This window comes from Chiloscyllium punctatum, chromosome 36, assembly GCF_047496795.1.
Source record: "Chiloscyllium punctatum isolate Juve2018m chromosome 36, sChiPun1.3, whole genome shotgun sequence".
Lineage (NCBI taxonomy): Eukaryota > Metazoa > Chordata > Chondrichthyes > Orectolobiformes > Hemiscylliidae > Chiloscyllium > Chiloscyllium punctatum.
The window spans coordinates 36,139,804-36,256,525 of record NC_092774.1 but is presented as its reverse complement, the minus strand read 5'-3'; the positions used below and the strand labels follow the sequence as shown (position 1 = coordinate 36,256,525).

General features: G+C 45.8%; 2 protein-coding genes, 1 long non-coding RNA gene and 2 other non-coding genes across 11 annotated transcripts; 2 read left to right on the top strand and 3 right to left on the bottom strand.

Moving 5' to 3' along the window:
• Window positions 1-16,633: 16,633 nt before the first annotated feature.
• LOC140461133 (uncharacterized) lies at window positions 16,634-26,733 on the bottom strand. The gene is made up of 3 exons (XR_011954468.1): window positions 26,575-26,733; window positions 24,765-24,873; window positions 16,634-17,842 (listed from the first exon to the last, which is right to left on the bottom strand). It is a non-coding gene; the product is annotated as an uncharacterized lncRNA (long non-coding RNA).
• Window positions 26,734-39,603: 12,870 nt separating this feature from the next.
• Window positions 39,604-99,918, top strand: LOC140460386 (uncharacterized). 4 transcript variants are annotated; one of them, XR_011954048.1, is made up of 4 exons: window positions 65,796-65,942; window positions 69,716-69,901; window positions 78,363-78,740; window positions 96,151-99,918. XR_011954048.1 is itself a non-coding variant. In XM_072554904.1 (3 exons), the coding sequence occupies exons 1-2, from the start codon at window positions 39,619-39,621 to the stop codon at window positions 89,863-89,865; spliced, it is 1,857 nt and encodes a 618-aa protein (XP_072411005.1). In that variant the 5' UTR covers window positions 39,604-39,618; the 3' UTR covers window positions 89,866-92,284; window positions 96,151-99,918. The 4 variants fall into 4 exon arrangements, 1 of the variants encoding a protein (XP_072411005.1); XM_072554904.1 differs by lacking the exons at window positions 65,796-65,942; window positions 69,716-69,901; window positions 78,363-78,740 and adding exons at window positions 39,604-40,314; window positions 88,705-92,284; XR_011954049.1 differs by lacking the exon at window positions 78,363-78,740.
• trnae-uuc (transfer RNA glutamic acid (anticodon UUC)) lies at window positions 55,251-55,322 on the top strand. Its single transcript has one exon. It is a non-coding gene; the product is annotated as a tRNA-Glu (tRNA).
• Window positions 59,804-59,875, bottom strand: trnaw-cca (transfer RNA tryptophan (anticodon CCA)). Its single transcript has one exon. It is a non-coding gene; the product is annotated as a tRNA-Trp (tRNA).
• A 1,916-nt stretch (window positions 99,919-101,834) lies between the features above and the next one.
• On the bottom strand, window positions 101,835-114,398 carry LOC140460383 (uncharacterized). 4 transcript variants are annotated; one of them, XM_072554898.1, is made up of 2 exons: window positions 114,211-114,398; window positions 101,835-103,311 (listed from the first exon to the last, which is right to left on the bottom strand). In XM_072554898.1, exon 2 carries the CDS (start codon window positions 102,924-102,926, stop codon window positions 101,919-101,921), a length of 1,008 nt encoding a protein of 335 aa, XP_072410999.1. In that variant the 5' UTR covers window positions 102,927-103,311; window positions 114,211-114,398; the 3' UTR covers window positions 101,835-101,918. The 4 variants fall into 4 exon arrangements, with proteins under 4 accessions (XP_072410999.1, XP_072410997.1, XP_072411000.1 ...); XM_072554896.1 differs by lacking the exon at window positions 114,211-114,398 and adding an exon at window positions 103,929-104,868; XM_072554899.1 differs by lacking the exon at window positions 114,211-114,398 and adding an exon at window positions 104,563-104,868.
• Between the last annotated feature and the right edge of the window lie 2,324 nt (window positions 114,399-116,722).

Sequence of the window (116,722 nt, the reverse complement as noted above, 5' to 3'; positions counted from 1 at the left end):
AGTGGAGTTGCCAGTGTAACTGACAAATTATCGGTGTCCAAATGCCAGTCAGAAAAAAGAAACGCTAGACCTACAATTTGTTTTGTTTCCCTGGAGCTCAACACTTTATTCCTTTTTCATTTTGTCTGGCTGCTCAACATTTGTATGTCTTTTCCCCAGAGTAGAGGAAGTCCAAAACTAGAGGGGCATAGGTATAAGGTGAGAGGGGAAAGGTTCAAAAGGACCGAAGAGCGTGGTATAGGTATGGAATGAGCTACCAGAGGCAGTGGTCAAGGCTGGTACAATTCCAACATTTAAAAGGCATCTGGATGGGTATATGATTAGGAAGAGTTGAGAGGTATATGGGCCAATGGTGGCAAATGGATCACTAGATTAATTTAGGATATATGGTCGGCGTGGACCGAAAGGTTTGTTCCCGTGCTGTGCAACTCTATGGCTCTATTTCTACACAATTTGAACCAATTTCATAAGACTAGGATTCCGCCCATGCACCCTTCCAGCCTGTCCTCAACTGTGGCCTAACTACACAGATTTTTATGGAAATTTCAGAAAGATGGCTGCAGCTTTTTTTTTCAACAATTGAATATGCTTTCAGACTTTACCGATGTTTCTGAGTACATCGTTTTCGCTATTCTCAATGTTAAAGATCAGTTATTTCTCAAATCAACCCCTCCTGTCTCCCAGGTAGAGTAATTACCATCCATTCTCTCTCTATGCTCAGAGGTCTCGAGGCAGGAGAAAGGACGGGGTTGGGGGTGCGGGGTCAGAGATTGGACAGGAGGAAGAGGCTTGGAGGGAAAGACAAAAAGAAAATGGACACGGGGACAGACCATCGGGGATAGAGAAAGCCTGGATGTGCACAGGTTGGGGGGTAGAGGGTTTGGCAGAGAGAGAGAATGGGGGGTGCAGAATGTGAAGCGAGAGGAATTGGGGGTTGCAGAGTGTGGGGGGAGAGAGTGGACGAGGGCAGAATGTGGGGGAAGAAAGAGCAAAAATGAATGGCAGGAGAGGGTGGGGAGAGAGCATGATTGGGGCAGAGAGTGGGGGGAGAGAGAGAATGAGTGTGGGGAGAGGGACTGGATACAGGAAGGCAGAGGGTGGGGAGAAAGAGAAGGGGAATGGATGGGGGACAGAGGGTAGATGAGAGACTGGACGGGGGCAGATGGTATGGAGCTAGAATGGAGGGGGTTGCAGAGAGTGGGGTAAGAAACGAGGGTGCAGAGGGTGGGATGTGTGTGTGAGAGAGAGAAGAGACGGGAAGCTCGGGATAGTGAGAGAGAATGGACGGGGGGGCTATCGGTGGCGATGGGTAAATGGACAGGGGACGCTGAGGGGATGAGTGGGTCTTGATTCAATGGGGAGGTGGTGAATGCATACCACCCACTCCCACCATACCCCCCCCCCCCCCCCCGACTCCCAGGATCCCCTTCTCCGTACACGTGCAGTGCAGATTTTTGTAAATGACACTACACAGAGTCTGGAACACTGTGTGAGCGCAGTCACCCTCACGTCCTGGCATCAGCAAACCACTGCCTTTCTCTTTTAAAAACTAAATAAAGACATGGGCGACATACTGGGGATGGCAGAAGTGGCTGAGAAACTGAACTGAGAGTCAGCGCTTTCAAGAGAGGGGAGCTGGGCAAAAACAGGAGGACGGAAGGGTGAATTCGGTTTGGAATCCATCGAAAGGTGGAGGAATTGGGAGACAGATTTTGGGTAGAACATAGAGAAGGATGTTCCGTACAAACCAGAATTCTCTCATCTTATTTTCTGCCCTGCACTGACAGCAGTGATCTGATCTCTCAAGGTATTAGCAGAGAAAGAGCTTTGCTGTTCAGGCATGCACAAGGAATTTACTCAGGGCCTGAATATCAGCAGCATTTGAATCCAGGAGGGGAAATATTTGTCTGCAGGAAATTATTCCAAACTTGACATGCATCGAGAAGCCCCGCGATTACACGCAGCCTGCATGGGAGTGCCCCAGGGTTCTGACTGTGAGAGAACTTTAACTCTTTGGCGAAATGTGGACTGGGTATTCTCACTGGAGATGAGCCCTTCATTTGATCGTTGAGGCTGCCAAGACACACTTCCCCCTACACCGTGGAAACTCTGTGGACGCAAATTCAATTTCTCAAATGGACTGAAGTGTCACCAAGGGCCTGTTTCCACAGGCTATATGTCGGGGCTCTATGATTCCCCCAACATGTCTGCAGCCTGGCTTCCAGTTCCATCTCTCTGAGCCGAAGGTCCTCCAGCATGTGTTTTCCCTAGTTTCCAGCACCCAGAACCTCCCACCTCCTGCAAATCGAAAGATAAGTCCCACTCTGCCCTCTCCAGTGTGTGTTGTGCAACTGCTTAATCAATTTTAGTGGACCAGCAGAGGCTGATAGCCAAGTTCGGAACCCATAAGGATGCCATTAACCAGGACCTTGGGTTCATGTCACATGACAGGTAACCCCACTTCACTGTCACTCTCTCTCACACCACAAAGCACATACACACATATACCCCCCACACTCACATCCTCTCACAGGCTGATACTCTATCACACACACACACTTTATCAAGCATGCACACACACAAACACACTCTCTCACGCACATGCCCACACTCTCACACTCTCATGCACGCACACTTACATATCAGTCTTTGGGGTGACTTTGAATTTGCAGAATTATATTTGCAGATATATTATATTTTGCTCAAAAAGCTCACAATCTTCAGGCAGTCAATCCATGTGAGATTTTATAAATTTCCACTTTGGAAATAGAACCAGTCTGATTCAAGTTTGATATACAGACCTTAAGTTGTCTCGAGAATGTGTTTTCAAAGTTCTGGGATTTACATATTAATGAACCAAAACCTGCAACCCATTCTAAAAGAGAAAAGACTTAACAACAATCTAGGTTTGTTCAATATATCATTTCTGTTGCATGAAACTGCAACCTTTTGCTATAAATTCTCTTATGGTCCAGCTCCACAAACACCTGATGAAGGAGCAGTGTTCCAAAAGTTAGTGCTTCCAAATAAACAACTTGGTGTTGTATGATTTTTAACTTTGTTTCTTGTGAATATATCCCACACCTCCCAGTGCTGCCAGTAAACCTAACAATGCCGATGAAACGATGCGGTACCTGCACTCCGGAAAAATTTACACTATCTAACAATATTAGCTACTCATCCACTGCTCATTCTGATACATGACATTGGAAACTTAGTGCAGGAGTTTGAAAGAAATGAGCAGCTTTAAAACAAAAACCTGTTGGATCTCACAGCTTTCAATGAGAGTCTGAGACCGGGGTTAAGTTCTGTTTAACCCAACTTTGCCACCCAATTTTGTTACAGTTTCAGATCTCCTCAGCAAAAAAGTGTATGAAAAGTAACTTATTTTTGAAAAAAAAAGCAGCTCAAAGTGCACACACTCCTCCCAACTCCACTTCCTTTACTGTTGGTCAGCTGAGTTGTCCCTTTATAATTGGATCCTTGATCGAGCCTTAAGCCGAAGGACATATTGCCTCACTCAGCAATTTCAATCCAACTAACTTACTGCCACTCAATTGCCGTGTGTGTGTGTGTGTGTGGCGGGGGAGGGGGGGGGGGTGGGGAAGGGCTGTTAAGAGTCAACCACATGGCTGTGGGTCTGGAGTCACATGTAGATCAGACCGGGTAAAGGGTGCAGCTGGGATGACTGAGTGAATCCTTTCCCACAAGGGCAGTTTCCTTCCCTAAAAAGGGCATGAGTGAATCAGATGAGAGTTTTTCCCTCTGAAAATTGTTTCATCATGAGATTCTAAACTCCAGATTTCTGACCGAATTCCAATCCTGCAACCTGGCACAGCAGGATTTGAATCTGGGAGTCCCCAGAATTGGGTTGATAGTCCAGTCGATAATGACACTCAGCCGTCATTCCTTCAATCCCCCTGCGATGGCACGTGAACTCGCAGGTGGGAGGAGCGGGTGAAGCCCTTTCCACACTGAGAGCAGATGGATGGCCTCTCCCCAGTGTGGACCCTTTGATGGATCAGCAGTGTAGATGACTGAGTGAACCCCTTCCCACACACGGAGCATGTGAATGGCCTCTCCCCGGTGTGGATCCGCTGGTGCCTCTGCACGTTGCTCACATGACTGAAGCTCTTCCCACACTTGGGGCAGGTGAACCCAGTGTGGACCCGCTGGTGGGTCAGCAGAGAGTAAGAATCGACAAATCCCTTCCCACACTCAGAGCAGGTGAACAGCCTCTCCCCCACGTGAACTCGCTGGTGTTTCAGGAGATGGATGCATTGATGAATCACTGCCCACACTGAGAGCAGGAGAACGGCCTCTCCCCCGTGTGGACCTGCTGGTGTGTCTGCAGCCGGGACGACTGAGTGAATCCTTTCCCACAATGGTGACAGATGAATGGCCTCTCCCTGGTGTGAACTGCACAGCCAACTGAAACTCTTCCCGCACACTGAGCAGGAGAACGGCGTCTCCCCCGTGTGAACATGTCTGTGGGCGTCAAGCGCTGATGGGAAAGGGAATTATTTCCCACAGTCCCCACATTTCCACGGTTTCCCCTTTGGAGGGAGCTTTCCTTGTGTCACTCTGGGTTTGAAATTTAAAACAGAGTGGGACACAGTCTCTCCCCAACGTGAGGGGTGAGATTTCGATTCCGCAAACTGAGTAAATGGTTTGAAGCACTTTTCACAGTCAGCACACTGAATCTTCCTCACTCGGCTGTCTCAGTATTCTTCCTGCCACAGGACTGTCCAAACTCTCTCAAGCAGACAAAAGCAAACATTTCTTCTCGACTGGAATGGCTGCTGATATTCAAGTCCCAATGAATCAAGTGGCTCTGTCAGAAGTTGATGTATCATTTCCTTTCAGATTTCTTTCAGCACGTCTTCCTGCAAAAAAAATCACAAATTAATTGATCACTGTCAGTACTAATAAATGAACATAACATCGGTGGCAATTCCTGTAGATTGCTAGATGCCTGCTGATCATATATTACGCAGGACACAGAAAGCCCTCATGCAGCCAGATAGCCTTAGGTGTGAATGGAGATAAACGTCATTTAGATGACAATGACCTGGACAAAGCTGCTGACAAAGGTGCTGGAAATGGAGCTGAATCAAGGATGTGATAATGAAATGTCAAAGCTGTTTGAGAAAAGAAAGCCGGTAAAGTTGCTGAATGACTTCCTGCTGGCCTAGTATATAAAAAAGATGACAATAATACATGGCATAAATCCATTACTGCATTAGAATGTTAAAAATCATAGCCACGAAGATTTTACAACAGCCAACAATATCAGATACACACTATATGAAGCAACATGCGTCTACATTTTATATCAATGTGCCAATCCCTTAAAACCTGCTCAGTTCCATGAGAAACTACCCTTTTAATTGTGAACATGAGGAAATAAGCAATCCTTTTCCAGGGTGCAAACTCTATGTGTGCCAAACTGAGGGAATACACAATGAAAATACCTTTGAGACAGAGAGCATCTGAGCACCTTTGGAGAGTCTGCTCCCTTCCTGGATTCACTCCAGTTACCACAAGTGAATAGTGTCCCCCTGTCACTCTCTCTAGCCCCCCTCCACCTTCCCCCAGATAAAGAATGGAAAGGGGGAGACATTGCTTTGCTCCCAGATGTTGCCCAGAGGGCTGGGGCTTCACTGTGAAACTGACAGGGCTACTTACATGTTGTGACATCCACAATGGCAATGGGGGGGGTGGGGCGACAGTGGGCCCACACTGCACCTGTGCTGCCCTGCAGCTGAGGTATGTGGGGAGGGGAGGACACTTACAAACTCCCTTCGCTCTCCTCCAAGTCAATGCGGTTTGAGTTCAACCAAAGCACGGGATTTAATTTTAGCTTCACACTCACAGAAAACCACCTTCTCTGTGAATCCAGCACTTTATTTTCCCTCCACTCCATGGAAATACTGATTTGTGAGACTCCAGGGTCGAAGTTGTTACCATATCTGCCACAGGGGGTTGGGTAGAAACTGTTTATTTTATGAACCATTTCAATTCAACCCCATCCTTGCCATTCAACTACTAATGTGTGGAATGAACTTCCTGAGGAAGTGGAGGATCCAGGTACAATTAAAAGACATTTGTTTAAGTACATGAATAGGAAAGGTTTGGAGGGATATAGACTAGGAGCAGGCAGGAGAGACAAGTTTAGATTGGGATTATAGTTGGCATGGACTGGTTGGACCAAAGGTCCATGATCATGCTGTATGATTCTATGGTAAGTTCATAGTTCCTTGAAAGTGGAGTCGCAGGTAGACAGCACAGTGCAGAAGGTGTTTGGTATGCTTGCCTTTTTTTGGTCAGTGCACTGGATGTAGGATTGGGAGGTCATGTTGTGACTGTAGAAAACATTGGTTTGGCTACGTTTGGAGTGTTGCATGCAATTCTGGTACCAGTGATCCCACCCTGACACACCATAGTGACTGAAATTGACTCTAATACAGAATCAAATAATTAAATCCCTGCAGTGCAGAAAAAGGCCATTTGGCCCATTGAATGCATTGGGTATAGGAGCTGGGAGATCACGTTGCAGCTGTACAGGACATTGGTTCGGCCACTTTAGGAATGTTGCATTCGATTCTGGTCTCCCTGCACTAGGATAGGAAAACTGTTGTGAAATCTGAAAGGGCACAGAAAAGATTGATAAGGATGTCACCAGGGTTTGTGGTATAAGGAGAGGCTGAATAGGATGGGGCTATTTCTCTGGAGTGTCAGAGGCTGAGGGTGACCTTAAAGTGGTTCATAAAGTCATGAGGGGCATGGAGAGAGTGAATGGTCCAAAGGAATTGGTGGAGGCTGGTACAATTAAAACATTTAAAAGACATCTGGATGAGTGTGTGAATAAGAAAGGTTTGGAAGGATATGGGTCAACTGCTGGCAAATAGGTCACTAGATTCATACAGGAAAGCATAGATGTGTTAGATTAAAAAGTCTGTTTGTATATCACTATGTATATTTGATTTCTGTTGATGTAAATATCGTTATTTCTGTTGATGTAAATATCGTTATAAATCATAGCTGGGTACTAATACTAGATACAAGGGAGAGAAAATTTCTCGAGTAGGGCACAAGAAGAATCCTGGGACACCCCTAATTCTGGTTTACTATCTAATGAACAAACTTTAAGCATGAGCACCAAATGTTCGTTTATGTCTAATTTTGTTTCATTGTCCTTGTTTTATTCCCTGCTACGATGACTCACTCAGCCTGGATGGTTGACAGGCTAAGAGATGTGGGTTGGACCTTGACTGACTGAATGTTTTATTGTCCTGGAAGCTGTAAAAAGGGGGTCAAAGCTTCAGCAGAAATCCAGCAGAGCTGAGAACAGATGACATCTCACTCTGTGGGAACAGGGAGATCAACAGGAGGACAGTGAAATCAGGACCTGAAATCTGAGCTGACACCAGACTGCTCTGTGATCTGTGCTTCGATTAGCAGTGCCAACCCTCTACTTTTACAGACCTTCCCATTCAACTTGAATACCATGCACCCTTGTCATCCTGATGCCATGTCACTGTAAGGAGTCTTAGATCATATTCTCTTCAATGTGTACAGTCAATTCATTCACTTTTGTTACAATACAGCACACATTCAGACATACAGTCTTCAGTTTTGATTGTTGTGATCTTTTCAATCCAGTTTTGATTGCTGGGACATTTCTGCTCCTTGTCCCTTTCTATCATTCTCTAATGTTCATTTTCCATATCACTACATTGCTCACCTGCCTTGATTTGAATTGGCCAAGAGAAATGTAGGTCTATCCGTTCACAGGAATAGAAACAGGAGTAGGCCATTTGGCCCATTAAGCCTACTCCACTATTCATAAAGATCATGGATGACCAATCCATCGTCTCAGCTCCGTTTATCTGCATTATCCCAACTACCCTAAATTCCTCTCCCTTGCAAAATCCCATCGAACTGTATCTTGAATATGGCTGCTTCTATTATTTCTTTGGGCAAAGAATTCCATGGCTTCACCGCTCTCTGGGAAAAGCAATTTCTCCCTCTCTATCTCCTCTACTCCCCCTAATCTTGTGACCTAGTCTCACCCACCAGCAGAAATGACTAGATAAACTGGGGCTGGGTGGCATGCTCTTTGGATGGGTCAGTGTGGATTTGATGGGATGAATGGCCAGTTTCCACACAGTAGGGCTTCTACGATTAACCGCAGTTGTGTTTGCCTCAGATCACAAACCCAGAACCCAGAACCTCCCACCTTCTACAAATGGAAAGACAAGTCCCCCCCTGCCCTCTCTCGTATGTGTGTTCTGTAACTGCTTAATCATTTCTAGTGAATACAGCCCATACCTCCCGCTGCTGCCAGTAACCTTTACAATGCTGATGAAACAATGGTATACCTGCAGTACTGAAAATCGTAAGGCTTCCAACGATACCAGTTACTGATTCACCGTTCCTTCTGATGTACAGTATTGGAAATATAATGGTGGAGGCTGAATGCAATGAGCACTTTAAAACAAAAACCCACCTAACCCTTCACTAGGCTCAGGATGCTTTACTTAAAATACATCCTCACATTTCAACAAATTCCCATCTTCCACCAAAATCCTAGATGCACTCACTCACTCAACTGCTGTCTCACAAATGAAAGATTTCATTGTAGCTTCTGCTCCCAGTAAGGGCAAAACATCTTTGAAAGTTGCTCTGAAAGTCCAGTCTTCACAACGACATTTGTGCTTTCCTTCAGTCGAAATTGTCTGTGCGGACCAGATATTCCAAATTAACATAGTCCCATTTGTCGGCACTTAGCTAGTATCTCTCTCAATTCACTATATTTACAGATGCCTTTTAAAATATTGTAATTATACCAGCCTCCACCACTTCGTCCAGCAGCTCATTCCATGCTCGATTCACTCTCTGTGTGAGACAGTTGTCCATAAGGTTCCTTTTAAATATTTCCCCTCTCACCTCAAACCTATACCCTCTAGTTTGGACTCCCCTACTCTGGGGAAAAGTTCTTGGCTATTCACCCTATCCATGCTCCTTATGAACTTCAATAAAGTCACCCCTCAGCCTCCAATGCTCCAGGGAAAACAGCCCCGGCCTATTCAGCCTCTCTCGAGAGCTCAAACCCTCCAACTCTGGCAATAGTCTTGTAAATCTTTATCAAACCCTTTCAAACGTTCACAACACTTTTCCTGTAGCAGGGTAACCAGAACTGAACACAGTATTCCAAAAGTAGCCTCATCAACGTCCTGTACAGCTGCAACATGACCTCCCATCATCTGTACGGAAATACACTGACTTATAAAAACAAGCATACCGTACTAATTCTTCGCTATCCTGTCTACCTGCGACTCCACCTTCAAGAAACTATGAACCAGCACTCCAAGGTATCTTTGGTCAACAACACTCCCCATTAACTCTGCAGATCCAGCCCTGATCTGCCTTTCCAAAATCCAAATTTCAAAATGGGGCTGAAAAACTTATCAGCCGTGATTGAATGGTGGAGTAGATCTGATGGGCTGAATGGCCTAATTTCTGCACCTATGTCATATGTTCTCTTGCTGTCCTGGACACAGAGTGAGAGAATTTGGAGCAGGAATAGGTCATTTGGTCTTTCCAGTCAGCACCAGCATTGAACAGTTCATAACTGGATATAAATATACCGGCATCTAGGTGGACAGGGTGGGATTTTTTTCACTGCAGCATCGGAGGTTGAGAGGTGACCTTCGAGAGGATTATAAAATCTTGAGGGGTATAGATGAGGTAAACAGCAGGTATTCTTTCCCTGGGGTGGGGGTTTCAAGGTTAGGGAGTAATCTTTGTTAAATATTTCTCATCTCATCTTCAAAGACATGAGGTGCACCTTTTTATTTTAAGACAGAGAATGATTCCACACAAGAACCAATGTCCAGAGGAGATGGGTGTAGGTACAATTACAGTGTTTAAAAGACATTTGGATAAGTATATGAATAGGAAAGGTTCAGAGGGATATATGGGCCAATCACTGGCAGGTGGGACTAGTTTAGTTTCAGAACACGATCCGCATGGACTAGTTGGACTGAATGGTCTGTTTCTGTGCTGGATGACTGTGTAACTGTTCTTAAAACCATTTTCTTACCTTCCCCCAAAGCCATCCACTTCTTTGTTATTCAACACCAAATGATCTCAGCCTTGAATACATTCAATGACCGACCTAACTACAGGAAGACATCCCAATTCTGAACTCAACTCCTCTGGCTAATATACCACTTGCTTTGCTCTTTGCTTGCTACACCTGTCTGACAACTGGCATTGACTGGTTTCAAAGGACTCTGAGGCCCCTTTGTCTATCCACACATCATTCCAGGTGAAGAGCTCGGGCCCAAAACGCCGACCCTCCTCCTCAGTTGCTGACTGACCTGCTGTGGTTTTCCAGCGCCACTCTTTTCAATTTTGATCTCCAGCATCTCACTTTCACCACATCTCAACATATCACCAACTAAACAATGCACCTCCTCTCTGCGTTTTTTAAAATACAAAGACTATAGATTGTGTCACTGCATTTGCCATGTGTTTGCAAATTGAGACACAGACCTGGATCAACTTTTCCAGAGTCTGTCCCCTCCCTCGATTCACTCTTTCCTTTCAGTTGCTGCAAGTCAACAATCGAACCCCAGAATGAAACAAAAAATGGGAAAAAAGTTGAGAAAAAGACAGTTGTACTCACAATGTTAGAAAGACAGAAGAAGGAAGTTACAGTCGAGGGTGAAGTTTAATCTTTATTCAGAGAGAAAAGAGCAGTAGCAGCTTTAGAGCTTACAGTCCAACCTCGACATTTCGACAATGCCCAGCTCTGATTGGCAGGAGGGCCAATCTCCTTCCGGTCCTCCAAGGTTCTTCATTGGTCCATGGAAAGGAGTTGGCATGCAGTTTCTGCGGGCACCCAGGAGTATGCGCAGTGCTTTGCTGACATCAGCGGTCATGTGCATTGCTTGCTGACACCTCGGAGCATGCTCAGTATGCAGAAATTTGTTACTAACAAATTTTAAATTTAAAAATCACAAAACACCTGGTTATAGTCCAACGGACTTATTTAGAAGCACTAGCTGTCAGAGCACTGCCCCTTCACCAGGTGATTGTGGAGTAAAAGATCGCAAGACACAGAATTTATGATCTTATAAATGATAAGATCTTATATCTGTGGAATATTCTTTTCTTTTGTTATTCCACAAAATTGAAAGCACCATCCCACTCTCCCTTCCCTTCTGTTCTCACTCCACTCTAATTTTCCTGAAGGTGCTGATTCAGGATCTTACAGGGGCAGAAAAGCAAAAACGTCAAAACTGACATCTCTCTGAATTTTGGATACCTCCACCTGAAAGTTAATATCTTTCACAACATTGGGATACTACTTAGAGTGAGCAGGTCTGATTTGGGAAGAGTGTCAATTCAGGGTGAACCTGCAATGCAGCTTCTTGAAGAAGAACTAGACACAAAGTGGTTAACGTCCCCGGGAAGTGGGGGAGCAAAGTGAGACATCAAGGTATTAACATAGACACCAGAGAGAAACTGAACGTAAAGATGTGGCAAATGTTTGTGGAAAGCCAGAGTCACAGATATACAGCACAGAAACAGACACTTGGATCAAACTCTTCGGTGCTGACCAGATATCCGAAATTAATCTAGTCCCATTTGCCAGCACTTGGCACATATCCCTCTGAGCCCTTCCTATTCATATCCCCAACCAGATGACTTTTAAAATACTGCAATTGTACCAGCCTGAGCCACTTCCTCTGGCAGCTCATTCCATACATGCACCACCCTCTGCGTGAAAACAATACCCCTTTAGGTCGCTTAAATCACCACCGCCCCCACCCCCACCCCCACCCCCGTCCTCACCCTTAACTTATGAACCTCCAGTTCTGGACTCCCTCATCCCAAGGAAAAGACCTAGTCTAATTACCCTCTTCCCCCCGACTTCTTCATTTTATAAAAGTCTTTCAGGTCACCCCCCCATCTATCCGTCTCTCCCCACCTTGAGTTTGCAGAGTCTGCTCCCTCCCTGAATTCACTCCAGTTACTACAAGTGAACAGATTCCCCCTCCCTCCCTGGATGAAGAGTTCCACTTAGGGATAGAGTTGCACTCTGAAACTGACATGGCCACTTCCGCATTGTGACGTCACCAATGGAGCGAGGTCGGCAGCGGGGGGGGCACACTGCGCCTGCTCCGGACGGCGGCCGTCTGGTCCGCAGTGCGCCTGCGCAGTTTGCAAAACATCTTCCCTTCGGAGAAACTCCATAGTGTGGAAGCAGGCCACTCGGCCCAGGGAGTCCACACCGACCCTCCGAAGGGTAACCCACCCACACCCATTCCCGAACCCCTATTGCTCTGCATTTAACCTTTACTAATGCACCTAACCTGCACATCCTATGGCTAATCCACCCTAACCTAGACAGATATCCTAAATTAATGTAGTTCCATTTGTCAGCATTTGGCCCATATCCCTCTGAACCCTTGCTATTCATATACGCAGATGCCTTTTATATTGTGTCATTATTCAAGCTTCCACGACTTCCTCTGGTAGCAGATTCCATACATCCACCACCCTCTGCGTGAAAAAGTTTCTACTCACTTCCCTTTCCCCATTCACCTTAAACCTATGTTCTTCTAGTTCTGGACTCCCCTACCCAGGGTAAAAGACCTTGCCCTGATCCATGCCCTTTATATACTTTTATAAGGTCACCCCTCAGCCTCTGATGCTCCAGGGAAAATATCCCTGGCCTTCAGCCTCTCCCTGTACCTTAAACATTCCAACTCTGCCAACAAACCTTATAAATGTTTTCCCACCCCTTTCAAAGTTTCACAACATCTTTCCTATTGCAGGGAGACCAGAACTGAATGCAGTATTCCAAAAGTGGCCTAACCACATGTCCTGCACAGCTGCAACAGGACTTCCCGAATCCTGTACTCAATGCTCTGACCAATAAAGGAAAGCATACCAAGGTCTCTTTGTTCTGCAACACTCCCCTTAACTGTTTAAGTCCTGCCTGGATCGCTTGACCAAAATGCAAACATCACATTTCTCTAAATTAAACTCCACCTGCCACTCTTTGGCCGATCAGCTCATCTAATCAATTCTGATGTATATCTCTTTCCTCCCTTATTCCAGAGAAGCTGAAAATCTCCACCCCACACACTCTCCCTCCATTCTCACTTTGCTGAACCTAATCCCTGCTGTACCTCATCCTGAAGGGTCTGGTTCATGCTGATTAACAGGCCCACACTCACCGGGTGGGGGGAATCGAATTGAAACATACATAATACTGAACGTCCTGGACATTGGGAAGATGTTTCAATGGGTAAGAGAGACGAGGACCAGAAGACCTTTTAGAATGGAGTAAAGGAAAAACTTCAGCCAGAGAGTGGTGAATCTATGGAATTCCTTGACAAAGAAGGCTGTGGAGGCCAGGTCACTGAGGATATTTAAAACTGAGATAGATAGGTTCTTGAGTATCAAGGGGATCGAGGGGTATTGGGAGAAAGCAGGTGAATGGTCAGCCACAATTGAATGGTATGAGCAGACCTGATGTGGTGAATGGCCAAATGTCTGCTCCTGTCTTATGGTTTCTTACTGTCCTGGACATAGTGAGAGAGTTGGGAGCAGGAGTAGGTCAGTTGGTCTTTTGAGCCTGCACCAGCTTTGAACAGATCATAACTGTTTACTAATCTACCTACATCGAGGTGGGTAGGCTGGGATGTTTTCAATGGAACACAGGAGGTTGAGATGCAACATTATAGAGAATTATAAAATCATGAGGGGCATACATGAGGTGAATGGCAGGTGTCATTTCAAGATTAGGAGCAAATTTTTAAGGTGTGAGGAGAAAGATTTTAAAAAAAGATATGAGGAGCACCTTTTTCCTTTGAGAGAGTGGTTTGTGTGTGGAATGAATGTCCAGAGGAAATGGTGGATGCAAGTACAGTAACAACGTTTAAAAGATGTTTGGATAAGGCCATGAATACAAAAGGTTTGGAGGGATATGGGCCAAACTCAGGCAGGTGGAATGAGTTTAGTTTGTGAACATAGTCAGCACGGACTAGTTGGGCTGAAGGGTCTGTTTCTGTGCTGTATGACTCTAACTGTTCTATACTGGTCTTGAAACCATTTTCTTGCCTTCCCCCAGAAACATCCACCTCTTTGTTGTTCAAAAATCAGATGAGTTCAGCCTTGAATATATTCAATGATCCCCCGAACTGCAGGAAGATATCCCCATTTCTGAACTCAATTCCTCTTGCTAATATAACACTTGCCTTGCTGATTGCTTGCTGCACCTGTCTGACAACAGGCAGTGACTGGTGTAGGAGGACGCTGAGACCCCATTGTACATCGACACAGCATTCCTGAAGGAGGGCTCGGGCCCGAAACGTCGACTCTCCTGCTCCTTGGAAGCTGCCTGACTTGCTGTGCTTTTCCAGTGCCACACTTTTTGACTCTGATCTTCAACACCTGCAGTTTTCACTTTCTCCACACCCTAATATATCACCATTTAAACAATGCACTTCCTTTCTGCTGTTTTTTTCCCCCCACAGCAAAGGCTATAACTTCACACTGTGGGACTGTTTTTGCCAATTGAGACACAGACCTGGATCAACATTTCCTGAGTCTGCTCCTCCCTGGATTCACTGTCTTCACATTCAGTTGCTGCGAGTCAACAATTGAAGCCCACAATGAAATAAAGAAATGGAAAAGAGAGTGCCGTACTCACAGATGTTAAACAGAGGAAGGAAGTTGCAGTCTGGAGTGAAGCTCGATCTTCATTCAGAGAGAGAGGTGCAGTAACATCAGCTTCAGAAGCTCATGGACAACTTGCGCATTCAGACAATAGTGGATGTTCTCATTGGCAGGAGGACTACCCTACTTCCGGTCCTCCAAGGCTTCCCATTAGCTTCTAAAGAAGATCGCGCCCCTTGCAGCGGACAGCTAGGAGCATGCGCCGTTCTTCCTGACACCGAGGAGCATGCGCTGTACACTCTGGCAATGCTGCGATTACTGACAAATTTAAAAGTGTCCAAATGCCAATAGGAGATAAAGAAACGGTACAGCCAATATTTATTTTTCCCCGTGACGCGAAATAACCAAACATGCTCCTCACTATTTTTGCTAGTCACCTTGCCTACACCCCTCATGATTTTAAAAATCTCTATAAGGTCACCCCTCAACCTCCTCCACTCCAGTGAATAAAATCTCAGCCTCTCCTTATAACTCAAACCCTTCAGTCCTGACAACATCCTGGTAAATCTTTACTGAACCTTCTCTAATAGTATTCTTCCTATAACAGGGCGACCAGAACTGTACTCAGTGTTCTAAAAGTGGCCTCACCAACATGCTGTACAATTTCAAAATGATGTCCCAACTCCAACATTCAACGGTGTGAACAATGAAGGCAAGTGGGCTAAACAACTCTTAACCAATTTGACTACCCGTGATGCAAATTTCAAAGACCCATGTACCTGAACCACACCCCCATGTCTCTGTTCTACAACCTAACCCAGGGCCCTGCCAGTAACAGCTACAAGTGCTCCCTTTTTTTTAAGCAAAATGCAATTCCTCACTTTTATCTATACCTCTCTCGTACACACGCTCTCTCTCGGACACAGACACACACCATCCAACACTCTCACAGGCTTATACTCCATCACACTCATACATTACCAAGCATGCACACAGGCAAACATATACCCTTAGGCAAACTCTCACACACAAAGTCACATGCGCACACACACACACACACACACACACATGCATGCACATATGCACACAAGTCTATGGGGTAAATTTGCATTTGCAGATACATTCAATTTTGATCAAAAAAGCACACAATCTGCAGGCAGTCAATCCATGTAATATTTTATAAATTCCTACTTTGGAAATGGAACCAGTCTGATTCAAGATTGGGATACAGACAGAGTCAAACCTCACATCCTTCATGTACTGAGCTAAGATGTCACTGATTTCTATAAAACCTTAAGTCATCTCAAGAATGCGACTCAAAAGTACTTCTGAGCTTTACATATTAATGAACCAAAACCCGCAACCCATTCTAGAAGATGAAAGACTAAACCACAATCTTGATTTGTTCAATATATCCTAGCAGTAGTATGACACTGTGATCGGTTGCTATATATTCCTGCTCCATAGCTACCCGATGAAGAAGCAGCACTCCGAAAGCTAGTGCTTCCAAGTAAATCTGTTGGATGATAACCTGGTGCTGTGTGATTTTTTCACTTTATCCACTCCAGTCCAACACCGGCACTTCCACATCGTTTCCAGTGAACTCAGCCCACAGCTCCTGGTGCTGCCAGGAAACCTTACAATGCCGATGACATGGCGCACTCTGCACTCCTGAAAAAATTCTAACGATACTGGCTGCTCATTCACTGATCCATCTGATACATGACATTGGAAACTTAGTGCAGGAGGCTGAAAAGAAATGAGCAGCTTTCAAACAAAAACCTCTTGGAGCTCAAAGCTTTCAATGAGAGTCTGAGCCAGGGGGTAAGTTTGGGTAACCTTTATTATGACCCAACTTTGTCACTGCTTCAGATTCTCCCCAGCAAACAAGCAGAGAAAACATAGCAGATTTTTAAAAAAAAACCTCAAGATCAAAGTGCACACAGACACCACCCCCCTCCCACCGCTTCTTTAATATTGGTCAGCACGGAGTCGCTCTTTGTAATTGGATCCTTGGTACAACTGTAACCCGGAGGGAGTATTGCCTCACTCAGCAATTTCAACCCGTACTCTGTATCCAAGTAAGTTCCTCCTCACCCATTTGTCAGGGGCCTTTTAAGGGGGGGGTGGAAATCAGCCACACTGCTGTGGGCCTGGAGTCACGTACAGGCCAGACCGGGTAAAGGATGCAGCTGGGACGACTGAGTGAATCAAATGGGGGTTTCTTCCACCCCCACACTCCTAAAATGGTTTCACCGTTAGATTCTGAACTCCAGATTTCTGACCAAATTCCAATTCCACCATCTGTTGCAGTGGGAATTGAACCCGGGAGTCCCTGCAACTGGGTTGATAGTCCAGTTGATAATGGTACTCGGCCGTCACTCCTTCAATCCCCCTGCGACGGCACGTGAACTCGCTGGTGGCTCCGGAGGTGGGAGGAGCAGGTGAAGCCCTTCCCGCATTCAGGGCAGCTGAAGGGCCTCTCCCCCGTGTGGACCCGCCGGTGCTTCAGAAGGATGGAGGAATTGCTAAAGATCTTCCCGTACTCAGTGCAGGGGAACGGCCTCTCCCCGGTGTGGACCTGCTGGTGGGCCTGCAGGACGGAGGAATTGCTGAAGGCCTTCCTGCACTCACGGCAGGGGAACGGCTTCTCTCCGGTGTGACTGCGCCGATGAATCTCCAGGGCAGACGGAGCACGGAAGCCTTTCCCACAGTCACCACACGTCCATGGTTTCTCCACGGGGCGGAATTCCTCAGGTTTCTCCATGGCCGAAGCTTCAGCCACGCACAAACACGTCGTGAATTCCTCTTTCCAGGCTGTATAGCCGCTCCACATTCAGTGCGCTGCAACAGTAGGGTCTCTCATCCAGTCCCACCGATGCTGAAAACGTACTCAAACAGGAACCAAAAAGCTTTCCTCCTTCTCACAGACTCATAGTTGAAAACTGTTGCGTTCCCAATGGATTGAGTGACTGTCAGACATTGACATCAAAGTGAAGACTGTAGACGCTGGAGAGTCAGAGTCGAAAAGTGCAGCGCTGGAAAAGCACAGCATCCGGGGAGCAGGAAAGTCAACTTTTCGAGCATAAGCCCTTCATCTGTTGATCTTGAAACTTCTGTCTTCGAATCTTCAAATACTCTAACAAAAGAAAGAGATTACAAAGGTCATCACTGTCAGTGCAGGGTAGAAATTCTGAACAAGCAATTCTACTTTTACGGAATACATTTTTTTTAATTCCAGAAAACTGAAAGCACCATCTCACTCCGCTCTAACTAATTCTCCTGAAGGATCGTCCAGGGGCTGAAAAGCACAAACGTCAAGACTGACATCTCTCTGCATTTTGGATAACTCCACCTGGAAGTTAATATCTTTCACAATATTGGGATACTGCTGAGAGTGAGCAGGTCTGATTTTGGGAAGCAAAACAAAAAAATGCCAATTCAGGGTGAACCTGCAATGCAGCTTCTTGAGGAAGAACCAGACATGAAATGGTTAACGACCCAGGAAGTGAGGAGCAAAATGAGACAGAGGCATTAACACCGACACCAGAGAAAAACTGAACATACAGACGTGGCAAACATCGTTGGAAAGCCAGGGTCATAGAGACATACAGCACAGAAACACCCTTTGGTCCAATACGCCTATATCAAACAGTACAGAGAGATCTGGGTGTTCTTGTACACCAGTCAATGAAGGTAAGCATGCAGGTACAGCAGGTAGTGAAGAAGGCTAATAGTATGCTGGCCTTCATAACAAGAGGGATTGAGTATAGAAGCAAAGAGGTTCTTCTGCAGCTGTACAGGGCCCTCGTGAGACCACACCTGGAGTACTGTGTGCAGTTCTGGTCTCCAAATTTGAGGAAAGACATTCTGGCTATTGAGGGAGTGCAGTGTAGGTTCACGAGGTCAATTCCTGGAATGGCAGTACTACGTTACGCTGAAAGACTGGAGCGACTGGGCTTGTATACCCTTGAGTTTAGAAGACTGAGAGGGGATCTGATTGAGACATAAGATTATTAAAGGATTAGACACTTGGAGGCAGGAAACATGTTTCTGCTGAAGGGTGAGTGCCGAACCAGAGGACACAGCTTAAAAATACAAGGTAGACCATTTAGGACAGAGATGAGGAGAAACTTCTTCACCTAGAGAGTGGTGGCTGTGTGGAATGCTCTGCTCCAGAGGGCAGTGGAGGCCCAGTCTCTGGATTCATTTAAGAAAGAGTTGGATAGAGCTCTCAAGGACAGTGGAATCAAGGGTTATGGAGATAAGGCAGGAAGAGGATACTGATTAGGAATGATCAGCCATGATCATATTGAATGGCGGTGCAAGCTCGAAGGGCTGAATGGCCTATTCCTGCACCTATTGTCTATATTCCAAATCAATCAAATCCCATTTGCCAGCATTAGCCCATATTCCTTTAAAACCTTCCTATTCATATACCCATTCAGATGCCTTTTTAAATGTTGTAATTGTACCAGCCTCCACCACTTCCTCTGGAAGCTAATTCCTTACATGTACCATCCTCTGGGTGAATACATTGCCCTTTTGGTCAGTTTTACACCTCCCCCTCTCCCCCACCCTGAACCAATTACCCTCCCATTCTGGACTCCCCCACCCCAGGGAAAAGACCTTGCCTATTTACCCTATCCATGCTCTTCATGATTTTATAAACCTCTAGAAGGTCACATTTCAGCCTCCGATGCTCCGGGAAAAACAGCCCCAGCCTGTTCAGCCTCTTTCGATAGCACAAATCCTCCAACCCTGGCAACATCCTAGCAAATCTTTTCTGAACCCTTTCATGTTTACAACATCCTTCCAATAGGAGGGAGACAATATTGTAGAAGTGACGGTGGTTCTGTTGGACAATGGCAATTTAATTCCAAAGTGTTTTATTCCTTCATGAGAAGGGAGTAATCGGCAATGTAGCTGTGAAAGGCCCCTTGCAGAAGAGTGAAGAACTGAGTGAGAGAACATTCCATTAAGATGAAGAGGAACAGAGTTGATTCAGAGACTGGGGACTTAAATCTAAAGCAATGGCAGAAACAAGAACAGGCTGCAACAAATGAGGGAACATTATTGAAAGAAATGACAAACATTTAAATAGCACCAGGAGGAACAGTTGTTCCATCCTGTCTGACAAAACAAAACACAAAAGGTGGCCTAGCCACAGCTAACAAGGGACATTAAGGATCACACTGGATCCAAAGAAGTGGCGTACAAATTGGCTAAAACTAAAGTAGCAGATCTGAAGACTGGGAGCAGATCAAGTTTCAACAAAAGGATTGATTAAAAGGGGAAATGGGATATGTGAAGAGGGAAAAAAAAGCATTAGTGAAAACAATTACACTTAGAAACAGGCAAAGGTCTCATGTGGAAAAAAGAGATGGCAGACCAATTCACTACATCCGTCGCTTTGATCCTCACAAAGGAGGACACAAGTAACATCCCCAAAATGTTGGGGAACACATGGTCCATTGAGATCAGAACTAAAGGAAATGAGCAGTTGTGTAGAAATGGTGTTGGGGAAATTGATGGGATTAAAAGTTTACAAATCCCCAGCACCTGATGATCCAAACCCCAGACTATGGCCCAAGTCATCCAATTGTCAAATCTTGAGCTGACCTTAGCAGGACTTATACACTTAATGGTAAGGTCCCAGGGAGTGTTGCTGAACAAAGTGACCTCGGAGTGCAGGTGCATAGCTCCTTGAAAGTGGAGTTGCAGGTGGTTGAATAGTGAAGGTATTTGGTATGCTTTCCTTTTATTAGTCGGAGCATTAATTAATGGAGTTAGGATGTCATTTTGTGGCTGTACAGGACATTGGTTAGGCCTCTCCCTATAGCTCAAACCCTCCAACTCTGGCAATATTCTTGTTCATCTTTTCTGAACCCTTTCAAGTTTCACAACATCCTTCCAAATGGAAGGAGACCAGAATTGCATGCAATATTCCACAAGTGACCTAACCGAGGTGTGATACAGCTGAAACGTGACCTCCCAACTCCTGTACTCAACGCTCTGACCAATAAAGGAAAGCATACCTTCTTCATTATCCTATCTACCTGCAACTCCACTTTTAAGGAGCTATGAACCTGCACTCCAAGGTCTCTTTGTTCAGCAACACTCCCCTGGACCTTACCATTGAATGTACAAATCCTGCTCTGATTTGCTCTTCCAAAATGCAGTCCCTCACATTTATCTAAATTGAACTCCATCTGCCACTCCTCAGCCATTGGCCCATCTGATCAAGATCCTGTTGTAAATCTGAGGTAACCTTGCTCGCTGTCCACTACACCTCCAATTTTGCAAACTCACTAACTATACCTCCTACGTTCACATCAAAATAATTTACATAAATTATGAAAAGTAGTGAACCCAGCACCGATCCTTGTGGCACTCCACTGGTCACAGTCCTCAAGTCTGAAAATCTACCCTCCACCACCACCCTCTGTCTTCTACCTTTGAGCAAGTCCTCCTTGTGTTCCATGAGATCAAACCTCGAACACCTTACTGAAGTCCACATAGATCACATCCACCGTTCTATCCTCATCAATCCTCTTTGTTACTTCTTCAAAAAACTCAATCAAGTTTGTGAGACATGATTTCCCATGCGCAAAGCCATGTTGACTATCCCTAATCAGTCCTTGCCTTTCCAAATGTGTAAATACTGTCCCTCAGGATTCCTTCCAATAACTTGCCCACCACTGACATCAGGCTTATTGGTCTATAGTTCCCTGGCTTATCCTTAATGCCCTTCTTAAACAAACAGTGGCATCACGTTAGCCAACCTCAGTCTTCTGGCACCTCACCTGTGACTATCAATGATACAGATATCTCAGCAACTTCCCGCACTTCCCACAGAGTTCTAGGGTGCACATGATCAGGTCCTGGGGATTTATGCATTTCAAGACATCCAGCACCACATCCTCTGTCATATGAACATTTTTCAAGATGTCACCATCTACTTGACTACATTCTATATCTTCCATGTCCTTCTCCACAATAAACCCTAATGCAAAATACTTGTTTAGTATCTCCCCCATCTCCTGCGACTCCACAGAAAGGCCACCTTGCTGATCTTGGAGGGGCCCTATTCTCTCCCTAGTTACCCTTTTGTCCTTACTGTATTTGTAAAAACCCTTTGGATTCTCCTTCACCATATTTGCCAAAGCCATGTCTTCTTGCCCTCCAGGAGTACAGGAGTTGGGAGGTCGTGTTTCTGCTCCTCTGTCTGATGGTCTCTTGCTGTCCTGGACACAGAGTGAGAATTGGGAGCAGGTGTAGGCTGTTTGGTCTTTCAAGCCTGCACCAGCATTTAACAGATCATAAAAGGATATGGATCTCCCTACATAGCGGTGCAGAGGCTGGGACTACTTTCACTTGAGCCCTTATCTCTCCACGCTTCAGGCTCACTGCCTTTATTCCTGATGAAGGGCTTTTGCCCGAAACGTCGATTTCGCTGCTCGTTGGATGCTGCCTGAACTACTGTGCTCTTCCAGCACCACTAATCCAGTATTTGGTTTTCAGCATCTGCAGTCATTATTTTTACCTTGTTGATTTTAACCCTACTGCGAATCCTCTTGCAAGGATGCCTGCCTTGAAGAAGTTTTCCTCCTCTCTCTACAAGAATCTCAGGGAGTCCCTCTCCCACTGCAACTCCCAGGTCATTTCCTCTGCTCTGACTCTATGCTACTCTCTCCCCACCCCCACCCTCCTCTAGCTTATCTCTCCACGCTTCAGGCTCACTGCCTTTATTCCTGATGAAGGGCTTTTGCCCGAAACGTCGATTTCGCTGCTCATTGGATGCTGCCTGAACTGCTGTGCTCTTCCAGCACCACTAATCCAATATTTGGTTTTCAGCATCTGCAGTCATTATTTTTACCGGTGACCTTACACAGGTTTATAAAATCATGAGGGGTATAGGTGAGGTGAAGATTTAAAATACATTTGGAGAAGTACATGAATATGAAAGGTTCGGAGGGATACGGGCCAAACACAGGCAGGTGGGACTCGTTTAGTTTGCGAATATAGTCAGCATGGACTAGTTGGGCTGAAGGGTCTGTTTCTGTGCTCGGCGAAAGTGAGAACTGCAGATGCTGGAGATCAGAACCACGATTAGTGTGGTGCTGGAAAAGCACAACAGGTCAGGCAGCATCCGAGGAGCAGGAAAATCAACATTAGCATCGATTTTCCTGCTCCTCGGATGCTGCTTGATCTGCTGTGCTTTTCCAGCATCACTCTAATCGTGTTTCTGTGCTGTCTGACTTGAACAGTTGTATACTCGTCTTAAAACCATTTTCTTGCCTTCCCCCATAACCATCCACTTCATTGCTGTTCAGAAATCAGATGAACTCAGCTTTGAATACATTCAATGACCCCCTAACTGCTGCCTCACAGCGCCAGAGACCTGAGTTCAATTCCTGCCTCAGGTGACTCTGTGGGTTTCTGTGCTGGTTCGGTGAATTGGCCATGCTAAATTGCCCATAGTGTTAGGTGAAGGGGTAAATGTAGGGGAATGGGTCTGGGTGGGTTGCGCTTCAGCGGGTCAGTGTGAACTTCTTGGGCTGAAGGGCCTGTTTCCACACTGTAAGTAATCGAATCAAACTGCAGAAAGGCATCCCCACTTCTGAATTCAATTCCACTTCCACAGATTGAGAGAGAGGGGTGCTGGCAGAGAGAGAGAGGGGGCACAGGCAGAGTCGGGGGGTACATGTTGGCAGAGAGCGAGAGAGGGGCACAGGTAGGCAGAGAGAGAGAAAGAGCGAGAGAGAGGGCGCAGGCAGAGAGAGAGAGAGAGAGAGAGAGAGAGAAATGCAAGCAGAGAGTGAGAGAGGCGCCGGCAGGCAGAGAGAGAGACAGGGGTGCAGGCAGGCAGAGAGATCGAGGCACAGGCAGGCAGAGGGAGACAAAGGGACAGGGGTGTAGGCAGGCAGAGAGAGAGAGGGGCGCAGGCAGAGAGAGAGAGAGAGAGAAGGCGGTGCGCAGGCAGGCAGAGAGAGAGAGAGAAAGACACACATGCAGGGAGGCAGAGAGACAGACTGACAGGGAGAGACTGCCTCAGTGCCAAAACCCTGCAACTTGCAGAAAGGTTAACACTTTGTCATCTGGTTTGAATGCACATTCGCCTGGGTCTGACACTGAAATCACAGGGGAAGCCCCTGCTGAAGAGCACAAACTATGGTCTCAAATAGGGTAGTCCCTCCACACCCAAACCAAAATCTGGGTGACCCCTGCTGGACTGGTTTGTGTTCCTTCTTTGCTGCTGCTTACTTTAGTTGATTATGTGCATTATTGTACACACTTGGGCAAGGAGGGAATGGTTAATACTCTGTTACAAACTTGGTGGCACCTGGATTTTCAGAAAGCAGCAAGGAAAAGAGCTGAAGTGTGTTTAACTTTTAAATTTTAATTTGATCTTTCTGCCTTTCACTACACTCTTTCTTACCTTTCTTTCACTAACTCTGTTTGATTGGGCCTGATAACCTCTAGTAAACGGGAATTACACTTTAATGCTTTTCTGTATACACAGTAGGTCAACCACTCTAGCTGCTGAGTATGTGCCCATTATCCCCATCCATCCCGAACTCGTACTAAGCGAGACCTTATGGAGTTTGAGCAACTTGCAGCTTTCGTTCCCCCTGCCTTTGGAACTGCTTAACTGGAAATCAAAGTCACCCCACAGACAATCCTGCGCTCGGCTAAGTTCACTGTTGTGGCCCCCCTCTCCAGCGATCTCTCAGATGCCGAGATTTCCCATTCCTGATGAAACCCCTGATGATGATTCCCAATTGCTGGAGTCTTCTGCCCCTGTCCTTACTGAACCCGAGGACTCTTTGTCTGATCTCCAACCACCACCCACTGGCTCTGGGTATAATTCTTCTTTTGCTGATGCCCATAATCTCTGATTTTTAATAAAAAAGGAGGCATTGTGGGAGAATTTGATCAAAATTCACAAAACTGCATGGAAGCCATTTTGTCACAGAGTAATGTTTGCAGAAAAATGTAGCCTGTTAACATAATGCTGTCTGAGCCCTGGCTAAGGAATTCTGTTTTGATAGCCTGACCTTGTAGCTGCGGGCTGTCTCTGCTCCTCAGGCCATTAGACTGTGCTGCTTCATAGAATGATGGATTGGTTCTCTCCGTCCCTTATTAGTAATTCGAGCCTAGCTGAACCTGCAGTATAAGATAACATTCAGATTTGTAGACATTAAGAAACGTAGGTCTGGACAATGTACGTGAAACATTCGACTGCCCCTCAGTTGCATAATTAATGGAAAGTGGGGCTTGTGACTTACTATAAGACTTGTAACATTCTGTATTACATTAGAATACATTAGACTTTGTTTTGAACTAAGAGGTACTCACCATGGCAACGAATAAAGCTAGTTAATTGCTCAAGGTCTTCTCTCCTGACTACTTTGCTTTAAACGATTTGACACACAAGTTACTTTTCCCCAACAATACTAATAATTACATCGAAGGGAGAGAGAATTCCTCAAGTAGGGCACTCTCAGAATCCTGGGAGACCCCTATTTCTGGTTTATTTCCTAATGAACAAACATTAAGCATTTATTTATTTCTGATTTTGTTTCATTTTTCTTGTTTGACTCCCTGCTGTGACTACACTCTGTGTCTGGATGGGTGACAGGCTGAGATTGTGGGTTGGCTTTCGATTGACTGAATGTTTTCTTGTTCTGGAAGCTGTAAAACAGGCGTGAAAGCTTCTGCAGAAATCCAGAAAAGTTGAGAACAGACCGACATCTTACTCTGTGGGAACAGGGAGATCAGAGGACAGAGAAATCAGGCCCTGAAACCTGAGCTGACACCGTGTGATCTGTGCTTTGATTAGCAGTGCCAACCCTCTGCCTTTACCTACCTTCCCATTAGACAACACCCTCAATATTCAGGATCCAATCCTTGCCATCCTGAAGCCATGTCTCTGTAAGGAGTCTCAGACCATAATTATTCATTTCAATGTGTGCAGTTAATTCATTCACTTTTGTTACAATGCGGCACACATTCAGACTCACCATGTATCATTTCAGTTTTTGTGATCTTTATAATCCAGTTTTGATTGCTGGTATATTTACTCTTCTTGTCCCTTTCTATTGTTCTCTGATGTTCATTTTCCACATCACTACATTACTCACTGGCTTTGATTTGGATTGGCCATAATGTCCAGGGAGGTGCAAATTAGGTGGGTTAACCATGGGAAATGCAGGGTTATAGTTTCGCAGTAATAGAAGCAGGAATAGGCCATTTTGCCCATCCAGCCGCTCCACCATTCATTAAGATCATGGCTGATCTATCCATTGTCTGAGCTCCTCCTCCCTGCATTGTCCCAATTACCCTTAATTCCCAGACTCAACAGAGACACTTGGCCTTGCAACTGTACAGTTACCTGATAATTTCTTAATTATTACCTAATTATTTCCTTGCATGGGAATATTCTTCTCTTTGCAAGGACCTATTGTATACTTATCAGCTACTAGCCAACATTGTCCAGACACTGCTTCGCTGGGCAAAGTGACTTAGTTTGCTCAAATTCCTGCAATTAACAGTTTGCTAATTGTTAAATGACTGTAACCTATATAATCACACAACTCTCTGTTTCTCGTCGGAGTGACTTGTGACTATTAGGTCGACTTGGCTCTCCCCGTGAGCTCCCGAATAAACAGTCAATAACTCAAGGTTTGTGAGTCATGATTACTTATCCAATACTTATTGGACTACTACGAGCAAGTCACCCACAGCATAATCCACTTCCATCCCCAACATGGATCAAGAGACCATCTTTTTTTGCCAGACAAGTGAATGTATCAAGCTCAGGAAACAAAGCTTGTCAAACATTAACAGGCACAGATCTAAACCAACCTTTTCCAGAGTCTGCCCCTTTCTCTCGATTTACTTTCTTTTTCCCTCAGCTCCTACAAACTAACAGCTGAACCCAAGGATGAGAAAAGAGAGTGCGGTACTCCCAGATGTTAAACAGAGGAAGGAAGTTGCAGTCTGGACTGAAGCTCAATGTTCATTCAGAGAGAGAGAGGAGCAACAGAAGCTCGTGGTCGACGATATCTCATGGTCAGAAGATATTTGGTGGGGGAGGGGGGTGTGTGTTCTGATTGGCAGAAGGACCAGGCCCCTTCCGGTCCTCCAGGGTTTCCAAAAAATTGGTCTCCCCATCCATCAGAACGGCGGGGTGCGGGGCCCCATTTCGATCTCACACATGCGCAACATGAACACTGCTCACGGTAAATAGAGCGATATCTGGATCGCATGGGATTGTGGGAAGTAAATCAGCCATTAAAGAGATGAAATTAAGGGTCCCATATGCCGTTTTAACCATCCTTTTTCATGTGTTGGTGACGAATGCGTCAAGTGCTAATCTTTAATCGATTTTCGATTGATACACTGAGTGAAAGACCACAGATGTTTAACTCTCTTTTTCCAGTATAACGCTCTTTATCTGTCCTCAAGTAAGGACCAAATCAAAGCCCGACGTCTGTTCCTCCTGAACGGTGACTTTTTTCAATTTGCAGGTTCCAACCCTCCGTTTCAACCATTTATTAAAAGTTACTCATGGTGAATGGGCATCGGTGGATTGCCAGTATTTAGTTCCCCTTGAGAAGGTGATGGTGACCCGCCTTCTTCAACTGCTGTGATCCATAATGATACGGTGACCCACAATGTACTTAGGGAGGAAATTCCAGGATTTAGACCCAGGGACACTGAGGGAACAACAATATATTTCCAAATTAAGATGGTGAGTGGCTTGGAGGGGTACTTGCAAGAGGTTGTGTTCCCAAGTATCTGTTGCTCTGGTCCTTCTAGTTAGAAGTGGTTGTTGGTTTGGAAGGCATTTTCTAAGGATCTTTGGTGAATTTCTGTGTTGGGTCTTGTAGATCGTACACACTACTGCTTCTGAACAATGGGGCAGAGGAAGTGGATGTATGTGGAGATGATGCCAATCAAGTAGGCGACTTTGTCCTGGATGGCATCAAGCTTTTTGAATGTTGTTGAAGCTGCACCCATCCAAGCTGGTGGGAGAGGATTCCATTACACTGCTGACTTTGTCTTGTAGAAGATGGACAGGGTTTGGGGAGTCACAGTATTCCTGACCTGTTGCCTTCTCTTGTTGCCATTGTGTCTGTGATTAGGCTAGTTGAGTTTCTGGGTAAAAACAATGACTGCAGATGCTGAAAACCAGATTCTGGATTAGTGGTGCTGGAAGAGCACAGCAGTTCAGGTAGCATCTGAGGAGCAGTAAAATCGACGTTTTGGGCAAAAGCTGTTCATCAGGAATACAGGCAGAGAGCCTGAAGGGTGGACAGATAAGTGCGAGGACGGTGCGGGTGGGGAGAAAGTAGCATAGAGTACAATAGGTGAGTGGGGGAGGGGATGAAGGTGATAGGTCGGGAGTGGATAGGTGGAAAAGAAGATAGACAGGTAGGACAAGTCATGGGGACAGTGCTGAGCTGGAAGTTTGGAACTGGGGTGAGGTGGGGGAAGGGGAAATGAGGAAACTGTTGAAGTCCACGTTGATTCCCTGAGGTTGAAGTGTTCTGAGGTGGAAGATGAGGCATTCTTCCTCCAGGCGCTGGTGGTGAAGGAGCGGTGGTGAAGGAGGCCCAGGACCTCCATGTCCTCAGCAGAGTGGGAGGGAGAGTTGAAATGTTGGGCCACAGAGCGGTATGGTTGATTGGTGCGGGTGTCCTGGAGATGTTCCCTAAAGTGCTCTGCTAGGAGGTGTCCAGTCTCCCCAATGTAGAGGAGACCGCATCGGGAGCAATGGATACAATAAATGATATTGGTGGATGTGCAGGTAAAACTTTGATGAATGTGGAAGGCTCCTTTAGGGCCTTGGATGGAGGTGAGGGAGAAGGTGTGGGCACAGGTTTTGCAATTCCTGCAGTGGCAGGGGAAGGTGCCAGGATGGGAGTGTGGGTTGAAGGAGGGCATGGACCTGACCAGGTAGTCATGGAGGGAACGGTCTTTGCGGAAGGTGGAAAGGGGTGGGGAGGGAAATATATCCCTGATGGTGGGGTCTGTTTGGAGGTGGTGGAAATGTCAGCGGATGATTTGAATAATGCGAAGGTTGGTAGGGTGGAAGCTGATCACCGGGGCGTTCTGTCCTTGTTATAGTTGGAGGGGTGGGGTCTGAGGGCGGAGGTGCAGGATGTGGACGAGATGCGTTGGAGGGCATCTTTAACCACGTGGGAAGGGAAATTACGGTCTCTAATGAAGGAGGCCATCTGGTGTGTTCTGTGGTAGATCTGGTCCTCCTGGGAGCAGATACGGCAGAGGCGGAGGAGTTGGGAATACAGGATGACATTTTTGCAGGATGTAAGATGGGAAGAGGTGTAGTCCAGGTAGCTGTGGGAGTCGGTGGGTTTGTAAAAATTGTTGGTTTCAAGTCGGTCGTCAATAATGGAGATGGAGAGGTTTAGGAAGGGGAGGGAGTGTCAGAGATGGTCCAGGTAAATTTAAGGTCAGGGTGGACTGTGTTGGTGAAGTTGATAAATTGCTCAACCTCCTCACGAGAGCACGAGGTGGCGCCAATGCAGTCATCAATGTAGCGGAGGAAGAGGTGGGGAGTGGTGCCGGTGTAATTATGGAAAATCGACTGTTCTCCATGGCCACAAAGAGACAGGCATAGCTGGGGCCCATATGGGTGCCCATGGCTACCCCTTTGGTCTGGAGGAAGTGGGAGGATTCGAAGGAGAAATTGTTAAGGGTGAGGACCAGTTCAGCCGAACGAATGAGAGTGTCGGTGGAAGGGTACTGTTGGGGACATTTGGAGAAGAAGAAACGGAGGGCTTGGAGCCCCTGATCATAGCGGATGAAGGTGTAGAGGGATTGGATACCCATGGTGAAGATGAGGCATTGGGGGCTGGTGAAACAGAAGTCTTGGAGGAGGTGGAGGGTGTGGGTGGTGTCTCAAACATATGTGGGGAATTCCTGGAATGGGGGATAGGACAGTGTTGAGGTAGGTAGAAATGAGTTCAGTGGGGCAGGAGCATGCTGAGACGATGGGTCGGCCAGGGTGGTCAGGCTTGTGGATCTTGGGAAGGAGGTAGAACCAGGCAGTGCAGGGTTGCCAGACTATAAGGTTGGAAGCTGTGGGTGGGAGATTTCCTGAGGTGATGAGGTTCTGTGTCGTCTGGGAGATGATGGTTTGGTGATGGGGGTGGGGTCATGGTCGAGGGGGTGGTAGGAAGAGGTGTCCTCGAGTTGGCGTTTGGCTTCAGCGGTGTAGAGGTCAGTGCGCCACAATACCACTGCGCCCCCTTTATCTGCTGGCTTGATGGTGAGGTCAGGATTGGAGCAGAGGGATTGGAGGGCTGCGTGTTGTGAGGGTGAGAGGTTGGAGGAGGGGAGGGGGGTAGACAGGTTAAGGCGGTTAATGTCCCGGCGGCAGTTGGAAATGAAGAGGTCGAAAGCGGGTAATAGGCGTTTGCGAGGTGTCCAGGTAGATGCATGTGTGTTCGAGGTGGGCGAAGGGGTCCTCAGAAGGTGGAAGGGAGTCCTGATTGTGAAAATAAGCTCGGAGGCAGAGGCGGCGGAAGAAGTATTCGACATCACAGCATGTATTAAATTCATTGATGTGTGGACGGAGGGGGATGAAGGTGAGTCCTTTGCTGAGGACTGATCGTTCGTCCTCAGTGAGTTTGTGGTCAATGGACAGTGGGGTATTTAGTGACAGTAACACTGTTGAATATCATGGGGCAGTGGCAGATGATCTCTTTTGGGGATGAGTCATTGTTTGGCATTGGCATGGCATACATGTTACTTGTCACTCATCAGCCCATTGGATATTGTTAAGATCTTGTTGCATTTCAAACTGAACTGCTTCAGTTTATGAGGAGTTGTGAATCGTGCTGAACATTGTGCAATTATTGGCAAATATTTCCACCTCTGACCTTATGATGGAGGATGGTCATTGATGAAGATGGTTGAGCCTAAGACACTACCCTATGAATTCCTGAAGAGACGTTCTGGAACTGTGATGACTGACCTCCAACAACCACAGCCATCTCTCTATGTGCCAGGTATCCCTGAACAATTCAGATACACAACAATATTTCAAAACTAATTGAAGGAATACATATGAGACACCTCTCTTCTGGGAGTCTCCAGTGCAAGTTTTTCTGTTCCAGAAACAATTTGATAAGTGTTGACTTTCATTAACCTTGTTGATCTTGGCCACACGCAGTGCCCCCATCCATTCTCCCCACCACCCACAGCTCCCACTGTCCATTCCCCCCGCCAACAACAGCACCCCTTGACCATTCTCTCTCCATCCCCAGCTTCTTGTCCATTCTCCCTCTATACTTCAAACAACCTGTCCATTCTCTCTCATGCAACCCTCTGCACCCCTGTCATTTCATTCCTCACCCTGTTGCTGTCCTGTCCGTCTGCCCCCATCTATTCTCTTCCCACACCCTCTGTCCCATTTCTATTCTTCCAGGCCTCCACCACCTCCTCTCTATCCATTCTCTCTCTCTCCCTCCCTCAACCATCTGCCACTCCCCGTATCATTCTCTCTCCCCTGTTGTGGGGAAAAACACCAGGCTCGGAGTCAGAATTGAGGTTCAATGACAGAGTTTATTGCACAAGGAAATACCGGGGCTCCGGGGAGAGAAAGACCCCAACAGCACAGTGTCAGCTGCGAGTCTTCTCTCGACCCGGAGCACACGTCAAGAAACTTTTATACATCTTGTGATACAATCGGTCAGGAATGAGATTATTGTCTTTGTAATATGATTTGTTTATGGTAATCATTGTAGAATTGTTGATAGTTTCGATACAGTCTTTGTCAGTTCCAGCACAGCCTTTGTTAATTTCCGCACAGTCGTTGTCAGTTTCAGTGCAGACATTGTCCATTTCAATGTCTGCATGGAAATCCATTGTTGTAGTAATGGGCGCTAATTGCTCTTCCTGAGAAGGGGGATTCCTGCAGCCCTGGCTATTAGCATTTGGTATTGAGTCTGTATCAAGCTGTTAGCACTTCTATAAGAGGTGTTGGCTGGACCCAGACACTTCGGCGGGCAGTGTTCATTACTCATGTGTATTGTCTCCCCCACCCGCCTTAAACTAATCAACTGGGTTGTGAGTCCATTGTGCTGGTATTCTGGTTGCCCCAGGCAGTGTCTGTATCAGCTCTGCGGTTTCTCTCCGTATTGTGATCCAGCGGCCATCTCGTGTGTCAAGTTGGTCAACTGATGGCTCAGTGGCCATCTTGTGTATCCGTGTGCATAGTGTCACCCTGCCCTGTGCCATCTCCCACTTCTTCACCACGCCCACTTTCTTTCCCCCGCCCAGTCTATCAACCCCACTTATTCTCTCTCTCTGTACCCCCTAGTCTCTCTACCCCCACCCTCTGCCCCCGTCCATTTTCTCTCTCTCTGTCCCCCATCCACTCGGTCTCTTTTCTCCCCAGCCCCCACCACACCCGTCCTTTCTTGAGCCTCGAACCAGCTTTGACCGCTGTATCAAGCCCTTCAAAGGACAGAGAGAGAAAAAATAGATGGTGATGACTCTGCTTGGGAGTCGGGAGGGGTGAGAAATGGCTGATCTTCAAAATTGAGAATACCTAAAATGATATATTCAGAAACATTGTTAAAGTCAGAAAGCATGTTCAAGTTTTTAAAAGAGCTGCTGAAATCTTTCTGAAACTTTCACTGAAATAAGCACAGTCAGGCTACAGCTCAGGACAGGCTGGAAGGGGTGGATGGCCTAGTCCTAGTCTTGTGAAGTTGGTTCCAACTATCTAGAAATAGCGTCACAGAGCACAGAAACATACCCTTCGGTCTATACCAACCAGATATCCTAAATTAATCTAATGACCAATTTTCCAGTATTTCGCCCCTTATCCCTCTGAATCTGTCCTATTCATAGCTCCATCCAGATGCATTTTAAATATTATCATTATACTAGCCTCCACCACTTCCTCTGGCAGCTCATTCCATACACGCACCACCCTCTGTGCAAACCTCAGAAATCTTTTCCCTCTCACCCGAAACCCATGTAATCCAGTTCTGGTCTCGCCCCCCAACCTGGGGAAAAGACATACAAAAGTTGAGCAGCCAGACAGAATGCAAAAGCAATACAATGTCGAATCACAGTGAAAAACAAATTGTGCCTATACCCCTTTTTTCCTATTGGCATTTGGACTCTTAAAATCTGACAGGAACACCAGCATCCCCAGTGAACATAGTACGCATGTTTTCCAGTGTCAGCACCACAGTGCGCATGCCCACCATTGTCAGCAAAATTCAGGGCATGCTCATCGCTTTCTGCAAAAAATGGCGCGCGACCTTCCTTTGATGGTCCAATAGGGAACCCTGGAGGACTAGAACGAAATTGGTCCTCCTGCCAATCAGAGCCACTGCATTGTCTGAATGCTGAAGTTAGACCATGAGTTTCTGAAGCTGCTACTCCTGCACATCTCTTTCTGAATCAACATTGAACTTCACCCAGACTGCAAATTCCTTCCTTTGTGTAAGATCTGTGAGTACGGCACTCTCTTTTCTCGCCCCCTTTGCCATTTCTATTTCTTTCCGGAGTTCAATTGTTGACTTGCATCAACTGAAAGGAAAGGGAGTGATCCCAGGGAGGGGGACGGACTATGGAAACGTGTTCCAGGTCTGTGTCTCAATTGGCAAAATAGACAGACAGGAGGCTGGAAGGGCACAGCAAACAAGGCAGCATCAGGAAGTGGAAAAGTCGATGTTTCGGGTGCAAGCCTTCTTCAGGACTGGGGGTGGGTGCTGGGGCAGGGGCAGGGGCTGGGGCTAAAGTGGGGATAGGTGAAGAGAGGGAGAGGGTATGGCCTGGTTAGTCAAATGGGGGAACAAATCAGGTTGGTGGCAGGAAGGAGTGGAAATGAGGGGCATGGATCTGAGAAGGGAGTCGGGGGTGTAAAGGCAGGTTATTTGAAATTGGAGAACTCAATGTTGAGTCCTGCAGGCTGTAGGCTGCCCGGGGGGGGGGGGGGGGGGGGTGATGGGATGTTGTTCCCCCAATTTGCAGTTTGGTTCGTTGTGGTAATAGAGGAAGCCTAAGATGTTCTTGTTAGGAAGGGACTGGGAAGGGGAATTAAAACGGGAGGTCCGGACAACCTCTGCAGACCTGGCTGTGACGCTCGGTGAACTGTTTCCACAGTTTACGCTCGGTCTCCCCGATGTAGAGAAGACCACAATTTACAAACACGTGGCAAATGCAGTATCTCAATGTGAAGTTATAGCCATTGCTGTGAAACAAAAAGCAGAAAGGAGATGTATTGTTTAAATGGTGATATATTGGGATGTGGAGAAAGTCAGAACTACAGATGCTGGAGATTAGAGTCAAAGTTTGGGGCTGGAAAAAGGACCAGGAGACTCGACATTTTGGTTCCGAGCACTTCATCAGGAATGATGTGTGGATGTGCAAAGGGGCCTCAGCATCCTTCTACACCATTCACTGCCAGTTGAGTTCAGAAGTGGGGATATCTTCCTGCAGTTAGGGGGTCATTGAAAATATTCAAGGCTGAGTTCATGTGAATTTTGAACAACAAAGAAGTGGATGTTTCTGGGGGAAGGCAAGAAAATGGTTTTAAGACCAATACAGAACTGTTGTAAAGTTATACAGCATAGAAACAGACCCTTCAGTCCAACTAATCCATGCTGAATATATTCACAAACTAAACTAGTCCCACCTGCCTGTGTTTGGCCCATATCCCTCTGAACCTTTCCTATTCATGTACTTATCCAAATGCCTTTTAAACGTTGTTACTGTACCTGCATCCACCACCGTGTCTGGACATTCATTCCACACACAAACCACTCACAGTGTTTAAAACAAAAAGGTGCCCCTCCTGCCTTTTTAAAGTCTTTCTCCTCTCACCTTCAAATTTGCTGCCTAATCTTCATACCCCCACCTTAGGGAAAGGATACCCAGCGGTCACCTCATCTCTGTCCCTTGTGATTTTATAAACCTGTCAGGTCACCTCCAAACCTCCTGTGATCCAGTGAACAAGTCCCAACCTATTCATCTCGATGGTTGTGAATCTGCTGATAATCTGTTGAATGTTGGTGCTGGCTTGAAAGACCAAATGGCCTATTCCTGCTTCCAATTCTCTCACACTGTGTCCAGGACAGCAAGAGAACATAAGACATCGGAGCAGAAATTGGACCATTCAAGGTCTGCTCTGCCGTTCAATCATTGCTGATAGGTTCCTCAGCTACATTTGCCCACTTTGCCTCTGTAACCCTCCATTGTCTTGATACTCAAGAACGTCTCTATCTCAGTCTTAAATATCCTCAGTGACCTGGCCTCCACAGCCTTCTGTGGCAGTGAATTCCATAGATTCACCACTCTCTGGCTGAAGACGTTTCTCCTTACCTCCATTCTGAAAGGTCTTTCCTTTACTCTAAGGCTGTGCCCACTGATTCTAGTCTCTCCAACCAATGGAAACACCTTCCCAACTTCCACTCTGTCCAGGCTGTTCAGTATTCTTTGTTTCAATCAGAATGCCCCCGAGTGTGGGCCTGTTAATCAGCATGGCCCAGACCCTTTAGGATGAGGTACAGCAGGGATTACGTTGAGCAAACTGAGAATGTCTGGGGTGGAGATTTTCAACTTCAAGGGAATAAGAGAGGAAAGAGAGTTCACTATGAATGAGAATTGATCAGGTGGGCTGATGGGCCAAGGTGTGGCAGTTTAGTTTAGAGAAATGTGTGGTTTGCATTTTGGTCAAGCAATCCAGGCAGGACTGACACAGTTAAGGAGGATGTTGCAGAACAAAGAGACCTTGGAGTGCAGGTTCATAGTTCCTTGAATCACTGGTAGACAGGATAGTGAAGGAGGCATTTGGTAGGCTTTCCTTTATTGGTCAGAGCAGAGAGTACAGGAATTTGGAGGTCATGTTGGAGCTGTGTAGGACATTGGTTAGTCCACGTTTGGAAGACTACATTCATTGCTGGTCTCCCTGTTATAGGAAAGATGTTGTGAAACTTTGAAAGGGGTTGGAAAAGATTTAAAAGGCTTCTGTCAGAGTTGGAGGGTTCGAGTAACAGGGAGAAGCTGAAATGGCTGGGGATATTTTCCCTAGAGCATTGGAGGCTGAGGGGTGACCTTATAGACTTTCGTAAGGGGAATGGATAGGGTGAATACCCAAGTTACTTTCGCCAAAGTAGAAAAATCAAAGACTAGAAAGTATATGTTTGAGGTGAGGGGGAATTTTAAAAGGCATTTGGATGGGTACATGAAAAGGAAGGGTTTTGAGGGGTATGAGCCACATGCAGGCAAATTGGATTAGGTTGATTTAGGATATTTGTTTGGCTGGACAACTTGGACCAAAGGGTCTGTTTCCATGCTGCATGACTCTAATCTTCTTTGGTGAAAGCAGAAGTGTGATTGTGAAGGCTAGAGTTTCAGAACAGCTTTCAAAGATTTTTTGCCCTTAATGGGAGCAGAAGACGTTACAATGAAATTTTGCATTTGTGAGACAGCAACCGAGTGAGTGGGTACATCTGAGGTTTTGGTGGAAAGTGGAATATCATTGCAACTTTACCCTATCTAGTCATTTCTGCTGGCAACTGAAACCAGGCTCAAGATTAGGAGGAGTAAATTTAAGACAGAGAGGAGGAGGAACTGCTTTTCCTGGAGAGTAGTGAATCTTTGGAATTCTCTGTCCCAAGGAATTAAGGCTAGTTGGGACAATGAAGGGAGGGGAGGACCAGAGACAATGGATAGATCAGCTGTGATCTTAATTAATGGCGGAGCGGCTGGGCGGGCCAAATGGCCTACTCCTGCTTCTATTACTCTGAAACTGTGACCCTGCATTTCCCATGGCTAACCCACCTAACGTGCACGTCCCTGGACATTATGGCCAATCCAAATCAAGACTGGTGAGTAATGTAGTGATGTGGAAAATGAACATCAGAGAACAATTGAAAGGGACAAGGAGAGTAAATATACCAGCAATCAAAACTGGATTCTAAAGATCACAAAAAATGATCCTAAAAATGGTGTGTCTGAATGTGTGCTGCATTGTGACAAAAGTGAATGAATTGACTACACACATTGAAGAGAATAATTGCGATCTGACACTCCCTACAGAGACATGGCTTCAGGATGACAATGATTGGATCCTGAATATTGAGGGTGTCCTCAAATGGGAAGCTAGGTAAAGGTGGAGGGTTGGCACTGCTAATCAAAGCACTGATCACAGGGTAGTCTGGTGTCAGCTCAGATTTCAGGTCCTGATTTCTCTGTCCTCTGTTCTCTTCTACACCTTCCGGAACAATAAAACATTCAGTCAATCAAGCCCCAACCCACAATCTCCCAGCCTGTCAACCATCCAGGCACAGTGTAGTCACAGCAGGGAATCAAACAAGAAAAATGAAACCAAATTTGAAATAAATAGGTGCTTGTGTTTAATGTTTGTTCATTAGGAAGTAAACCAGAAATGGGGATCACCCAGGATTCTTATACTGCCCTACTTGAGGAATTCTCTTTCCCCTTATATCTAACTATTAGTACCCAGCTATGATTTACAACAATGCTTACCCCAACAGAAGGCATATAGTCTCAAATAGACAGAGACATACAGGATGGAAATAGACATTTTCTCTCTCTCATGTGCGTGCACACACACACATTCACTCCCGTGGACTTGTTTGTGTATGTTTGCAGAATTATATTTGCAGAGCTGGGCTAAAGTGTCACTTTTTGTTATAAAACTTTAAGTTCTCTTGAGAAGGTGCCTTCCAGGTGGTTCTGGGATTTGCATGTTAATGATACCTGCAACCCATTCGAAAAGATGAAAGACTTCACAATCCAGGTTTGTTTAACAGGTCATTTCAGTGGCAGGACACTGTTGTGTTTTTCCATAAATTCTATGTCTTATGACCTTATTCTCCACAACCACCTAATGAAGGAGCAGCGCTCCAAATGCTAGTGCTTCCAAACAAACCTGTTGGTCTACAAACTGGTGTTGTGTGATTTTTAACTTTATCCATTTTAGGGGGTGATTTCCTATACTAAATTATCTATAGTGTGTAGGGATGTGCAGGTTAGGGTGGATTGGCAGTTCTAAATTACCCATAGTGCCCAGGGATGTGCAGGTTAGGTGTATTAGTCAGGAGAATTAATATTGAGCAATGGTTGAGGGTGAGTTACCCTTTGGAGGGTGGGTGTGGACTCATTGGGCCGAGTGGCCTGCTTCCACACTTGGGATTCTCTGAAGGGATGGAATTCCTGCAAACTGCAGGGCATCACAATGCGGAAGTGGCCCTGTCAGTTTCAGAGTGAAACTCCCTCCCTCTGGACAACTGTTCATCCTGGGAAGGAGAGGATGGGGGGGAATCTGTTCACTTGTAGCAGCTGGAGTGAATCCAGTGAGGGAGCAGACTCTGCAAACTCTTAATTACTTGGGCCAGGAGGGACGGAAGGATGGGGTGGGGCTGTTTTCCCCAGAGTCTGAAGGGTGACATTACAGACTTTTTATAGAATCCTGAGGGGTATGGATAGGGTCAATACTCAAGGTCTTTTCCTTTGGATGGGGGAAGTCCAGAATGAGAGGGTAATAGGTTTCGGGTGAGGGCGGTGGAGTGGGGGGAGGTATGGGGGGATGTAAAAGAGATTTCAGGGGCAAATTTCTTTTTATGGAGAGGGTGGCGCAGCTATGGAATGAGCTGCCAGAGGAGGTGGTGGGGTCTAGTACAATTTCAACAGTTAAAAAGCATGTGGATAGGCGTATGAATACGAAGGGTTCAGTGGATCGGGGCCAAGTGACGGTACATGCTACTGGAGTCATAGAGATGTACAGCATGAAACAGACCCTTCAGTCCAACTTGTTCTTGCCGAACAGATAGCCAACCCAATTTAATCCAGGTGCCAGTCCATATTGGGGCCAAGTCTTGGCAAATATGACTAGATTAATTTACGATACCTGGTCAGCTCAGACAAATTGGGCCAAAAGGCCTGTTTCTGTGCTGTATGACTAATTGTCTTCGGTGAAAGCAGAAGTGTGGTTGTGAAGACTGGACTTTCAGAGCAGCTTTCAAAGATGTTTTGCTCTGACTGGGAGCAGAAGAGTTTCACTGAGGTGTGTCGGTGTTAATGCCTTGATGTCTCAATTTGCTCCCACCTTCCTGGGGACCTTAACCATTTTTGTTCCACAAATAGCTGCTTTGCAGGTTATCCCATGAATTGACACACTTGTATTTGCTTCCCAGAATCAGACCTGCTCACTGTCAACTGTATCCCAGTGTTGTGGAGTTATCCAAAATGCAGAGAGATGTCAGTCTTGACGTTTTTGCTTTTCTGCCCCTGTAAGAATCAGCACCTTCAGGGGAATTAGTTAGAGCGGAGTGAGAACAGGTGGGGTGGGGGGGGGGAAGAGAGTGGGATTGTGCTTTCAATTTTGTGGAATAACAAAAGAAAAGAATATTCCACAGAAAGTAGAATTCCTCGTTCAGAATTTCTACCCTGCACTGACAGTGATGGCTTTTGTAATCTCTTTTTACAGAGTATTTGAAGATCTGATGACGGAAGTTTCAAAATGAACAGATGAAGGGCTTATGCCTGAAACTCTCTCCTGCTCCTCAGATGCTGCTTGACCTGCTGTACTTTTCCAGCGCCACACTTTTCGAATCTCACTCACCAGCGTCTGCAGTCCTCACTTTGACGTCAATGTCTGACAGTCACTCAGTCCATCGGGACCACAACAATTTTCAAGTATGATTCTATGAGAAGGAGCAAAGTTTTTTGGTTCCTGTCTCAGTACGTTTTCAGCATCAGTGGGACTGGATGAGAGACCCTACCATTGCAGTGCACTGAGTGTGTAGCCTGAAGCAGTTATACGGTCTGGGAAGAGGAATTCACGGTGGGGAGAGCCTCCGCACATGTTAGTGTGCAGCTGAAGCTTCGGCCATGGAGAAACCCGAGGAATCCCGCCCCGAGGAGAAACCATGGAAATGTGGCGACTGCGGAAAAGGCTTCCGTTTCCCATCTGCCCTGGAGATTCATCGGCTCAGCCACACTGGGGAGTGGCCGTTCCCCTGCCCTGTCTGCGGGAAGGGCTTCAGCGATTCCACTAACCTCCAGATCCACCAGCGTGTCCACACGGGGGAGAGGCCCTTCAGCTGCCCTGAGTGCGGGAAGGCCTTCAGCAATTCCTCCCACTTGGTGAGGCACCAGCGAGTCCACACGGGGGAGAGGCCGTTCACCTGCTCTCAGTGTGGGAAGAGCTTCATCTGCTCCTACCACATGCTGAGGCACCAGCGGGTCCACACGGGAGAGAGGCCGTTCACCTGCTCTCAGTGCGGGAAGGGCTTCACTTGCTCCTCCCACCTGCGGAGCCACCAGCGTGTCCACACCGGGGAGAGGCCCTTCAGCTGCACCGAGTGCGGGAAGGCCTTCAGGAATTACACTAGCCTGCTGAGGCACCGGCAGCTCCACACGGGGGAGAGGCCATTCCCATGCCACGAGTGCGGGAAGGCCTTCAGCAATTCCTCTGACCTGCTGAGGCACCGGCGGATCCACACAGGGGAGAGGCCCTTCAGCTGCACCGATTGCGGGAAGGCCTTCACCCGCTCCTCCCACCTGCGGAGCCACCAGCAGGTTCACGTGTCTTCGCAGGGGGATTGAAGGAATGACAGCCGAGTGCCATTATCAACTGGACTAACAACCCATTTCCGGGGATCCTGGGTTCGATTCCCACCATGACAGATGGTGCAATCAGAATTTGGTCATAAATCTGGAGTTCAGAATCTAACAATGAAACTATTTTTGGTGGGATGGGGGTGGAAGAAAACTTCCATCTGATTCACTCAGTTCTTTTTTTAGGGAAGGAAACTGTCATTGTGGGAGAAGATTCACTCAGTCGTCCCAGCTGCATCCTTTACCCGGTCTGGCCTACACGTGACTCCAGACCCACAGCAGTGTGGTTGACTCTACACTGCCCATCCAACTAACTTGGATACAGGATACGGGTTGAAATTGCTGAGTGAGGCAATACTTCCCCCGGGTTAAGGCTGTACCAAGGAAACAATTACAAAGGGACAACTTGGTGGTGACCAATAATGAAGAAAGTGAGGAGTTGCAGGGGATGTGTGCACTTTGACCTTGAGCTGTTTTTAAAAAAATGCTACTTTTTCTATGCCTTTCTGCTGGGAGATTCTGAAGCTGTAACAAAGTTGGGTCATAATAAAGATTACCTGAACTTCACACCGAGCTCAGACTCTCATTGAGAGCTTTGAACTGCAACAGGTTTTTGTTTTAAAACTGTTCATTTCTTACAAGTCAAAGTGAGAACTGCTGATGCTGGAGATCAGAATCAAGATGAGAGTGGTGCTGGTAAAGCACAGCAGGTCAGGCAGCGTCCGAGGAGCAGGAAAATCGACATTTCGGGCAAGGTTGATTTTCCAGGTCCTTGGATGCTGCCTGACCTGCTGTGCTCATTTCTGACAGCTTCCTGGACGATGTTTCCAATGTTGTGTATTGGTTCCAGCAGTCACTGAGTAGCCAGTATTGTTAGAAATTGTAAATGTTTCAGGAGTGCAGGTACTGCATCATCCCATTGTCATTATACAGTTTCCGGGCAGCACTGGGAGGTGTGGGCTGTGTCCACTGGAAACGATGTGGAGCTGCCGGTGTTAGACAATAGACAATAGACAATAGATGCAGGAGTAGGCCATTCTGCCCTTCGAGCCTGCACCGCCATTCAATATGATCATGGCTGATCATTCCTAATTAGTATCCTGTTCCAGCCTTATCTCCATACCCCTTGACTCCACTATCTTTAAGAGCTCTATCCAATTCTTTCTTAAAAGAATCCAGAGACTGGGCCTCCACTGCCCTCTGGGGCAGAGCATTCCACACAGCCACCACTCTCTGTGTGAAGTAGTTTCTCCTCATCTCTGTCCTAAATGGTCTACCCCGTATTTTTAAGTTGTGTCCTCTGGTTCGGCACTCCCCCATCAACGGAAATATGTTCCCTCCTGCCAGAGTGTCCAGTCCTTTCATAAGCCTATACGTTTCAATCAGATCCCCTCTCAGTCTTCTAAACTCAAGGGTATACAAGCCCAGTCGCTTCAGTCTTTCCGTGTAAGGCAATCCTGCCATTCCAGGAATTGACCTCGTGAACCTACGCTGCACTCCCTCAATAGCCAGAATGTCTTTCCTCAAATTTGGAGACCAGAACTGTACACAGTACTCCAGGTGTGGTCTCACCAGGGCCCTGTACAGCTGCAGAAGCACCTCTTTGCTTCTATACTCAATCCCTCTTGTTATGAAGGCCAGCATGCTATTAGCCTTCTTCACGACCTGCTGTACCTGCATGCTTGCCTTCATTGACTGGTGGACAAGAACACCCAGATCTCTCTGAACAGCCCCTTTACCTAATTTGATACCATTGAGGTAGTAATCTGCCTTCCTGTTCTTGCCACCAAAGTGGATAACCAGACATTTATCCACATTAAACTGCATCTGCCATGCATCTGCCCACTCACCTAACTTGTCCAGGTCACCCTGTAATCCCCTAACATCCTCATCACATTTCACCCTACCACCTAGCTTTGTGTCATCAGCAAATTTGCTAATGTTATTGCTGATACCATCTTCTATATCATTTACATATATTGTAAAAAGCTGCGGTCCCAGCACGGATCCCTGCGGTACCCCACTGGTCACTGCCTGCCATTTCGAAATGGAGCCGTTAATCACTACCCTTTGTTTCCTGTTAGCCAACCAATTCTCTATCCAATCTAGTACTTTGCCCCCAATCCCGTGCGCCCTAATTTTACTCACTAACCTCTTGTGTGGGACTTTATCAAAAGCTTTCTGAAAGTCCAGGTACACTACATCCACTGGATCTCCCTCGTCCATCTTCCGAGTTACATCCTCAAAAAATTCAAGAAGATTAGTCAAGCATGATTTCCCCTTCATAAATCCATGCTGACTCTGTCCTATCCTGTTACTATTATCCAGATGTGTCGTAATTTCATCCTTTATAATAGACTCCAGCATCTTTCCCACCACTGAGGTCAGACTAACTGGTCTATAATTTCCTGCTTTCTCCCGCCCACCCTTCTTAAAAAGTGGCACAACATTAGCCGCCCTCCAATCCTCAGGAACCAACCCCGATTCTATTGAACTCTGGAAAATAATCACCAGCGCATCCACGATTTCCCGAGCCACCTCCTTCAGTACCCTGGGATGCAGGCCATCAGGTCCCGGAGACTTATCAACCTTCAGACCTAACAGTCTCTCCAACACCAAATCCTGGCAAATAGAAATTCCCTTAAGTTCAGGTCCTTCAGCCACTGTTACCTCAGGGAGATTGCTTGTGTCTTCCCCAGTGAACACAGATCTGAAGTACCCATTTAATTCCTCTGCCATTTCTTCGTTCCCAGTAATATATTCCCCTGCTTCTGTCTTCAAGGGCCCAATTTTTGTCCTAACCATTTTTTTGCCTTGGACATACCTAAAAAAGCTTTTACTATCCTCCTTTATATTCTTGGCCAGTTTACCTTCGTACCTCATTTTTTCTCTGCGTATTTCCTTCTTACTAATCCTCTGTTGTTCTTTAAAAGCTTCCCAGTCCTCCGTTTTCCCGCTTATCTTCGCTAAGTTATACTTTTTCTCTTTTAACCTTATATGTTTCTTTACTTCCCTTGTCAGCCACGGCCGCCCATGTCTCCTCCTGGGATCTTTCTTCCTTTTAGGAATGAACTGATCCTGCATCTTCTGCATTATACACAGAAATATCTGCCATTGTTCCTCCACGGTCTTCCCTGTTAAGGTATTAAACCATTGAACTTTGGCCAGTTGCTCCCTCATAGCTCCATATTTCCCTTTATTCAACTGAAATATTGTCACTTCAGATTGTACCCACTCCCTCTCAAATTGCAGATTGAAGCTTATTGTATTATGGTCACTACTTCCCAATGGCTCCTTCACTTCGAGGTCACTGACCAATTCTGGTTCGTTACACAATACCAGATCCAGAATCGCCTTATCCCTGGTCGGCTCCAGCACCAGCTGCACTAAAAATCCATCTCTGAGGCACTCCACAAAGTCTCTTTCTTGAGGCCCGATACCATCCTGATTCTCCCAGTCTACCTGCATGTTAAAATCCCCCATAACAACTGTAGTAACATCTTTGCGACAAGCCAATTTCAGCTCCTGGACTGGGGTAGATAAAGTTAAAAATCACACAACACCAGGTTATAGTCCAACTGGTTTATTTGGAAGCACGAGCATTCGGAGCGCTGCTTGGGATGTTTGTGGAACAGGATCATCAGATAGAACCACCTGATGAAGGAGCAGCACTCCGAAAGCTAATGCTTGCAACTGAGCCTGTTGGAGTATCACCTGGTATTGTGTGAATTTTAACTTTGCACACCCCAGTCCAACACCTGCAACGCCAAACCGGGTACATAGTTCTTTGAAAGTTGCATAATTGGGAGACAGGGTGGTGAAAGTGACGTTCAGCACACTTGCCTTCATTGTTCGCACCGTTCAGTGTAGGAGTTGGGACATCATGTTGTGGTTGTACAGGTTGACGACCACAGGTTGACAGGTTACTTTATTTCGATTTATAAAATCATGGGTGGTGCAGGAAAGGTAAATATCACAGGGGGGAAAATGGTGAATCTGCCCTTTTTTACTTAAATTCTAAAATGTCCAAATACCATCAGTGACATGAGCATCGCCAGAGAGCATAATGCGCATGCTCCTCGCTGCACGCAACACACGCTTCACGACTTCCTTTTGGTGGGCCACTCAGAAGCCCTGGAGGACCAGAAGCGGACTGTCCTCCTGCCAATCAGAGCCTTCCTGTTGTCTGAATGCAGAAGTTGGAACACTAGCTTCGGAAGCTGCTGCTGCTCTCCCTGGATGAAGATCGAGTTTGCTCCAGGCTGCAACCTCCTTACTCCGTCGGTACGCCACTCTCTTTATCAACTCCTTTTTCATTTTTTTTCATGCTGGGCTTCAATTTTTGACTTGCAGCAACCGAACGGAAAAGGAAATTAATCCACGGAGTAGACAGAATCAGGAAAAGGTTTTCATAAACAGAAAGTGGTTCATGTATGGAATGAATGTCCAGAGGAAGTCGTCGATGCACGTATAGATGCAACCTTTAAAAGATAAGTACATGAATAGGGAAGGTGCGGAGGGATATGGGGCAAACACCAGCAAGTGGCACTAGTTTAGGTTGAGAACATAGCACGGAATACTTCGACTGAAGGGTCAGTTTCTGTGCTGTCTGACTATAACTGGTCTGTTGTGGTCTGAAAATCATTTTCTTGCCTTCCACTTTAAACGTTGTTACTATACTTGCATCCAACACACAAACCACTCAAACAAAGCCACCTCATGTACACAACATAAAAATCTACACTTTGATGTTCAAAAATCAGATGAACTCAGCCTTGCATATATTCAATGACCCCCTAACTGCAGGAGGACATCCCCACTTCTAATATATCACTTGCCTTGCTGATTGCTTGCTGCACCTGTCTGATAACTGGCAGTGACTGGTGTAGAAGGACCGGAGGCCCCTTTGTCCATCCACACATCATTCATGAAGAAGGGCTCATGCCTGAATTCATTGCACTGTGGGGATGAAGCCATACCCTATCCAATCATTTCTGCTAGTGAATGAGACAAGGCCTCAAGGTGAGGGGGAGTAGGTTTAGGACAGTGATGAGGAAGAACTGCTTTTCCCAGAGAGTAGTCAATCTACGGAATTCTACCCACCTAACCCACACATCCCTGGACACTGTGGGCAATTTAGCATGGCCAATCCAAATCAAGGCCGGTGAGTAATGTAATGATGTGGAAAATGAACATCAGAGAACAATAGAAAGGGACAAGGAGAGTAAATATACCAGCAATCAAAACTAGATTCTAAAGATCACAAAAATTAAAACTAAAAATTGTGTGTCTGAATGTGTGCTGCATTGTAACAAAATTGACTGCACACATTGAAGAGATTATGATCCGAGACTCCTTACAGTGGCATGGCTTCAGAATGACAAGGATTAGATCCTGAACATAGAGACATTAGTTAAATGGGAAGCAAGGTAAAGTTAAAGGTAGAGGGTTGGCACTGCTAATCAAAGCACTGATCACAGGGTGGTCGAGTGTCAGCTTGGGTTTCAGGCCCTGATTTCTCTGTCCTCTGTTGATCGCCCTGTTCCCACAGACTAAGATGTTGATCTGTTCTCAGCTCTTAAAGAAGTAAACCAGAAACAGGGGTCTCCCAGGAATCTTACAGTGCCCTACTTGAGGAATTCTGTCACCCTTACATCTATTAGTACCCAGCTATGATTTACAATAACATTTACACCAACAGAAATAAAGCATCTTTTATCAAATAGGCATAGAGCACAGAAATAGACTTTTTCTCCATCTCATGCACACATGAGATAGATCATCCACGGGGGTGAGTTTGTATTTGCAGCATGACGTTTGCAAATACATTCTACTTTGCTCAAAGACTGCACAATCTGCAGGCAGTCAATACATGTAATATTTTGAAAATTCCACTTTTACAATAGATAATGGGCCCACTACTTTTTGTCATTTATATAAATGATTTGGATGTGAGCATAAGTGGTATAGTTAGTAAGTTTGCTGATGACACCAAAATTGGAGATGTAGTGGACAGCGAAGGAGGTTACCTCAGATTACAATGGGATCTTGATCAGATGGGCCAATGGGCTGAGAAGTGGCAAATGGAGTTTAATTTAGATAAATGTGAGGTGCTGCATTTTGGGAAAGCAAATCTTAGCAGGACTTATACACTTAATGGTAAGGTCGCAGGGAGTGTTGCTGAACAAAGAGATCTTGGAGTGCAGGTTCATAGCTCCTTGAAAATGCAGTCACAGGTCAATAGGAAGCATTTGGAAAAGCTTTCCTTTATTGGTCAGAGTATTGAGTACAGGAGTTAGGAGGTCAGGTTGCGGTTTACTGGACATTGGTTCAGTCGGTGTGGAGTCTTTGGGCCGAGTGGCCTGCTTCCATACTGTGGGGATTCTCTGAAGAGGAACGGACTTTTGCAAACTGTGCAAGGCAAAGCAGGCATGGTGCGGGGGCTTGCTGCTGGCCTTGCCCCGCCTCATGCTCCTTCCCCCTCTTGCCCACCCCTTGTTGGCGTCACAATGGCCCTGTGAATTTCGGAGTGAAGGTTGATCCCTCTGGGCAACTCTTCATCCTGGGAGGGAGAGAGAGGGGGAAGGGTGGGGCGATGTCTGTTCACTTGATGCAACTGGAGTGAATTCAGGGAGGGAGCAGACTCTGAAAACTCAGATATGTGTCTTAATTACTCGGCTGAGGAGGGATGGAAGGATAAAGGAGGTGGAGTAGATCTCTTTTCTGTTCTTACTTTGTCTTTTCTTTTCTACCCTGGTCTGAAAGTGTTGACTTTTGTAATCTCTTTTTACAGAGTATTTGAAGATCTGAAGACAGAAGTTTCAAGATTAACAGATGAAGGGCTGAGGACTGAAATGTCGACTCTCCTGCTCCTCGGATGCTGCCTGACCTGCTGTGTTTTTTCAGCGTTGCACATTTCAACACTGACTCTCCAATGTCTGCAGTCCTCACTTTGACGTCTGACTGTCACTCAATCCATTGGGACAGCAAGGATTTTGGGCTATGATTCTGTGAAAAGTAGCAAAGCTTTTTGGTTCTAGTCTGACTGTTTTCAGCATCAGTGGGACTGAATGAAGACCCTACTGTTGCAGTGCACTGTGTGTGGAGCCTGAAACAGTTATACGGCCTGGACAGAGGAATTCACGGCGTGGAGGGGCTCTATACGTGTTCGTGTGCAGCAGAAGCTTCAGCCATGGAAAAACCAGAGGAATCCCACCCCGTGGAGAAAAGATGGAAGTATGTCGACTGCGGGAAATGGTGAGAAACTTAATAAAGCCAAAGCACAAAGGGATCTGGGAGTGCTAGTCGAGGATTCTCAAAAGGTAAACATGCAGGTTGAGTCTGTGATTAAGAAAGCGAATGCAATGCTGTCTCTTATCTCAAGAGGGTTGGAATATAAAAGCAGAGATGTACTACTAAGACTTTATAAAGCTCTGGTTAGGCCCCATTTGGAGTACTGTGTCCAGTTTTGGTCCCCACACCTCAGGAAGGACATTCTGGCACTGGAACGTGTCCAGCGGAGATTCACACGGATGATCCCTGGAATGACAGGTCTAGCATATGAGGAACGGCTGAGGATACTGGGATTGTATTCGTTGGAGTTTAGAAGATTAAGGGGAGATCTAATAGAGACGTACAAAATAATACACGGCTTTGAAAAGTTGGATGCTAGAAAATTGTTTCTGTTAGGCGAGGAGACTAGGACCCGTGGACACAGCCTTAGAATTAGAGGGGGTCATTTCAGAACGGAAATGCGGAGACATTTCTTCAGCCAGAGAGTGGTAGGCCTGTGGAATTCATTGCCACGGAGTGCAGTGGAAACCAGGACGCTAAATGTCTTCAAGGCCGAGATTGATAGGTTCTTGTTGTCTAGAGGAATTAAGGGCTACGGGGAGAACGCTGGCAAGTGGAGCTGAAATGCGCATCAGCCATGATTGAATGGCGGAGTGGACTTGATGGGCCGAATGGCCTTACTTCCTCCTATGTCTTATGGTCTTATGGGAAAGGCTTCCGTGTCCCATCTGCCCTGGAGACTCATTGGCGCAGTCACACCAGGGAGAGGCCATTCTCCTACCTCAGGTGCAGGAAGACCTTCAGCACTTCATCCCCTCTGCTGGCCCCACCAGCAGGTCCACACGGGGGAAGAGGCCCTTCAGCTGCCCAGAGTGCGGGAAGGGCTTTACCCAGTCCTCCCACCTGCGGAAGCACCAGCGAGTTCACTTGCCACTGCAGGGGGATTGAAGGAGCGACGGCTCAGTGCCATAATCAACTGGACTGTCAACCCAGTTTAGGGGACTCCCGGGTTTGAATCCCACTGTGGCAGATGGCGGAATTGGAATATGGTCTGGAATCTGGAGTTCGGAATCTATCGTTGAAACCATTTTCAGGGGATGGAGGGAGGTGTGGTGGTGGGAGAAAACCCCTATCCGATTCACTAACATCCTTTTTAGTGAAGGAAACTGCCATTGGGGGAAAAAGAATCACTCAGTCATCCCAACTGCATCCTTTACCCAGTCTGGCCTACGTGTGACTCCAGACACGCAGCAGTGTGGTTGACTCTACACTGCCCCAGAACAGGCAAATGCACGGAGAGAAGCTTACTTGGAGACATGATATGGGTTCAAATTGCTGAGTGAGGCAGTATTTCCTATGGGTTATGGTTGTACCAAGGATCCAATTCCAAAGGATTCCTGCTGCGCTTTTCCAGCAACACATTTTCAGCTCTGATCTCCAACATCTGCAGTCCTCACTTTCTCCTCCAATTACAAAGGGACAACTCTGTACTGACCAATAGTTAAGGAAGTGAGATGGCAGGTGGGATGGGGCAGGAGTGTATGCGCTTTGATCTTGAGCTGTTTAAAAACAAAATCAACTACTCTTTCTCTGCCTTTTTGCTGGTGGGGATCTGAAGCTGTAACAAACTTGGGTCACAATAAAGGTTACTTGAACATACTGCCAGGCTCAGGCTCTCATCGAAAGCTTTGCGCTCCAAGCGGTTTTTGTTTTAAAGCTGCTCATTTCTTGCAGCCTCCTGCATTGAGTTTCCAATGTCGTGTATCAGATGAAGCAGTGAATTACTAGCTAATATTGTTAGAAATTGTAAATTTTTCAGGAGTGCAGGCACTGCATCGTTTTATCGGCAGATTATTGGAGGACGGCGAGGTGTGGGATGTGTTCACTAGAAACGAGGTGGTGGAGGTGCTGGTGTTGGACTAAGTTGGACAAAGTTTAAAAATCACAACACTGGGTTATAATTCAACAGGTTAATTTGGAATCACTACTTCATCGGGTAGCTGTGGTGCAGGATCAGAAGACACAGTTTACACTAAAAGGTCACAGTGTCATGCAACTGATTTGATATATTTATCAAATGTACATTGCTGTTAAGTCTTTCATCTTTTAGAATGGGTTGCAGGTTTTAGTTCATTAATGCGTACATCCCAGAGCTACTATTAAGTCATATTCTAGAGATCATTTAAGGTTTTTTTTTGAAACTGGTGACATCTCAGCCCAGACAATGCATGAAAGGTGTGTCAGTATCCCAATCTTAAATCAGACTGGTTCTTTTTCCAAACTAGGAATTTATAAAATATTACATGGATTGACTACCTGCATGTTGTGTGCTTTTTCTGCAAAATTGAATATATCTACAAATTCAAATTCACCCCATCGTTATATGTATGTCTGTATGAGAGAGAGTGCATGTGTGATGGAGGGGAAGCCTGTGAGAGGGTAAGTGTGTTGGGGGCGGTGTATGTCTGAGAGAGAGAGTGTGTGTGTATGAGAGGGGTATAGATAAAAGTGAGGGGTTGCATTTTCCTAAAATAAGGAAGGGTAGGGCTTATACAGAGGGATATGGGGGTGGGGGGGGGGGTTCAGGTACATACTTCATTGAAAGTTGCAGCACTGGTTGGAAGGGTGCTTCAGAAGGCATTCAGCACACTTACCATTTGTTCACACCCCATTGAATAAAGGAGCGAGGACATCACGTTGAAGTTGTACAGGATGTTGGTGAGGCCACTTGTAGAGTATTGAGAACGCTTCTGGTGGCCCTGTAATAGGAAGAATACTATTACAGAGGGTTCAGTAAAGATTTACCAGGATATTACCAAGACTGGAGGGTTTGAGTTATAAGGAGAGGCTGAGACTCTTTTCACTGGAGCACAGGAGGTTGAGGGATGACCTCTTTTGAGATTTATAAAATGAGGGTTATAGGGAAGATGAACATCAAAAATAACGAGGAGCGTGCGCGGTTATGCCAAGTGACGAAGGGAGAATTGTGGCAATTGGACACTTTAAATCCGTCAGGAACAGCATCTCCATACAGCATAGTGCGCATGTCAGGTGAGGTGCCAGAAGACTGGAGGTTGGCTAACATAGTGCCACTGTTGAAGAAGGGTATTAAGGACAAGCCAGGGAACTATAGACCAGTGAGCCTGATGTCGATGGTGGGCACGTTGTTGGAGGGAATCCTGAGGGACAGGATGTACATGTATTTGAAACGGTAAGGACTGATTAGGGATAGTCAATGTGGCTTTGTGCGTGGGAAATCATGTCTCACAAACTTGATAGAGTTTTTTGAGGAAGGCAGAGCAGTAGATGTAATCTATACGGACTTCAGTAAGGCGTTCAACAAGGTTCCTCATGGGAGACTAATTAGCAAGGTTAGATCTCACGGAATACAGAGAGAACTAGCCATTTGGATACAGAACTGGCTGAAAAGGTAGAAGACAGAGGGTGGTGGTGGAGGTTTGTTTTTCAGACTGGAGGATCTCCACTGTGACCAGTGGAGTGCCAGAAGGATCGGAGCTGGGTCCTCTACTTTTTGTCATTTACATAAATAATTTGGATGCGAGTATAAGAGGTACAGTTAGTAGGTTTGCAAATGACACCAAAATTGGAGGTGTAGTGGACAGCGAAGGGGGTTACCTCAGATTACAACAGGATCTTGACCAGATGGGCCAATGAGCAGAGAAGTGGCAAATGCAGTTTAATTCAGAAAAATGTGAGGTGCTGTGTTTTGGGAAAGCAAATCTTAGCAGGATCTTATACACATAATGATAAGGTCCTAAACTTACCAATTTCGTTCTGATCAAATCCAGGAGAACAGGAAGCATTGGGGTTATGACGCGGCCATGACAAGCCCAATACTGACCTTGCCTGTTGGCCCCATTCCACGAGAAATATGAGACCACAAGTTGGGGCCTCTAGTTGTGACCGAACATTTACGCTGCTGCCTTAGACATCCTTTGGTGTTCCCCCTCCCAGGGTGGGAACCTGCTGACTATGCTTTTTTAGCTGGAGATTGTAAATGACTTATTGTTGGTTGCATTATCGCTCAAACTTCACAAAACCAGTCGCAATAAAGCCATGTTTTCTCACGTCCGTGAATTTATTGCCCTGCAGGAAACTCGAGTTCTGAACAAAAACCGGAGCACACTCAAAACGTCGGCTCTGTTTACCTTTCCACAGATGCTGCTCGACCCATTGGCTTTCTGCAGTATTCGCTGTGTTTGTTCGACACAAATGCTGCTTTCCATTAAAGAACTTCAATCCCTGTCCTCTGGTAACTGACCCTAGTCAGTGGCAATAGGTTCTTCTGATCATTAACTTGTCCATTCACACCACGTCTTCTCCCATCATTGCCAACAGTCCCTGGAAATCTCCAGTTAACCTTCTTTGCTCCAAAGAGAACATTCCCAAACTCGGGAATGTCTCCAGAAAATGGAAATTCCTCATCCCTGGACATGATGCATGTGTTACAATGGGGAAGAGGTTTTGGCAAAATATTGTCAGTTAGAAGGTGGAAAAATGTTCAGGAAGTAAAACAGAAATCCCAGTCTCCAGCTTTGTGAATCTTTAGAAACTCTTTGGGAAGTGGAATTAGAGGAGAATGAAGGATGAACTGTCCGACTGAGCAGAGACAGTCCAGACACCGTCCCTTTGTTTAAGAGGCTGATTGACTCTGATATTCTCGGGACATGAACTGACCCGAGACATTGAAAGAATTCTCTGCACATCAGGAATTCAAACCCATTCTCGGCTCGGGGCCATTGAGAAAATTCGGGAAGAGGCAAAACACTGAAAGGCTCGGAGGGCGATGGCCCCGGTGTCGGAGAGCTCGTTCCTCGTGACATGGATGTGCCTGCAGATGGTGGGATCAGGCTGTTCCCATGTCTCCATAATGAATGTCCAAGGCTTTATTATGGAAAAGTAAAACTGACAGAAGACAATGGTAATTTTGGGCGGGGCGGGTTGAATTATGAATTGATTAGTAGGTTCCTCAAAGAAACTGTGGAAGCGGTGCTGGGGCCAGTCTCTGTGGCGCAATTGGTCAGCGTGTTCGGCTGATAATTGAAAGGTTGGTGGTTCGAGACCACGCAGGGGCGGGCTGTTTCTTGTTCTCGCTCCTACCGCTTTCTTGGCTGCGAAAGTGCACGTTTTTAATGGTTTCAAGAAAATGTTTCCCAAACGGAAATCTTTTCCACTGAGGCAGTACAAAGGGGTTTCTGAATTGATTGAATTTCTAACGTATAGGACTGCGGATGCTGAGAATCCGAGAGAGAAAGCGAAACTGCTGGAGAAACTCAGCAGGTTTGGCTGTACCTGGATGAGGAAAAAAACGAGTTCTGAAATGTTGTCTCTGATTCTCTTTCCACAGATGCTGCCTGACCTGCTGAATTGTTCCTGCAATTTCTGTTTTTGTTTTAACTGAACGTCCATTTCATCTACCGGGATGAAACACGCAGACTCGCCATTTGCAGATATTTAACCCTTTCGAAACCTGAGAAGTGATTGAATTCAAACAAACTCTGCAAGGATTCACTTTTTGTCAGCTCCACAGGCAGAGAGATCTGGGAAATGAAGCTGCCAGTGTGGTTCTGTATTGATGGGCCGAGTGGTGAATGCGATGGACATGAAATCCATTGCGGTTTCCCCACGCAGGTGTGAACCCTGCCGACTACAGTTGAGAAACGACGTCAAAAAGAAAGGGAGATTGCTCCATGGTTTTTTTAAAGATGCAAATCAGTGGAGCGGTTGAAGTATTTCAATCACATTGGGACTGGTCGGGAATCTGTAGCCCACTGCCTGTCAGGGTGGAACAAGCAGATACCCACAGAGCTGCTAATGAGGCGATGAGCCAAGAGTTTGGAAATGAGATCGAACAGTGAGGGGCGTGAAGTCGTGATCGAAGTTAAGCAGGCACCTGAGGACAAAGGTGTTTTATTTGCCAGTGAAAGATACTGCTTCACAAAGTTGGGATTATGGAAGGGAAGCAGTGACGGTGATTATCTTTGACTGTTCACATTGTGAATGTTCCCATTGCTGCGCATGTCCGTGTTAACGTCAGAACTCTGCAGCATGGCGGTGTCAGGTCCGCACAGGGCCGGGGCGCAATGGATGACGCATCTGACTCCACCTACCTGTTTGAAATGCAGCTCACAGCTTCTTCACATACCCCAATTAATCTTTCTCATTGTCCTGAAGCCGGCATACGGTTTGAATTCCTGATCTGCGGGAATGAGACTCTTTTCACTGTGTCGCGTCAGTAAGTGTCCCTGAGAACATCAGAGTCAAGTCACAGCGCTGTCAGAGGAGAGGAAGCTGAAATAGCCCCACACGCTGCTCACGGGCACATTTCACTTTCCCCAACTCACCGCCCCAACCACTGCGGCTCTTGGGAGTGGAAAGGGAACAAACACCAAAACCCAGTCTCAGCTTTGTAAATCTTCAGGAAATAAGAAAACTGTACATCCCTTCGGGTCTTCCATCCTGGGCTGACAGCCTTGATTTTAAATGGCTGTCCAGTCAGTGCCGATTCGTTTTGGCTAAAAAAAATCTTCCTTTTCTCATCCCAGCATTTCTTGCTACAGAGAACTGTGTGGCAGAGTTCATGTATATATTTCCTTGTATGGTATTTTGTAAATTACATTCGTTTGCTGGTTGTTTGTATCGGGTTTTTTAGGTTCATTAGCCGCTGTTTAAGTGTGTTGGTAGGTTTGTGGGCTACCATGATGCTGAGAGGGTTTGAGTTGTCTGGACATCATTTCCCAGATGTCTTTAATGTAAAGTAATGTGGCTAAGGTTTCTGCAGACGTTGTGTCTGCTTGTGTCAGTTTGTTGATGTGAAATCGGCACACTGGGTTTATTGGGTAGGCAAAAGTGAGGACTGCAGATGCTGGAAACCAGAGTTTAGATCAGAGTGGTGCTGGAAAAGCACAGCAGGTCAGACAGCTTCCGAGGAGCAGGAAAATCGATGTTTCGGGCAAAAGCCCTCATCAGGAATAGAGGCAGGACACCTCCAGGGTGGAGAGATAAATTAGGGGTGGGGTGTGCTGGGCCAAAGGTAGCAAAATGTACAATAGGTGAATGGGGGTGGGGATGGAGGTGACATATCAGAGAGCAGGGTGGTGCGGATAGGTGGGGAGGGAGATTGGCAGGTAGGACAGGTCATGAGGACAGCGCTGAGCTGGAAGGTTGGAACTGAGGTTAGGTGGGGGGAGGGGAAATGAGGAAACTGGTGCAGACCACATTGATGTCCTGGGGATGAATGTATCCGAGGCAGAAGTTGGGGCGTTCTTCCTCCAGGCATCGGGTGGGGAGGGAGCGGCGATGGAGGAGGCCCAGGAACTGCATGTCCCTGGCAGAGTGGCAGGGGAGGTTGAAATGTTGGGCCACAGGGCGCTGGGGTTGATTGTTGCGGGTGTCCTGGAGATGTTCCCTCAAACGCTGTGACTTGACTCTGCGACGGGGCTCCAGTCTCCCCAATGTAGAGGAGACCGCATCGGGAGCAATGGATACACGAAATGACAGTGGTGTTCGCCTTCTTCCTTCCGTGACCCGGGTTCGACTTCCGGGCAGGAAAGCAATTTTCAGGAGAGCTGTCTAACTTCTCCCGCATATCCCTGGTGGTCTAGTGGTTAGGATTCGGCGCTTTCACCGCTGCGGCCCGGGTTCGATTCCCGGTCAGGGAATCAATTTTCAGTGTGTTGCATGGCTATCCATTCTCCTTAAAAGCGCTGGACAGTTAATTATTTGTCTTCGTAGTGATTGGGTGCTACAGTGTGTCGTGTTTCGTTGAAATAGTGCCCTCGTTCAGATTTGTTTGTATGCGTAGGGATGATTACTTCTGTAGCGAAATACTTGGTTCGCGTATGGTGTTTTCCTGTAGAGGCTGTTTTGATTTTACCATTGACTGTTCACTCTACTGTGACATCTAGAAATGGCACTTTGTTGTTGTTCTCCTCTTTTGTGAATTTTATGCCAGTAAGGAGATTGTTGATGGTGTTGTACGTTTCCTCTAATTTGTTTCATTTTTTGATGACAGAAGTGTTTCATCGGTATTTCGTTGATTTATTTGTAGGGCTTGTTACTGAATATAAAGTAGGTGGTAACCACGAGGTTGACAGTGCTATCTTTGCTGATGAAGTTGGTGCTGTGTTTTTGTCTTTAGTTCTTCGAGTAGTGTCTTCAGTTTTCTTTGGTCACGTTGATGTTAATGGATGTGAACAGGGCTGTTATGTCAAAGGACAACATTATTCCATCCTCTTCTATCTTCGTGTCTTTGGTGTTCAGGAATTCTTGGATGGAGTGAATGGAGTGGCATGAATCTTCGACTTGGTGTTTTAGTCCTCAGTGGAGGCCTTGGACTAGTCTGTATATTGGTGTTCCAAGTAGTGAGACTCTGGCCTGAGGGGGGCTCCTTGTTTGAAAAAGAGGAGAACAACAATAAACTGCCATTCTTAGATGTCACAGTAGAGCGAACAGTCAACGGGGAACTTCAAACTGGCATCTACAGAAAAACAACACACACAAACCAAATACTTAACCACAGAAGCAATCATCCCAACACCCACAAAAGAAGCTGCATCAGGAGATTATTTCAACGAGCCACTACATACTGCAGCACAGAGAAACTACGAAGAGCTCAAGAGAAATAAGTATATGGTGCATTGAGGGAGAACGTGTCCCCAATAAACCCATTCCGCCGATTTCTCATTGATGCTTTCAAGCTGATTCTCAAAAATTCGGTTTGAACCTCCATTCTTTCCTCTTTGTTTTTTGTGGGTTTTGAAAGCTTTCCCAATCCTCTGACTGAGTATTGGAGTTGGGAAGTTATGTTGTGGTTGTACAGGACATTGGTTAGACCACTTTTAGAATATTGCGTGCAATTCTGGTCTCCCTCCTATCACAAGGATATTGTGAAATTTGAAAGGGTTCTGAAGCACCAATAGGTCCACAGAGGGGAAGCGGCCCTTCTGCTGCCCTAAGTATGGGAAGGCCTTCAATGATTCTGCTGCCCTGCTGACGCACCAGTTGGCCCACACCGGGGAAGGCTGTTCTCCGGCCCCAAGTGCAAGATGGCCTTCAGCAGGTCTTCCCACCTGCTGAGACACCAGTGGGTCCATACTGAGAGGCCGTTCTTCTGCCCCAACTGCAGGAGGGGCATTGCTCTTTCCTCCGACCTACTGGCCCATTGGTGTGTACACATGGTGGAGAGGTCGTTCAGTTGCCGTATGTGCAGGAAGGCCTTCAGCAATTCCTCTGCCCTGCTGAGGCACCAGTCCATCCACACCGGGGAGAAACCGTTCTCCTGCCCCGAATGTGGGAAGGTCATTACCTGCTCCTCCACACTGCTGAATCACCAGCTGGACCACACGGGGGTTTTGGGGGGGGGGGGGGACAGTGGAGGAGGGGGGAGGCCATTCTGCTGCCCTCAGTGCGGGAAGGCCTTCAGCAATTCCTCCACCCTACTGAAGCACCAATGTGCCCACACCAGGGAGATGCCCTCCAGCTGGCCCGAGTGTGGGAAGAGGTTCATGTTTTCCTACAACTTGCGGAAGCACCAGCGGAGGCACCAGCGCTCCCAGCAATCAGATCCCACCGGTGACGCTGCCTTCGGTCACCTCCCAGGACTGAACCTCCTGCCAGTTCTGACAGTGGGTGCAGTGGGAGAGTAGGTGGGCTGTTTTTCTTTTCTGCTGGACTGCAATTGCCTCCCCCACACCCCACAATCACAACTCCATGGGGGCTCAGGTTTAGCACTACTGCCTCATGGCACCAGGAACCCAGGAATAATTCCATTCTTGGGGTCTGTGTGCAAGTTATGGAGGGTAGGAAAATGGATCTGAGTGGGTTAGTCTTCGGAAGATCAGTGCAGATGTGTTCGGCTGAAGGACTTGTTTCCACATTGTGGGAGTTCTATGATTCTATGAGCTTTGCCTTCAGTGGATACTGCTGCTCATTGAGCCTGGGACTGCACATTGCCAATGAAATGATCCAGAGAAACCGAAGACCGCAAGACCATCGGAGAAGAGGTTAGGCCATTCGGCCTACTCTGCCATTCGTTAGTAACAAAAGTATTGGATGAGATGAGCTACACTGCGGAAACAGGCCATTCGTCCCAACAAGTCCACACCGACCCCCCCCCCCCCGAAGAGTCACCCATCCAGACCCATTTCCCTCTGACTAATGTACCTAACTCTATGGGCAATTAAGCATGGCCCATCCACATGACCTGCACATCTTTGGTTTATGGAAGAGAACAGGATCACAGAGAGAAAACCTACGCAGATTCTGGGAGAAAGTGCAAATTCCTCACAGACAGCCACCCAAGGCTGGAATCAAACCTGGGCCCCTGGTGCTATGAGGCTGCAGTGGTTACCACTGAGCCACTACATATTGCAACCCGAAGTTGGCAAGCAGGAGGTGGGAGAATACAGCAAGCCAGGCAGCACCAGAATGTGGAGTAGTCAGCATTTTGGGTATTAACCATTCTTCAGGACTGAAACGTTGACTTCTCCATGAGAAACGATTCACAGGAATGTTGCTGGGGGTTGGAGGGTTTGAGCTACAGGGAGAGGCTGAATAGCGTGGGGCTGTTTTCACTGGAGCATCAGAGGCAGAGAGGTGACCTAATAGAGGTTATACAATCATGAGGGGCATGGACAGTGTAATAGACAAAGTCCTTTCCTTGGGGTAGGGGAGTCCAGAACGAGAGGGCATAAGTTTAGGGTAAGAGGCGAAATATATTAAAGGGACAACTTCTTCAATCAGAGGGTGGTACATATATGAAATGAGCTGCCAGAGTATATGGGTCAGGTGCTGTCAAATGGGAGTAGATTAATTTAGGATATCAGGTCAGCATGGACAAGTTGGAACGAAGGGTCTGTTTCCTTGCTGTACGTGTCTCTGACTACTGGTCCTGATGTAAGTTTAAAATAGAGTCCAAGTAACTTTGAATAGTTCAATCTTGTTGAGCTCACCTCCTGAAAAGTTTCAGATGAATCCCTCTGAGAGATACTGTTTAAACATGCTGAGTTGGACAAAGTATCCCATCAAGTTCAACACAAACCCAGAGTTGAAGAAGTCAGAAGTCAGAACACCAAGGGGACCAAAACTGATCACAATATTCCAGGTACGGCCTCATCAACGTCCTGTATAACTACAACATAACTTGCCAACATTTATACTCAATTCCCTAACTGATGAAGGCCAGTGTGCTGAAACCTTTCTTCACTGCCTTGTGTACCGATGTTGTCAGAGATATAGGACCTACTTTAAACTGATCCACGGTCCAGCTGCTGGGAGCACAGAAGTAGAGAATTGCTGCGTGAGTGTGCTGGGTAGATAACCCAGAGGTCGATGGGTAAAAACCATGTGATTCTATTGCTCAATGTCTCTGTAAGCTGCTTTCATATACAAAGGTTCTCTGTTCTGCATCTTGCCTTTGCATCTGCTTCCCAAAGCTTCTTCAGTGGAGGCGTGGCCGCTGGAGCCCAGGAACCCCCTGGCGCTAGAGGAAGGTCCAAGCTCCAAGAAGCGAGGGGGGGGGGGGGGGGGGGGGGGTAAGGCTGGAAGCTGGATTTGCTCAATGCTTGTATTTTTAACTCATTTAAATGGTACCTACTGTATGGGGCTATGGTTTACATTAAAACCGAAGGATCATGTCAGAGTGTTTATATTTAGCAGTGGTAGTTGGTAAAATGCACACTCTGGGGGAGCACTTTCTATGATGCTGCATTTCTTGCCTTCTGCCATTTCTTATCTCCCATCTTGATTTTATATTTTTTTGGTCAAATTTAATTTCAGATTAATCAGACTTGCGATTCACTGTGTGCTATTAATTTGTTTGTTCGAATATTTCAAGTCAAAATTAATGCTATAATTTAATTTCTGATGTCAGAGTTTGACATTGAATGTGCAGGTGTGAATACCAGTAAGTTGTGAAAATAAATCAAGAACTTGTGGTTTTTAACAAAAAGAGCAGTTCACTGTTCGACTTCTCACATTGCGGGTTACCCAAACAATGGGCACACCACCTGCCCAAATCAAATCAAACTGACAGCAAAGCTTCACGTGTGATCGAAAGTTTCCGCAAAGAACTTTCAATACAACCGATATTCGGAGTGAACGTCTTCCTTCCTTTATTTGAAATGTTAGACGTTGATTGCAGTGAGCCTGACGTGATTTGAACACGCAACCTTCTGATCTGGAGTCAGACGCGCTACCATTGCGCCACAAGCTCACGGATGGCTAGCGCGCTCTATTCATACTTAAGGGAAGTGATCGCACTACAATGATTTTATGTTCATGTCTGTTCTGTTTCTCCCCCTTCTCCTTCTGTCTCTCGAAACAATTTCCAACTCTCTCTCAATAAAAATCTGAAAGAACTGCGGATGCTGTATATCAGGAACAAAAAACAGGAGTTGCCGGTGACCCTTCCACAGAACTGATGGTGATTGGGAAAATGTCGGTTTATATGGGAAAGATATTGTGGGAGGAAGGCGGAGATCAGGACAGAGCCCAAAGCGAGGGAAGAACTGTTGGACAGAAAAAGGAGTTGATAACGATCTGCGTGGGAGGGTGAATAACTGATAATGGAGACTGTTCGTGGCGAAGTAGTGTGGAATGACAGACTATGTGATAACAAGGCTTGGTGTGTGTGGAAGGGGCGAGGATACTATGGAGTTCAGGTCCTCGAATGATTGAATTGGATATTGGGACCAGAGGGATGTATGGTCCCCAAGTGCAATATTCGGTGCTCTTCGTTCTGCTGGTGCTGAGCTTCGCTGGAACACAACAGCAAACCTGAGACAGAGATGTTGGCCAGGGAACAGGGTGGGGTGTGGAATTGGCAGGCAACTGGAAGCTCAGGGTCTTTTTTGCAGGCAGAACGTAGATGTTCTGTGCAGCAGTCACCCAGTTTACGGTTCGTTTTCCCCAATGTAGATGACCCCATATTGTGAGCAGCAAATGCAGTAGACTGGGTTGTGGGTAGTGCAGGTAAAGTGCCACTTCACCTGGAAGGTAAGTTTGACCCCTTGGATAGCGAGGAGGGAATAGGTAAATGGGCTGGTGTCACACATTCGGCACTTGCAGGGGTAAGTGCAATTCAACCTGCAAGTTTACTTTGAGAAAATCCTGGACTTGAACTCCCAAGTCTCTTTGCATTTCGGATTTCTGCATTTTCTCCCCATAATCTTCTGTTCCAACAGTGACTATCTATGTCAGGGCAGCACCAGTGATTTCCTGACATATGGATTGTATTTGGGGATATCAAGGAACGTCAGGAACTGTGAGTATCTCAGGAGCAATCGTTATTCCTGGGGGAGGCAGAGAGGAATGTGGTGTGGTCCTGTAAACTCCAGAACTTTGATAACTTCATGAGTCAGCAATAACTCTTTCTGGACCAAGAAACGAAAGGGCCAATGAGAAACTGCTACCAGGGAGTTCACAAATAACATACATTAACTATCGCTGGGCAGGAGGAGGCAAAACAATGAGCTGTTCCTTTGGACAGATGAGATAATGGTGTTTAATAACTGTGTGACAAAAGGACAATTAATTCTGCCTGTAGAAGGAAGGCATTGGCGTAAAGGGGTTAATTGCAGGACAGGCTGTTTCAAACAGGTGGAAAACCCTCAAGGATAAGAAGGTAAGCTCCAGACCAGAGGTCTCCAGAAGTGTGGGGAGGTGGTGTCAAAATCTAAAGCCCAGCACACTCACGCAGCATTACTCTGCTTCTGGGCTCTCAGCAGCTGGATTGTGTATCAGTTTAATGTTGGTCCTATATCTCTGACAACATCGGTACACAAGGCAGTGAAGAGAGGTTTCAGCACACTGACCTTCATTGGTTAGGGAATTGAGTATAAATGTTGGCAAGTTATGTTGTAGTTATACAGGACGTTGATGAGGCCGTACCTGGAATATTGTGATCAGTTTTGGTCCCCTTGGTGTTCTGACTTCTGACTTCTTCAACTCTGGGTTTGTGTTGAACTTGATGGGATACTTTGTCCAACTCAGCATGTTTAAACAGTATCTCTCAGAGGGATTCATCTGAAACTTTTCAGGAGGTGAGCTCAACAAGATTGAACTATTCAAAGTTACTTGGACTCTATTTTAAACTTACATCAGGACCAGTAGTCAGAGACACGTACAGCATGGAAACAGACCCTTCGGTCCAACTTGTCCATGCTGACCTGATATCCTAAATTAATCTAGTCCCATTTGATAACACGTGACCCATATACTCTGGCAGCTCATTTCATATATATGCCACCCTCTGCATGAAGAACTTGTCCCTTTTTATATATTTCGCCTCTTACCCTAAACCTATGCCCTCGAGTTCTGGACTCCCCCATCCCAGGGAAAAGACCTTGTCTATTACCCTGTCCATGCCCCTCATGATTTTGTAACCTCAATTAGATCACTCCGCTGCCTCCGATGCTCCAGTGAAAACAGCCCCAGCCTATTCAGACTCTCCTGTAGCTCAAATCCTCCAACCCCCAGCAACATTTCGGTCAATCGTTTCTCACAGAGAAGTCAACGTTTCAGTCATGAAGAAGGGTTAATACCCAAAACGCTGACTACTCCACACCCTGGTGCTGCCTGGCTTGCTGGCTCCCAACCTCCTGCTTGCCTGCTTCGGGTTGCAATATGTAGTGACTCGGTGGTTACACCTGCAGCCTCACAGCGCCAGGGAACCAGGTTTGATTCCAGCCTTGGGTGGTTGTCTGTGAGGAGTTTGCACATTCTCCCAGTGTCTGCGAGGGTTTTCTCTGGATGATCCTGTTTTCTTCCATAAACCAAAGATGTGTCAGTCATGTGGATGGGCCATGCTTAATTGCCCATAGAGTTAGGTACATTAGTCAGAGGGAAATGGGTCTGGATGTGTTACTCTTCGGAGGGTCGATGTGGACTTGTTGGGATGAATGGCCTGTTTCCACACTGTAGCTAATCTCATCTGCACGACTTTTGTCTCTAATTAATGGCAGAGTATACTCGTCCGGCCCATTGGTCTAACATCTGCTCTGATGGTCTTGCGGTCTTAGGTTTCTCTAGATCATTTCATTGGCAATGTGCAGTCACTGGCTCAATGAGCAGCAGTGTCCACTGAAAGCAAAGCTCATAGGATCGTAGAACTCCTACAATGTGGAAAAACAGGTCCTTCAGCCGAACACATCTGCACTGATCTTCCGAAGACTAACCAACTCAGATCCATTTTCCTACCCTTCATAAATTGCACACAGACCCCCAAGGGTGGAATTATTCCTGAGTTCCTGGTGCCATGAGGCAGCAGTGCTAACCCTGAGCTACCTTGGGGTTGGGTTTGTGGGGTGTAGGGTGGGGCAATTGCATTCCAGCAGAAAACAATAACAGCCCAACTACTCTCCCACTGCAACCACTGTCAGAACTGGCAGCAGATTCAGTCCTTGGGGGGTGACGAAAGGCAGCGTCACCGGTGGGATCTGATTGCTGGGAGCGCTGGTGCCCCCGCTGGTGCTTCCGCAAGTTGCAGGAAAACATGAACCTCTTCCCACACTCGGGCCAGCTGAAGGGCCTCTCCCCGGTGTGGACACACTGGTGCTTCAGCAGGGTGGAGGAATTGCTGAAGGACCTCGCGCACTCAGGGCAACCGAAAGGCCTCCCCTCTCCACCCCCCATCCCCCCGTGTGGACCAGCTGGTGCTTCAGCAGTGTGGAGGAGCGGGTAAAGCACTTCCCACACTCGGGCAGGAGAACGTCTTCTTTTTTTTATTTCAAAAATATACTTTATTCATAAAATGATTTGATGGTCTGTACATTTGATCATGCCATACATATGTCCACATTTACAAACACAGATTCGAATTTATCCTTGTCATTTACAATCCTGTGCATTTATCAATCTTGTACATATACATATATTTGGCTGAGGCATCAGCAGAGCCCAAAAAAAAACGTCCGCATGGGCCCCCTGTTCTTCTTTAGGCAGGCCGATCTTACACGGTGGTCTTTCCCCACCGCGCCTTGGCGGCAGCTGCCCCAAGCTTCAGCGCGTCCCTCAACACGTAGTCTTGGACCTTGGAATGTGCCAGTCTGCAACACTCGGTCGGGGTCAACTCCTTCAGCTGGAAGATCAACAGGTTTCGGACCGCCCAGAGAGCGTCCTTCACCGAGTTGATGATCCTCCAGGCGCAGTTAATGTTCGTCTCGGTGTGAGTCCCGGGGAACAGGCCGTAGAGCACAGAGTCCCGCGTCACGGCGCTGCTCGGGACGAACCCCGACAAGCACCACTGCATTCCTCTCCAGACTTCCTCTGCATAGGCACATTCCGGAAGGAGGTGTGTGACAGTCTCGTCCCCCCCGCAGCCACTTCGAGGGCAGCGTGCGGTGCAGCAGAGAGTCCGGGCGTGCATGAAGGACCCCACAGGCAGAGCCCTTCTCACCACCAGCCAAGCCACGTCTTGGTGCTTGTTGGAAAGTTCTGGCGATGAGGCATTCTGCCAAATGGCTTTGACAGTCTGCTCAGGGAACCGCTCGACAGGATCCACCCTCTCCTTTTCCCGAAGGGTCTCAAGGACGCTACGTGCTGACCACTTCCTGATGGACTTGTGGTCAAAGGTGTTTTTCCTCATAAATTTCTCCACGAAGGACAGGTGATACGGAACGGTCCAACTACTCGGAGCGTTCCGCGGCAGCGAGGCCAGGCCCATCCTTCGCAACACCGCGGACAGGTAGAACCTCAGTACGTAGTGACACTTGGTGTTTGCGTACCGGGGATCCACGCACAGCTTGATGCAGCCACACACAAAGGTGGCCATCAGGGTGAGGGTGGCATTGGGCGTGTTTTTCCCCCATTGCACCGGTCTTTGTACATAGAGTCTCTTCGGACCCGGTCCATCTTTGATCTCCAAATGAATTGGAAGATGACCCGGGTGACTGCGGCGGCACAGGTCCTGGGGATAGGCCAGACCTGTGCCACATATAGCAATACTGAGAGTACCTCACACCTGATGACCAGGTTTTTTCCCGCGATGGAGAGCGACCGTTGCCCCCATCTGCCTAGTTTCTGTCTCATCTTCCTGATCCCCTCCTCCCAGGTCTTGGCGCACGCCCCAGCCCCCCTGAACCAAATACCCAGCACCTTCAGGTGGTCAGTCCTGACGGTGAAGGGGATAGAGGATTGGTCGGCCCAGTTCCTGAAGAGCATGGCCTCGCTCTTGCCTCGGTTTACCTTGGCCCCCGAGGCCCGTTCGAACTGGTCACAGATGCACACGAGTCTGTGCACGGACAGCAGATCCAAGCAGAAAACAGCGACGTCATCCATGTACAGGGAGGCCTTAACCTGCAGGCCCCCGCTGCCAGGAATAGTCACCCCTCTCAGGCTCGCATCCTTCCTGATGGATTCGGCAAATGGCTCTATGCAACACACAAACAAGGCGGGTGAGAGGGGGCATCCCTGCCTGACTCCAGATCTGACAGGGAAGCTATCTGATTCCCACCCATTGATTGAGACTGCGTCTTCTCCCCGGTGTGAACGGACTGGTACCTCAGCAGGTCTGAGGAATTGCTGAAGGCCTTCCAGCACTTCGGGCAACTGAACGACATCTCCCCCATGTGGACCCACCAATGGTAGATTCACTTAGATATAACTGCGTCATTTTACATATTAAGATATCCCTTTGAATGTGCCCACATCCTTTTGAAATGTAATCTCGTCCATTTAAACCTCTTTATTTGCAGAAATACCCATTAAAATGTCCACGTCCGTTTAAAATGCAGATTTCCCCCTTTAGATATGACGCCGTTCCGTTATATGTCGGAATATCTGTTTAAATTGAGCCGTGCTTTCCCAATGTAGACAGGGCTCCTCGAAATGTGGCAGTGTCCCCCCTGCAGCTGCAGAGCGAGACAGGAGAGTTTGTTTTTGTGAATGAGCAGTTGTCGCGCGAGGTGGCTGTTGCTTGGTGACGGTGAGGCTCCCCGGCCCCGCCCATCCCCCTGAGCTGACGTCACGCGGGGGTGAAGGCGGTTGGGAGGAGAAGTCGCTCGAGCGGGGAAGGGGCGGCCGTTAGGAAAATGGCGCCGTGCGGCCCGGGGCAGACACCCGTCACTGGGCACCGCCGCCTTCCTGGTGCAGCTGCTGTGTCACGGCCACACCGCCCGGCTGGACAGCAGGTAGGAGCCGGTGACCATTCTGGAGGCGGATGGGGTTAAGGGCCTGTTTGGGAACCCGTCGGCCGCCTGGGTGGTGGAGTTCTACTGGTCGTGGGGCGGCCCCTGTGTCAACTCTGGGGCCACCTGGAAGGTACTGGGCCCGGGAGGTGAAAGGTGAGGCAGGTTGGGGGGGGACGGAGGGGAAGGAATGTGGGGCCTGTCCTGTCATAGTGACATTTTACACTCACTTTCCATCTGCTTTTACTGGGGCTTGTGCTTCTTGTGATTTTTACCTTCACTTTTTTATTAATCCTTGTGCTTTTTACCCTCTCTGTTACTAGTGCAATTCCTTAGACTAGTGTGTAAATACTAGTGGAGGAGATTATGCACCAGCATATGTTCCTCAGTCATTGAAGGGATAGGACCTGTGGAGAATGGTTAGTAAAGCATGTGGTGAGCTAAGCCTTGTTAACATGGATATAGTTTGTTGTTTGTCAAATTATACTTTTTATTATTTAGAGTCGTCAGAGATGTACAGCACAGAAACAGACACCTTTGGTCCAACCCGTCCATGCTGACCAGATATTCTAAATTAATCTCATCCCATTTGCCAGCACTTGGCTCATATTCCTCAACCCTTCCCATTCATCTACCCATCCAGATGCCTTTTTAAGTGCTGTAATTGTACCAGCCTCCACCACTTCCTCTGGCAGCCTGTTCCATACACACACCACCCCACCCTCTGCATGGAAATGTTGCCCCTTAAGTACCTTTTATATCTTTCCGCTCTCACCCGAAACCTATGCCCTCTAGTTCTGAACTTCACCCCTACACTGGGGAAAAGTCAAAAATGTTGAGCAGCCAGACAAGATGGAAAAGCAATAAAATATTATGCCGTATGGGGAAAACAATTGTGGCTCTACCCTTTTTTTTCTCCTATTGGCATTTGGACACTTAATCTGTTAATAATACCAGCAGCGCCACTGAGCATATTGTGTGCGTTCCTGTGTCAAGAAGCACGGCACGTGTTCACCAGTGTCACCAAAACATTGCACGTGTTCCTCACTGTCGGCAGAAAAAGTGTGAGACCTTCTTTTGATTGACCAAGAGTACGACACTCTCATTTCTCATCCCCTTTTCCATTTATTTTTCATTGTGAGGTTCAATTGTTGACTTGCTGCAACTGAAAGGAAAGGGAGTGAATCCAGGGAGGGACTTGGGAAAAGTTGGGCCAGGTCTGTGACTCAATTGGCAAAATAGACATGCAGGAGACTGGAAGAACGCAGCAAGCCAGGCAGCATCAGGAGGTCAAGTCAATGTTTTGGGTGTCACCCTTGTTGAGGACTGGGGATGGGTGTAGGGAGAGCTGCAGAACAAGGATGTACTGGGGGCAGGGTGGTGAATTGGGGATAGGTGGGGACAGGTAGAGGGTACAAACTGGTTGGTCACTGGTAGGAAGGAATCTGGTTGGTGGTGGCGGGGAGGGGCTAGGAAGGAATTGAAGGGGTGGCAAGGGAGGTTATTTGAAATTGGTGAACTCCAAATTGAGTCCACCAGGCTGTAGGCTGCCCAGGTGGAAGATGTGGTGTTCCTCCAATTTGCGGTTTGGATCATTGTGGTAATAGAGGAGGCCAAAGATGGTCATGTCAGAAATGGAGTGGGAAGGGGAATTAAAATGGGTGGCGACTGGGAGGTATGGTCAGCCTCTGCGGCCCCGGCTGCGGACTGTTCCCCAAGTTTATGCTCAGTTTCCCCAGTGTAGCAAAGACCACAATTGGCAAACACGTGGCCAAACTGAAGTTGGAGCTTTTGCTGTGTAAAAAAAAAAGCAGAAAGGAGGTGCATTGTTTAAATGTTGATGCACTGTTTTGGGATATGGAGAATGTGAGGACAGCAGTTGCTGGAGATCAGAGTTGAAAAGTGTGGTGCTGGAAAAGCACAGCAGGTCAGACTGCATTCCAGGAGCAGGAGAGTTGACATTTCAGGCATGAACCCTTCATCAGGAATGACGTGTGGATGTACAAAGGGGCCTCAGCATCCTTCCTCACCGTCAATGCCAGTTGTCAGGTGCAGTGAGCAATGAGTAGTGCAAGTGGTATATTAGCAAGAGGAATGGAGTTCAGAAGTGGGGATTTCTTCCTGTAGTTAAGGGGTCATTGAATATATTCAAGGCTGAGTTCATGTGATTTTTCAACAACAAAGAATGTTGTTTATGGAGGGAAGGTGAGAAAATGTCTGGACATTCATTCCACACACAAACCACTCTGTTTTAAAAAAAAATGCTGCTCCTCAAGTCTTTTTAAAATCTTTCTCCTCTCACCTTCAAAATTTGCTGCCTAATCTTAAAAACGCCACCCAAGGGCAATGACACCTGTGATTCACCACCTCTGTCCCCCTCATGATTTTATACAACCTCTGTAGGGTTATGTCTCAACCTTCTGTGCTCCAGTGAGATAAGTCACAGTCTAACTACCAAGATGTAGGTAGATTAATACCCAGTTATGTGTTCAATGCTGGTGCAGGCTCGAGAGACCAAATGGTCTACTTCTGCTCCCAATTCTGACACTCTGTGCCCAGGACAGCAAAAGACCATCAGAAATAGGTGCAGAAATTAGGCTGTTCAGCCCAGCAGGTCTGTTCATACCACACAATCGTGGCTGATAAGTTTCTCAATCCCATTCTTTCACTTTCTCACTGTAACCCTCAATCCCCTTGATACTCAAGAACCTCAGTCTTAAATACCCTCAGTGACCTGGCCTCCATAGCTGTCGATGGTAATGAATTCCATAGATTCACCACTGTCTGGCTGAAGACGTTTCTCCGTCTCTGCATTCTAAAAGGTCTTTCCTTTACTCTAAGGCTGTGCCCTCAGCTCCTTGTCTCTCCTACCAATGGAAACATCTTCCCAATGTACACTTGTCCTGGCTGGTCAGTATTTTAACCCTTCAGAATGAGGTACAGCAGGGGTTTGGTTCAGCAAAGTGAAAACAGAGGGGGAGTGTGTGGTATGGAGATTTTCAGCTTCTAGGGAATGAGAGAGCAAAGAGAGTTTGCTATAAATTAGAATTTTTGGGATGGGCAACAAGCTGAGGTGTGTCAGATAGAATTTAATTTAGAGAAATGAGGTATTGCATTTTGGTTGAGCAATCCAGGCAGGACTGACAGTTAAGGGGAGTGTTGCTGAACAAAGAGACCTTGGAGTCGCAGGTAGATAGACTAGTGAAGAAGGTGTTTGGTATGATTTCCTTTATTGGTCAGAGCATTGAATAAAGGAGTTGTGAGGTCATATTGTGGCTGAATGTTGGTTAGGGCATTTTTGGAATACTACGTTAAGTTTTGCTCCCCCTGATATAGGATAGAACTTATGAAACTTTGAAAGGGGTCGTGAGAATGTTTGTAAGGAAAACTTGTCCTTAAGCATTTAGACTAAAATGTAATGTTGAATTATAGAACACGTTTTCTCCACACTAGAAAATAGACAGGCAGGGAGGGTAAGGCAATTAAGAACATTTGCCTTAACATCAGTGAATTTGTATAAACACGATATTGAGTGATCACATTCACAGCTGTTCCTTTGTGAAATGAATGTGTTTGATTCTGACCTCAAAATGAAACTCGGTATCAATTACTTCTCTCCCGAATTATTGCCTTTCATTGTTATCTGTCTAGTTCAGAACATGCAGTGCTTTTGTAAAAAAAAAATTCATCTTAAGAAAGCTTGTTTGCGACAGCACTGCCTTTGTAAAAAAAACTTGTGTATAAAGATAGTATACAGAGTAGCCCGCCATGCTCTTGGAAGAAGAGCGATTGCTACTCTTCTGGGTTAATAGAATCCAGTTAGCTTGTCTTATAGGTATCAGTGTTATGTTGTAACGGTGATGGTATTAATGAAGGGGATAATTTAAAATTAAACTAAAGTGTCTGTAAGAGTTTTATTTTTATTCCAGACTTCCAAAGAGTACGATCTCCGGGAATGAACCAAGATAGGCTGACAGGTCTGAGTCCACAAGGGACTCCTTGGACTGTCTCAATTTGGCGCTGCAAGCAGGGTTCCAACAAGGGCTACATTTGTGTGAAATTGGAAAAGAGGAGTTCCATCGAAGGGTTGGACTCAAGACCAATGGGCCCATAAGGTAAAGTTGTATCTTGATTACTCTCTGTCTACATCTGTGTGGTGTTTCCCCCGTTTCACTCTCTCGGTGCCCTGACGGAACCCTAAATGAAATCATTTAAATAGGACTTAAAAATAGAAACTGTCAGGATTTTACAATGTTGAGAATGTTTTGCAGAAATCTTTAGTCTTGTTGTTCATTGTCGGGTTGTTGATTCGTGAAAGTTTTAAGGCGAGATTATCTTCTCTGTTATATCTGTTCAACTTGGCTTGTCTTGGTTTGCTGTTTTGGCTTGTTTGTTAGTTATGGTTTTGTTCTGTTGGGTGTTCTTCATTTATGTAATATAGAGGGTGGATGCTGCTTTTGTCATGTATATATAAAAAAAAGCTGGCCAGTGATACAATTCTTGCATACTTGGTTAAGCAACTATGTGCCACATCCAGGATTTATGAGACATCTGGAATGTGAGTGCCTCATTTCTCTTAAAATGTTCATGTGTATGTACAAGAGAGCACCCATGTGAGACAGACAGAGACTCAGCACTGATTCCCTGCAGCTTGCAGAAAGATTAATCCTGTGAGATTTGGTTTGGATGCACATTTGCTTGTTGACGAATGAATGCTTGTGTTTGTATTTTGTGGGGTTGGAGCCCTTGTTGATCAGTAGTTTTGTGAAGATTTAAAGTAGGTAGGATAACTGAGTGTGCTCCTAGATAAGATTGAAGACAAATGTCCCCTAACAGAAATAATAAGTCTGTATTATTAATTATGAGAAACAATTAAGGAGAATATCAGCTGCAGATGCTCAACAGAATAAGTATTGGTCTCTAGGACGCGCACATGATTTAACTCTATTCACTAAAAGTGAACAAGGGATTTGGGAAAAAAGAGAGGGAAGTAAGCAGAAAGAAGTCTTATCAGAATAGAAAAGGGTAACTCGGGAAAAAATGGGAAAAATCATCATGGAGACAAAACTGTATTAAAAGGGGAGTTAGTCCATTAACTGAGGAAGGATGTGAACTAAATTGGACAGAACTAAAACATAAATGTAAAGCACATGATTTAGAAGCAGAATTGGAATAGGCAAGGGAGAAAATTTTTTAAAACGCCAAGATTCAGAATCTACGTTGAAACGTCAAGGGCACCAAAGGAAAAGGAAACTCGTGAATAAACAACAGACTGCAATTGCAGCTGCACGGGACGAAGCTGACAAGGACTGTTCCTTATACCCCACCCTCCCCTCTTCCAAAGACCCATTACTAAAGAATCCTGATCTGTTTATAGATGGTGGGTGGAATACTGATTCGGAGGAGGAAATATTTTATGCCTCTAATCCTGTCAGCTGACCACCTCCGGTTCCCTGCCTGAACCCCCCACCCCCCTTACTCTGATGACGAACGTGCCAAGGCTCTTGCCCTTCCCCCAGTTGTTCTGCCGAATAAGAATTCTGCTTACCACAAACCCGGTGCCTACTATACTAGGAGTCAATTAAAATTAAAATCTGGAAGAAACACTTATGAGACTCCTTTTGATTTCCACTGCCCCAAAACTAATAAGTCCCAAAGACACCGATGATTTGCAATCAAAGTCTCGGGACCTTAATATCAGACCTTGCACTCACCATGATGTGGGAGGGCAAAAAAGAAATTTCCCGAATAGAAGAGGTTCCTAACCCACAGGCTCTGAATCTGGAACAAGCCCAATTTATGGATCTTTATCAACCATGGAAACCTCATGACTCTCAAGCATTATCAATAAGGCTGCAGATTATGGAAGGAATCCTGAGGGATCTGTTAATCACATTAATAGGATCAAGACCATTTCTAACGCTGCCTCCCAAGACCGAATTCACCTCAGAATGCAGCTTTTCGCCTGAAAAATGGGCGAGTTCTGAGAAATTTTACAAGGTAATAATCATACCCAGCCTGTAGTCCGGCACCCGGCTGAAACTATCAGATTGGATTATTACCTGTCTCCACCAAGCAGTGCATCGTGTAGTTGATGTGGGTAAAGTCTTAACATGTAAACCCAGCTCGGGCGAAGAGGCTGAGGAGTTCCTTACCCGTTTTAAGGAATGCTATGGCGCTTCCTCTGATGACACTAACTACCTACAAGGGTGATCATCCCAATTTAATGCCATATGTATGACTCTTACCTGATCAGGTACAGAAAGCTATTAAAACCCACAATATCCACTGGCAACATGCTGAGGTTGCACAATTTAGCCGAGAGGTTTGTTACTTCTGAGAACTAAAGGATCCCAAGAGTAAGGCTACCATCGGCATGATCAAGACAGAACTTGTCCAAACTACGGTGGCTAATGTTCAACCCAGGATTCAAAGTAGACCTTTCCGTCTGCAAGGTCAGTCAAGCTAGCAAGTGAAACCCTCATACTATCGTCCAGTATGGCAGGACTGTAGAAATGGTACTGTGTATTCACAACATCCCAATGGACCTTGTGGTCCTCCTATGTATCCTTCCCCAACAATCCATAATGCCCCTATACATCCTCTCATTACTCTTCACTGCCTCCCCCACCCCCGAGAGTCCCCCAACAACTACACCTTTGTTTCAATTGCAGTGAACTAGGACATTGGTCCAATAACTGCCCTTTCCATAGCAGTCCCTGGTTCATCACCGCAGTAAAAACAACAGACAATCTCCTGGTCTCCCTCCCCAGTAACCTCAGCAGGTTGCCCCTTTTACGACACAAAACCCTTGTCAAAACTGACTCCCGGATATAAGGCAGCTTCCTGTTTTGAATTTTCCCATACTTACCGCTAGCCCAGAGGATGGACCTATGCTAATTCTTAACCGTAATGGCCACGATATTGAATTTATGTTTGACGCAGGAGCCACTGTTTCATCACTTCCCGTCCATCTTGCTAATGCTTTTGATTTTCAAATCTTGGACGATGATGAAATCCTGCAATGTTTTGATGGTTCCTCTAATACACGTGCATACGTTGTCCCTCTGACAGTGGTGTGGAAAAATTGTGTCACGCTCCCTTTTTGCTTTGTTGTTACTAATGGATTACGTATCCCTCTTCTTGCTAGAGATCTCCTCTGTCCTCTAAATATTACTATTAAATGTCATGATAATGGTATCCTGATTCAGGATCCACCTCATTTTGTTCAATGCATCAACACCAAAGCAAAGCCGCCTCGATGGTGGTCATTTGATTTGGATCCTTATGCTTTCGATTGTATTTTACATAATGTCCCTCACCCCCACATTACTTTAGCTTGTGACTCATCCAGGAATGATCTCAGGCTTGAACACATACTATAATCCCTGACTGGGCACTACTCCGCACGCTTGGGTGATTGGTGAGATCAGATCACCAGCTGGTGGCGTTCTTTTCGTGTCAGTTCCTCTTCATAGCTGGAAAACTGGCCCTCTCGTTTTCCCCTGTGCCACCACTCACTTGAACCCAGAACATAAAGACTAAGAAGTAGGTTTTGACGCTAAGACTCTTTTTTGACCATGCTGATCAAACTTGCCATGAAATTCAGCTGCTCAGTGAGATATCAATCCTATTTTGTGCACAGCCTTAGTCGATTCATGGCAGCCTTCATCATTATCATGCCCACCCTCACCTGCAGGACATAGTATATCCTGGAGTCTGGGTGGACTCTAAAACACAAGTGGGCCTTGCTAAGGTCCCACCCATCTCCATTCTGATCAAACCTAATTCTGTCCTCCTGTCTATACTTCAATACCCCCTGAAACCAGAAGGTGAAGCTGGCATTCAACCTGTCATTGATTCATTTCTACAGCAAGGCCTTCTAGTCCCATGCCATTCTTCTGTCAATACACCTAACTTTCCAATCCCTAAACCGGGATATCCTGAATGTTGTTCATGACCTTCGTGAAGTAAATTAAAATCATTTGAGGCTCAATCCTCCAGTTGTCAGTCCTGCTACTGTCCTTAGCCAAGTTCCAGTTGATGCCAAACTCTTCACTATCGTTGACCTCCAGCATGCATTCTTTTGTCTTCCTTTGCATCCAGATAGCCCATTACACTTTTGCCTTCTTTTAAGGGCCACCAATATATGTGGACTTGCCTACCTCAAGGGTTTATCCAGTCGCCGACACCTTTTCAGAGACTCTTCACACCCAGCTTGAATTATTTGAATTTCCTGGAGACACTACCCTAGTTCAATACATCGATGACCTCCTCGCTAGCCCTGACAAAAGTGTCCAATCACACTGACTCCACTACCTTTCTCAACCATCCACATCAATGTGGCTATATTGTACCCCCCCAGCAAAGTTAACTTCTTTCTGATTAGTCTTAAGTTCCTAGGTACTCTCATTTCTGAATTCGATCGGTGCTTGACACCTGACCGTATTGATCCTATTCTTTGTATTGCCCCTCCAACCACTCCTAAACAGATACGGTAGTTTCTTGACCTCATCAATTATTGCCGACAATGGATTCCTAATTGTGCCCTTCTGACCCAAACATGATCTCCCCTGTCCTCGTCTAATGAGCCTCAACGGTATGAACTCACCCCATAACAACTACATGTCTTTACGAAGCTTAAAACTACCCTCTCTTCAGCACCCACGCTAGGCCGACGTTTGTATGACTGCCACTTTCATCTTTATGTTGCCATCCTTGATACCTGTGCTTCAGCTGTTCTCAACCAGCAACATGGCTCCTCTTGGCTCCCTATTGCCTATTTTTCTACTAAGCTTGACCCCGTTGCTCGAGTTATGCCTTCCTGCACCCAGATTCTCTCTGCCATCCATACTATGGTAGTGGCTGCCTCTAATATAACTTTACATCAAAATGTAGAAGTCTGTACCTCACATTCTGCAGTATTCTTGCTGATTTCTAAATATACTGAACACCTTGTTATGGTTCGTCTCAGTCGCTGTGAGATTTCATTACTTCTGAATCCATTTCTCTCCTGAAAGTACTGCTCGAACATTAACCCCCTACATTCCTGCAGGAAGAACCGCTTGAACTGCCTGATCCTCACCATGATTGTGTTCTCAGAAATGAACTTGTTACTAAACCATGTCCTGATCTTACGGACGACACAGATGTGATCAACAAAACGGGTCAAGATGCAGGGAAGATACCTGCCCAACTGTCGTCTGATTCATATGGATGGAAGTTTACTTGTTGGCTATGATCGCTGTGTGGATGGATCGTGTGGATTGTACTGATAGTCCTTGGTCTCATCCTAGGAATATACACTGTCGTCCGCTTATGCGTGAAATGGACTGTACATTTTTTTTCACCTAAGCCAAAGAAGAGTCTGCTTAAATGACCCTTGTCTACCCCTCTACCTCCATGCCTGAACTTCCATGCTGAAATCCAGTATCTTTCAGACTCTGCCCCTCTGGATGATGACCTGGCAGAGGAGGCACTTGACTTATTTGAAAATACAAATTGACTGAATGGACTAATGATAGTTATAAGCCAAGTAGTTGTCATGAAATAACAAAAGGAGGGAATAAGAAAGTCTATAGCCATAAAACTTGTCTTTAAACATTTAAACTAAAATATAATGTTGAATTATAGAGCACATTTGCTGCACACTAGAAAATAGACAGGCAGGGAGGCTTGGTAAAAGGGGAGAACTCGAGGTATGCAGAAGATAACCAAGTGATAACAGGATACCCTAAGGCAATTAAGTACATTTGCCTTAACAGTGAATCTGTGAAAACAGGACACAGTGATAACATTCATGGCTGTTCCCTTGTGAAATTAATGACAGCTTTGGATTTTGACCCCAAAATGAAACTTGGTACTGTCAAAAGCCTTGTATTTGACAGTCAGGTCCTGTTAATTATAATAGATTCTTATCACCCTTTGCAAGCTAGACAAACAGAGGGAAAAACATCTTTGCTGTTACAAGTCCCTGACTTGAGAGTTCAAATGGACGAGAGAGAGAGAAACCATTATAGTGCTGGGGCTCCCGAAGCTATTAAAAAATTACCTGCTTTGGATTGAACATAATTGCATTTTTGACACTTTATGATGGTATTGAGTAGCCATTACCAGTTATTAAATATGAACTCTGTAAAAGGTAATGTTGACGAAGCTTTAATTTACTTGCTGTTCTTGCAGACCACTCTACAGACCTTTCAGACTACCCCACTGTCAATTCCAACTAATCAGATCTTATGTCTTATTTGAATCACAACCCTGAAAAGAGAGCATGTTTAATTCAAAGACTAATGAATCAGTTTAAATGCAACCTTTTGGTAACATCTCAGCCTCAGGTACAGTATGATTCAGTGCCGAAAAAGCAGGAGTCTGCTCCTAGCTTAGAAATTATTCTCGGCCTAACATTGAAGAGATTCAGGCACAATGTGTCAGGAAGCCATTTTATGGTCAAAAGTTTGCCCTCCTGCTAAGAAGCCGTTTTGGAAAACAGTTGTATCTGACTTGTGACCTGTGCAAGGTTAGGAACTCTCCAATTAGCTCAGACTGGTACCTCTTTATGTTAGGAGTTTATCTCGCTAGCAGGCACCTAACCCGGCTGGATATGTTTTTCCCACCTGATGAATGGCTTAGGGCCTGTAGGAGTGATTAGTCAAGCGTTCGGAGACCTGTCAATTAACTTTTCTTCCTTACGAATTAAGAACATGCAATGTTTTTGTAAACCTTTGTGAAAAGGAAACCGCTTTGTAGCAATACATCAGAGTAACCTGCCAGGGTACTTGAAGAGTTAGGTCCCCTACTCTCCTAGGTTACTAGAACCTAGCTAGTTTAGCTTATCGGTGTCAGTCGAGCTATTGGTAAATAAAGGGGTTCATGAAAATTAAACTAAACTGCCTGTAAGAGGATTTTCTTTTATTCCAGACTCTCAGAGTACGAACTCCGGGGCGAATCGTGAGAGACTGCAGGTCTGACTCCACAAAAGATTCCCTGGCCGTCTCAAATCCCTACTTTAACACTCCAACTCATCCATGTTGACCAGTTAGCCTAAACAGTCTAGTCCCATTTGCTAGCACTCGGCCCATATCCCTCTAAACCCTTCCATCCAGATTCCATTCAAATGTTGTAATTATACCAGCTTTCCTCAAGCAGCTAATTCCATACCCACACCACCCTTTGCGTGAAAAAGTTGTCCCTTAAGTCCCTTTTATTTCTTTGCCCTCTCACCCTAAATGTATGCCATCAAGTTCTAGACTCCCCCCCCAACTCAGGGAAAAGACCTTGTCTGTTTATCCTATCAATGTCCCTCATGATTTTATAAACCTCTATAAGGTCACCTCTCAGCCTCCAACCCTCCAGGGAAGACAGCACCAACCTATTCAGCTTCTCCCAATAGCTCAAATCCTCCAACCCTGGCAACGTCCTTCTAAATCTTTTCTGAACCCGTTCAGGTTTAGCAACAAACTTCTGACAGGAAGGAGACCAGACCTGCACATAATATTCCAAAAGTGGTCTTACCAAAGCCCTGTACAGCTGCAACATCACCTCCCAACTTCAATACTTGATACTCTGACCAATAAAGGAAAGCATTCCCAACGCCGCCTTCGTTATCCTATCTATCTGTGACTCCACTTTCAAGGAGCTCTGAACCTGCACTCCAAGGTCTCTTTGTTCAGCAACACTCCCTTGGATCTTACCATTAAGTGTATAAGTCCTCCTCTGATATGCTTTTCCAAAATGCAGTGCCTCATATGTATCTAAATTAAACTCCACCCTGTTATCCTCTGAGCTAAGCATCTTCACTGTCCACTACACTTCTAATTTTGGTGTCATCTGCAAACTTAGTAACTATACCTCATTTATTGACATCCACAGCATTTATATCAATGATGAAAAGTAGCAGACCCAGCACCCATACTTGTGGTATACTACTGATCACAGGCCTCCAGTCTGAAAAGCAACTCTCTACCACCACCAACCTGTGAGCTGGTTCCGCATCCAAATGGCTAGTTCTCCCTGTATTCCATGGTACTAACCTTGCGAACCTGTCTCCCTTGGGGAATCTTTTCAAATGCCATACTAAAGTCTATATAGTACCCTGGCACGTAGGCCGTCAGGCCCAGGGGACTTGTCTGCCCTCAATCCTAATAGTTTGCTGTGTACCTTTTCCCTCTCAACGTTGATTGTTTAAGTTCTATCCTTTCTATCACCTCTGACTTACCCGTTCCAATAGGAATGACACTATTGTCCTCCAGCTTGAAAACTGAGGAAAAGGATTGACTTAGCATCTCTGCCATTTCAGTGTTCCTCCTATTAACTCACCGATTTCATCTTCCAAGGGGCCTTAGCTACTCTGTTCCCTTTTGCATACCAACAGAAGCTTTTGCTATTCTTTTTGATATTTTGCGCTCGGTTTCTTTCGTAATTTATCTTTATTTATTTTTTTTAGTATCCCTTCGTTTACGTTTGCAAGTTTTCCAATGTTTTAGCCTTCGAGGTCTGGAATAACATTTCGGAAAAGACTGAAATTTTTTTTTAAAACTACGTCGTTAAAACTTAAAAGAAAACCCCACCTTTCAGGTGGCTGGTGAGGGGAGCAGGGAACACATTCGCCCCGCCCCCATTGTCTCCGATTGGTTGGATGCCTCGTCGTACCGCGCCCACTACACGCGGGGTGACGTCACGGTCTGGTCACCCAGCCCCTTATGAGCTGGCGCATGTGCAGTGTAGGCCATGTAGTGGGACAAAGGCAGTGTTACTGAGTGTGGGAGAGGAATGGCGCCGGTGGCTTAAGGAACAAGAACAGGACTCGCTGGAAAAGCTGAGCAGCCCTGGCTGCATGTGTCAAGAGAATCCGAGGAAACGTTACGGGTCCAGTGATCCTCCTTCAGAACAGAAACCGGTTTCGGAAACATCCCGGAGAGGTCGCCAGGCCTGAGCGCCCGGGGAGAGGAGACAGTGAGTACCTACTTCGACACTGTCCTATTCCCCCGAGTCCAGGAACTCCCCACATACGTTCGAGACACCACCCACACCCTCCACCTCCTCCAAGACTTCTGCTTCCCCAGCCCCCAACGCCTCATCTTCACCATGGATACCCAATCCCTCTACACCTCCATCCGCCATGACCAGGACCTCCAAGCCCTCCATTTCTTCCTCTCCCGACGTCCCCAACAGTACCCTTCCACCGACACACGCATTCATCTGGCTGAACTTGTCCTCACCCTTAACAATTTCTCCTTCGAATCCTCCCACTTCCTCCAGACCAAAGGGACAACCATGGGCACCCATGTAGGCCCCAGCTATGCCTGTCTCTTTATTGGCTACGTAGAATAGTCCATCTTCAGTAATTAAACCGGCACCACTCCCCACCTCTTCCTCTGCTACATTCATGACTGCATTGGTGCTATCTTGTGCTCCTGTGAGGAGGTTGAGCAAACTTCACCGACACATTCCACCCTGACCTTAAATTTACCTGGACCATCTGACACCTCTCTCCCCTTCCTGGACCCCTCCATCTCCATTAATAACGACCGCCTTGACACTGGCATTTTATAAACCCACTGACTCCCACAGCTACCAGGATTACACCTCTTCCCACCCTACCTCCTGCAAAAATGCCATCCCGTATTCCCAATTCCTTCGCCTCTGTCGTATCTGCTCCCAGGAGGATCAGTTCCACCACAGAACACACCAGATGGCCTCCCTCTTCAGATACCACAATTTCCCTTCCCACGTGGTTAAAGATGCCCTCCAACCTATCTTGTCCACATCCCGCACCTCCGCCCTCAGACCCAACCCCTCCAACCGTAACAAGATCAGAACATCCCTGGTGCTCACCTTCCACCCTACCAACCTTCGCACGAACCAAATCATCCGCTGACATTTCCGCCACCTCCAAACAGACCCCACCACCAGGGATATATTTCCCTCCCCATCCCTTTCCACCTTCCGCAAAGACCGTTCCCTCTGTGACTACCTGGTCAGGTCCATGCCCCCCTACAACCCACCGTCCCACCCTGGCACCTTCTCCCGCCACTGCAGGAATTGCAAAACCTGCGCCCACACCTCCTCCCTCACCTTCATCCAAGGCCCTAAACGAGCCTTCCACACCCATCAAAGTTTTAGCTGCCCATCCGCCAATATCATTGTATTGTTTCCATTGCTCCAAATGCGGTCTCCTGTCCATTGGGGAGACTGGACGCCTCCTAGCAGAACGCTTTAGGGAACACCTCTGGGACACCTACACCAATCAACCACACCGCCCTGTGGCTCAACATTTCAACTCCCCCTCCCACTCTGCCGAGGCCATGGAGGTCCTGGGCCTCCTTCACCGCTGCTTCCTCACCACCAGACGCCTGGAGGAAGAACACCTCATCTTCCGCCTCAGAACACTTCAACCCCAGGGCATTAATGTGGACTTCAACAATTTCCTAATTTCCCCTTCCCCCACCTCACCTCAGTTCCAAACTTCCAGCTCAGCACTGTCCCCATGACTTGTCCTACCTGCCTATCTTCTTTTCCGCCTATCTTCTTTTCCACCTATCCACTCCACCACCTCTCCCCCCATACCTATCACCTTCTTCCCACCCCCACTCACCTATTGTACTCTCTGCTACTTTCTCCCCATCCCACCCTCCTCACATCTATCTCTCCACACTGTAGGTACCCTGTTTCTATTCCTGATGAAGGGCTTTTGCCCAAAATGTCGATTTTACTGCTCCTCGGATGCTGCCTGAACTGCTGTGCTTTTCCAGCACCAGTCTAATCTAGACTGGTTACCAGCATCTGCAGTCATTGTTTTTACAGAGAGGAGACAGTGAAACAGGGGAGGATTGGAAACCGTGGGAGGTGGGAGGAGGGAGACTGGGGAGTTTATAAACTCCAAGGGGAGGCCTGAGGCCGCGCATAAAAGCTCCACAGGCCCAGTGTTTACTTTGTTTGGGAAGGACCTCTGGGGGCAACCGGTCGCCATATTCGTGAGGGCAAGACGCATGTTGTCTTGGGGCGGGGAGCGCGCGCATCCATCTTGGTGAGGGCACCATCAACTGTCATTTCTGGGTGAGAATTCCAACTTTGTGGCAGCCTTTGTATCAACTAGAATTTTCTCATTCTGGATGTAAGTTTGCTCCCTGAGCTGGAAGGTCATTTTCAGATGTTTCATCACCATACTAGGTAACATTATCAGTGAGTCGAGTGAAGCGCTGGTATTATGTCCTGCTTTATATTTATGTCTTTTGGTTTCTTAGGGTGGGTGATATCATTTCCGTTCTTTTTCTCAGAGCATGGTAGATGGGGTCCAAATCAATAGATTTCCAGTTGGAATGACATGTTCCAAGGAATTCTTGTGTGTGTTTTTGGTTGGCTTATAGGACAGTGGCTTGTCATAGGATGGATGTTTGGTCCCAGTCAACATGGTATCCTCCTTTGTCTGTGTGTAAAGATACTAGTGGTAGTGGATCATGTATTTTTGTGGCTAGTTGATGTTCATATATCCTGGTGGCTAGTTTTATACCTGTTTGTCAGATGTAGTGTTTGTTACAGTCATAGAATCCCTATGTGTGGAAATATGCCCTTCGGGCCAACAGCTCCATACTGACCCTTTAGAGAGTATGCCAGCCAAGCCCATTCCTCTACAATTACGCCTGACTTATGTACCACTATGGGCAATTTTAGCATGGCCAATTCACTCAATTCACTTAGCCTGTGTATCTTTGGATTGTGGGAGGAAACCGGAGCATCCGGAGGAAACCAACACAGACACTGGGAGATTGTGCACACTCCATACAGACAGTCGCCCCAGGATGGGATTGAACCCGGGTCCCTGGTGCTGTGAGGCAGCAGTGCTAACCACTGAGCCACCGTGCCGCCCCCTTATATTTCAACAGTCTTTCAACTTTAAACACATTCATCACAGTCTTCCCAGAAGATTAGACTGTTCTCTCTCATTAGAGATGGCTGGTGGTGGTTTATCTTGAGGGTCACCACACCTCAGCTGAGGGGAAAGGCCGAGAAGGAGATCCTCACATTTCTCCAACTTGGTTGATACATAATGTGAAGGACCTTGGTATACTCTTGTTGAAATGTTATCATCAGTATTAGCTGTTGTTGTTGCTGTCATTTATTGGCAAGACTCATGTCAAGTGAAACAATTTCAGCAAGAAATTGGCATCTGGCAGAGCTCCCCCACCCAATGCCAAAAAAGTGAATGTTTTTATTGGTGAAAAAAAATTGGCAAAGAAAAAAAAATTAAAGTGTCATGTACCTTTAGAAAGAGTGGAAGGGTTGATTTTTCAAAATAAATGAAGACAACATTTCTGAAGTGGAGCAACAAACTAAATTAACAACGCAGTTTCTTTTCACATAACTGCACGACTGCAAATGTCTGTATTATGGGAAAATGTTATGTACTAAAATATGTTCTTATTTTGTAAAGAGTCAGGTCAATAGGTTTAATTTTGTCAACAGTGATCAATAAGATCTTGGTTTTATACAGCATCTATGTGAGATACACTGGTAATTAATATTTGATCGAGTAAGTCTCCACTGACCACCACAAGAACAAAGTTTTTCCCTGTCTGAACTGTCAGAAAAGATGTGCTTTCTTCACAAATTTTGACTTCTTGATGTGTTTGTATGTCTTGCAATATTTGATTTTAAAATATGTAATTTACAGTGAAAATGAATTGTTTGTGCTTTTTAATGTTGATTTTAAGGTACGCTGATAAGAAACTATGTATGCATTTAGGCCGTCTAAAAATAGAATGCTTTTCATACTGTGCAAACAAAACACAATTTGGGAAGTGATGGTTGTTCCCTATCTCAAAGCCAATATCAATAATACCTGTGGGGTCAACACATGCAACCACTTCCTTTCACTTTTTTTGGAAATCATTGGGAATTTAACACATTACACTACTGCAGCAGAATCTGAGCACGTTACATCGGGCTTCCCATCAGGATGCTGTAACAAACCTCAACCTAATTTGGGGTGTTGGGGAAAGTGCAAAATAAATGAATCACTAGTATATACCCTGTGGTTAAAGAGCGCTACAACAGTATTGTGCAGACATGTCAGCTGTCATGGTGAGACCTAACTTTACTCTGCGACACCTTGATTGGCTTGAGTTGTCGCTGACTGCATGTAAAATGAAACATTATGGAGTAAAGACATTTTTGCGACTGAAAATGTTTTATTTGGCCTTCAGCAGTCACACCTACACTTTTACCATATATTTTGCTGCTTATTTTGATTTAACTTGATGATATGTAACCTCAGTTGCTAAACAACTCTCAGTGGAGCCTCAAGCGTTATTTGAGATCCAACACAAAAGCCAACTTCTTCCAAATACAAAATGTTGCTGAGTACAAAGAAAAATCACATAAAAGCTTTTATCAACTCCCAGATCGATTTACCGCAAGAAATAGCAGTATTGGCCATTCTGCTCCACCATTCAGTGAGATCATGTCTGATCTGATAACCCTCAATTCTATTTTCCTGTCTTTTCCCCAAAACCCTTGATTTTCCTTTGACACCTTCAATTTTTCAGAAGTTTAACTTATCTAGAACTTTGAAGACTGAGACACTTGGACACACAATACCAACATCAATCCTTGTTAATTGTCCTTGCTTCTGTACCATAGAAAATTGTTTTCTGGATCCTTGTTTGAGTCTACAAACTGCTCAATAAGCTCAAACAACCCTCTTCTGCTCTTCTAATGAGCCAATATCTCTGACAACTCCATTTCAATAAAACTGAAAAAGCTTCTATCACTTTTGGTTGTAGACAATAGGGCCAGGATTAAAGATGATTCTCATTTTCCTAAATACTTGGAATAGGTTCAATTGATTTTAAACAAACAAGTTTTGACACATGTTCGGGTTCGTTTGAGAAGTTTGGCAGAATTGTTTTTCTCAGATGGGACAATGAAACTTTTTTAGATTCTTTCCACTATTGGAGGTCGACCTCCAGTTCTTTTTCTTAGCACATTATAATGATCTTCTGAACTAGTTTTATTTCATTATATCCATCCCTTCAAACAAACCAATTCTTCCCATAAATAAATTCATCCATCTCCAGCACATTCTAGGTGATATTTTTCCTTAAATTCCATTAAAATGTCCTATCTCTTTCCTTAAATCTATGTCCCCTAGTTGCTGAAGCCGTCCACCAAGGGGAAAAGTTTCTTCCTATCTAGATCCTAAGTGTCTTATTTGTACACTCCAAACAGGTCCTCACCCAGCTTTCTCTGCAAGGAAAATACCTTCAGCCGATCTAATCACTCTCATAGCTGAAACCCACCAACATGCACCACCCTGAGTTAGTATTCCCTTCTGCACCCTTTCTAGTGCCATCACATCCTGCTAATAATGTGACGACCAGATCCACTACTCCAGCTGTGGCCCAACTAATGTCTTGTACAGTTCCATCACGATCTCCTGGCTCTCGTGTTCAATGCATTAACTATTAAGGGCAAGTATTTCATATGCCGCCTTAATCATTTCATCCACATGTCCCGTTGCCTTCAAGAATCTATGAACACATATACCTTACTCTGATCTTCAGTACATTCTCAGTTCTTGTGATTTAACATGTTGATCCTCCTGAAATGTATCATCTCAATCTTTTCAGGATTGAACTCCATCTGTCATTGTTCTGCTCATCTGACCAACCCATCTTTATTATCCTGTAGTCTAAAACTTTCCTCCTTGCCATATATTAGTGTGGGTTCTGAATTTCTTTTGGGCCTGATTTATTTAGGTTGCATTGTGTTTATTTTGTGGGCATATTTTTAGAATATTGGGGGGATACTTTGATCCAGCATCTGTTTATACCCAAAGAAGAAACTCAAACCAGATTTTTTTTTTATCCAATGTTTTCCCTGGTAACATTTTCACAATGACTTCAATTTCTGCAACACCCTTAGCTTAACTTAAACTATCTTCAAATCAAGACATTACTGAATGGAGATCATAACTTCTTGTACTATTAAATCTGTCTCAAGCAATGCTGCAAATTAGGTAACCTTGCATTATTATTTTGTAACCTTGCTCAACCTTTTCTAAAAAGTGACTGGATGAAGATTGAAGTTGACTGAACTGCTTTCTTCATTTTATAAAAAAAAGTAAATGTTCCAGCATATGCAATCTTTTTCTTTCTCTAAAATAGGTCATGAGGTGAAAGGGAATAATGGACAAAGCAATGAAAACAATGCTGACTCTAATTCAGCAAGTATGTTCTTTTCAATAAGTTTAATTCAATATTTACATTAAAGTTATGTGAGTGACACAAATAACAATACTTTAAGGCTGTTACTTAAGTTTAGAAATTCAATCACACTCTGTGTAGATGGCTTAAAATCATTATATCAAAAGCTTAAAGCGCTTGAATAAAACATGAAACCTCAGTTATGTTTATTTCCCCAAACTGGGTTATCAAGTAAAAGGGAAGTATAATTGGAGATTTGATGACAGCGGGCAAAATGGCAACGCTAATTTCGCAAGTATGCAAGGTTTAAGCTTAAAATGCATGGCAGGTTTATTTATCCAAGAAATAAACACCTTTACTCTCTCTAATATTAGCTCCAATTATCAATATTTGATATGAAATTAGAAGATCTAGCTTGAGAAATCTACAACATATTGCCACACGCTTGCCATAAATACGACAGGAACACAGTAAAAGTAGTGAAAATTAAGTCAGATCTTTGTGGTTACAGATCCATAAGATACAGAAGCAGAATCAGTCCATTCGACTTGTTGAGTCTGCTCCACGATTCGATCATGGCCAATGTTTCTCAATCCCATTCTCCTGCCTCCTCCCTGTAACCCTTGATTCCCTTACTAATCAAGAGGCTATCTTTATCTGTTTTAAAAGCACTCAGTTACTTGCCTCATTTCAGTGGCAATGAGTTCCACAGAGTCACCTCTTTCTGACTGAAAAAAATCTTTATCTCATCCCAGCATTTCTTGCTACAGAGAACTATGAGGGCAGAGTCCATGTCTATACTTCCTTGCATGGTAATTTGTAAATAACATTTGTTTTTTCAGGTTCATTAGCTGCTGCTTAAGTGTGTTGGTAGGTTTGTGGGCTACCATGATGCTGAGAGGTTTGAGTTGTCTGGACATCATTTCACAGATGTCTTTGATGTAAGGTAATGTGGCTCGGGTTTCTGCACGTGTGTCTGCTTGTTTGAGTTTGTTGTTGAGAAATCAGCAGACAGGGTTTATTGGGTACCCGTTCTTCTTGAATATGTTGTATAAGTATTTATCTTCTGCTCTTTGTAGTTCCTGGGTGGTGCACTGTGTAGTGGCTCATTGCAATAGTGTCCTGATGCAGATTTGTTTGGGATGATTTGCTTCTGCATTAGGTACTTGGGTCTGTGTGTGTTGTTTTCCTGTAGATATTAGTCTGAAGTTCCCTATTGACTGTTTGCTCTACTGACATCTTGGAATTGCACTTTGTTGTTGTTCTCCTCTTTTGTGAATTTTATGCCAGTAAGGATATTGTTGATGGTGTTGTAGGTTTCCCCAAATGTGTTTCATTTTGTGATGACAAAGGTGTCATCACTGTTGCGGACCCAAAGTTTGGGTTGGAGCGTTGGGAGGGCTGTTTGTTCGAGTCTCTGCATTATTGTTTCTGCTAGGATCCTTGATATTGGTGGTTTCATGGGTGTTCTGTTGATTTGTTTGTAGGGCTTGTTATTGAATGTGAAGTGGGTGATAAGATACGGGTCCACAAGCTTGACAATGTTATCTTTGCTGATGAAGTTGGTGCTGTTTGGTGTTTGTGTCTTTGGTAGTTCTTGTAGTGTAGTCGGTGTGTCTTTGGCCACGTTGATGTTAATGGATGTGAACGGGGCTGTTATGTCAAAGGACAGCATTACTTCATCCTCTTCTATCTTGGTGTCTTTGGTGTTCAGGAATTCTTGGGTGGAGTGAATGGAGTGGCATGAATCTTCTACTCAGTGTTTTAGTCTTCAGTGGAGTTCTTTGACTACTCTGTATACTGGTGTTCCAGGTAGTGAGACTATGGGCCTGAGGGGTGCTCCTGGTTTGAAGAGGAAGGGCACAACAACAAAGTGCCATTCCTAGATGTCACAGTAGAGTGAACAGTCAATGGGGAACTTCAAACTAGTGTCTACAAGAAACAATACACACAAACCAAATACCTAACTACAGAAGCAATCATCACAACACCCACAAACGAAGCTGCATCAGGAGTTTATTTAGTGAGCCATCACCCTTTGCAGCCCAGAGGAACTGCGAAGAGCAGAAAAGAAATACGTATATGTACTCAAGAAGTACGGATCCCCAATAAACCCAGTCCGCCAATTTCTCATTGATGCTTCCAAGCTGACCCTCAAATTTGGCTTGTCCCTGCATTCTTTCCTGGTTGTCTTTTGTGGGTTTTGAAAACTTTTTCCCAATCCTCTGACTGAGGATAAGAGTTGGGAAGTTGCGTTGTGGCTGATAGGACATTGGGTAGACCACTTTTGGAATATTGTGTGCAGTTCTGGTCTCCCTCCTATCAGAATCTTGTTGTGAAACATGAAAGGGTTCAGAACACATTTAAAAGGATGTTGCCAGGGTTTGAGCTGAATGGGCTGGGCTGTTTTTCCTCGTGCACCAGAGGCTGAGGGGTGACTGAGAGTCATTAAGAAAATCATGAGAGGCATGGATAGGGTAAATAGACAAGGACATTTCCCTGGGTTGAGGGAGTCCAGAACTAGAGGGTAATAGGTTTAGGGTGGAGGAGGGCAAGATTTAAAAGAGTCTTAAGGAGTAACCTTTTCATGCAGAGGGTGGTGTGTGTAAGGAATGACCTGCCAGAGGAAGTGGTGGTTGTTGATACAGCTATGACATTTAAAAGGCACCTGGATAGGTATATGAATAGGAAAGGTTTAGAGGGATATGGGCCAAGTGCTGGCAAATGGGACTAGATTAGGCTAGGATATCTGGTTGGCCCGAAGGGGCTGTTTCTGTGCTGTAGATCTAACTCTGGCTTGCCACTATCGTTTGCCATGTCTGTGTGTTCAGTTTCTCTCTGGTTGTCTGTGTCAATGCCTTGATGTCTCATTCCACCCACCACATATCACCACCACCCCCACCCACCATAGGGACGATAACCAATTCATGTCTGTTTATTTATCAAGAAGCTGTATTGCAGGTTCAACCTGAATTTACACTTCTTTTGCTCCCAAAATCAGACTTGCTCACTCTCAGCAATATCCCAATATCCTGAAAGATATTAACTTTCACATGGTGTTATCCAAAATTCGAAGATGTCAGTCCTGACGTTTTTGCTTTTTCTGTCCCTGTAAGATCCTGTATCAGCACCTTCAGGACAATTCGTTTGAGTGGAGTGAGAATAGAGAGAGAGAGAGAGAGAGTGGGATGCTTTCAATTTTGTGGAACAGCATAAGAAAAAAATGTTCTGCAGAAGCTGGAGTAGCTTGTTCTGAATTTCTACCCTGGACTGACCATGATGACTTTTGTAATCTCTTTTTCCAGAGTATTTGAAGATCTGAAGACTGAAGTTTAAAAATCAACAGATGAAGGGCCTATGCCTGAATCATCGATTCTCCTGCACTTTGGAAGCTGTCTGACCTGCCATGCTGTTCCAACACCTCACTTTTCAACTCCTCTCCAGTGTCTGCAGTCCCCACTTTCACATCAATGTCTGACAGTCACTCAATCCATCGGGACCTCAACGATTTTCAACTATGATTCTGTGAGAAGGAGCAAAACATTTTGGTTCCTGTTTCAGACCATTTTCAGCATTAGTGGGACTGAATGAGAGTCTCTTCTGTTACAGCGCACTGTGTAAAGCCTGAAACAGTTATACGGCCAGGAAAGAGGAATTTACTGTGGGCAGGGGCCGTACACGCGGCTGTAGCTGCGGCCATGGTGAAACCAGAGGAATCCCACACCGTGGAGAAACCGTGGAAGTGTTGTGACTGCGGGAGAGGCTTCCATGCCCCATCTGTCCTGGAGATTCATCGGCGAAGTCACACTGGGGAAAGGCCATTCTCCTGCCCCGAGTGCGGGAAAGGCTTTACCTGCTCCTCCCACCTGCTGGACCACCGCCGAGTCCACACCAGAGAGAAGCCATTCTCCTGCCCTGAGTGTGGGAAGGGCTTCACCTACTCCTCCCACCTGCTGGCCCACCAGCGCGTCCACGCCGGGGAGAGGCCCTTCCCCTGCTCAGAGTGTGGGAAGGCCTTCAGCAAATCCTCGGACCTGCTGAAGCACCAACGGGTCCACAGAGGGGAGAGGCCATTCAGCTGCCCTGAGTGCAGGAAGGCCTTCAGTGATTCCTCTACCCTGCAGAGACACCAGTGGGTCCACACCGGGGAAAGGCCGTTCTCCTGCCCTGAGTGCAGGAAGGGCTTTACCCGCTCTTCTGCTCTGCTGACCCATCTGCGGGTCCACACGGGTGAGAAGCCCTTCAGCTGCCCCGAGTGTGGGATGGCCTTCAGCAGGTCTTCCCACCTGCTGAGGCACCAGCGGGTCCACACTGGGGAGAGGCCATTCTCCTGCCTCCAGTGTGGAAAGTGCTTTACCCAGCCCTCCAACCTGCTGACCCACCAGCGGATCCACACCTGTGAGAAACCGTTCTCCTGCCCCAAGTGCGGGAAGGGCTTTGCTGTTTCCTCTAACCTCGTGGCCCACCTGCGGGTCCACACAGGGGAGAGGCCATTCAGTTGTCCAGAGTGCAGGAAGGCCTTCAGCAATTCCTCTGCCCTGCTTAGGCACCAGCGCGTCCACACCGGAGAGAAGCCGTTCTCCTGCCCCGAGTGCGGGAAGGGCTTTACCCGCTCCTCCACACTGATGACCCACCGGCGGGTCCACACGGGGGAGAGGCCATTCAGCTGCCCCGAGTGCAGGAAGGACTTCAGTGATTCCTCTGCCCTGCTGAAGCACCAGCGAGTCCACACTGGGGAGAGGCCCTTCAGCTGCCCTGAGTGCGGGAAGAGGTTTACATTTTCCCGCAACTTGTGGAAGCACCAGCGGGGGCACCAGCGCTCACAACAATCAGATTCTGCCGCTGATGCTGCCATGATTCCTCCCCAGGACTGATTCTCCTGACAGTGGGTGCAGTGTGAGAGTTGGTGCACTCTTTGTTTTCCGTTGGACTGCAACCCCACGGTGGCTCAGGGGTGGCATGGTGACTCAGTGATTAGCACTGCTGCCTCATGACACCAGGAGCCAAGGATCAATTCCACCCTTGGGGTGACTGTCTGTGGAGTTTGTGGAGGGGAGGAGAATGGATGAGATAAGAAACCGCTGCCTTTCTTGAGACAAGTCTCCCGGAGAGAACTTGCTGACTGATTTGATTGTCTGATCTATTGATCCTCACAGTGCCCCATTGCCCTCTGTTATCTGGAGGAGGTCCACACAGATGTACCAAAGCCCCTCTTTGGACTGTGGAAGGAAACCTGTGCAGACAGGAAAAACATGCAAACTCCACACAGACACCGTTAACTGAGGCTGGAATTGAACCTGGGTCCCTTGCGCTGTGAGGTAGCAATGCTAAGCAGTGTGCCACCCCAATATGTTATAAAATTGGAATAAACACACTAAATTGGAAATGTGACCATACCAAGAACTTCCTGTAAATGTTTGGAAACAAAAGTCCAGCGGAATTGTCTTTGGGGCGGATCCAAAACTTACTTCGTTAATGTTGAAAATACTTTGACCTCTGGAACTGTCTGCCAGAGAGTGTGTTGGAGTCAGATTCGATTATGGCGTTCAAAATAGAGGTGGATCATTAAACTGAAAAGGAAAGCAATTGCAGTGTTCAGTGAAGATTAGTGCAAGGTACTGTAGTGGACGTCAGAATGAGTTTCCTGGTTGGGGCTGTTCCTGTTACCATTTCAGGTTGCTAACTTTTCATTAGTATCCTGCACATGTTGGGAATCTTTCTCCTCTCTAGTATCTACTTGAGTGACTAGTGATAAATCTAGTTTATTAATTGTTCCTATGATATCTCATGAGAGGGTTTATGATATTCACAGTGCTGTATAAATTGTTGTGGGTCACAATGTTTTTCCTCCACTTGGACACAAACTGTTCACCTTAAATATTTGTTTTTTAAATGATGGAAATAAAATTAATGTTTGGAAAACACAACTTGCTGTGTGGTAAGATCATCAGAAATAGGAATGGGAGTAAGTAATTGACCGTTGAGATGCTCTGTCTTTCATTTATCTAAATTCTCTTTCCTGTACTTGTTTTCTCATGACTTCATCTGCTGAAGTGACTACACTCCAAAAGCTTGTGATTTCAACATAAGAGCATAAGAACTCGGAGCAAGAGTCGGCCTTCCGGCCCTTAAAATCATGACTAATCTTTTCGTGGACTATGCTCCACTTACCTGCGTTTTCACCATGTCCCTTACGTTTTTGAAAAATAAAAGAATTATCTTCTCGTGGTTACTGAAGTAGTGTCAAATACTTCCCTGGGCAAGGAATTCCACAGATTGACAACCCTCCCGTGAAGAAGTTTCTTCCCTGTTCAGTTTTAAACCTGCTACCTCTAATCTTTGAGGCCATGCGCCCTTATCCTAGTCTCACCTACCAGTAGAAAATCCTATTTCTATTTCTTTCATAATTTAATATATTTCTCTAAGATCCCATCCAAACACACCTGCTGGACTATAAACCTGGTGTCATGTGACTTATGACTACAAAATTTGTTATTACGCATCCTCATAGCTGTGGGATTTCAGGACTCGAAGGTAGGGACAGTACCACTGCGCCTTAAAAAAAACTTCTGCAGCAAATAGACCCTCTTCTATTGAATGAATGGGGAGAGGTTTCTTCTCAACATGGGATACAAATATTATAACCTCGGAGCCCATTACATTAAATTGAGCCCTCTTCGGTTGAATGAGTGGATGTGGAGATGCCACAGTTGAATTGGTTGATCACGTTAAAAATCGTGAATATGTGACACTACCACTATAGCCCCAGAGCCCGTTGCAGTAAACTGGGTCATCTGCTGTTCAATGAATGAATGGGAATGAAAAGGGCGGATACACTGACGTAATTGTGAAATTCCCCACCAATCCCAAAGCTTGTGGTCGGTACCGACTAATCAGAGAGAGATATTGCAGAGGTGGGGCCAACACGACCAGCAAAGCCGGCCGCCATTGGTCAGGTGGAGTAAGGTGCACTCTGATTGGAGGGAGCGTGGATGACGCGCTCCAGTGAAGGAGGAGACGGAATGAAGAAGAAAAACAAAGATGGCGGCGCGAGGCTGCGGTTTTCTCATCGACTCAGCGGGCGGTTTCTGACGGAGGGAGGGAGGGGGAGGTGACGGTTACCGGGTGAACGAGAAAACAAATTAAAAATGTCGGCGGTGGAGGAGAGAGAGCCGGCGCCCGCGGCTTCTTCGGCGGCGGCCGGAGCCCAGGAGCTCAACAACCCCCCGGAGCTGGAGGAAGGTCCGAGCTCCAAGAAGCGGGGGGTCCGGCTGGAGGCTGGATTTGCTCAAGGCTTGTATCTATTAACTTATTTAAATGGTACCTACTGTATGGGGCTATGGTTTACATTAAAACCGGAGGATCATGTCAGAGTGTTTGTTTATATTGAGCAGTTGTAGTTGGTAAAATACACTCCCTGGAGGAGCACCTTCTTTGATGCTGCATTTCTTGCCTTCTGCCCTTCCCCCATTTGTTATCTCCCATCTCGATTTTACATTTTATTTGGTCAAATTTAATTTTATATTAATGAGACTTGGTATTGACTGTGTATTAATTTGTTTGTTGGATTATTGTAAGAAAAAAATAATGGTGTCATGTCATTTCTGATGTCAGAGTTTGACATCGAATGTGCAGATGTGAATATCAGTAAGTTGTGAAAATAAATCAAGAACTTGTGGTTCTAACAAAAAAGCAGTTCACTGATTGTGAGAAACAAAGCTCACACACCTCAATAATTGCAGTCCGAGACAAAATCTGAATCAGCAGCGTCCTTTATTTGACACTTGCAAGTGGGTGAGATGTCCAGTGCCTATAAGGCAGAGGACATACACACACCAAGTTCAATTCATACATAATATTTATATGATTTGATGTCTTTTGCTTTACATCGCTCCTCCCCTGCTTACATCATCCACTTCCCTAAGACCGGCCCCCATTACCCCTGTTTATCTCTTGCCTTATCCGGCCTTGTCTGTGACAAAATGCTTATTCCTGGCCTCACAAGGCTGTTTGACCTCATCCTGCTGTAGGTCATTGTTGGGCATATTCTTTCTTCATCATTATCTCCCCCCTTCATCTGTGCCTTTCCCGAGGCTGTTCTGATCCCTATGACCCTTTTAATTGGGGTTTGTTTCTGTGTTTTTGTAAAAGTGGGAAGCAGATGTTTATACCTACTTTTTGTACAGGCATATCTAGCTTAACTTCATCCCCTCACAACATCTTATCTATTTGCCCGTAATGTCTACCTTCTGACATACAGGTTTAGCTAATACAAAAACAATTATATATTTCCTCCACATCGTTTCCATTCTTGTTGACTCAGCTCGTGGCTAAAACAATTACACACTGCTGTGAGTTCATTTTACTTTGTAAAATGAAATTGCAGAAATGCAGAAGTAACATTAATTTACCTATATCCCATAGTTTGTTTATATTTAACAGTTGTAGTTGGTAAAATACACTCCCTGGAGGAGCACCTTCTATGATGCTGCATTTCTTGCATTCTGCCCTTCCCCCATTTGTTATCTCACATCTTGATTTTACATTTTATTTGGTCAAATTTAATTTCAGATTAATGATACTTGGTATTCACTGTGTTATTAATTTGTTTGTTGGATTATTGTAAGAAAAAAATAATGGTGTCATGTCATTTCTGATGTCAGAGTTTGACATTAAATGTGCAGATGTGAATATCAGTAAGTTGTGAAAATAAATCAAGAACTTGTGGTTCTAACAAAAAAGCAGTTCACTGATATTAATGGCATTGTCTCATTTGAGGATGATGACTTGAGTCTGACGAACAAACCGTTTCATGTAGTCACCCAATTTAATTAAAATTTTCTTTAACTTAATTAAAGTTAAATTTGTTTAATTTAACAAATTTGTTTATACAATTTGTACAATTTGTTTATAAGATTTATTTATACGTCCATTGCTCTCGATGTGGTCTCTGCCACATTCGGGAGACTGGACGCCAATTTGCAGAACATTTCAGGGAACAGCTGTGGGACGCCAAAACTAAACGACCCCACCGCCTTGTGGCTGAACGCTTTAACTCCCCCTCCCAATCCATCAAGGACATGCAAGTATTCTGCTGCCTCCCCCTCCAAGCTCTAGCTACCTGACGCTTGTAGGAAGAACACCTCGTCTTCTGCCTTGGGACGCACTAACTGCATAGGATCAATGTAGATTTCACCAGTTTCCTTATTTCCCCTCCCCTCCACCCACCCCCACACCACACACCTTGTCCCAGATCCAGAGTTGAAAAATGTGGTGCTGGAAAAATGCCTAGAGGCCATACTTCTAGGAATTCCCTGGCTGTTCTCTGGCATGGCACTCATCCACAGATTCTATCAACAAACACATTGACCTGGACCCAATATGGCCACTGCAGCGGACAGTTAGAACTGACAACCGGAAGCGGCAGAGACAAACCACTATAAATGCCGGAGGAAACAATACAGAAGCACTTCACAGGAGGCTCCCAAGCACTGAGGATATCACCTAGACAGGGGATGAAACGTCTGCAACACAAATTCCCAGCTCGGCGAACAGAACCACAACAATGAGCACCCGAGCTACAAATCTTCTCACAAACTTTGAATTGAGCATAGGAGTTGGGACATCCTGTTGCAACTGTCACACATGTCACACAACACAAGGCATGGTCCTTCTCTGACTGACCATCCCTTTGAATATCAGGGGGAAGACACCCCTTTAATTGTAACATTCAGGAAAGATGCCTTACTTCAACAAAGATGTGCTGTGCTCACAAATGTTTGGACAGAGGAAGGGAATTGCAGTCTGGGGTGAAGCTCAATCTTCATTCAGAGAGAGAGGAGCAGCAGTAGCTTCAGAAGCTCATGGTCCAACTTGTGCATTCAGACAATAGGGGGGCTATTCTGGGCAAAATCTGGGAGTGAAGCAATGTCTCCCCCTTTCCATTCCTTATCCTGGGAGGGAGAGAGAAGGGGGGAAGCACTGTTCACTTGCAGCAACTGGAGGCAGAAATATGAATCCAAGCAGGGAGCAGACTCTGCAAAAGTCAGCTTCAGTCGGCTTCTTCTGGAATATTGTGTGCAATTCTGGTCTTCCCTCCTATCAGAAGGAGGTTGTGAAACTTGAAAGGATTCAGAAAAGATTCACAAGGCTATTGCCAGGGTAGGAGGGTTTGAACCACAAGGAGAGGCTGAATAAGATGGGGCTGTTTTCCCTAGAGCATCGCAGGTTGAGTGTGTGTTTTTTAAAGAGGTTTATAAAAACTTGGGTGTGGATGAGGTGCATAGACAAGGTCTTTTCCCTGGGATAGGGGGAGTGCAGAATTAGAGGGCGTATGTTTAGGGCGAGAGGGGAAAAATTTAAAAGGGACCTTGCAGTCAACCTTTTTTTGCAGAGGGTGATGAGTGTATGGAATGAGCTGCCAGAGGAAGTGGTGAAGGCATCTGGATGGGGATATGAATAGGAAGGGTTTAGAGGGATATGGACCAAGTGATGGCAAATGGAACTAGACTAATTTTGGATATCTGGTCGGCGTGGACAAGTTAGATTGAAGGATCTGTGTCTGTGCTTTATGTCTCTGACTCTATGACTGGTGAAAAGCGTTGGCATTCGTCGAAACATTTATGCAACAGAAAATTATAAGAGGGTAAAGATAAGCCTCACGATCCATGAATCCTGGTTGTATGGATGTCTTTCCAGTAATAGAGTCAGTATGGCATGGAAGAAGTCCAAAAGACAGCTTCTTTTACAAAAAGTCACACTTCAAACTTAAATCTGAGTCTTCTGGAAATGTAAGACAACAGTGCGTTAATATAAGACAGATAAGTCTGGGGTATATGTTACGTATTTGATGGAATGTTTATGGCTCTAAAATCCTGATTTGCAGTTGTTTCTGGGCTCATAATATTGTACTGCAGAATATTGTATATCTTCAGTAAGAACGTCAATACCGCACGATAGATGTTCATTCAGCAACTTGAGTGAACTCTTCATGGAGTATGCAATCCACCACATTACCCTGCTGTATTCATTTACATATAGATCAGCACAAAGATCTTGGGTATTAAGAGAGGAAAGAATGTTCCACAGAAACTAGAATTGTGTGTTTTGACTTTCTATTGTGGACTGACAGAGATGACCTTTGCAATCTCTTTCCACAGGAATATTACAAGAGAAGAATTTGGAGGCAGAAATCTCAGACCAAACATCACATCGAAGTCTGACAGTCGATTGATTCACCAGGACTTGGATATTGATGGCCTTGAAAACAAAGGGGAGAAGGTCTGCCTGCTTTGTTAGGTTTTAAGCGTCAGTGTGACTGGAAACTCAGAGTCTCACACACCCACACACCAGAGCAGTGACTGGAACATGCTATACAGACTGAATGAGAGTCCTCCAATAATCAGAGGGTTCACCAGTAACACCACACACATGCTGTAAGCGTGAGCGAGTTTCAACTGATTGTTGAACCTGGAGAAGTGCGAGGACACCCGCACCATGGAGAAATCATGAAAATGCGGGGAATGTAGGAACGGTTTCCCTTCCTCGCCTGCCCGATATTCATCAGCATTTATACACCAGGCAGCGGCCATTCACCTGCATTCAGCACGGGAAAGGCTTCACTCAGTCTCATCACCTCTTGGTCCACACCGGGGAGAAACTGCTCATCTGCCCTGTATGCTGAAGCAGATGTAGGACATTTTTTATCCTGGATGGAGCATTCTGCAGGTATACCTGAAATAGATACATTTGTCTCTATCCCATTGAGTCTCCAGCACAGAACCAGGCCAAGCTGCTCAATTGGTCTCTGTGTTTATTCTCCACCTGAGCCTCCATCCACCCCTCTTCATTGCCCCCCATCTTCCCTCCATCAGCATAAAGGTATCCCCCACTTTTTCAAAGTTCGCTTTACACTACTTCACTTTTACAAAAGACCTACATTAATACCTGCTCCCACAAACCGAAAGAAATCTGAAGAGGATTGTCGCTTTTACAAAGAAAGGCATAATACAAATTAATTCATGGTAATTGCTTCTTCGATTTAGGCCATTTCGGCTTATGAAAGGAACACTTTACTTTCAAATAGTGGGGGAAAGCTGTATCAATACAATACAGCACAGTCTCAGGCCCGTCTCACTTGGTTTAGGCACACACACACCCTCAAGCCTGTGCTAATTCTTAATCCTTACTTAGACCTGCTATTTATTGCCCATGTGTGGTTTCTGTTCCTCTGTTCACCTCCCGTTCATGTGTTTATCAAGATACACCTTAAACATTGTTAAGGTGCCTGCTTCCACTACCTGCACTGGCAGTGCGTTCCAGGAACCCCCACCACCCCTCTGTGTGATTTCCCCACCCCCACCACCTCTCCCCCAAACAGTCCCCTGCTCACCTTGAACCTGTGCCCTCTTTTAGTTGACCTTTCCACTTTGGAGGGGAAAAAAACACCTCTGACTATCACAGAATCCCTCCAGCGTGGAAACAGTCCATTCAGCCCAACAAGTCAATACCGGCCCTCTAAAGATTAACACATAGAGACCCGTTCCCTTACCCCATTAGCTACATTTACTCCTGACTAATGCACCGAACTTACACATCCCTGAACAATGGGGCAATTTACACACAGACAATCCAACTTAACCTGCCTCTCCCTGGACACTATGGGTAACATAGCATCGCTAATCCACCCTAACCTATACATGTTTGGATTGTAGGAGGAAGCCAGAGCAGCCAGAGGAAGCCCACGCAGACACGGGAGGTGGGGTGCAGGGATAATCTGCCAACTCCACACAGCTAGTTGCCTGACACTAAAATCTAACGCAGGTCCCTGGCACTATGAGGTGTCAGTGCGAACCGCTGAGCTACCCTGCCACCCCTGTCCAGCCAATCTGTGTCTCTCATCATTTTGTCGAGGTCTCTTTTCAGCCTCTGTTTTTCCAAAGAAAACAATCCAGGTTTATGCCTCCTCTGCTCATAACGAGAGCCCTCCAGACTGGGCAATGTCCTGGTGAACCTTGTCTGTATCCTCAGCCAGAGCACCCACATCCTTCCAGTAGCACAGTGACCAGAACTGCACACAATATTCCGAATGTGGCCAGAATAAACAGCTGTAATGTAACTCTTACATTCAAGGAAGCGTGCTGTGTACCTTCTTGACCACCGTGCCCACCTGCATTACCACTTCCACGGATCTATATGCCCAGACCCCTCTATGCCAGTGCTCCTATGTGTTCTGCCATTTATCATACAATTCTTATATTTCCTTCATCTCTATCGAGCTTCACCTTAACTGTCTTTCTCTCTTCATCTCTTTTCCCCCCTCCCACATCAGCATACCATAAGACCATAGGAGCAGAAATTAGGCCATTCAGCCCATTGAGTCTACTTCACCATTCAATCACGGCTGATACGTTTCTCAACCCCATTCTCCCCGAACTCCTTGATCCCCTTGATACTCAAGAGCCTAGCTATCTCAGTCTTAAGTATACTCAGTAACTTGGCCTCCGCAGCTTTCTGTGGCAGTGAATTTCATAGATTCACCATACTCTGGCTGAAGAAGTTTCTCTCCCCTCTGTTCTAAAGGGTCTTCCCTTGACAGGAAAGCTGAGCCCTCAGGTTCTAGTTTGTCCTACCAATGGAAACATCTTCCCAACATCCACACCGTTCATTATTCTGTAGGTTTCAATTAGATCCCACCCCACCCCCAATCCTTCTGAACTCCATGAAGTTTAAACCTAGAGTCCTCTAATGTTCTTATGTTAAATTTTTCATTCCTGGACCATTCTTTTGAACCACCTCTGAACACGTTCCAGGGCCAGTACATCCTTCCTGAGATATGGGGCCCAAATCTACATACAGTACTCCAATTGTGGCCTGACCGGAGACTTACAGAGCCTCAGAAGTACATTCCTGCTTTTATATTCAAGTCTGATCAAAATAAATGCCTTCATTGCATTTGCCTTCCTAACCAATGACTCAACCTGCAAGTTTACCTTGAGAATCCTGGAGTAGAACTCCATAGTCTGTTTGCACATCAGATTTCTGAATTTTCTCCCCATAATCCTTCTGTTCCAGAGTAGCAGCAGAGATGTCCAGACACCTGGATTGTTTTCAGGGATACCAAGGGATCTTGGGAATTGCCACTATCGCAAGAGGAGGCAGAGGGGAATGTGGTGTGGTCCTTTAAACTGCAGAACTTTCCAAACTCCCTGAGTCAGCAGGAACTCTTTCTGGACCAAGAAACAAAAGGGCCACTGAGAAACTGCTACATCAGAAGACCTCAGAGGCACAAATTAGGCCATTCAGCTCATTGAATGGTGGAGCTGACTTAACCATTCTTAAGTATCAAGGGTTACGGGGAGAATTGGGTTGAGGAACGTATCAGCAATGATTGAATAGTGGAGCAGACTGAATGGCCTAATTTCTGCTAGTTAACCATCCCTGGGAAGAAGGACGCAAAACAACAAACTGTTTCCTGGGACAGATGAGCTAAGTGTTTAATAACCTCATGACAAAAGGACAATTAAGTTTGTCTGTGGAAGGAAGGCCCTGACGTAAAAGGGTTTTTTGCAGGAAAGGCTGTATCAAACAAAGCACTAAACCTCGAGGATAAGAAGGTAAGCTACAGACCAGAGATCTCCAGAAGTGTGGGGAGGTGGTGTTAGAATCGAAAGAAACATCACATCACAGATTTGAAAGTGAGGAATCTCCACCAGAATTCAACCTCAGAATGATGTAGCAGCAGTACTTGGAAGAAGAATGCTGCATTGAATCCCTGGACACTTCCAGAGACATAAACTGTTGGTGGAAACTCAGTTAAATTCAGCCATCAATTGGGAGATAGCCAAGTTGTGAGTGAGGTTGAACTTGGTTACTTGAGTTTTATTTGTGTTGTTACATACAATAAAGTGTAAATCATTGTTTCAGCAGTTAATTGTGTGCAGTTTCTGAGTTAAGAGCCAAATTAAGGTGATTCACCCACAACCACAGTGAGAGGCTGCGATTCATGTTGACTCCATTGCATTCAGCAGTACATCACGTCAATACTCTTATAAAGCGAAGGCTGACAGCACCGCCTTTCTCAAACAGAAACACCCAGAGGACCGTGTCACCTAATAATCTGTAAAATTAGCATGAAAAGTGGTGTAACCTGCTCTAGTGATAAGAATAAATCCCCAACACTTTAAAATCAACAATCAGCAATTTATTTATCCAACTATAACGGTGAACAAATGAATAAAACGATTAACAAACTGGATACAGGCCAGGAGCAGATGGGTGGCACTAGTTTAGTTGGGGATCATGGACTGGTTGGTCTGAAGGGTCTGTTTCCAGGCTGCATGACTCCATAGCACGGAATGAATGGGGATCCATCCCAAAGATGATAAAGGTTTCAAGCACCACCTTAGGCAAATGTGTGGACTCCCTCCAGATAACTGAGGGCAGTGGGGCACTGTGAGGGTCAGTAGATCAGTCAGCCAGCCAGTTCTCTCCAGGAGACTTGTCTCAAGAAAGGAAGTGGTTTCCTGTCCCATCAGCCAGATTATCCAGTTTGGATAATATTTGGTCCTCTTTCTCCAACAAAATATGTAGTCAGGGCAGTGTCTATAACAAATATGTTATTCAACTTGGAAGAGTGCTGAAGACATATACAAGGATGTTGCCAGGACTCAAGGGTCTGTGTAAAAGGGAGAGGTTGGACAAGCTAAGATATTTTTATTTAGAGCATTAGAGACTGAGAAAGGCCCTTAGAGAAATGAAGAGATCGTGAGAGGGTGAATGCACTCAGACTTTTACCCCAGGGTTGGGGATGTGAGGGCTAGAGGGCATCAGTTTAAGGTTAGAGGAAAAAGAATAAAAGGGAACGTGAGGGGCAACTTTATTTATGCAGACGGTGGTAGACATATGGAATAAGATGCCAGCGGAAGTGGTTGAGGTGGGTACATTAACAACATTTAAAAGGCATTGGACAAATACATGGATAGGAAAGGTATGGAAGGAAATGGGCCAAGTGCAGGGAAATGGGCTTAGTGTTGATGGACAGTTTGGTCAGTATGGACAATGTTGGACCGAAGGGCCTGTCTCCTGCTGTGGGACTCTATGATTCGTGTCTCTTTGTCAGTCCGACAGTTTTGAGTTTCCAAATGAACATCTCACTAAATCAGGCCGAATAAAATCCAATCTCATTCGTCAACTCTGATGCAGAGGTGCTGGTGTTGAATTGGGGAGGACAAGGTCAGAAGTCACATGGCACCAGATGAAGTGATGAAGGAGCAGCACTCGTGAAAGAGCAATGCTCCTAAAGCTTGTAATTTCAAATAAACTTGTTGCACTGTGACATGGTGCCATGTGACTTCCAACTTCTTCAACCCTGGGTTTGTCTCAAACTTGATGGGATACTTTGTCCAACTCGGCATATTTTATCAGTATCGCTTGAAGGAAATCTTTTTTTTAAGATTAGATTCCCTACAGTATGGAAACAGTTCCTTTGGCCCAACAAGTTCACACTGGCCCTCGCAGAGTAACCCAGCCAGACCCATTCCCTTATCCCTATTCCTCTACATTTACCCCAACTAATGCACCATACCTACACATCCCTGAACACTATGGGACAATTTAGATGGGCCAATCCAAACTAACCTGCACACCTTTAGATCGGGGAAGGAAACCGGAGCACTCAGAGGTAACCCATACAGATGTGGGGGGGGCATCGTGAAAGCTACACACAGACTGTCATCCCGAGGGTGGATTTGAACCCAGGTCAGCATCGTGAGGCAATGGTACTAACCACTGAGTCACCATGCCACCCCTGAGCCACATAGGTGGGCTTGCGGGGGGTGGGGGGGGGGGGGGGGAAGGAGGGGGGGATGGTGAGTCCAGCACAAAACAAAAAAACCCACTACACCCACTGTCAGAATAGGCAGGAGGTTCAGCCCTGTGGGTGACCCACTGCAGCGTCACTGGTGGAATCGGATTGTTGGATGCACTGGTGCCCCCGCTGGTGCCTCTGCAAGTTGCAGGACAATGTGAACCTCCGCCCACAGTCGGGGCAGGCAAACGGCTTCTCCCCGGTGTGGACCCATTGGTGGGCCAGCAGTTTGGAGGAGCGGGTGAACCCCTTCCCACACTCGGGGCAGCTGAATGGCCTTTCCCTGGTGTGGACCCGCCGGTGGGACAACAGGTCAGAGGAATTGCTGAAGGCCTTACCACACTCAGGGCAGGCGAATGGCCTCTCCCCTGTGTGGATTCGCCGGTGTCTCAGCAGGTCGGAGGAATTGCTGAAGGCCTTCCCGCACTCTGGGCAGCTGAAGGGCCTCTCCCCCGTGTGGACCCGCTGATGGGCCAGCAGGTTGGAGGATTTACTGAAGGCCTTCCCACACTCTGGGCAGCTGAAGGGCCTCTCCCCCGTGTGGACCTGCTGATGGGCCAGCAGGTTGGAGGAATTGCTGAAGGCCTTCCCACACTCTGGGCAGCTGAAGGGCCTCTCCCCCGTGTGGACCCGCCGGTGCCTCAGCAGGTTGGAGGAGTCGCTGAAGGCCTTCCCGCATTCGGGGCAGCTGAATGGCCTCTCCCCCGTGTGGACTCGCCGGTGCTTCAGCAGGTCGGAGGAATTGCTGAAGGCTTTCCCGCACTCGTGGCAACTGAAGAGCCTCTCCCCTGTGTGGAATTGCTGGTGGGTCTGGAGGTTGTCCACCCAAGTGAACCCTTTCCCGCATACGGAGCAGTAAGACGTCCTCTCACCAGTGTGTATATGCTGGTGGGCCAGCAGGACACAAGAGCAGGTAAAGCCCTTTGCCCGCTCGGGGCTGGAGAACGGCCTCTTCCCAGTGTGATTGCACTGATGAGCCGCCAGGACAGATGGGACACGGAAGCCCTTCCCACAGTCGCCACACTTCCATGGTTTCTCAACAGGTTGTGTTTCCTCGGGTTTCTCCATGGCTGAAGCTTCACCTGCACACACACGTGTACAACCCCGCCATGAATTCTTCTTTCCAGGCAGCAGAGTTGTTTCAGGCTCCACACCCAGTGCGCTGCAACAGTAGGGTCTTTCAACCAGTGCCCCCGTACTCAAACAGGAACCAAAAAGAAAGCTTTGCTCCTTCTCACAGAATCATAGTTGAAAATTGTTGCGGTCCTGATGGATTGAGTAACTGTCAGACACTGACGTGAAAGTGAGGACTGGAGACGCTGGAGAGTCAGAGTCAAAAACTGCGTCGCTGGAAAAGTGCAGCACGGCAAGCAGCATCAGAGAAGCAGGAGAATCAACATTTTGGCCATGAGCCCTTTATCTGTTGACTTTGAAACTTCTGTCTTCAGATAGTCTGTAAGAAAAGATTACAAAAGTCATCACTGCCAGTCCGGTTAAGAATGAGATATCAAGGCATTGACACTGACACCAGAGAGAAACTGTACACACAGATGTGGCAAATGTTAGTGGCAAGCCAGAGTGATAGAGATATTAGGCACAGAAACAGACCCTTCGGTCTAATTCATCCATGCCAACTAGATAACCTAACCTCATCTCGGCCGATTTGCCAGCATTTGGCCCACATCGTCTAAACCCTTCCTAATCGTATACCCATCCAGATGCCTTTTAATGTCATAATTGTACCAGCACCCACCACTTCCTCTGACAGCTCTTTCCTTAAACACGCCACTTTCTGCATGAAAAACTTATCCCTTAGGTTCCTTTGTTAAGTTCTTTTGCTTGAGCTTCTTACACTGCAATACGCCAACTTCTGTGAACAACCAAACTTTATTAAGTACAGTACAAGCTGTGGAGAAACTCTTAACACTCTTCGCAATGGTACACAACAGTACCAAAAAACAAACCCCTTAAACAAAGTAAAACTGAAACAGAGGCTTACAGTTGAAGTTAGAAGGCCAGAAGGAGACAGTGTTAGCAGCCTTTCTCCACATAGACCACTGCTTAACTCACCCAAACGAGACTCCAGCTTTCAGGACTGACCACTCCCCTTTCATTGCACAGGTCACTTCTAAAACAAAAACTTGGGCCTCAAGTCTCATCTGTTCACATATAACCAAAAATGCCTCCCAATACCGTTTTTCATCTCTGTACTAAACCAGTCGCTTCGGAGCCCGGATCGTTTTAATCACCCCTCTGATAATAAAAACTAAGGACACAGCATCCTTGAGAAGGACCAGCTTTTAGTAAAAGGACCAGCTTTGTGACAGAGGGATATAGGCCAAACACTGGCAGGTGGGATTAGATTAGTTTGAGAACACAGCATGGAGTAGTTGGACTGAAGGGACTGTTTCTGTGCTGTTTGACTCGGTAACTGTTCTGCAATGGTCTGAAAACCATTTTCTTGCCTTCCCCCATAAACAACCACTTCTTTGTTGATCCAAAATCAGATGAACTCCGCCTTGAATATATTCAATGATCCCATAACTGCAGGAAGACATCCCCACTTCTGGACTCAATTCCTCTTGCTAACATAACACCTGCTTTGCTCATTGCTTGCTGCTCCTACCTATCTGACAACTGGCATTGACTGGTATGGAAGGACACTGAGGCCCCTTTATACACATTTATGATGAAGGGCTCGTGCCTGTAACGCGGACTCTCCGGCTCCTCGGATGCTACCTCATCTGCTGTGCGTTTCGAGCACCACACTTTTTGACTCTGATCTCCAACATTTGCAGTCCTCATTTTCTCCACATCCCAATATATCACCATTTAAACAATGCATCTCCTTTCTTCTGTTTACCCCCCAACAGGGAATGCTATCACTTCACATCGTGGTACTGCATTTTCCATGAGTTTGCCAACTGAGACACAGACTTGGCCCAACTTTTCCAGAATCTGTCCCCTCCATAAATTGAGATTGAGTGAGAGAGAGAGAGAGAGAGAGAGAGACACACACAATAGGGGTGTCTCTGATTAGCAGGAGGACCACGCTCCTTCCGGTCCTCCAGGGCTTTCTATTGGCCCAACGCGCAGGTTTTGCTGACACCGGCGAACATGCGCAGTGTGTGTTGTCACCGAGGAGCATGCGCAAGATGCTGTGTAAAGTTGCTGGTGTTACTGACAGGATTTGTGCCCAAATGACAATCGGAGACAAGAAAGGCTGGAGTCACATTTTATATTTATCCTGCGGCTCGACATTTTATTCCTTTTGCATTTTATTTGACTACTCATCTTTTCCTCAGGATAGGGGACTCCCAAACTGGAGGGCATAGGTTGAAGGTGAGAGGGGAAAGATTTAAAAGGGACCTAAGGAGTAGAAAAAAAGTGTGAAAGTTAATTCCCCTCAAGAAGTGCCCTCTCCAAACCTGCACATCTTTGGATTGTGGGAAGAAACCGGAGCACCCAAAGGAATCCCACACAGAGAAGGTGCAAACTCCATTCACGCAGTTGCCAGAGACTGAGATCAAACCCAGGTCCCTAGCGCTATAAGGCAGCAGTGCCAGCCACTGAGCCTGTTCAGAAAAAGCAGCAATTGATTTATATTAGGGTGAGAGGGGAAAGGATTAAAAGGGACCTAAAGGGCAACTATTTCATGCAGCGGGTGGTGCGTGGATTGAATGAGCTCCCAGCAGAAGTGGTGGAGGCTGGTACAATTACAATATTCAAAAGGCATCTGGATGGGTATATTAGATTACTTACAGTGTGGAAACAGGCCCTTCGGCCCAACAAGTCCACACCGACCCATTCCCCTACACCTAACACTACGGGCAATTTAGCATGGCCAATTCACCTGACCTTCATATTTTTGGACTGTGGGAGGAAACCGGAGCACCCGGAGGAAACCCACGCAGACACAGGGAGAATGTGCAAACTCCACACAGTCAGTTGCCTTAGGCAGGAATTGAACCCGGGTCTCTGGCGCTGTGAGACAACAGTGCTAACGACTATGCCACTGTGCCATCCACGGCAGGAAGGTTTGGACAGGAAGGTTTGGAGGGATATTGGCCAAGAGCTGGCAAATGGGCCTAGATTAATTTAGGATATCCGATTGGCATGGAACAAACAGTTTGTTTCCATGCTCCACTACTCTATGACTCTATTTCTACATAGTCAGAAATGTTATGACATGGACTGCACCCCCCACTAATTTAAACCCATAAAAGATTTACCCCATGTGGTATTGTGAAAATTCAAGAGGTAAGGAACTGTTTCTAAAAGTCACTATTTAAAGTTTTATTTAATGATCTAGCACACTAACTTGCAAGTGTTTAAATCTGCTGGGATTTTTAATACCCCCAAATCTATTCAAATCTGTCTAAACCAGTTCAAATCTCTGACGAAAGCCCCCAAATTTTACAACACTGGGTGCAACCTTCCCCACCTAATTTAAACCAGTAACACAGAGAAGGTTTAATCCATGCAGTAATCTGTGAAAATTCAAGAACGAAGAAACTATTCCCAAAGGTCAGTATTTAAAGTAAAAATTAACAACTTTATTTATTAATGTCTAACGGAGAATAATTAATTAACAACTATTTACAACTCCTTTCTCTAACCTGTCTTCTAACTTCCCCTGTATGATACCAGTCCAATAAAAACCCCTGATTAAGATTTACCGAAAGATTCAAACTTCAAAACCAGCCAGCTGTTAAATCTTCTCTTTGTATCTTCTTCTGTAGATTTGCTCTCCAGGTCGGTGTCGATGTTTTTTCTCTGTGCAGACTCCTTGTCTGGACAGGTACCTCTCAGAGTTCTGACTAGCAGCCTACATTTGTTGGTCTTTTGCCAGTTCTCCTGTAACTGTTCAACTGTATTTTTTGATTTTGTACTCCAAAGCATCAAATCATTTCATTGGTGTTAATATTAGATTAGATTAAATTCCCTACAGTGTGGCACCAGGCCCTTCGGCCCAACCAGTCCACACCGACCCTCCGAAGAGTAACCCACCCAGACCCATTTCCCTCTGACGAATGCACCGAACATTACGTGTAATATAGCATAGCCACTTCACCTGACCTGCACATCTTTGAACTGTGGGAGGAAATTGGAGCACCCAGAGGAAACCCATGCAGACACGGGGAGAATGTGCAAACTCCACACAGACAGTCACCCAAGGCTGGAATCGACCCTGGTGGTGTGAGGCAACAGTGCTAACCAATATTCTCAAAATACTAAATTCAAACTTGATTGAAATTCAGTATTTTAGGGCAAGATCTAAATCGATTGGCCAAAATTGAGTATGTTTTTGTCTCCAGGCAACCCAGCTACCTAGCTGTTCCACCAAATGTTAAATTATTACCTTGTTCAGAACGCTTGGTGCTATGTCAGGTGGTTCTGCTCACTTTTCAACTCTCTTGCACGTAGAATACACCAATACACCTTCTAACAGAACCAATTATTCAAGACTAGGAATCGGCCATTCACCCCTAACAGGCGAAAGTGAGTACTGCACATGCTGAAGATTAGAGTCAAGAATGTGGTGCTGGAAAAGCACAGCAGGTCAGGCAACATCCAAGGAGCAGGAAAATTGACATTTCGGGCAAATTGACATTTCGGGCAAAAGCTCATTTACCCCGAACAGCCTGTCCACAACTGCACATAGTTCAAAGCAAGTTTGAGAAAGATGGCTGCAGCTTTGTCTTAATATACAATTGATCATGCGTTCAAACTTTAATGCTGTTTCTGAATATATTATTTTAGCTATAATCAATTTGAAAGATCAACCATTTCTCATGCCCTCCTATCTCCCAGGCAGTGTAATCACCAACCATTCTCTCTCTCTCTTCTGAGATGAGCTTGATACAGCGATCAAAGAGAGCTCGAGGCATGAGAAAGTTTAGTGGGAGTTGGAAGAGATACAGAATGCACAGGGTGACAGAGTGTGGGGGCCATTGAGAGACTGGGGGGAACAGAGGGTGGTGGGGGCAGAAAAGAAAGACTCGGGGGTCAAAGGGTGGAGGAGGAGAATGAGGGGGAGAGAGAGAAAATGGGGGGCAGAGAGTTGCAGGGCGAGAGAGAATGGATGGGGACAGTGGGTGGGGAGAGAGACAGCAGAATTCCCACCTTCCCCAGGACTGGGGCAGTGTCCCATGAACTGGAACCTACTCCTCCCACAGCAGTCATTTCTCAATCCACATATGGCTAAAGCAGGAGAATTATATAATCCCTGCAGGCCATTTCACCTATCAAATTCACACCGACCTTCCACACAGCATCCCACCCAGACTTATCAACTTACCCTACAGCCCTGCAGTTCCCCATGGTTAACCCACTCTAACCTGCACATCCCTGGACACTTTAGCACAGCCGATCCATCCGAAACCGCAGATCCTTGGACTGAGAGAGGAAACCAAAGCACCCAGAGGTAACCCACGCTGACAGAAGGGGGAGAACATACCAAAGCTCACACAGACAGTCACGAGAAGGTGGAATCAAATCGCTTCTAACAATTCTCCCACACCTGCAAAACCCTGAGCACTATGGGTAGTTTAGCAGGGCCAATCCACCCTAACCTGGGCAAAGATAAAAATCACATGACGCCAATCCAACAGGTTTATTTGGAAGCACTAGCTTTCGGAGCACTGCTCCTTCATCAGGTGATTGTGGAGTATAAGATCATAAGACACTGAGTTTACAGCAAAACATTACAGAGTCATGCCACTGAAATGATACATTGAAGAAACCTGGATTGTAAAGTCTTTCATCTTTTAGAATGAGTTGCTGGTGTCATTAATATGTAAACCCCAGAACTTCTTATAAGACACCTACTCGAGATAACTTAAGGTTTTATTAGAAAAGATGACAACTCAGCTCAGACAATGCATGAAAGGTGTGAGGCCAGAGTCTGTCTGTATCCCAGTTTTTGAGTCAGACTGGTTCTATATCCAAAGTGGAATTTATAAAATATTCTATGTATTGTCTGCCTGCAGATTGTGCATTTTTTGAGCAAAATGGAATGTATCTGCAAATACAAATTCACCCCATAGACCTTGGTGTGTGTGAACACACACACACACGAGAGAGAAAAAGTCTAGTTCCATACTGTATATCTCTAGGTCTATTGCATAACAGATGCTTTATTTCTGTTGATGTAAATATTGTTATAAATCATAGCTGGGTACTAATACTTAGATGTAAGGGAGAGACAATTCTTCAATTAGGGCACTATAAGATTCTTGGCAGACCCCTATTTCTAGTTTACTTGCCAATGAACAGACACAAGCACCTATTTAATTCTAACTTTTCATCTTTTTTGTTATATTTTCTGGTATGATACTCTGTGTCTGGATGGTTGACAGGCTGGGAGATTGTGGGTTGGACTTTGACTGAATGATTTATTGTTCCGGAAGGTGTCAAAGGAGGTTAAAGCTTCAGCAGAAATGAAGCAGAGCTGAGAACGGACAACAACTGTGTGGGAACAGGGAGATCAATAGAGGACAAAGAAACCAGGACCTGAAATCCGAGCTGACACCAGACGACCCTGTGATCAGTGCTTTGATTAGCAGTGTCAACCCTCTACCTTTACCTAGCTTCCCATTCGACTTGAATGCCACAAATCCCCTCAATATTTAGGATCCAATCCTTGTCATCCTGAAGTCATGTCTCTGTAAGGAGTCCCAGATCAAAATCATTCTCTTCAATGTGTGCAGTCAATTCATTCACTTTTGTTACGTTGCAGCACTGTTACGACACGGGGTAACCCCCTCTGCTAAATTAGACCATCAACACAGAAATTATTCACCCCATGCAGTAATATAAATATTTAAAGTAAAAATTAACAACTTTACTCTTTATGTCCAACACAGAGTGTTAAAACTCACAAAAATGCCTGGTTTTATACTCCAAAACATCGGATCATTTTATTGGTGTTAATATTATCAAAATACTTAATTCAAACTTGATTGGACTTTGGTATTTTGGTGCAAAATTTAAACTGATTGGCCAAATTTGAATTAGTTTGTGCCTCATGGCAACCCAGTTGCTCTATTTGTGTTGACCGAATAATACAATCTCATCTTGTTTAGAACACTTTGTTCTGCTCGCTTTTTTAACTCTCTTAAAGGTACAGTACCTCTACCCCTTCATAACAAGCACACATTCAGATACTGACCTTTTAGTTTTATTGTTTGTAATCTTTTGAATCCAGTTTTAATTGCTGGTACGTTTATTCTCGTTGTTCCTTTCTATTGTTCTCTGACGTCCAATTTCCACATCACTACATTGATCACCTGCCTTGATTTGGATTGGCCATACTAAATTGCCCATAGTGGCCAGGGATGTACAGGTTAGGTGGGTTAGCCAATGGGAAATGCAGGGTTATAGTTTTGTAGTAATAGAAGCAGGAGTAGGCCATTTGATCTATCCATCATCTCAGCTCTTCTTACTTGCATTATCCTGAACCCCTGATTCCCTAAGGGGTGAGGGTGGGAGGGGTGTATGAGCAGGATGCTCTTCGGAGGGGTCAGAATGGATTTGATGGGCTGAATAGCCTGCTTCCACACTGTCGGGCTTCTATGATTTACCGCAGTTCACAGCTCAGATCACAGCTCCCGGAATCTCCCACCTTCTACAAATCGAAAGACAAATCCCACCCTGCCCTCTCATTTGTATGTTATCTAAATGCTTAATCGTTTCTAGTGAACACAGCCCACACCTCCCTCTGCTGCCAGTAACCTGTACAATGCTGATGAAACAATGCCGATGAAACAATGCCATTCCTGCAGTACTGAAAACCGTAAGGCTTCTAACAATACCAGTTACACACAGCTCCTTCTTATGGACGGCATTGGAAATACAATGTTGGAGGCTGGCCGAAATGAGCAGTTTAACTCAAAAATCCACCTAACCCTTCACTGGGCACCCCAATCAGCACACTGTCCTTCCTGCTGGGAAGCCTTAAAGCACTTCACCCCCACAGTGCAATGAATTCCCACTTTCCACCAAAATCCTAAACGTGCTCACGTACTCAGTTGCTGTCTCACCAATGAAATACTTCATTGTCACTTCTTCTGCTTCCAGTAAAGGCAAAACATCTTTGAAAGCTGCTCTGAAAGTCCAGTCTTCACAACACTTCTGCTTTCATGCAAGATGATTAAAGTCATACAGTACAGAAACACAGCCTTCGGTCCAACTCATCCATGCCGACCAGATATCCTAAACTCATCTAATCCCATTTGCCAGCATTTGGCCTGTATCCCTCTAAATCCTTCTTATTCATTTACCCATCCAGATGCCTTTTAAATGTTGTAATTGTAGCAGCCTCCACCACATCCTCTGGCAGCTCATTCCAAACATGCACAACCCTTTGTGTGAAAAAGTTGCCCCTCAGGTCCATTTTAAATCTTTCCCCTTTCACGGTGAAACCTATGCCCTCTAGGTTTGGAGTCGCCTACCATGGGGAAAAGATTTTGGCTATCCAACTTATCTATACCCCTTATAAACTTTTGTAAGGTCACCCATCAGCCTCCAATGCTCCAGGGAAATTATCCCTGGCGTATTCAGCATTTTCCTATCGCTCAAACCCTCCAACTCTGCCTACATCTTTGTAAATCTTTTCTGAACCCTTTTAAGTTTCACAACATTCTTCCAGAGGAGGGCAACTGGAATTGCACACAGTTTTCCAAAAGTGGCCTAACATGACCTCCCAACCCCTGTACTCAATGCTCTGACCAATAAAGGAAAGTGTACCAAATGCGTTTTTCACAATCCTGTCTCTCTGCAATTCCACTTTCAAGGAATTATGAACCTGCAAGGACACTTTGTTTCGCAACACTCCCCATTAACTATGTAAGTCGTGCCCTGATTTGCCTTACAAAACGTAACACCTCACATTTAGCTAAATTAACTCATTTTGCCACTCCTGGGCCCATCAGCCCATCCGATCAATTCTAATTTATATTGAACTTCGTTTCCTCTCTCATCCCCCAAAAGCTGATAATCTCCATCCCACACACACTTCCTCCATTCTGACTTTGCAGAACCTAATTCCTGCTGTAACTCATCCTGAAGGGTGTGGTTCATGCTGATTAACAGGCCCACACTCGGGGAGGGGTGAGATCTAATTCAAGCAGACAGAATTCTGAACGGCCTGGACAGAGTGCACATGGCGAAGATGTTCCTATTGGTAGAAGAGTCTAGGACCTGAGGGCACAGCATCAGAGTAAAAGGAATATCTTTTAGAACAAAGATAAGACGAAACATTTTCAGCCGGTGAGTGGTGAATATGTGGAATTCATTGCTACAGAAGGCTGTGGAGGCCAGGTCACTGAGTAGATTTAACATGGAGATAGATAGGTTCTTGAATATCAAGGGGATTGAGGGTTACAGGGAGAAAGTGGGAGAATGGGATTGAGAAACTTATCAGCCAGAACGTAATAGTGGAGCAACCCTGATGGGCTGAGAGGCCTAATTTCTGCTCCTGTGGTTTATGGTCTCTTGCTGTCCTGGACTAGGAGTGTTCAAACTGGGGGCAGGAATAGGCCATTGAGCCTGTCGAGCTTGCGCCAGCATAGAACAGATCATAAGTAGATAGGAGTATACCGACGTAAAAGGTAAAAACAAGGACTTCAGATGCTGGAACCAGAGTCTAGATTAGAGTGGTGCTGGAAAAGCACAGCAGGTCAGGCAGCTCCTCGGATGCTGCCTGACCTGCCATGAATATACCTACATTCAGGTTAATAAGCTGGAATTTTTTCCACTGGAGCAGAGGAGGATTATAAAATCGTGAGGGGTATAGATGAGGTGAACGGCCAAAATCCTTTCTCTAGGCTGAGGGTTCAAGACTATGGAGCAAATTTTGAAAGAGAGAGAGGAGAAAGATTTTAAAAGGACATGACGGTCGCCGTCGCCATTCCCAGCCCCCCCCCCCCCCCGAGAGTGGTTTGCGTGTGGAATGAATTTCCAGACAAAGGGGTGGATGCAGATACAGTTAGAACATTTAAAAGACATTTGGATTAGTACATGAATGATGAAGTTTAATTTAAATTAAGTGTGAAGTGCTGGATTTTGGAAAAACAAATCAAAGCAGGACATATACACTTTATGGTAAGGTTCTGGAGAGTGTTGCTGAACAAAGAGACCTTGGAGTGCAGGTTCATAGTTCCTTGAAGGTAGAGTCCCAGGTAGATAGGACAGTGAAGGCAGCATTTGGTATGCTTTCCTTTATCGGTTACAGCACTGAGTAAAGGAGTTGGGAGGTAGGTGATGTTGCAGCTCTACAGGACATTGGTGAGGCCACATTTGGAATATTGCGTGCAACTCTGGTCTCCTGCCCATCAGAAGGACGGTGTGAAACTTGAAAGGGTTCAGAAAAGATTTACCAGCATGTTGCCAGATTTGAAAAAATTAGCTCTCGGGAAAGGCTGAATAGGCTGGGGCTGTTTTCCCTGGAGCGTCGGAGGCTGAGGCTGAGGTTTATAAAATCATGAGAGGCATGGATAGAGTAAATAGACAAAGTCTTCTCCTGGGGTGGGGGAGTGCAGAACTAAAGGTTTTGGGCGAACTGGGAGAGACATAAAAGAGATCTAAGGGAAGCCTTTTCACACAGTAGTGCATGTATGAAATGACCAGCCAGAGGAAGTGGTGGAGACTGGTATAATTACAGAATTTAAAAGGCATTTGGATTGGTCTATAATAGAAGGGGTTCGAGGGATATGGGCCCAGGGCTGGCAAATAGACTAGATTAGGATAACTGGTAGGCATAGACAAATTGGACCGAAGGGTCTGTTTCAGTGCTGTACATCTCTAGGACTCCAATATATAAGGTTCAAAGGGATATAGGTTAAACACAGGCAGGTGGGTCCAATTTAGTTTGAGAACATAGTCAGCATGGACTAGTTGGAGTGAAGGGTCTGTTTCTATAACTGATCTGGATTGGTCTTGCCTTCCCCCATAACCATCACATCTTTGTTGTTCAAAAATCAGATGAACTCAACTTTGGATATATTCAATTACGCCCAAACTGCAGGAAGGCGTCCCCACTTCTGAACTCAATTCCTCTTGCTAATATACCACTTGCCTTACTCACTACTTGCTTCACCTGTCTGACAACTTGCACTGACTGGATTAGAAGGACGCAGAGGCCCCTTTGTTCATCCACACATCATTACTGATGAAAGGCTCGAGCCTGAAATGTCAATTCTCCTGTATTTGCCATTGAAAAAATACCTGAACTAACTTTCCAAGAGTCTGTCCTCTCCCTGGATTCACTCCGTTTCCCTTCAGTTCCTGCAAGTCAACAGCTCAACCCCAGAATAGAAACGGGGTTGAGAAAAGAGTGTGTTGTACTCACAGATGTTGGACAGAGGAAGGAAGTTGCAGTCTGGCGTGAAGCTCAATCTTCATTCAGAGAGAGAGGAGCAGCAGCAGCAATTTCAGAAGTTCATGGTCCTACTTCCGCATCCAGACGATGGGTTTGCTGTGATTGGCAGGAGGACCAGTCTCCATCCGGTCCTCCAGAGCTTCTCATTGGTCCATCAAAACAAGGTCACGGAGTGTTTCCCCTTGTTGCGTGAGCATGCGTAGTGCTTTGCTGACACCGTAACACATGCGCAGTGCGTTACTGACACCCAGTAGCATGCGCAGTATGGAAATGTTGGCATTACTGACAGATTTTCAAAGTTAAAAATCACACAATGCCACGTTGTTGCCCAACAGGTTTATTTGGAATCACTAGTTTTCGAAGCGCTGCTTCTTCATCGGTTGGTTGTGGAGCAGAATCATAACACACAGACTTTATAGCAACAGGATTGCAGTGTCATGGAATGGAATATCAAACAACTTTAGCTGACCTCTACCATCTTTTAGAACGACCATGTTAGTTTTGATTCCTTCACATGTAAATTCTAGAACTTTTCAAAAGTTACGTTCTCAAAATAGCTTTTAACAATAGGTGTCATCTCAATCAGATAATGCATTGAAGGTGTTAAGTTAAAGTCTGTCTGTGTCCCAATGTTAGGTCAGACGGATTCTATTTCTATCGTGGTATTACAGAATCTTACGTGTCTGAGCTTTTGAGCAAAATACAATGCGATTCTGCAAGTACAAATTCAACCCACAAACTTTTATGTGTGTGAGTGTGTGCAGGAGAAACCAAGTGATCGTGTGTGTGAGAGAGAGTGTAATGGGGTACAAGTCTGTGAGAGGGTGTGTGTGTGAGAGAGAGCATTTGAGAGAGCGCATGTGTATGAGAGAGAGTCTGTGTGAGTGTGTTGGTTTGGAGGAGCACGTATTTGTCTAAATGCATGCTTGTGTGTGTGTGAGAGACAGAGAGAGACAGACAGAGAGAGAGAGAGAGAGAGAGAGAATGTATATTATAGTGGGGTCACCTGTAGTGTGACATGAACACAAGGTCCTGGTTGAGGCCACCTCCATGGGTATTGAACTTGGCTATCAGCCTCTGCCCAGCCACTTTCCGTTGTTGCCTATCCTGAAGTCTACCTTGAAGGATGGTCATTCGAAGGTCCAAGGCTGAATGTCCCGGACCGCTGTAGTGTTCCCCGACTGTGAGGGAACACTCCTCGCTGGTGATTGTTGTGCAGTGTCCATTCATCTGTTGCTGTAGCCTCTGCTCGGTCTCGCCAATATACCAAGAGTCAGGGCATCATTGCCTGCAGTGTATGAGATAAAACAATGTTGGTTGAGTCACATGAGTACCTGCTACACTCATGGTGGGTGCTGTCCCCATGTGTAATGGTGGTAATCGTGTCAACACTCTGATACGTCTTTCATCATCTGCCGTGACAGAGTTGTTTCGTCTTGTCCTGAAGGCCAGGCAGTTTTCTGAGAACCATCTGTTTAAAGTTTGGCGGTTGTTTGAAGGCGAGAAGTGGAGGCGTGGGGAAGGTCTTGGCGAGGTGCTCATCCTCATCAATAATGTGTTGCAGGCTGTGAAGAACATGGCGTTGTGTTTCGGCTCCTGAGAAGTACTGGGCAACAAATGGTACCATTTTGGTTGCAGCTCGTGTCTGTCTCCCAAAGGAAGTCATTACAGTTTCTTGCTGTGACACATTGGAACTGGCAGTTGATGAGTTGAACATTGTACCCCGTTCTTATGAGAGCATGCTTGTGTACTTCCATGTGTCTGTCACGTTCTTCCTCACCTGAACAGATCCTATGTCTGTGAAGGGCTTGTCCAGAGGGGGTGGCTGTTTTAATATGTTTCACTAGAGAAGTGTAGCACTGTCAGGTTATCCGTGGGTTTGTGGTACAGAGAAGTGCTGAGATATCCATCCTTGATAGAGCTGCATGTGTTCAAAAATGAGACAGATACTAAAGAGTATTGTTGTTTCAGTGACTGCTCACCATGGGTCCAGAGGAAGAAATGTCATCAATATATCTGGTGTATAGTGTTGGTTGGAGGTCCTGTGCCGAAAAGAAGCCTTGTTCTAACCTCTGCGTGAAAATGTTGGCATACTGGGGTGTAAATTTGGTCCCCATGGCTGTTCTATGTGTCTGGATGAAGAACTGGTTGCCAAAGGTGAAAATGTTGTGGTTGAGAATGAAGCGGATGAGTTGTAGTACAGTGCTTAGAGATTGGCAGTTGTTGGTATTGAGTACTGAAGCTGTTACCGTGATGCCATCGTCATGAGGAATGCTGGTGTAAAGTACTGACACATCCACGGATTCAACTAGTCCGTGGATGCTGAGCTTCTGGAAGGATTGGATCAGAAGTCTTGATGAATGCTGTCAGTTCACGGTTGTGCTCTTTGGTCAGATCAGCTGGTAGTTGCCTATCGTGTTCCTGGTCAGTTGTTTGTACACTTCCTTGCAGAATTCCATTTATTCCGAATTACTCAAAAACT

Excerpts from the sequence above, each read along its gene's own strand:
- LOC140460386 (XM_072554904.1), top strand. The coding sequence starts at position 39,619 with ATGGAGAAACCCGAGGAATCCCGCCCCGAGGAGAAACCATGGAAATGT. Across the intron at positions 40,315-88,704 it reads GGAGCCACCAGCAGGTTCAC|GAATCCCACACCGTGGAGAA; the intron begins GTGTCTTCGCAG and ends GTGAAACCAGAG.
- LOC140460383 (XM_072554898.1), bottom strand. The coding sequence starts at position 102,926 with ATGGAGAAACCCGAGGAAACACAACCTGTTGAGAAACCATGGAAGTGT.